At 35.2% G+C, this 106,673-nt stretch overlaps 7 protein-coding genes and 1 long non-coding RNA gene across 12 annotated transcripts; 1 reads left to right on the top strand and 7 right to left on the bottom strand.

The window, feature by feature from the left end:
* Positions 1-2,436: 2,436 nt before the first annotated feature.
* On the bottom strand, positions 2,437-8,303 carry LOC131937061 (uncharacterized). Its single transcript, XR_009386159.1, has 3 exons — positions 8,191-8,303; positions 5,238-5,378; positions 2,437-3,679 (listed from the first exon to the last, which is right to left on the bottom strand). It is a non-coding gene; the product is annotated as an uncharacterized LOC131937061 (long non-coding RNA).
* A 136-nt stretch (positions 8,304-8,439) lies between these two features.
* LOC131937060 (protein RD3) lies at positions 8,440-14,703 on the top strand. Of its 2 annotated transcripts, none has more exons than XM_059294246.1 (3): positions 8,440-8,495; positions 10,909-11,102; positions 13,377-14,703. In XM_059294246.1, exons 2-3 carry the CDS (start codon positions 10,922-10,924, stop codon positions 13,814-13,816), a joined length of 621 nt encoding a protein of 206 aa, XP_059150229.1. In that variant the 5' UTR covers positions 8,440-8,495; positions 10,909-10,921; the 3' UTR covers positions 13,817-14,703. The 2 variants fall into 2 exon arrangements, with proteins under 2 accessions (XP_059150229.1, XP_059150228.1); XM_059294245.1 differs by having other exon boundaries at positions 8,440-8,685.
* A 2,342-nt stretch (positions 14,704-17,045) lies between these two features.
* LOC131937035 (protein CWC15 homolog) lies at positions 17,046-17,893 on the bottom strand. Its single transcript, XM_059294223.1, has one exon. It carries the CDS (start codon positions 17,745-17,747, stop codon positions 17,088-17,090), a length of 660 nt encoding a protein of 219 aa, XP_059150206.1. The 5' UTR covers positions 17,748-17,893; the 3' UTR covers positions 17,046-17,087.
* A 6,445-nt stretch (positions 17,894-24,338) lies between these two features.
* On the bottom strand, positions 24,339-29,176 carry LOC131937054 (E3 ubiquitin-protein ligase XIAP-like). Of its 2 annotated transcripts, none has more exons than XM_059294242.1 (7): positions 29,115-29,176; positions 27,214-28,808; positions 26,502-26,677; positions 26,098-26,152; positions 25,786-25,893; positions 25,363-25,482; positions 24,339-24,983 (listed from the first exon to the last, which is right to left on the bottom strand). In XM_059294242.1, the coding sequence occupies exons 2-7, from the start codon at positions 28,763-28,765 to the stop codon at positions 24,784-24,786; spliced, it is 2,211 nt and encodes a 736-aa protein (XP_059150225.1). In that variant the 5' UTR covers positions 28,766-28,808; positions 29,115-29,176; the 3' UTR covers positions 24,339-24,783. The 2 variants fall into 2 exon arrangements, with proteins under 2 accessions (XP_059150225.1, XP_059150224.1); XM_059294241.1 differs by having other exon boundaries at positions 29,019-29,174.
* Positions 29,177-35,546: 6,370 nt separating this feature from the next.
* LOC131937052 (uncharacterized) lies at positions 35,547-36,854 on the bottom strand. The gene is made up of 2 exons (XM_059294237.1): positions 36,530-36,854; positions 35,547-35,845 (listed from the first exon to the last, which is right to left on the bottom strand). The coding sequence occupies exons 1-2, from the start codon at positions 36,852-36,854 to the stop codon at positions 35,550-35,552; spliced, it is 621 nt and encodes a 206-aa protein (XP_059150220.1). The 3' UTR covers positions 35,547-35,549.
* A 2,169-nt stretch (positions 36,855-39,023) lies between these two features.
* On the bottom strand, positions 39,024-49,240 carry LOC131937053 (E3 ubiquitin-protein ligase XIAP). 3 transcript variants are annotated; one of them, XM_059294240.1, is made up of 8 exons: positions 47,633-47,906; positions 43,075-44,553; positions 42,701-42,984; positions 42,414-42,589; positions 42,165-42,222; positions 41,419-41,526; positions 40,787-40,906; positions 39,024-39,400 (listed from the first exon to the last, which is right to left on the bottom strand). In XM_059294240.1, exons 2-8 carry the CDS (start codon positions 44,475-44,477, stop codon positions 39,201-39,203), a joined length of 2,349 nt encoding a protein of 782 aa, XP_059150223.1. In that variant the 5' UTR covers positions 44,478-44,553; positions 47,633-47,906; the 3' UTR covers positions 39,024-39,200. The 3 variants fall into 3 exon arrangements, with proteins under 3 accessions (XP_059150223.1, XP_059150222.1, XP_059150221.1); XM_059294239.1 differs by lacking the exon at positions 47,633-47,906 and adding an exon at positions 49,167-49,240 and having other exon boundaries at positions 42,701-44,553; XM_059294238.1 differs by having other exon boundaries at positions 42,701-44,553.
* A 3,669-nt stretch (positions 49,241-52,909) lies between these two features.
* On the bottom strand, positions 52,910-71,266 carry LOC131937037 (uncharacterized). The gene is made up of 14 exons (XM_059294225.1): positions 71,157-71,266; positions 69,073-69,177; positions 66,541-66,655; positions 65,000-65,094; positions 63,315-63,409; positions 61,611-61,763; positions 60,951-61,140; positions 59,757-59,870; positions 58,731-58,875; positions 57,510-57,640; positions 56,828-56,938; positions 56,185-56,320; positions 55,219-55,331; positions 52,910-54,013 (listed from the first exon to the last, which is right to left on the bottom strand). The coding sequence occupies exons 1-14, from the start codon at positions 71,221-71,223 to the stop codon at positions 53,757-53,759; spliced, it is 1,827 nt and encodes a 608-aa protein (XP_059150208.1). The 5' UTR covers positions 71,224-71,266; the 3' UTR covers positions 52,910-53,756.
* Positions 71,267-72,696: 1,430 nt separating this feature from the next.
* LOC131937066 (uncharacterized) lies at positions 72,697-102,172 on the bottom strand. The gene is made up of 17 exons (XM_059294252.1): positions 102,066-102,172; positions 100,087-100,203; positions 98,508-98,668; positions 98,158-98,244; positions 97,443-97,599; positions 96,110-96,233; positions 93,855-93,949; positions 93,270-93,364; positions 91,516-91,668; positions 89,795-89,984; positions 88,480-88,593; positions 87,853-87,997; positions 77,942-78,072; positions 76,960-77,070; positions 75,805-75,937; positions 74,407-74,519; positions 72,697-74,197 (listed from the first exon to the last, which is right to left on the bottom strand). The coding sequence occupies exons 1-17, from the start codon at positions 102,142-102,144 to the stop codon at positions 73,941-73,943; spliced, it is 2,262 nt and encodes a 753-aa protein (XP_059150235.1). The 5' UTR covers positions 102,145-102,172; the 3' UTR covers positions 72,697-73,940.
* Positions 102,173-106,673: the final 4,501 nt, after the last annotated feature.

Here is a 106,673-nt window from a genome sequence, read left to right as displayed (position 1 = left end):
ATATATATATATATATATATATATATATATATAACTATATATATATATATATATATATATATATATATATATATATATATATATATATATATATATATATATATATATATATATATATATATATATATATATATATATATATATATATATATATATATATATATATATATATATATATATATATATATATATATATATATATATATATATATATATATATATATATATATATATATATATATATATATATATATATAGTTATATATATATATATATATATATATATATAGTTTTATATATATATATATATATATATATATATATATATATATATATATATATATATATATATATATATAACTATATATATATATTTATATATATATAAATATATATATATATATATATATATATATATATATATATATATATATATATATATATATATATATATATATATATTACAAAACTGTTGATTTAAAACTACAAATACTTACATTTTTAACACCGACCCATCTAAAATTTCATTCGACCTAGTGTTAGTTAAAGTTATACGTTCACGCGGCTCCTTTTTATACTTATGACATTTTTTATTATTCATTTGGCAATGATTGGTTGTGTGATTTCGTAACCGGAAAACACCAGTCTAATTCAATCTAAAGGTCACACGATCGTATTTTTAGCTGTGGAATGTTGGTTTATGCGACGATGTAAAAAAAAAAAAATAGACCTATTTTTGTTTATAGGCACAGTTAGAGATATGAGTAATGACACAGTTATGCGGTGATTCATAGAGAGGCAGTGGTTTATTAACAGTAGAAAGTGGCGACGCTAGGTCGGGTGAACTCAATGCGGCACCTCATGATCAGGGCCGGCGATGGGCGCTATCCATAAGGGGGGGGGGGCGTGGGGGTCGCAATAATGTGTAATTGCCATCATTAATATGTACCTAATAATTATCATATTTGATTATAGTATATAAAAATGGACAGGGTAATATACAAAAGGCGTAGCGATCTATTTCGATGGCCAGGACAAACTATCAATTTTGCGCCCCCACCCCAAAATAGGCCTATATAAAGTTATTCGCTTTGGTGAAAGCTGCGCCTCTTCCCCCCCCCCCCCCTCATTTGGATGAGTTGGGTGCTTTTTACGTCACATTGCCTTTTTATTTTGGTGTCTCACAATTGTTGTAGAAAACAATCTAATAAGCCCGTAATGCCAACTAGCAGTCTATATTCTTTATTTCGACAGTATATAATTTAGTAATGACCTTTTTATATTATTATCTATCACGTTTAGCGCCCACTTTGGGTCGGTGCCTCTGGCGGTCGCGCCATCCGCCCTACCCTAGCCACGCCTCTGTTAATATAATTATAATAACTAATCTAAATCTTTTAATTTTGAGCATTTCAGATGATTATCTAATTTTTAATGTTGATTTAGTGATCGCTATAGCGCAGTGGTTCCCAAACTTTTTCGAGTGGCGACCCCCTTTTATAAAAAGTAAATGACCCGCGACCCCCATTGAATTAAAAAGTCGAAATTAGTAAGGACATTAATAAGCACCAAAATAAGATTTTCTAGTAGACTTTCAATATAAATTATTCTTGATCACTGTTTTAATACGATGATAAAATTGCATGTTATTAACTAGTCTCAGCATTCACGTTTGAGTTTTTGTTAACACCAACCTCATGTCATTCTCAACATATAATTTATTTATTTGTTTTGTTTTCGATTGGAGAAGAGTGTCGAAAATCTATACTCTCAAAGAAATATAGACACAAAAGGCAGGGGCGCAGCGAGGTGGGGGGGGGGGTGCGGACCGCACCGAGTGACACCATTTAGGGGGGTGACACCAAGGCAAAAAATAGCAAAATATATAGAGAAAAACTTGAGGGGGGGGGGGTGCAAATCACAAACTTGAGGGGGGTCCCCGGGTAGGGTCGCTACGCCTCTGGGGGGTGACACCGTTAAGTGCCGCACCGGGTGACACCCGACCTCGCTACGACACTGCTATACGAGCCCTTTTATTTGGGCAAATTTTCTGTTAGCAGCCTTATCTATGTATTTGACTAGATCTAGAATACAATTGAAAAACTTTGCGTAGTCCCACATTTTGCACATTTTAACTTTTTGAAAACACATGAATGTAGGATTGTATTGTTTGGGTTTTGTTTGTTATTTATTTAATACAGGAACATGCATCATATGATATAGTTCACACTGATTTATGTTATTGTTTGCTATGGTCAGCTTGGTCAGCTTGTACCACTACTGTAAGACCACCTTAAGACCAGTGAAACCGTTCTTGAATTCATCTAAATCACACCAAGAATAGGGGTAGGACATTTTATTTTACAAAAAACGGAAATATGATAAACAGGGTAAAAAATAATTCATTGTAATAGTAGCAAACATAAAACTGAACTTCAAAAGTAGAAAAAAACAACTATTTATTGTTTGGTAATAATTACAATTACAAGTTGATAAGCAAAATAAATACAAGTTTCGCCACGTATGTATTTTAAATATTATTTTGATGGTTTAGTAAAATTAAATATTGCCGTAAAATAAAAGCTTATCACTAAATAATATAGTACATTGACACATTTTAATCGTTGTATTTCCTTTGGGATGGTGTGACTAAAATTATTGTATTTACTATGTAGGTCGTTTTCCTATTTTTTAATTTTTTTAATGAAATTCCAGTATATGTAAAAATAGTTTAATATCTTCAGTCTTACAAAAAAATAACAACACAGTGCTGCATGTAGATAACAACTGTCTATTGCAGTAATGTAAGTCTAATTATATATTTAAAAAATAAATACAAATATCTCTATCAACAAAATTTCAGTAAAGGAGAAGTCACTATTCATTATTTTAAAAAAAGCAATATGTCAAAAAATTATTTATATAGTAGCACATAACAATTTTAGCAATATTTAAAAGCTTAGCTTAGAAAAAGCTTCAACAAATATGGAATTGCTTAGCAATGGGAAAGATCACAGAATTTTAAAAATGCATTAGCAATTTTTTCAGAGACAAAACGATTGTTGTCCTACTAAAAAATTATCTGTGCAAGTACATTTAACACTGAAATATTTGACACAACTATATCTAACAACAAATGTTACTTTACCTGCTTTATACCTATATTTTATTTTATTTTTAGAAGTTAAAAATCACATAATTCTCAAGGTAAAACTAGCCAAAAGCTGTCAGTCCAAGCCAAAGTTCTCAAGTGACAACATTTAAGGCTTGGTCTTCATACAGTTTAAAACTGTTGAGAATTATCTGAAGTATCTCTTCTTCACCTCACTAAACACTTTAAAAGAAGTTCATGTACACATTTTCTTAGTTTAAAAGTTAAAAGAACAATTTTCTAAATTTGAAAGTTAATAAAATAATTTCCCTACTTTAAAGTTCATGTAAATGTGTCTTAGTTTGCACTTTTGTCTCATTACAAATTTACTTAAGTTTATTTTAATCGTTTAGTTGTCAAAAAAATTTTTTGGGATAAATTAATAAATAGAACAAAATAAGAAATTTAATCTCTTGAAGATAATTTTCCAAATCTCCAAGAGAAGATATTATCAGTTTTTCTTGTCTAAATCATCATCACATGTTACATGTCCATTGTTGACATCATGGTAAGGTGATGGTTGTTTAGCTGAGGAAAACAATTCAAAAATTTAAATTCAGGTTTATAAATATAAACCCTGAACTTTTTAATTAGATTTAAATGTACTGCTTACAAACATCTAGTTTTGTATGAGCCCCCCCCCCCTTCCCTCTCTCACCCTAATTACAGCCCTTGGAACACATTTATATGTGCCTAAATATTTCTATGTACACCATACTTCTGCATTGTCTAATAAAATCAAGTGAATCTCATGTAATTTATTATGAAATCTACCAATTCCTTCAACAATCAGAAAGTAATCAGGGAAAATACTGGAAACTCTTCTTCTTCTTCGTTCTTAATTTTTAGTGTTGGGGGGGATCGAGCCTTATGCCAGAGAGTTTGAGCTCGAGACTTTTTTCGAATTTATCAACCATGAGCTTTTGCCGACTCCACCATGCTTCCCTCACAATTGAGGATTACGTGTCAACTGGTTATGCGCCATTGAGGCCAATGAATCTGATTTCAGCCTGCTTTTCTTTATGGATTTGCTACTGGAGACTAATAATCTAGATATTAGTTAGTTTCAAGAACTATCATTATCAATCCAAGGGGCAGACAAAGTACCAATCACATGCAGATATCATATATATGTCCTAGGGCAGGGGTTGGCAACGTGCGGCTCGCGAGCCGCATGCGGCTCTTTTGATGTCAAGATGCGGCTCTCTAGCTCCTTGCTCAAATATTAATAGTTATATTATTTTATTTTCAAAACTCATAACAAAATTTATACTGTAAAGAAACAAAATTTTAAACAGAAGAAAAAAAAACTCATCAGAGAACATAGAGAATAGGTACAGTAGAAAGTGTACGGCCAGCCCCGTGGCGACCTTTCTATGCTTGCCACTGCGCAAATGGTGACTTAAATGATGATGTTATTTCATTTTAAATGCATTTCCTTATCCGTCAATAATCATTAATTTTACATGAGTGACGTAGTTTTTCAGTTATTAGCTTCCTACAGTTGAGCCTGGTGCTGGACGGCAGGGTACGAGTTTACCCTGCCTTCAGTGGGGTGGGAGATAAGGCATGTGAGAACCAAAGGATAGAAGCGCCTGGTACACGATAAAGCAATACCTAAGTCAGTTGGTTGGAGTATTCCGTGTTGAGGCCTGCCTGGCTAATGGGAGACACCTACTGAGCCCGTGATGTCCGTAAAGAAGGGACAAAAGTTAACAGCTTCTAAAGTTGATTGGGACAATCCTATATTTTTATTTTTTTATTACAAATTTCATTATTCTGGCGAAATAGGTTTACCTTTTTATATGAATAAATATTATTTCATACATAAAGCTATTTATTTTAAATAATAAATCAAATTAACTTACCTAATCCTAATCAAAAAATAAAATATTGAAATTTTTAAAAAATGTTAGTGGCTCTTTAAAAGCTGGGAAATTTTGAAAATTGTAACTTTTGGCTCTTCTGTCTCAAAAGGTTGCCTACACCTGTCCTAGGGAACTGAGATGGAAACTAAACTCAAACCTTTGTAATTTAGCAATCACGCTGTCCAATAATTCAGACATGGAACTATTGAAAAACTCACTTTCAGTGTGGCAGCGTTGCTGCCGCTGACCCCCTCCTCCTCTCATGGCACAGGTGCGCTCACTAATAGGCCTCACTGGTTCCTGCTCTGCTTTCTTTCCAGAACACCATCGCTGGATCCGTTCGGCCACATAGCTGCACGCTGGTAATTAAAAAAAAAACTGTTTATCCCCCAAAGGCATATATTCATAATGACCATTGAACAGACAGGTTTTTAACTGAATCATTTAAGTCTCTTAATCAGTGTGTGCATTTATTAATATGGTGTTGTGTTGACTAATAATGTATATAAATTGGTTTTAAATTTTCTAATAGGTATTTGTAGCTTATGCTACTTTAAATGTGTCAAATTTTTAGCTATTTAGTTATTTTTTTGCTTTATCACGTTTTAACCATTAACTATTTTATAATTTATATAAATTATTTTTTCTAAATAAGTATAACAATAAAAATATATAGGCCTATAAATCACATGAAACGGGTAACCATGGCTAGTATCAATATAGGCCAGAAATAAACTTCAAACAGCTGTGCTTGAGAGCAAAATTTGCTATTTAAAAAGTGGTCATCTGTAAATTAGAATAGATTCATCTGAACCTCTAGTAGTAGTAGTAGGCAAAATTTTTTAACCCTCTATCTACTGACGGTACTTATGAGTACCACTTTAATTAAGTGCCTGTATTATTTTTAATTTAATGCGAATTTTTAAAATTATTGATGTAATTAATAGTATTATCTCCCCTGAGTCGCCGGTAGTTGGAGGGATCGATGTTTTTTGAAAATTTATGGTGTGGCGCCTTTTTCACTGTCATGCTGTATCGGTAGTTCACAATTGTTCTGTACAGTTCTCACACAAGTTCCTGATTTCCCTTTGTTTTATCCTTATTTTTTCAAGTTTTCAACCCCAAATATTTTTTAATGGCACCTTCAATAGTCAGACAAATGCATTTAACTTCTAGTTATACAATTTTAATTAAATTGTCTTTGTATTAGTGGACTTATAAGTACCGTCAGGGCACACTGTCATTTTTTTTAGGATTTCTAGGAAACGGCAGATTTTTTATGTGGAGTGACATAAATGTTATTTTGATAATTAATTATCGAAACGTACTCAAAAAATGATATGTACACATATATAAGAAGGTTAGCATATGGTTTACCTAAGAAATATTGTAATTACATGTTGATTTCAAGTAGTAAAAGAATAACAAGAATAGAGGTAGCAGTTGCAGGCTCTTTTACTAAGTTTATTATACTTAATTTGTCTAGTCTAGTTCTAGTAGTAAGATTTATTTTGTTAGTTATATTTGCTGCAATAAACTGTCTTGCCTACAATAGCTAGCATTTAGGTAATGTATACCTGTAGACTAGTAATAGTCCATACTACATGGTAAATTTTAATCAGTAAACAGAAAACAGTAGGCCTTTAAGTCTATCCTTAACACATTGAGCTCACTTCTATTGATGAACTTTACACTAGTGTAGACTTGTCATAACATTCTACTAAGCTACAATTATACTAGTATTACTAGTAGTTGTCACCAGAAAGACCACAGATAAGAATGAGGGAGCATGACATGTCGGAAAAAAGTTTTTGGAAAAAATTGACTACATTACTGACGGTACTTATAAGTACCAATATATGTTTGGGCCATTAAAAATGTATGAAACAAAATTTGCTTTAAGTGTGCCAAAAGCAATATGATAACACATTGTTTAATTAAAAATTTCATTCAGAACCTAATTCCGTAAATAAAGGGTTAATAAAAGGTAGGCCATGAAACATTTTTTTAAAACTTTTAAAACATAATTCCACCTAAAATGGTGAGAGAATTACTAAAATTTAAGCCAAATGATTCACTTTTTTTTCACACTACCAGTACTAGTTAGCTAGTCTCTGCTGATTTTACGTACCTAACTAAAACGATAGATTTTACGTAGTTTAATATAGATGATATAGGCCTATTCTAATCTATAGGCCTATATATTTTTTTACTATATAATAGTAATACTATTATTAGTACTAATATTAGTATATAAGTTTAGTATATATATATAATATATAGGCTATATAGTCACAAATATAGTGGTTAGAGTTGATGAGTTGGAGTTAACTGTATTGGGATGTAGTGACTAGATCTACACTAGATCTACTGTCACACAGTGACTACACACTAGAACTAGAATTCTACTGTAGTGTAACTGATTGTAGTGAACTGTACTTAGTACTTACTTCTGAAGTGTAGTTAGTCACTAGTGTAGTAGTAGTAAGTGTAGTGTAGTGTAAGTGAAAGTGTAAGCTAGTAGTAGACAGGGTAATCTATCGTTTTAGGTACGTAAAATCGCCCGCGACTAGTAATGTGAAAAACAGGTGAGTCCTTAAATTTTAATAATTATTTCACATTTTGAGGAGGATTTATGTTTTGAAAAATACAAAAATGTTTCCTTGTTTTATTTATGTACCTATTTTCAAACAATTGAATTAAAACTTTTCAGTAATAAATTTAGACTAGCCATCTTGTTTATTTTTCTTTTAATGTAAACTTATAGCGCAAGATTCAGGGGAAGCCACTCTAACTTACAGATGGCCGCTTTTTATATAGCAAATCCTGCTCGCAAACACTGCTGTTTAAAGTTAATTTCTTGCCTATATAGTATATATATATATATTGATATATATTTACTATTTAGCCATTGATTTAGGTTTATTATTCATTTATCTATAATATTTGACACAAATATATCACAATATACTTCTATTAAAGCCTTGAAAATGAGGTAACTTTTTCGTACATTACTAGCCGTGGGCGATTTTACGTACCTAAAACGATAGATTACCGACAGTAGATTCTAGTAGTAGAAGTGTGTAGGAGTGTAGTGTATGGCTACTAAACTAATTTATTATTTATTACTAAATTATTACTATTTAATTAATTTTAGCATTTGTAGCTTACCATTTATTATCAATCAGACCATTATTATTATTATTGAATGAGCCTAACGAACTTGAGCAATCAAAATAGGTGGAGTTATTGTAACAAGATGACAATCTTAGCTTAGAGTCTTAGTAGGGTTTACTCTTAGCGCTTGGACCAACCCAGTCAATAAAGTGTTATACAATAACAAGCTGATTATTTTACTAGAGTTACGTGACTTTATCGAACAAGGTAAAGGTTATTTAAAAGTACTTCCGGGTCAGAATCTTTTTTTTCTACTGAGATTTAATAGAATTTTATTTGTGTTACTTCCTCGTCAAACTGTATTGTATCAATTTGTAATTTTCATAATAATGTAGTTGACTATTAGATATCTAATAGTCTAAGTTGCTAGATCTAGATCTAGGTCCAACAGTGATTAGACCAACATTTTTGATAATAAAGTTTTCAAATATGGAACGGCAAAAATTAAAAATACTATTTTAAAAATCAATCATAACAGACAGGTGTGAGGTGAGTTTCTCACCATTCAGTGCGACATTCAGCCATTCACTCAGACTGACTTAGAGTTTGGCTTGCTTTGACTTTTATTTCACAAATGACTTTTAATATAAGTTATATCTTCAATTACTACTAAATGATCTAGTATCTAGAGCTAGTTAGTGACTAGATCTAGTAGTAGTAGTAGTAGTAGTAGTAACTTCTTAACAAATAACAAGTTAACAGTAACAGCTTCTTAGTACTTAGTACTAGAATCTTGTAGTAGTGGTACTCAGTAGTAGTAAGCCAAACTAGTAGAAACTACTAACTAAGGGGTTGGCCATAAGACGAAATGACGTCACATTCGTAGGGGGAGGGTGTGTAACTGCATTAATTTACAATTTGGTAGGTGGTTATTTTAATTACTGACTACTATAGTCTATAGACTATAGATAGATAGTTGGTAGTCTAGATCTAGACCAGTGGTTCTTAACCTGGAGTCAGTCAAACCCCAGGGGTTTGGTGAGTCATTCTCATGCAGCACTCATGGGTTCAGCTGAAGTCAAGACACTTCAGACACACACCAGACTACACACACCCAACTTGTACGATCTGTAATAGGATTTTGTCAGTGCAGACATTAGAACTAGTGGCAGCGGCCTGTGACAGTTCAAATAGGAAGACACAGCAACATGACATCAGACTTAGTAATAAAGTGTGCCAGAGCAAGATAACACATCTGATATTCTGTATTGTAAGATTTCTATATTGTGGAACCCTTGAAGTCACGACACAATAACATCAAGAAACCTGTCAATACCACATATACAGGCGCTCGTTGACCGCGTATTTACGCTCTGTAAAAATTAGCCTACTTTTTATTTCTATATTGTGGCTTATTATTCGACTTGTGACTGTCGTGCTGGTACACTACATTGCATGATTTCTTTCTTAATATTTAATCACATGTAAAACATTATCTTGTAGTCCAAACCAATAAAATATATAACTGTTTTGAATTTGAAAAAAAAAATTTCTTTTTAAGAAAGTTTCTGTGAATGCAATTATGAAGCAGGTGGACCACTAAAAAGTTTAAGAACCACTGATCTAGACAGTAGTCTAGTTGAGTACTTTTGTAAAAAAAAAACCTGGACGACTAGTTTTAAACTTCTTGATTAATCATGCTAGATCTTGATAAAGTAGTCTCTACTACTGCTACTAGTTGTAATAAAGTTTATAAAGTTGGTAAAGTAACTAACTAATGACTTTACTCAACTGTGTACACTACACATCGTCCACATACAGACTATGTGTACAGTACACTTAGTGTAGATTAGAATTATAACAATTTTTCTAGATTCTAGATCTACTTTAATATCTAGCGAGTCAATCCACGACTGACTAATGAATAAAGCTATGTAGCCCATTCATTTTATTTACACTTCACTTCACATGGAGTGACACCAGTAAGTGACTGGTTCAGTGACTGCATAGTGTAAAAGAAGAATAGATGATAATTAAAACAAATATTGGCCTATATGTTAGTTAGGGGTAATAATATTCATTTAATTTTAGTATGATTAGCATATGGGCTACAGTTTTCAATAAATAAACTCATTTGAAAATAGGTGGTTAGTAGTGGTAATGAGGTAGTGTACCTAACTACTACTGGAGTCAGAACTACTAATATCATTAAGGTTGTGGTAGGACTAGGGTTAGGGATAGGGTAAGCATTGACATTAGCAAGCTGTATGTTATAGTTAACTACCAGTAACTTAACACCTTTTTTAAGAAGGTCCCATTGTCGTGTCATTATCAGACATCAGTAACACATACCCGATTAAAAATTAGATGTTCTTGCACTGTCAAGGACATGGATTTAACTATTGAGTTTTCAATCTATTGTTAACAGCCCCTGAAGTATTTTCTGGGGTTTGCCAACTTGTAGACTAAAACTAACAAAAATATTCATTTTAATTGTTTGGGGGTCCTTTTATTAAAAGGAAACGCAACTCAAAAACGTTTGGGTACCTGTGATTAAATTGAAAGTTTGAATTGTCGGAAATGGGTTAAAATTGGGTTGCAAGATTTGACCACAAATTACATATACAAAACCAACCCCAGAATTGTTTTTTTAAAAATATGTACTGTCCTGTTAAACTATGGACATAAAATAGAAGAGAGGTGTCGTTCACAGCGAGACTGAAGCAGGGTTAATTTGATAACTTGAGATTACTGACGAGGTTGTCTTTTCAGTCATGCTACAGCAATGATGTCCTTAAAGAATCTATGGCGCAGGAGCATGGGCTCCGGTGAGGTGTACAGACCACCAGAGAAGGACGAGCATATGGTGGCATGTGACACCCTTATGTCTGAGTTAGACTTCCATATTAAAGAACTGGATAGATTTCGTCATGATCAGGAACAGGAGGAACGCAGACTGAAAACAGGTTGGTGTTAGTGTACTTGCATGAATACTGGTTGTGCAAATACAGAGTATTTTTTTTTTCTTTTTTTTTTTTTTTTTTTGCCAGCTTTGTTTCTAGGGTGAGGTAGCATTGTAGTTTGGGTTAGGGCTAAGGTAAAAATATTTATTCCCGGTTAAACATATTCAGTATTTGTTAAATATAGATCTTACCTCAGGGTTCGTACGCAGTCTGGAAAGTCTGGAAAAAGTCTTGAATTTAGAAAAGTGAATTTAAGACTTAAAAAAGTCTGGAAAATCGCTAGTTTTTGGGCTGGATTTTTTAAAAGTCTGGAAAAAGTCTGGAATCCAGTTTTAGAAACAAAACTCCGAAGTCCATATTTTCCAAGTTAAAAAATTGCTATTTTTAGGTGAAATTACTCCAATTTTTTCCCCGCGCTGGTTTACACTGCTGTGACTTTTTTTGCTGGTTCGCAGAAAAAAACGGATGCTCAGATACTACGTCATTGGAAGAGGAGGGGAAGGGAGGGAAGAGATATTTTGTGTTGCGACTGACCGTGTGAATGTGTTACAAGTATTTAAAATTGTCATTTAAATTTAATGAAAGAATGATCGCCTTCAGAATTGTTAGGCTCTCGATTTTACCCGCTATTTTTCATTGTTTAAGTTTGCACGCAGACAGTCATAACAAAAAAATTATGTGGGAGGTGTATGAATGGTAGTTTAGATATAATTTATTTGTCTCTGAGGGTCATCCGTTTATGACATCCAAAGAAATTTCGGATTTTACCCCCCCCTCCCCCTTCCACACGCGTTCACTTACTTTGGGTTAATATTAACATTTATAAGATTAATAAGTCGCGAGGCCTCCTTGGGTTCATACCTGTATTTCTGTTTGCTTCAGTCGTCCATAAATGACGTCACACTCGGAAAAGTCGGAAGGAGGGTTTCAGAAAGTTTGACGACACGCTCTTGCAATAATGTTAGGGTAGATATAAATACCGTGTTTTCTTTACACGCTGGGATGGTTTTTAAAACACAAGCTTAGATTTCAATGCTGACGATTAAAGCTAGACTACCCCGCCCCTTCTTGTAACTACGGTCACTTGTGTGAACTCACCATGACCCCAAGTTTGTTGTTGGTACTGCTGGGTGGGGGGTATAAGTCACATCTCAGTTCATGGTATGACGTATTAAACAGGCATACTGAAGCCTAGACTACTATGACCTCACAATGACCCCTTCACCGTGTCTTGTGGTTGTGTGGGGGGGGGGGGGAGGGGGAGGAGGATACCGGCATTTTTTTTTTATTGCAGTCAGACCCGTTCCTCAGCTATAAGTAGTATACGTACATAAGTATAAGCATAAACAGTGAGTGATGTGGTTACAACCTGCAGAATGTTTTTTTTTTTTTTGCTCCAATTTTTTTCTTTACAAGTAGCCTATATTAGGCTACTTAACAAGAGCAGGCCTAAATTAATACATTACGTTAGTATTCTTTAAAGTAATTAACTCTCACTATTATGCAATACCATTTTAATGATAGTTTAATTGAAAACATAAGCAATTTGATCATGAACAGATTACATAAGTCTAATGTTTAAAACAAAATAGCTGCAGCATTTTAATCAATTATTTTAATTGTTAAAACTTTAGGTGGAGTTGAGTAGGCAAACTTAGAAAAGTGATTTTCTGTCAATTTGGCTAAAGAAAGTTCAATATAAATATATCTCAACTGCCTAAAATAAATGTCAATTTAGTACAAGTAATTATGAGAGTACAAATGGTGCATCATTTTATAAATTTTTCGCGAACACATTATCTGTATAAAGTCTGGAATTTTTCCAAAAAGTCTGGAAAATGTCTGGAAAAAGTCTGGAATTTCATTTTGAAAAAGTAGTACGAACCCTGTTACCTGTTTCCTTGATCTCAGCACATTAAAGGATTGTGTGTGTTGTCACGGTTAGTTATATGCCATTACTTTCCAGAACTTTAGTCTTTATTATATACCTGTAAATGTAGGGAAAATTACTATATTCTACTGAAACAATATACTACACAATAAATTCTGATTCAATAAATTCTTGGAATATCTTCGTTGTGGCTAAACATTAAATTACAATTCAAACACTTTGGTTTTAAATAGTGAATGAATGTTTAAAATACATTTTTAGTATTTCTTTTCAAATTTGTTTACTCTTTGAAATACAATTTTAGTATTGCTTTTTAAATTTGTTTACTCTTTGAAATACAATTTTAGTATTGCTTTTCAAATTTTTTTAACTCTTTGTTGACGTAGGTGTTGATTACAGCTGGTTGATGGAGTCCCACCCTCGGCTGTATGAGATCCCTCAGATGGAGAGGCTGGAACTGGAGGAACTCTGCTACAAAGTCAACGGACCAGAGTGCACGCAGATCATCACCCTCTTCAGGGACGCTGTCTCCCACGACCCCCGGGTGGAAGACCTGGCGTACATACTGAGGTCCTGCGTAAGGAAAGTTCTGGACGAGAGACCAACCCATGAAACATTGACTGAGTGGGTCACGAGGCGCACCCAGAGCATTGCAAGCTTCTCTGCTTTCTCTGGGCTCAGGCTAAAGCCCTCTGGTAAAGTGGTGCCTTCTATTGAGGTTGAGGACATTGAGATGCAGAATAATGAAATGCAGGAGAGAAAAACTAGAGCCATGAGTATGCCAAGCTTTTCTATCAGTAAAGACAATGAACCTTTCTCTGTTTGAAAACAAATGTTTTCTTTAATTTTCGACATGAAAGAAAATGTTTACTAACGCAGAGTCTATATAGTGTTTGCTAAATCTTGTGAAAAAGCTGCCAAATTTGTTTATTTACTTATACAAACTGCAGGTATTTTATATTAAATTTTCAAAATGGGTGTTTGTGTAATGTACTAATTTTCAAAAGATTTTTTTAAGTTATTGCAGTATTGATAGATTATTTAAATTTATTGAACCTGTATGCTTATTTTGTTTTACTTTTTTCAAATATTTATTCTATATATTAATCTTGTTGTTTAGCTCAATGTGCATTCACTGCCAATGGAATATTTATGCATTTAATAAAAGATTTTCATCTGGACATAATGTGACTTGCCCTTAGAGTGATATAATTTTCATACAATTTTTATTTTTTTCTTGTTACTTTTTCATAATATCATATTTCCTGCATTCCAAAATCTGCATAATTCATCATACAATTTTGTTTTTATAGTTAAATACAGAGATGTAACTTTTATGTATGGCTAATAAATATAGAACATGGAAAATGTTCTTTACAATTTTAAGTTGTAGAGAATGTTTTGTTTGCTTAAGGTATATAAAATGTAATGTTTGAGGAAAATTAAACCATTATGTGTTCAAATAACCATAAAATATCATTATTCATTTAATAATCTTGCATTAGCCTAATTAATGTATTATTGTAATTTATTTAGTTAGATCTTCAATTAAAATTGTTTTAAATTTTGTACTGTAATTTTACTTCACACTTAGCAAAACTGCATTTATTTTAAAATAATATTTACACATTGTTTTAATTTTTACAGATTTTCTGTTCTTACAGTAAATTTTATTTTTTACTGTGATAATTACAATAAACATTTTATAATCAATCTTCTTCTCTGTACATCTCTTTAAGTTTAATGTTGACCAAACTGTGGAACTACAAAATATTTATATTTATCACCTTCATTCTAGTATTGTTTTAACAGAACTTCATGACCTCATTGCCAATGTATTACTTTTTATAATAGTGTTTATCTATTTAGAAATATAACTTAAACATCTTGTTATAAACTATTATTCAAGATGTCAGAATCATTGCACAAATGACTATCATAATTTATGGATGTTGACTCAAGTTTGTAAGCCAACAGTTGGATTACCCTAGTTCTAAATAGAAAAATATATAGGCCTACTTGTACTTAATTTTTTTAGAAGTAAAATTTCCCTTCCAAACCTCAGGGTCTATGGGGCAAGTGAGATAGAGTTCACTTGTTTCTGTGACCTCGGCGGGCTCTGCCCCCCCCCCCCCCCCCAAAAAAAAATTTACCGCTTCCCCCGAACGAAGTGAAATTTATATAATTTATATAGGAAATATATCCTTTAACAGTGTCCGCCCCCCCCCCCCCCCCGAAGAAAGTCTATCGACTAGGCCACACTGCCCCATAGTGTTATAAACAAAATATAAAAAACATTCAGGAAAAACTAAAGAGTATTTTTATGGGTAGATATTCTGATATGTATCCAGCAAGATTCACTGAAGTAAGTGTATTAAACTTGAATTGTTATGACACACCATATAAAATAAAACAAATTTCAATTTACTAAACAAAGTGCACGACTATTTACCTCTCCTATGTAGTTTCTGTGATGGTAGGTAATCAGAGTAGTATAATATTCCGTTTCGAACCTGACGGCCCACAGGCAGGTGAAGTAGAGTTGACATGTTTCTGTGACCTCAGCATGTGAAGGGATAGTGTCACAGACCACAAGGATACCCATGAACATTCAGATGTCTCGACTTCTGTACACCAATCATGTGAGAAATATTAACATGAGGATGATCTTGCACGAGTACGTAAAACTGGCCACATAAACTCAAGGGACAAAACTCTTTTATTGTCCATTTTAAACCTTTAACGAAACCAGTATTTAATTTTAAATAAATTGTAGAATTATACTCTAAACCCTGTACATTCATCTCATCGAACACAATTTTAAGTCAATTAACAAGTAGGACCTATCTTTTTAAATTATATTTTGCCAGTTCTAAACTCAGGTCTCTTAATTATATAATCCACCGATAGATTTTATTTGCAAGCCTACCAGCACAGCTCGGTTTAAAAAACTAGACTAAGTCTATATATCTCTTGTGAACACTCAATGAAATATGGGTGTAGAGATTACAGAAATGCGTTCTACGTATGCCTATATTTAAAAATAAGGACAACAATATCTCAAGATGTAGTGTTCTGTAAACGGGTTTTCCTCCAATCTAATTTAACTTGGATGTGATCATATATAAATTATTGCGCACTGGGAGTGTTCCATTGATTTTTTTTTCGAAAGAAACGATTGGTAGATAAAAATAGTAAACACTCCTGTTCGTTTGACGTAATAAATGCTGGGTTTCCTCGGGGAATTCCTTCGGACTAAGTTCATAAAGTATCAACAAATGTTTAAAATATCAGAGGCTTAGCGACCCTTGCCGGCGCCCGGGTACAAACTTTCGATTTGCACCCCCCCTCAATCTTTCGATTTGCATCCCCCTCGAACATTTCATTTGCACCCCCCGTCAAACTTTCAATTTGTTGTTCCAACCCATTTTGGCGCCCCCCCCCCTAAGGTCGGCACCCAGGGACATATGTCCCCCCCCGCCCCCCCCCCCCCCCGTCGCTACGCCTCTGTAAAATGTGGCGAATAGTCAAATTTAAGACAAGGTTTTTCCCTTAAGATGGGAGATATATTTTGAAATAATTAAATATTCGTTTAGTGGCTTGGCAAGTTTTTGTGATTCGTAATCTTAGGCTTAAGTAATTGGTAGGCCGATGTAATTTCTTGTCAGTGCCGGCGCCAGGTTATTTAGCGCCCTAGGCAAAACTTATTAAAACGCCCCCTTTTACATAAATTAAGTAATAAAACATTTGTATAAGAAAACAATGGATTAAAAGTGGCATATTAATTTATTATAAATTACATAAACTTTATAATTAATATGTAGACAACAAAAGGTGAGTTCCAGAACGGAACTTACCTGTTTAAAGCTTTACTTTCTTTAGTTATAATGGTAAAATGACTGTGTGATTATTTATGTAAAGATTTTTAGTTTTTGAAAAATACAAGTTTATAAATCTTATAGATTTCAGCCGACAAGTATAATACGTTAGGAGAGGGTGAAAATATGAACAAGAAGCTTAATTAATCAGATGATTAATTTTTTTTTTTTTTTGATTTTTGATTTTTATTTCTATAATTACAAGAGAAAATGAAAGGGCTATTTTACATATTTCTCCATAAATTTTTTATGAAATTCAGAGCGTAATGTGTCATTTATAAAACCTCTTGAAGTTCTTGTCTCATCACCTTTGGCACAATTCTTGAACACAACATCTTCATCCCATCTCCTTTTAACTTTAAAGTCTGTGGCTGATTGCTTTTCTGGCTGCATTAATGGGTTACCCATGAGAATATTTTCTGTTCGAATCCTTTCTTCCTCTGCCTTTCTTTCAGCTTCCATTTTTGCTTTTTCTTCTATTCTCTCTTTCTTTATTCTTTGTAGCTCTGCTAATAGTTCAGCTGTGTCATCTTCATCATCAGAATCCTCTTCATCTTCATCATCATCAACTGGATCATCTGCATCAAGGTTAGCTGCAGGTATCTGTTCAATTCTTGGTCTTTTACTACTACTGTTACCAGAATCTCTTCCTCTGTCCCTCTTCTCTCGTGAAGATCTTTCTCTTTCCTCTAATTCACGACGAAAGTCACGATTTCTAAGTTCTTCTTGTGTGCCTTGACCTTCTTGTCTGTATTTTGATTTGGTGTGGGATGGAAGATCTCTACTTGAAGATTGTTTGGAGAGAACACTAAGATCACCCTCTCCTTTACCACGACCTCCTTTGGCTTTATCCCATGTTGGTCTAGCAGCTGTTGTCATCTTGATAAGTCAGGTGCTTTACTTAAATTTTTAAAAGATTATATTGTTTAATCTTTAAAATTAGATCGAGAAACTATAAAGCTATTAGATCTATACTATATTTATATTGAAAGAGCTCTTTTCATAAATAATCAACAGACGGACGCCATGTTAGGTTTTAATTTGCGACTAAGACGATTTTAGACGGTTTAGTTGCAATATTGCATACTGTATATCTACTAATATTAAGTATTGCAATCTACAATTACGGCTACTGATGTATTTCTTTTTCAACTTGATAATGCAATCTACCAAATTTTATTGTTAAGATCTTCTGATCTTTATAATTTTTACAATAGCAAATAATAACTTAAAATTTTAATTTTAAGTAAGCGGTTAATCTAAGGTGCAGGAATCTGAAATGAATGTAGAGTTAAAGAACAAATTATCTCCCATTTTGAAATCCAAATACCAAAATTTTATTCAAGGGAAATAACTTTCACAAGAGTAGCTAAATTAAACAAGTGTAACTAAGACATGCTAGAAAAACACAATAAAACTCCTGAAATTTCATTACATAATCATTATAATTAATTTTATATATAAATTATGTAACCTCGTCAAAACAATATATTTTACCAATTGACTACTTAAGTGTAGGTTGTTTGAAAATATAAACACAGTAGCTTTATTTTAACTTACTTCTAGTCAATTTCGATGACATTCATGCAATCGTCTGCTGCTATTGGAAGTAAAACACTTAATTTTGGATCCCCAAAATAATGGGACGACTTTAAAAAAAAAAAAAATTCGAGTAACTTGTTAACAATTTTAACGAGCCGCGCTATGCTACTGCTACGCCGCTATTTCGTTGTTTTATTTTCTACTTTTCAGTAATTCATGATTTATGAATTCGACACTACCAATGCTGCGACTGAAATATTTTGCCGTAAAACACCATCAGTAACACGTGAAGGACGATTACTCAACCCCCCCCTCCCCCCCCCCTCCCTCTCTCGAAAGCTGCCGACCTTGACGACAGTTTACAGACGACAATGAAAAGATAAGACAGAACTTGTTACCTCCCTTTAGTTTTAAATCGTTTAGAAAATAAATTATCTGCCCTAATAGCCGTCACTTATTCAAAGCTACTCTACGATTGTAAACATTCGGCGTGAACCACTGCTCACCAGACTGGCGGCGGGTGATAGTGATATGGTCTGTTGCAAGATGGCCGCCGTTGCCATAGCAACCAAATTTTCAAGAGTCCATGATGCTTGCAAATATTTTCCTTTAAGTACCCTAACTTAGATATCCACAAATAAATCAATAAAACGTTTTAATTGAGAAGTTGGTTTTTTCTGGAGCCTACCCCTTTAAGTTCCAAAATGTTTATCTCTTCGAATTTTAAGAGAGAGAGAGGCAAGACTTACAAGCCCAAATAGCGAGGTTTCAGGAAAACCCTGTCCGTTGGGTTATGGTACTATAGCGTTTTTTTTTTCTTTTTTTTTTCTTTTTTTTTTTTTTTTGCAAACTAATGAAATCACGAAATATATATCGGACTGTCAGCGCAAGGTGATATTGGAATTTACCTATGAAATTTACCTATGAAATTTAAATCTTAATCAATTTATATCTAAGTTGGCTTATTGTTATATATATTCGATGATAATACAAAAATATTTAGATTTGTCTTTCTGTTAAATATAAAATTTCTCATTAAAAGTTACTGTAAATGTTATTAAATACAACAATGAGAACAAACGTAACAATGCCAAGATTCATGCCCCTAATGAGTAAACTATACTCGTATGGGATGCTGTGGTCGATAGGTAAACAATTAGGTTCGGATCCCTAGCACAAGTGGTTAGGATGTCCCTGAGTCCTATCAGCTCTAATGGGTACCCGAATCAAGTTTGTGAAAGTAAAGCCGGTTGGTCACGTAAACAGGTGAACACTGCTTCTTCTGCCTTCACAGCCAGGTGCGAAAGGGTATTTTTTATTTTAATCCTTGCACAGAGTGCCTTATGAATGGAGACTAATAGAGACTAAGTTAACATCTTAAACCATTGTTACAGAAGTTTATTTTAATAGTTTAGTACATTTATATGCAGTTTGATTATAATAAAGTAAATAAATAATGTCAATCAAAAACAGTTTCATAGAAGCACGATATATGAGGGTACTAAATATGTAAAATGGAAGGCCGTGTAAATTAAGTGCAGCTAACCGAGAAAAAGGAAAGCCTTTAAAGTAACAGGCAATTAATCTTCAAATATAAAGATGTTCCTGGCCTTCACTGCTTTAGTGTTGATCAGGGGTCGGCAACCTTTTGAGACGGAAGAGCCAAAAGTTACAATTTTCAAAATTTCCCAGTTTTTAAAGAGCCACATTTTTATTTCAATATTTTATAAAATTATATTTTATATAAAAACATACACATGTTTCGCCATAATAATAAACTTAGTTATCAAATAATGTAACTATAGGACTATCCCAATCCACTTTAGAAGCTGGTAACATTTTTTTCTTTCTTAACGGATATCTCCGGTTCTCACCAGGCTTAGCTCCCACCCTACTGAACACAGGGTAAACTCGTAACCTATAGTCCGACCAGTACCCGGCTCAACAATAGAAAGCTAATAGCTAAAAAAAACCTACGACACTCAGGTCAATTTAATGATTACTGACACATATGGAAATGCATTCTAAATAAAATAACATTCCCATTTAAAAACATTCGAAAAAGTCGGCACTTGGGTAGTGGCAAACATGGGATTGTTGCCACGGGGCTGGCTACAGCACGACTGTAGGGCTGGGCGTGGTCCAGTAGCGTAGCGAGGGGGGCGGGGGGGGGGGACGGACATATGTCCCCGGGCGCCGACCTTAGGGGCGCCAAAATGGGTTGGAAAAATAAATTGAAAGGTTGAGGGGGGGGATGCAAATCGAAATCATGGGGGGGGGGGGTATACTTTCTACTGCACATATTCTCAGTGTTCTCTGATAAGTGTTTTAATTCTGTTTTATGTTGTTTTTCTTTATATTATGATATTTAATATGAGTTTTAAAAATGAATGTTGGTGCAAGGAGCTGGAGAGCCGCATCTTGACAGCAAAAGAGTCGCATGTGGCTCGCGAGCCGCAGGTTGCCGACCCCTGGTGTTTGTCACTAACTTAATTTCACTATTTTTACCAAATTGTCCCTAAGTTAAGGGATCCAAAATTTTTTTACTATTATACCAAAAAAAAGTCTCCAATTATCTATAATAAGATTGTTATTTATAATTAAAATTCATTTTTGGGTAATAAGCGTTTATATAAGATATAATTACGATATTGTTTTTATTATTGTTAAAGGATTTAAAAATAAAACTTCACAAACTTTATAAATAATAAATTTAAAATATTAAAAACTTATTAATGCCAATTAAATATTCAATTATGCTTGAAAGACTATCGAATAAACAATTGATATACTAAAAGAATTAAATTTGATTTTATTCCCTCCCCTAGAAATCGTTATTGTTTCTGTTAGACTGAAATCTCTACTTAGACTTAGAAGGTAGTACGTACTGGGTTCTGCCATTGTTTCCCTTGGTTCTGCCATTGGCGGGAAGCAGAAGTGTTTGTAGGGGATCAGATGGCCAGTCGCCAGGGCGCCGACTTTTATAAGGCGCCATTTGGTATAGACAATTTTTTTTTTAAAGAGAATAGAATAGGTTTTTACGTTCTCGTATATGAAGTATAAAGGAAAACTTGTAATCGTGCACAAAATCAACATCGAGATTTTCACAAATCTAAATTGATGAAATGTCATTAATATTAATAGTTTCGCTGTCTGTCTATCTATCTATCTATCTATCTGTCTGACAAGAACGCTCTAGAGAAAACACAAGGAAAATAAAAACATGCATAGTAATTCGAAAAACGAAGTATGACGTCGACACATTTAGCGCACAGAGTAGAAAATAATCTCAAGCCGGATAGTGCACACATTGATATGACGTCATTGATTTGGTCTAATTTGGTCTAATCTAAGTGGTTTGCGTGAAGTTTCTTTCATACAATTCTTCGGGTAGGGGCGAAGCCCCACCCCCGCGTAAGAACGTCTGAGCCCCCCCCCCCTCTCCCCAACTCAAAAGAAATTTCCTCATCGATACTCTATAATAAAATTACCGCCTAATTAATGTGTCTAATCTAAAAAGTGGTTTTCTTGCAATTTCTTTAATGCAATTCTTCGCGTAGTGGCTATGCGCGACACCAGTGTTTCTTTCAGACTTTTTCCTCCACGGAGAGGGGTGAGGGTACTTGAAATTTTCGGGGGCGGGGGTAGAATTTTCGGGGAGGGGGCGGACACTGGAAAAAGTAAATAATTATATTTCGTTGAATGGGACGGTAGACATGTTTTTTAGGGGGGGGGGGTGGGGGGTGTGGTAGGTGGGTGGGGGGTGGTGTGTGTGGGGATGGGGGGGTGGGGGGTGGTGTGTGTGGGGGTGGGGGGGTGGGGGGTGGTGTGTGTGGGGGTGGGGGGGTGGGGGGTGGTGTGTGTGGGGGTGGGGGGTGGGTGGGGGGGTGTGGGGGTGGGGGGTGGGGGGGGGTGGTTTTAGTTTAGAGAAAAGAGACAGCACTATCAGCCTAGCGCCCGGTGTATCCTTCCTCAACGGGCCATTTTTCTCGTCTATAATAATAGTTTCGCTGTCTGTCTATCTATCTATCTATCTGTCTGTCTGACAAGAACGCTCTAGAGAAAAGACAAGCAATTTAAAAACATGCATAGTAATTCGAAAAACGAAGTATGACGTCGACACATTTAGCGCACAGAGTAGAAAATAATCTCAAACCCAGAGAGTGCACACAGTTATATGACGTCATTGATTATCGTGTAAACATTCAATACAAAGGCAATTTGGTCTAATCTAAGTGGTTTGCGTGAAGAGTTTCTTGCATACAATTCTTCGGGTAGGGGCGAAGCCCCACCCCCCGCGTAAGAACGTCTGAGCCCCTCCCCCTCCCCAACTCAAAAGAAATTTCCTCATCGATACTCTATAATAAAATTAATGTGTCTAATCTAAAAAGTGGTTTTCTTGCAATGGGACGGTAGACATGTTTTTTTTTTTTGGGGGGGGGGGGGGGGGTGGAGGGGTGGGGTGGGGGGTGGTGTGTGTGGGGGGGGGGGGGTGTGGGGGTGGTGTGTGGGGGGTGGGGGTGGTGTGTGGGGGGTGGGTTGGTTTCAGTGTTTCTTTCAGACTTTTTCCTCCCCGGAGAGGGGTGGGGGGTACTTGAAATTTTCGGGGGCGGGGGTAGAATTTTCTGGGAGGGGGCGGACACTGGAAAAAGTATATAATTATATTTCGTTGAATGGGACGGTAGACATGGTTTTTTTTTTGGGGGGGGGGGGGCGGTGGAGGGGGGGGGGGGTTGGAGGGGTGGGGGGGTGGGGGTGGGGGTGGGGGTGGGGGTGGGGGGGCGGTGTGTGGAGGGGGTGGTGTGTGTGGGGGGTGGGGGTGGGGGGTGGGGATGGTGTGTGGGGGTGGGGGTGGTGTGGGGGGGGGGTGGGTTGGTTTCAGTGTTTCTTTCAGACTTTTTCCTCCCCGGAGAGGGGTGGGGGTACTTGAAATTTTCGGGGGCGGGGGTAGAATTTTCTGGGAGGGGGCGGACACTGGAAAAAGTATATAATTATATTTCGTTAAATGGGACGGTAGACATGGTTTTTTTTTTGGGGGGGGGGCGGTGGAGGGGGGGTTGGAGGGGTGGGGGGGTGGGGGTGGGGGGGCGGTGTGTGGAGGGGGTGGTGTGTGTGGGGGGTGGGGGTGGGGGGTGGTGTGTGGGGGTGGGGGTGGTGTGTGGTGGGGGGTGGGGGTGGTGTCTGGGGGTCGGGGGGGTTGGGGGGGGTGTGTGGGGGGGTGGGTTGGTTTTAGTTTAGAGAAAAGAGACAGCACTATCAGCCTAGCGCCCGTTGTACCCTTCCTCAACGGGCCATTTATCTAGTATATAAGTATTATTAATATTAAATATATCAAATGTTTAGTCCTGTATAAACTTTTAAGCCATTTCCGTTACCAGAAGTTTAGCTTATTCTACTTTCGGTTTTTCAAAAATCTATAACTTGAGTACTCTTTCTGGTGGAAACAATAATATTTCACAAATAAGTAAAAGATCTAATTTTCCGTTTTCTGTCAAATTTTCCGGTGACCGGAAGTAATAAAATAAAAGTTGACTATTACAATAACAAAAGAGACATAAATAACTGGTATTAAACGGTCCAACTAGTTTTCGCGAGTGTTGTTTATAAATCATTAAACTATTGACGCCAATAACAGGTAATGAAAATGGTTTATTTTAATGGTTGAGTATCCGAACATAGATTATAAATTATACATTCAGCAAAATAACAGCTCTCTCTCTCTCTCTCTTTATATGGGTACATAGCCCGCAGCTTACGGGCTCTTCAACATATATGTAAGGGGAGAGAAGTACCCACTTAAATTATCAAGATAAAAAATACGGTTAAGAGATAAGACCATTTTCAAAATATTTTATAAAAACCAACTCTTTATTAATGTTTTATAAAATAAAAATACAGCATAAAATAATATATTTAAGTCTGATTAATTATTATTATCAGAGCTATCAAAGTTAAAGATCAACTAACATAGTTAAATGTAAGTTTAATTTATTTGTCACAATTAAACAATGTAGAGATCTAGCACCAATCACATTGAATAGTTGATATATATATTCAAACGGGAATTAAAATGTACTTAACTTAAAAAAAAAAAGAAAAAAAAAAAAGAGAATTAAAATGTTCTTAACACACACTATATGTACTTTCGGTAGCTTATTTGTAATCTTATTCACAAACACACATACACGCAAGCACACACACACACACATATTTAATGTATGTAAATATAAAGTGGGACACATACTTTATTTTTCTCACACAAGTAAATCAATGAATAATTTATTATCCCTCATAAACAATTACTATGTTGTACATGTTTTATTTCTGTTTCTGCTTAACCGTATATTTCAGTAATTAAAAAACAATTGTAGTATCAGGCAAGAAAAACCCTAGCCACGCCTTTAATATTAGATCTGCAGAGAGGACAGTCTCTCATGGCTGATGCACAGTCCGCACACGACACCAGATGACCACAGGGCAGGAAGACGACAGCCACCTCCTGGTCCATACAGATCTTACACACAGTCTGCTGACGTAGCTGGTTGTTCTGTTCTTTTATTGTTCTTATCATTTCTGTTGATTCAAGTTCAAGAACATTTAGATATTGCAATATTACGGCAACTAATTTTATTTAAAAAAAAAACAACCTAACAGTTTGTAAAAGTAAGATAGTTTTAGTTGTATCAGGCTTGCTTGTGAAGGTGTTTGTGAGCAAGTAAGATGTGAAGGACGTGAATCAGACGAAATGGAAGGAAATGGTGGAGGCCCTATGTTCCATAAGGAGCAAAGAGGACTAAGTCAAGTCAAATCAAGATGTGAAGGGAAATAATATTTACTCATCAGCGATGTCAATTAACCTTGAACTAATTACAAAAGAAATGAAAGAATCGAAGTCCAAGATTAATTTTTAAAAATGTTTTTAATGAGATAATGTGATATGATTAGAAATTACCTAGAAAATTGTTTATATCCTTTTCTTGAAATGTTGAAACTGCTTGCTTCGTATCGTGACTCCTTCCTTCATTAGATTTTTGCATCATTTGAAGAATTGTATCAGTTGAGATGACGTTACCTACACATAATTAATATTAATTTATTAACTTTAATTGTATTCTTTTATACAATTAGTTGTAAAAAAACATAGAAAATAATTTTATATCTATATTTGAAATGCGTGTAAAATAGAAATTGATATTTACACATACTTTTTATTTCTTTTTATGTTTTAAAACACAAGATATCTTGGCAATTGTTTTATCTTTTTCCCCCCTATTTTCCACTATGATTAATTTACGATTGATTGTTTTGATTGCATAATTTTACAAGAAACGTCCCTCATGACTACTGAGTAAACAGTGGAGTACCCAGCACTTACTGTCTTCTTTAACACGCTGAGCGAAGCTGACCACATCGTCCAGTCTGTAGCCCATGTCTACGATTGTCAAAACAGCGGGATCTCTCTTCAGTGGATTTTCTTTAATTGCTGTAGCAGTTAAAGTTAATGTTGAAATGCTTAAGTTTTCTTCGAATTACACGCATATACACACACTAATACATGGGCCTATTCATATATATATATATATATATATATATATATATATATATATATATATATATATATATATATATATATATATATATATATATATATATTTCTAATGTACGTTAATTTATAATGAGCACTGACCTAACTGGGATGAAGGTGAATGATTCAACTTTTCCGAAACCATCTGTAGTGTAATCTAAGAAAACAAGAAAATTGTAAACGTCATCATTAGACTTAGTTTTGTAAAACTTAGAAAACAAAAGTTTACTTTATTTTTCCAATTCACCATGAAATTGAGAATAGTTTATTTAAGTCACTATAAAAGGGGAGACAAACACTTCATAAATTAATAAACATTCACTTAAGAAAAATTATTCCCCCTTTTAGAATTAGAAAACCAATTCACAATATTAAATCTGTCTGTACAATATGTTAGTGATGATATTAAATTGAAAATTGAATTTTAAATTAAAGTTGTTTTTTAAAATAGATTTATTTACAATTTTTTTTTTAGATTGATTTTTTTTTCATTGATTAAAACCTACCAGCGTATGATCCTCGTTTAGACGTTGTACAGTATCCACAAACACCTGTCCCATCTGTTGACGGATGAAGGCACACTTAGGGAACCATCTGGCATGTTCTACCCACACGTCATCTTCATCTTCCCAGTTTTTGAGTCCACCACCACAGTAGAAACATCTGGCACAGTCACCATAACCTGTTGGATTTGTTTTAAAATTATTAGTATATCTATTATTCTAAATCCGAAAACATGATAAAGCACTACATTTTTGTGTGACTTAATACCAATTAAAAAAATTATTTATAACTTTCAACATAGTTTTTTGAAATGCGAAAAATCAACTTATATCTACTTCTGATACATAGCAACAACCAAAATTTACAGAAACAACCGTTCAGGACACACTTTTTAAATTGTCCCATACACATGTAATTTAAAGCATCAGTTTGCCTTGGCATGTTCAGAACACACACAAAAACAAAATTAATGAACCTCTAAGATTGATTATAATTTTTTTTATCAATAAAATGATTTAACTAATGAAACATCTTTGCAAAGAATGTTTCAGTAATTAAATAATTGTTTGAATATTGTTTAATGCTGACAAATTTTAGACAAAAAACGAAAAAATAAATCACTAAATTTGATGTTTGTAACCACATATGCACGCATTCAGTTAATATTTTACGTGATTACAAGCAATAACTGTATTATATAAATAACAAACTGACCACCATAATAAAATCCGCTGCTTGCTAAATCCTCCGGGGTCAGGTGATGACCCCTCGGCCAGTTGGCCAGACTTTGTAATCTGGTGAGTTTATGGGCGAAGTCAATGCGCTTTGGTCTGTCAGTGATGATAGCTAGCTCTGATAGTGTTGGGGTTTGTGGGGGCCTGTTTCTTCTTGAAACGGCAGTGGCATGGGTGTGTCTTGTATGGTGAGAGGGAGGGGGCTGATGCCTAGTGACTGTAGTCTCAGAGGGTGGGAGTGTAGGTACGCACGGGGAAGGTAGAGTAGAGTTGCTTGTAGAATGTTGGCCGTGTGATGGCAATACAGGATTTGTTGTTGTAGTCGAAAGTCGTGATGTTGATGGTAAAGTAATGGATGCGGTGCCGAAATGCTGAGTCGCTGAGGGAGGAGATATCACGTGACTGTCAGGCGGTTCCGTAACGTGATCAGACTCGTACAGCGCTGGGGTGTCACCGTCTGGACCGTGCACGGGGTCTGAGGTCGGGGTATCTTGACCACTGCAGTTCACGGCTTCGGTGGCGTCTATTGAAACATCCTCTCTAGCACCATTGGTTATATATTGCTCTAAATAATGTTGAAGTTCTTCAAATTTAACCCCTGTTGCCATGGGGACGTTGTTACAATTGATGCCCGTAACCATGGAGCACTCTGGAGACATGTCTTGATGCACATCCGGTATAACATCAGCCCGAGCCCAGTTATTTTTAGTTCTCAAACAAAAATAACACGTGACTGTGTCGTCACTGCGTGACCCATTGCCCGTATATACGAATCCGTTGCTAGCCAAGCTGGATGCATACTGGGCAGTGGCGCTTGGGTAATTTTTGAAGGTGGCCAGTCGAAGCATCTCGTGTCTTAGACAGTTCCACGAAATGTTATTGACTTTGGGTGGGTGGAACATTGGACGTGATGCTTGCATACACACAGTAACTCTTTGCAACGGCGGCTTGAAGTTGATCTTGGTTAAAAGATCACGTAAAGTTAATTCGGGACGAGTGTAGCTTTCAGAACCTTGTCCTTTTTGTTTTATTTGATCTTGCTTTTTCTCAAGCCCAACATATACTTGATTTTTTTCATTTGCTCTTACTCTTTTGTGAAAATACTCTTTGCAGATATTCTTGATACTAATTCTAATACATTTTTCGTTAATTTGCTTCTTTTGCGAAATTTGCTTACTTATTACTTTTCGAATGGCTTTTGCTTTTGAATTATATTTTCGAATATCACTATCATATTTTATCATCGGCTTTACAACTTTTGACCGAACCGTCAAACAGTTACGGAGATGTAATTGAAATCCTAGAACATAAATCCTAAAGCAAACATCTCTCGCTACGTTGATCAATTGAACAATAAAAACACATTGTGACGCCCATGTTATACGGAGATAGTCGTAATCCTGCAAACTTTGCGCGTGAAATAATTCCTTATTGCCTACGGTGTAGAGGGCAATCATTTGGGTTGGATACATAGGAAACAGGTCTGTGTCTGGATGTTGGATTGGTATGTTATGTTTATCCATCTCACACATCCACACTTCAGTTTATTTTCCACTTTCTGTTGTTCGTGTTGCGCTGAAAAAAATAAAAACATAATTTTAAATAATAATTATTATTACATTTTTTATTAGTTTGAAATTTAAAATTTGTTTTGTTAAATAAAGATTCATTTTTCAAGTTTTTATATTACTTAAGTATTACAAGATTTTAAAGAAAAAAATCCAAGTGTGTCAGATTTGTGTGTGTTAAATCAAATCTTATTTTTGATGAGTTTAATTTATTTACCGCACATTGATTTAAACCATACACATAATTTGGATACATTAATTTAAGTTAAATCCGCTACTACTATAATTATTTTTAACATACTACTTGTCGTACTTAAGACAACTCAGTTACAACTTATTAGTCACTGTTATGATAAATGTGATGGTTTATCTACTTGACATAGGTGGCAGGAGATTGTGTGGGCAGCTTTTATACACTAGGTAATGCCACGTAATATTTTAAAATCTCCGCGCAAGTGATAGATAGGCTTTGGTTCTGTGGTCTATTTACGTGGCGCTAGATCTATTTTAAACCAGACAAGCCTTGGTGTGTGTCAACAAGTTATTGAACGTACATGAAGTCACGCGCCAATACGCTTGAATGAATGAACAAATATCGCCTCTACTGTTTCAGGTATTCTACGCATTTCTTGTGGTGGTCTGACTAACACGTACTGCACCTAGGACGATATTCTTCCCTGGGTGTACAACACCTGAGCTACCCGCCGGACGGTCTGCTCCGTCTAGCATACAACACCTACAGCATGAGCTACCCGCCGGACAGTGTACTCCGTCTAGTATACACCACTCATCATGAGCTACCCGCCGGACAGTGTACTCCGTCTAGTATACACCACTCATCATGAGCTACCCGCCGGACAGTGTACTCCGTCTAGTATACACCACTCATCATGAGCTACCCGCCGGACAGTGTACTCCGTCTAGTATACACCACTCATCATGAGCTACCCGCCGGACAGTGTACTCCGTCTAGTATACACCACTCATCATGAGCTACCCGCCGGACAGTGTACTCCGTCTAGTATACACCACCCATCATGAGCTACCCGTCGGACGGTCTGCTCCGTCTAGCATACAACACCTTCAGCATGAGCTACCCACCGGGCAGTTGATCCTTGATGTAGAAAACAGTCAAATCAACATGTAAAGCATTGCAGACTTTTATTTTCTTAACTTCGAATTATTTAAATTCAAACTTTCAGTTTAAATTGAGCTTTTAATTTTTTTCCTCCCATTTTAGAGCCCCCTTAGGATCGGCGGGGTGGCCGCCCCCCTCCCCAGCAAGGCCTTATGTGGGTGACTCTCTGGGTTACCGCACACGAAATTACCCGATATAGCGATGTCATTGCGAAATGTCAAACATTTGGTATTGTAAGTAAAGTAAGCTTCAGCACGTAACCCATTCATGCGGCGTCAACAGGATCTGTCACAGGGAATGTCCAGTGTACACGTCGTTCTGTTTACTATTGTTGCAACCTGCCACTGAACCATGTTTACTATTGTTGCAACCTGCCACTGAACCATGTTTACTATTGTTACAACCTGCCACTGAACCACGTCCACACCTTAGTGTTAATTGATCTAATTTAATGTGAGAACGGGCTTTACGTGGGCTGCATGTCTTCCTTCACTGACATGTTCAATACTTATGGGGAATACCAACGTACTATAAATAATGGGAAATCTCCATGTTCTATTAATATTACCTTCCATCACCGAAACCCGAGTTATCTATGCTATTATCAAGTAGTTATCCATAAAATAATGACATGCAATGTTTATTGTCTCCACTGGGAAAAATAATATTTATTTTTGTGGATATGGGTGTTAGTTGACTACTCCTCACGGTATGTAGGCCTATATCTTCCCAAAGTTACGTGCCTTATTTGGCTTAGGTCAGCTTGTTTATTTAAATGTAACAATGGATTGCATTCAGAGGCGTGGCCATTTGGGTCCAAACTAGTAGTTGCTAAGTGTTGCGAGTGGGGGTTTCATCAAAAACAGTTTCTTTTGTAATTGAAATAATCATTTAAAAACATGTAACAAGGTAAATTTCCTCAGTTTCTGAAAACATATTAAGCAAACTTCGATGCATATAACGTTCAAAGTACTAACGATCATAGGTTATGAACTATGAATAACGTAAAACGATAAAATTAAACAGATACTTTGTATGAAGAATAAACAAAAAGATATCAGGCGTGCAATATACACAGGATATCAGCTCTTTCCATCTACATGCTAACACTTAGGTGGGCCCTTACTCAAAGAAAAAAGAATAAGTACTTATTTTTATTTTATTTACAGATATTATTTTTTTGTTCAAATGCACTTATTTAAAAATGTAATTTTATTATATATATATATATATATATATATATATATATATATATATATATATATATATATATATATATATAAATATATATATATATATGTATATGTATATATATATATATGTATATATATATATATATATATATATATATATATATATATATATATATATATATATATATATATATATATATATATATATATATATATATATATATATGCGTGTGTGTGTAGTTTAAAATGTCAAAAAAAAATACTGTTAACTTGAATCTTTTTCCTTATCTATATGCACATTATCAGCTTTTGTTGAAGTCATTGGATCTTCCAGATCATCACATATTTTTTTTTGCGTTTCTTTCCTTCATTGTCAACAACTTTAATGTCTGGATCAGTAACTTTTTCATAGGATGAAGGTGGTGGAACAGCATTCGTTTTGAAATTTGTTATTTGTTGATCAGCATTGTCATTGTCTAGGCGATTTTCTACCTTATCCCAATTCAACTATTTACTATCCAAGGCTTTTAAGAAACAATGTGTATTTTTTTATGCAAGGCGATCATGAGTAGAAGGAAGTACTGTTTTCATCACGTTATTATTCTTTTCTTCTTCATATTTCAAATCGATGTTAGCAGGTGCATTTCCACTTCCAGAATTTCTTTTACTTTTGTTGAGAGTTGTCGTGTGTGCACTAATGTTGTAATTATCTGCACCACGGTTGGAATTATTTACATTCAATGTATATTATCATCTTTTTGTGGTTTATTATTAGTTGATTTTATAGATTCTACTTTAGATTCGTCATCATCGCTGCTACTTAAATCCCACTCATCTAAGTCTTTAAAATATCTGGATAAAGGATCACTCTTTTTTGGCTTGGAAACCATGTTTGTTTACAAGTTTCAAAACAGAGCCAAGTGATGTTTGGCAACCTACTGCATTATAGCGCGTGTGCTTCTCAGCAACTTTTGAAATAAAAAAATGTAACTCACTTCTCTTTATCTGATCGAGCTGAAATTTAAAATTAAATTTAAACAAAAAAAAATCTGGGCGCTCACTTATGGAAAACATATTCCCATTCCTAGGGAGTCCATTGATATATTTATGATCTGTAACATAATGTAACACCTTTGTTCAATTTTCATACTTGAACGTTAAGAAGTATATTTTTAGTCATACCAGCGTTATAACATAGCTTTAGTAATGTTGCATCAAACTCAATTTATTTTTTACTTTTTAGTGAATTTTTTTCATTTGTGATTTATTCGTGATTTGTGAGCATAATACTATAAGCCTTTTTCCTTAAATTATTTTAGTTTTTATTAGCTTTTTATTTACATTTAAACTAATTGAAAATAATTGTTTCAAATTTTGGATGGCATCAACTTTTTGAGCTTGAAATGTAATGTAACTGCACTATATATAGATCTATATATAACAAACAGGACTTGTCTACAGCCTTAAACTTGGTCGTGCAGTTTGAGTTAGGTGCCACATAAAATGTAGCAATACAATTTTATCAGCCAGGTGTTTTTCAGGTCTGGGACTTTCGAAAGTTCCGCGACAGCATTGTATGCTGCTGTTTAGAGATTGCCAGACAACACACGTTTGCAAAAACATATTTCCCGAGTATATCATCTCAGAAAAGCTTTAGAATTTTAACGTCTACATATTAATAATGTCACACAAATTTGTGGGTAGGTATATGTGGGGGTTGGGGGGTTAGTGGTAATGTTATATTACGGAAAATGACCAATGGTTTGTGATAAAGTGTAACGAGAGAGAGGGGTGATGGTATGGGAGAAGTGGAAGTTATTAAGTTAGCTCCCCCACACACTTACCTTGTCATAATTGTTATGTTTAAAGCAGAGGCGTAGCGACCGTTACCGTTCGATTTGCACCTCCCCCCTCAAGATTTCGATTTGCAACCCCCCCCCCCCTCAAACTTTCGATTTGCACCCCCCTCAACCTTTCAATTTATTTTTCCAACCCATTTTGACGCCCCCTAATGTCGGCGCCCGGGGACATATGTCCCCCCCGCCCCCCCCCCCCCCCCTTCGCTAAGCTACTGGTTTAAAATCTTTTCTCTATTTATAAAACATTAATTTAAAGAAGAGCTTTAAAAAAAAAATATACGTATTTAAAACTCACAAGTATTTGAATCAACTTTATTTGGTGCATTTGATATTTTCAACAGAACATTCAGAACTATTGACGTAAAATATTAAATCAAACTAAATTGCATAAAATCGTATCATTTTTATTTTTAAAATATATGATATAATTAGAGGCAAAGCTAGGGGGGCGCCAAAAGGGGGGACATTTTGTTTTTACGGCTGATTTAATGCTGCAGGTTTTAATTATAAACAGTCTAAAGTTAAGAAATGTAAAGCTACCCGCCTTTATATACTTATATAACTGTTTTCTACATTGATAGCGTAACTGTAAAACATGTACCTTTTATAAACAGAGACCGGCAAAAACTTCTTTCCAGCCTTACCTAGAATTGGGGGGGGGGGGGGAGGGGTGGGGGCGCTTTTTTGCTACCAAAATCGAAATAATTTACACTAGATTGGTTAGTCGATAAACGTCACCACCTATAAAAGAAACCAATTGTATTGTATTAAAGATGGTGGGGGGGGGGGGGGGGGGGAGGCGCTTTTTCGCTAAATAAAATCGCAAGGATTTACACTGGATTGGTGAGTAGATAATCTTTAACAAGAGAAGAAACCAATTGTAATAAAGTGTATTGTGTAACAGTAAAATAAAAAAAAACATGCTGGTGGCTGTGGCAAGCTTTTTCGCCATGTAAATGGGAAGGATTTACACCGGTGATTAGTTAAATTCAACACTTGTATTAAAGCGTAATGTACAATTTTACCAGCCAGTTTGGGGTCGGCGTGGTCAAGTCGGTTAAGCTCATGGTTGCTAAACTGAAAAGTCTTGAGTTCTAGACCTCGGGCAGATGAGGCTCGATAGCTGTTGACAGCCACTCCTCTAGGAGAGACAACTCCAAAATCATACAACTGTTGCCTTGTAGTTTGTTCTTGGTTGGACAAAGGCTATGGGAGCAAATCCAAAATGAAAATCAGGCTGAAATCGGAGTCAACGGCCTCAATGGCTCATAACCAGTTGACACGTATACTTCATTGTGTTGGAGGGGTTCCCTTTCAACACTAAAATTAAGAACGAAGAAGAAGAAGATGCGACTAGTTCTTTGTAAGATTGTTACAATTCTCTTGACTTCAATGTGAGAGATCAGATACTTTTGATTGCATTACATCTTGCCTGGATCACTGTTTTAAAGAGAAATAAATATCACGGATTCTTGAATCGCTATCCGATCAGTAAAGTAGCATACGGACGGAGAAGGTGGGCGGAAGACGATTCTCTTGGAGAAAATTTAAGAGCTAAAAAATGATTATATTGTACAGAATATATCATTTTTATTGCTTGTTTCATAACAAGTCCTAATACTGTAATTTTCATTTAGCTAAGGCCACTAGACCTACTAAACAATGTAAAAATGGTACAACACGATGACTGCTAATGCTTTGTTACTTTGTTCAACCTAATCCAGTCTCTCCCATCTCAATTTCAAACGATTTCTTTCAGGACTTTTTTGTCTCATTCTCTTCCACTTTCCACATGGAATTTACACCAACACCTGGTTAGTAATATTATTTACTGTCTTTTTTTATATTGTGCCCTAACCACCACTTTTTCCATGCTCTTATTTCATTCTCCACTGTCTTTAACCTAGCTCCGATTCACACAGTAAAAGAGACTTCACATTTAGCTATAGATCGTGATTGAATTTTTTGACAATGCATTGGAATTCCACATTGGCTTAGATGTTAAAGCGCGTTTCATTGCTACAGATTCTAATCAGAATGTCACTATCATTAAACCGGTTATTACTGCTTCTTCAATCAGTACAATTAGTTGTGCTTTTGTTGTTGACTGTGTAAGAGAAGGCAGCACAGCTGCGAAATCAAAAACTTCGAGCTGTTATATCCGTTTGTTTCAATTTTGTTTCTTTATACAATAAACTAGTCAACGAAATACCCATGTCATATTCCAATGCGTAGAATAAATGTTTCTGATAGGTTGATCTTTTACGACCCATGTCATATTCCAATGCGTAAAATAAATGTTTCTGATAGGTTGATCTTTTACGGCACTTGTATAACCTCATTCTAACAAACATATGATCCATCTATGTACCATATCATAAAAGAAACTGTTCCAAAAATAAAACATAAAAGGCTGGTTTAAAGATATTAGCGCTTGCTACAAGCTACCCTCTAAAAACAAAAACCTTTATTTTTTTTTCTTACATTTCTAATCTTTTGTAAAAGGAAAACGAATCTTAATGAGAATTTATTTTGAGTCAAGTTTTAAGGAACGAAAATCATACACAGTACTTAACAAACTTTTTCCGGACTGTCGCACACAAGCCTAAACGGTAACACCAAATACTAGAACCTATCAGAATTATCAGAACGCTGAGTGTAACGGCAGCTGTAACTCCTGGAGTAAATGAAGATTCTTGCATTGTCGACTGTTCTCCCGACTTAGCAGCAGAAGTAGTGACGTGTGTCCATTGGCGGTCGTCTGTTTTGCGTCTTGTCGTCACGCTTTCCAGTGCACCGTTTGCTGTGGTCACTTGGTCAGCATCCTTAGAGCCGGCTGATGTTGACTCCATCACTAGCAGGGAAAAGAATAATGCAATTTTGTAAATAAATTAAGCACAATAGTAAAACGCAAAAATCTTTAAAAAATGTATTGCTTATAAACGACTTGTCGATCTAATAGGTCTAAGATTTTGGTAGTACAACTCCCCAGTCCATCTGGTTACATCGCCTGAGTTATTTTTCGTACGCAAATAATAATAATAATAATAGTAATAATAATAATAATAATAATAATAATAATAATAATAATAATAATAATAATAATAATAATAATAGTAATAATAATAGTAATAGTAATAGCAATAGCAATAGCAATAATAATAATAATAATAATAATAATAATAATAATAATAATAATAATAATAATAATAATAATAATAATAATAATAATAATAATAATAATAATAATAATAATAATAATAATAATAATAATAATAATAATAATAATAATAATAATAATAATAATAATAATAATAATAATAATAATAATAATAATAATAATAATAATAATAATAAGCCTTAAATATTTAACAATTCCTGAAGCTTTATTTAAACAACACTAAAAAAGTAACCTTTTTTTTAACTTAATAAGTCCATACATCAACATCTTTAAAGGAAACTTTCAACTTTCAAATTGATCTATGAGCTAGCGTTAGATAAACAAACAAAAAATACTATCCTACAGCCCATTGAATACCTTTCTTGCAGACGTCGTCCCTACGACGGTAGCCTTCCAGACACTCCGACTGTAAATTATGGGTGATGTTACATTTGGATGTCTGTCGCTCGTGGTCTTCTAGTGTTTTACAACGAGAACAGGCCTCACATCTATGGCCGATTTGGTCCATAAAAGTGAGCCCATCTTCACAAGGGACGCAACTCCTGGATGGCTCATCCCAATGCTGACCTGGACCACAGGGGCCGATATCACAAGGGTTTATTCCCCTTACTACAAGGACGCCGTATATTGCAGCTACAAGGATAATTTTGAAATCAATTTGTATCAAATCGCTTGCAGACATTGTAGCACATTTCTTCGATTCGCCTGTTTTTTTTTTTTTTTAAATAGGATTTTCAAGCGTTGGAAATATGCCTACAAAGTTAATGCCGATAGAACTGTCATTATTTTTAATATGCTACTTGTGGTAATTAAGACAAATTAGTTACAATTACTCACTGACATTATCACAAATTGAAAATGTGATAATTAATCTACTTGAGATTTAATGTCAATAGATTGCGTTGCTGCTTATATACACGAGATAAGTGCCACGTAATATTGTGAAATCTCTGCGCGAGTGCGAGTAGGCTACAGGCGATATATAAGTTTTCGTTCTGTGGTCTAGTTTACGTGGCGCTAAATCTATATTAAACTGACAAGCTTGCGAGGTATGTCGACAAATTCAGGAACACATTAGCTAGCCACGGACGGTCTACTCCGTCTAGCATACAACACCTACAGCATGAGCTACCCGCCGGACGGTGTACTCCGTCTAGCATACAACACCTACAGCATGAGCTACCCGCCGGACGGTGTACTCCGTCTAGCATACAAAACATACAGCATGAGCTACCCGCCGGACGATGTACTCCGTCTAGCATACAACACCTACAGCATGAGCTACCCGCCGGACGGTGTACTCCGTCTAGCATACAACACCTACAGCATGAGCTACCCGCCGGACGGTGTACTCCGTCTAGCATACAACACCTACAGCAAGAGCTACCCGCCGGACGGTGTACTCCGTCTAGCACATAACACACCTACAGCATGAGCTACCCGCCGGATGGTGTACTCCGTCTAGCACATAACACACCTACAGCATGAGCTACCCGCCGGACGGTGTTCTCCGTCTAGCACATAACACACCTATAGCATGAGCTACCCCCCGAACGGTGTACTCCGTCTAGCTACCCACCGGTCAAATTATCCTTGATGTAGAAAACAGTCAAATCAGGGTGTAAAGCCTTGTAGACGTTTATTTTCTTAACTTCTACTGTTTTTATAAAAACTTTCAGTTTAAATTGAGCTTTTTATTTTTTCCCACCCCTTCTAGAGCCCCCTTAGGATCGGGGTTGGTTGACTCTCTGGGTTACCGCACACAAAATTACCCGATTTAGCAATGTCATTGTGAAATGTCAAACTTTTGTTATTGTAAGTTCGCTTCAGCACGTAACCCATTCATGCGGCGTCAACAGGATCTGCTACAGGGACTGTCCGGTGTTCTGTTTACTATTGTTACAACCAGCCACTGAACCACATCCACACCTTGGTGTTCATTCATCTAATTTAATGTGAGAAGAGGATTTACGTGGGCTGCATGTCTTCCTTCACTGACATGTTCAACACTTATGGGGAATCCCCACGTTTTTTTAATATGACTTGCCAACAGCGAGACTCTTGTCTTCTATGCTATTATCAAGTGCTTTTCAACAAAACGATGGTATCGTATCTCTGTTAATTATGTCCACTTGGAAAAATAATATTTATTTCTGTGGATATGGGTGTTCGTTGACGTGGATATATATATATATATATATATATATATATATATATATATATATATATATATATATATATATATATATATATATATATACTAATCTGTATTTTAGAAACCGGAAATAAAATACCACTTCTGGACATCGACTGTCGCTCAAAATTTGAGAGTAATACACGTATAAGATCTTATATATGAAATTTCGTCTACCTAATTGAATCAGTATTCAAGTTATCATGTTCCCAAAGAACGAGGGCAATTTACCACTTCCGGTTACCGGAAATCGTACAAAAGTTAAAGGAACCTTCGCATAATGTATTATACTTATATTTGAAATTTTATCTGCTTACCTAATATTATTAGCTTTTAATAAAGAAGCCGAAAGTAGAGTAGTTTACTCAACATAACTGGAACGGCACTAAAGGTATCGTGTTTACAGATACACACATAGACAAATAGGATGGCAAAACTAAATTTATGTGACTTCGAAAGCTTATAAAACATCTAAAATGTGTCGAAATCTCGATTTAGATTTATTAACGATTATAATGCATCATTTAAATACCGTATAAGTTATAATGGCTAGGTGTAAAATGGCGAAAACTTAAAATTTCCTTTAATTTTTTCTGTACGATCACAATACTATCTCTATACCTTGTATACAAGAAAGTAAAAACAGAATAAAAGATACACAATTTCATTACTGTTTTATTGTAGCATTTCAACATTATCCATTTATAAGAAACATATAATATCATTTTGCTTTAAAACACAAATTTCAAAACAAGAAATCAACTAAGTAAAAGACTGAATACATTTCCTAATTATTTTTTCAAGGCTTTTAAAAAGATGAGATGTCAAGATGACCTATGACATAAATGCCCTGACAATGCCCCTGACGTTCACTCTACAGATGGGGCAGTCTCTCATGGCTGAGGCACAGTCCGCACACGACGCCAGATGACCACAGGGCAGGAAGACGACAGCCACCTCTTTGTCCATACAGATCTTACACACAGTCTGCTGACGTAGACGGTTGTTCTGTTCTTTTATCAGTCGAATTGATTCTGTAAAAAATAGTTTTAGCAAAATATTATCAAACTACACACGCTTGTGTTAGGTAAAAAAAATCTAGTTAAATACACGTGTATTAGATTATAACTTTCTAATTTGTTTGACTACACTAAAATAATTCACAGTAAAATGAAATCATCGATAATTTAATACATTAAACTCTTTTTTTGTTTACAGAGAACGGGGCAAAACTGAATATAATTATTAACCATTTAATTCTGTATTGATAAGCTAATAAGGCAGGAATGGTATTGAATTCTTTCACCATGTTATACGTGGTAGATATAATTTAACACTGTTTTTGAATTTAGTTAATTTGTAATTTAGTAAATATAAATGGGCGGGTGATTAAAGTGACACAATAGCTTTACAATTGCTAAAGTGATATCCATAACTTAACCGTATAGATTATTAACTTAGGGTTGTCGTGGGGAAAGAAGGGTTAGCATATAGATATCATAGAGGTCAAATTAATATGAGGTATGATAATTTAAGGGGAAATTATTGGGGCAACTTATAGACCCTAATTGTGTGTTAAAATTGCAAGATGCAATGGTTGTGTGTTAGACTCTATTTTTTTTGTGAGATTAGAACGGTGCAGTGAATGTGTATTAGAATATGAAACTGTGAATGAATGTGTATTAGATCCTAAAAGTGAATGAATGTGTATTAGACCCTAACTGTGAATGAATGTGTATCTCAGCTTGTCATCCACGAGAATGTGCCTAATTTGTTTACAAAGAAGGGTAATTGAAATTAAAAAGTTGCAGAAATTGTCTTAAAATTAAAAAAATAAAATACGAAAAAAGAAGTGAACCCAACCCAGAATAATACTTCATGTTGACAACGTCAATTCGGTCAACGCCCCGTTTGCACTACCTTAAAATAAACAATCCGTCTAAATCGGTAAATACGAAATACTTGGCCAACACATTTTGTTTATCATGGCATTCGGGTTTCCCCGTACTCCGAGTGATCCACTTATTCGACATGTAAAGTTAGGGTATTCCCGATTTTAGTTGGCAGGACTTGAGTTTAAAATTACATACTATAAATAGATCAAGAAAAACGACGAAACGCGGCATTGATCCAGCTGGTTTGAGATTTGCGATACGCTAGTCACTTTCATTTTCTTACACGTTTAGAGAAATAAAATGAAATTAGAGTTAAGTTTAAATAATTAGCAATTTTAAGTGTAATAAAAAAAAAACTATTGCTCGTGGGGAAGGCTAAACAATACGCCTGGACGGTGTGACCCCATTTTTTAGTTGACCCAGATCTAAATCTACCCCTTGCTACAGTCGCACTAACCGTATTAGCACGTTTGATCTCATAAAAAATTATTATACAGTAATTGCGAAGTCCATTGATTACGCTACCTAAATTTTCTCGACCGTTTCCAGCGCTACTCCTGCAAGACAGCTCACACTGCCGTTCAACTGATGGTGCTGTCGTTTGCTGTAAATCCTCTAAAAGAGTGTCGGCAGACAAAATGCTATCTGGAGGTGACAATGAAAAAAATATTAAGTATATTAAGTAATATTTTCGTATTTCAATCGATTACGTCTTACTAGTGTATTACTGTTACATGGTAACAGTTAAGTGCACAAGGACTCGGATCATTTGAGTCATATATACATACCATACATGCAAATAATGTTAGACACATCTCAATGTTTTTTTTTAAAATTTAATTTTATCCACCCATCAAGGTTTCTCTCAGATATTTCAGGCAATTGTAACTTGGCTTGGGTTAAGGCAATGCTTAAAACATTTTTTTTTCTATTTAAATTTCCCGTTTTATGAATTGTGTGTAGGGGGGGGGGGGAGAGAGGAGAATGTACAATACTCTTAGGTGGGGCAGGTACTATAACCCCCTCGTTAGATGCATGAAAGAAGCACTACCGCCCATGAATTGATTATTGAAACTTCCTAAATATCTTCCAGCTACTCGAGAGCTCAATGAAAACAGACCAGGTTTATTAAAAAACCCACAACAAGTAGTACTCACTCTGCTCTTTAATGTGTTGCGCGCGGCTGACGGCATCGTTCCGGTTATAGCCCATGTCAATCACCGTCAGGACTGCCGGGTCTCTCTCTAACTGGTTCGTTCTGCCGTCTGGAACAAGGAATAACCGTTAACTTTTATTTCATAGTGGGTACAAGGGTATGTATTGCACGAGTCTTAGAATGTGCCAGAATCTAACAGAGGTTCAAGTTACTAGAAGTTCGTATAAAACTTAGAATGTTCTAGAATCTAACAGAGGTTCAAGTTACTAGAAGTTCGTATAAAACTTAGAATGTTCTACGAGCTAACAGAAGTTCAAGTTACTAGGGACTCGTATCAAACTTCACAATGTGCTAGAAACTAACTGGATTTTACAGTTATGAGTAGTGCTTATCAATCTTAGCATGAGCTAGAAACTACCTCAAGTTACTGGCAGTTTTTCTACCAGTATGGCTCTGCTCTGATGTAGGTACAGGGTCAGGTGACTAGTACAATTGTGTAACTATACCTGCCGAGGTGAGCGCTTTGACACGGCGCTTACACTTGCGACATTACACAATACATGTCTAAAAAAATACTAGCTGCAATAAAGTATACATATTCCGTGGGAACATATTTTCATATAGCATTAGCTTGATGCAAGCTTTTGTTTTTTCTAGACATGTATAGTATACACGTCGCTAATGTAACATATTGCCAACCTTTGACTCGCCAAAAATGTACAGACACATATACATATATACACTTGCCTAACTGAAATGTCGACGTGGAAGTGCCCATTTCGTTCATGACCATCTGGAGTGATATCTACAATAACAAATAGAAATACATCATGCATTAATTAAAATGTCCCATTAGTGTCTTTGTTTTAAATATTAATGTACAACTAAAAATAGAAACAACAAAGTATACTCCAGATAGACAGGATACGATGTTAAAATTACGATAATTGTAAGATTGGAGCGTATCGTGATAAGTGATAAGATAAATAAAAGCACCTCGTCGTGGTCCTCGTTTAATTTTTGCACGGTGTCCACAAACACCTGTCCCATCTGTTGACGGATAAAAGCACACCTGGGGAACCATCTGGCATGTTCTACCCACACGTCATCTTCATCTTCCCAGTTCCTGAGTCCACCACCACAGTAGAAACATCTGGCACAGTCACCATAACCTGTGTAAAATTAAAAAAAAAACGTTATACATATTCTTTTCACTTGATGTAACTATAAATATAAATGCTAATTTGATGTATATAAATCATTTAATTATAAAGCTGCGTTACCTGCGAAATAGAAACCGCAACTGGCTAATTCTTCCGGCGTTAAGTGATGCCCTCTAGGCCAGTCTGTAAAGCTTCTAAGTCGTGCCAGTTTGTGAACATATTCCAGACGCTTAGGCCTCTCTGTTATGATGCCTAACTCAGAGTACGTTAGCGAGCGAGAGTTTCTTCTGTCTACTGTTGTGGTGCTGGTGGTACCAGAAGACTGCTGTGGAGTTTCTGATTGATTCGTTGGCTCAGAGTTGGAGATAACAGTCGAAGCGTTGTCGTTTTCGCTGCTTTGGGAGGTGGGAGTATGTCGTGTTTGTGCCTCAGCTAGTTCGGTAGATGCAGCAATGGAGCTGGTCGGAGCGTTGTCGTTTTCACTGCTTTGGGAGCTGGGAGTATGTGGTGCTTGTTCCTCAGCTAGTTCGGTAGATGCAGCAATGGAGCTAGTCGAAGATGTTGCTCTTTCGGTGTGTTTGTTGGAGTCCAGTTCACCTTTTCTTTCAACTGCCCGTCCACCTGGATACAATCCAACTTCTGAACAACTGGCACGTTTGTAAAAGTTTACGAGAACTTCTTTAGGCAAAAAACCCAAAGGGACGTTATCACAGTTGATCCCCGTAACCATAGGGCAATTTGGAGATAACTCTTTGTGAACTTCTTCGACGTCCCCTTCTCTCCAGTTTTTCACTATCAAACGGCAGAAATAACAAACAACAGAATCATCACCAGCGGATCCATCCCCTGCGTACATAAATCCATTGCTGGCCAAAAGTACCGGAGACTTGCAGCTGTTGCGAGGGTAGTGGCTGAAAGTCTGGAGCCGGAACCGCTCTTCTCTCATTGACACATCCTCCCCGTCTTGCATGTACACAAGGAATTCGTTGTCTCGAGGAAGCAATTGTCTGTCCTTTAAAACAACATCAAGCGAATTGTCGTCTTTCTTGCTGCTGTCATCGTCGATTATTTTACTCAGGTCCTCTAATTTCATGTCGGTACAATCACTTGTGATGTTTTCGAGTATTGCACCCAAGCTTTCCACTGTAATTTTCTCTTTGTCGGTACATGTAATGTTATCATCTTTGAGTATCGTACCCAAATCTTTCACTTTCATGTTTTCTTTGTCGGTACAGTACCTGGTAAGGTTATCATCTTTGAGTATCGTACCCAGCTCTTTTACTTTCATGTTTTCTTTGCTAGTACAATGAATGGACCCCAGTGTGCCATGTCCATGGTTTTTCGTAAAATTGTCTTTAAAACTTGGGAACGAAGTCTCTTTAAGATCTTTCTGATTGTTAGAGTTCAATTTATTCAAACCTCGCCTACTCCCGTTTCTGTAGGTAGTTTGTTTTTCCACGAAGTTCTTACCAATCTTCAGTATATTCTGATTATTTGCATAATCTTGATTTGTATGATTATCTACATTGTTATTTATTGATGGTGAATACGTTCCATTTGCAAATGTAGGGTTTTCATCGCTATTATTAAATATCTCATACTCGTTCTGATTGGTTAGCTTGCTTGCATTGCAATTATTGGTTAGTTTATTCGTATGTGTATTGACCAAGAAGCTACCATTAGATATTGGTGAAGGTAGCACTACAATAACATAGTAAGCTTTGCCGTCACTCGGATAGGTTGTCACGCTGAAGATTGCATGCAGTGTATGTACCACATCGCAAAATCGTTGAAACGTGTCAAAAACTATTTTGGTCGTGGTTATGTAACACATCGTCATCGAAAGGAAACAGTCTATTGGTGAGGACAATGGAACTTTTCTTCCTGGGCCTGGCATTTTCAGTTTGTTTCAAATAATCCTTTAACAGTCTCAGCTACATGCAGTCTTAAAATAGCTAGTTTGTCGAAGTAACCTATTTTTTTCAAAGGAAAACAATACCAAACATTATATATATATATATATATATATATATATATATATATATATATATATATATATATATATATATATATATATATATATATATGGGGTATGAGGGGAAGGTGTATGCGACCCCCCCCCCCCTCCCGCAAACACAAATGAGCATAGTTTCAACCATATAACTTGGACTATCCACAAATCTAAATACCACATAGGCCAAGTCGTACTCAGAAGAGTAATAAGCCCTTCATGAGCTATCGAAGTTACGTCGCCCTTTAGGGGCAGTGGAAGTTTAGACTAGGATTGATAACATTACACAATGGCACCTTGGACCAATTTTGTTTTCTTAGATTATATGCACGCACCATCAGGTTTTAAGATGTTCCAGCCAGTAACACTTCCGACGATCGATATCATTTACGGACAGTGGCGTAGGCAGGGATGGGGGGTTAGGGGTATATATATATATATATATATATATATATATATATATATATATATATATATATATATAAAGTATGAGGGGGGGGGGGGGTGTGCAAATCGAAAGTTTGAGGGGGTGGGGTGCAAATCGGAAGTTTGAGGGGGAGGGGGGGTGCAAATCGAAAGTTTGAGGGGGGGGGGGGGTGTAAATCGAAAGTTTGAGGGGGAGGGGTGCAAATCGAAAGTTTGTCCCCGGGTAAAAATTGGAACCCTCCCCCCCCCTCTTGAGACGATCCTGGCTACGCCACTGATTACGGACATTTCCTTTTTATACCCGACAAAGATAGCACAATAATTTCTTATCGTAGCACATCAGGCTGTAGTAAAGATGATTTGCTTTTGTTTAATGATCAGAGTCGCTTTTATTTTTGTACTTTAGGCCCCACTTCTCTTCCGGTAAATATTTGTTTACAATATTGAGCGTCAGAGTAACCTAATTAAAACTATTTCTTTACATTCTAGTTAAATTAATTAGTGGTGAAGAAAAAAAAAAACACGTATTGTTTTAGTGTTTTTTCGAGTATTGTTTAGTTGTCTAGAATAATAACTAAAAACGCATCGAAAAATGCACTTAATGTTTATAATCATGAATGTTTAACTAAAATAGCGCACGATGTTTAAAAAAATGGCGCAATAAGTATAGAATTTTTAAAGTTGTTGTCAATGGTTTTTTTTTTTGCTATTCTTCACTCTCTCGTCATATTCTAATTCCAGTGTTGGAAAATTTATCTCAAACACAATTAAGTATCAACTTGGATTTGTCCAACTAAGAACAAACTACAAGGTTATTTCATCTACGCGGGGTTCGAACTCGGGACTTTTCGTTTCAGCAGCTATGAGCTTAAACGTCCCAACCACATAGAACTCCTATCTTTGAAACAACAAAACGGATCATATACAATATACAGGAGCGCTGTACTAAAAATATCGTGGAAAACAATGATCGTCCCATGCCCCCACCCCCTAACAGACACACATTGTTTAAAAAGTTGGATATAGAAACAGTAAATAAGGAAAGATATTAAATTTAACGAAACAAATCGATAGCTGAGAAATGTGGTTGTAACAATTCCATCATGTAATTATGCGACCGTCGGAGAAACAAAAAGTTAATTATAGAGTTTGTGTGTAATTAATTTTTAATTCATCCGATACTTTCTATTGAATTTTTCAATGTATAAAGAAGCAAAAATAGAACAATAATACCATCAAAGAATGGTGGTTCATTAATTTTATTTTTTAATTAGACCTACCTCGAAACAAAAAGTACCATTCCATATAATCATTTTTTTAATTGTAGTATTTTTTAAAAAAATCATTAAAAATATTTTACACGAGATTGTAAATGACAACGATCTGTGTGAAGTATTGATGGGGTAGCCATCTAATCCAATGACGCCATGGGAGTGGTTTCGATTTTCTGCAAGGTTTAAATGTACTCGATACTTATTTACTTCTCGCTGTAGCCTATTTATTTACATATTTCTTCTGGAACAAACGGCTGACAAGTACAAACTCGACAGTTTTACGGTTAGGGTTTTTCTCCGATTTCTTTATCAAGTGTTCAGATTAAATAAGCAAAAACATTGCAAGATTTTCCAGAATAGTGAATGGTCACGGCACTAAGTAAAAGAAATAAAACAAAAAGATGAATTGAAGCCGATGATAATTGAAAATATACGCGTAGTTAGAAGTCTATTTTTGGCTTTGATTCAGTTGAAATAAACATATTCTTTTGTGTTTTATCCAAATTTTTAGAACAGTTAATATCCTTCTCGTGTGAATCATTCACTTGGCAATAAAATTAAAGTTCATTTATATATGAGCTTGAACAGACAAGGAGAGAATATCTCTTCAAGACTGATTCCATTGGGCAAAAATTAAAACCAGTAAAAATTGTTACCTGAAATTTACCATCAAAATCAAAAGAGGGGAGTTAAGCCTCACATTGAAACAATTCCTATTCAGCATGGCATACAATATCACGGTTACTACTTTAACTAGCAATGATTTCAATGTAGCACATCAAGACCTCATCGACAGCGCTACATCGTACTTTATCAGTGTCGTCATCTTGCAGCAGATCGTGAAGGTCATAGCCCGGTTGGTTGGTGTTTTCTCGAACATTCTCACACTGATTGTGTTCTCAAAGGCCGGTCTACAAGACGGGATCTCTGTTTGTTTTTTCGCATTGACGATTTCCGATTTATTTTATTTGCTGATGTTTCTCGCAGCGACCGCTTTTGGATATTTAGATCTAAATTTTAAGATCAAACCTTACATAAGTCTGTATTGGATAAGCTTTGTATGCCCGTTTTATGCGGTGATGTTCTACAATATTTCCACCGTCATCACCATATTCCTTTCCCTACAAAAATGTTGTTGCGTCGTTATGCCATTCAGATTCAGGGGTCAGTTTTCAAGATCAAGAAGTATTTTCATTATAACTTTCATTTACATTGGAACCTCTATCACCCTATTACCATTCACCGTTTCGGTTTTTCCTTTTACAGAAAGTTTTGATTATTCAACGAATTCCGCTCGCTTGGAAATTTCTTTTTCGGATATTTTTCTGGCTAACATTTTACCTGTTCTAAAAGCCTTAAATTTCATCTCCTTTTCTGTCGTAGGTGAAATAGTTGTACTGACATGTACGGTGCTTATGACGGTGAAGCTCCGCGAAGCAGTTGCCTTTAAAATGTCCGTGGCTAGTGGAGATGCATTCAGTTTCTGTGTAACAACGAGCAACACAGATCAAAGAGTTAAAACAACGGTCACAGTGAAAAGTACAAGCGTAATATGTACAGATCGAGGAAGGAGAACGACTGCGAAAACTATCCCCGACCAATCAAAAATTAATTTATCCAAGAAAGAATTTCGCGCCACTCAAGCAGTCAACTTAGTAGCGTTTATCTTCGTCGTCTGCAACACACCGGATGTTGTCGTGTTTATGGTCAGCCTCATCTTGCCAGATTTCTCCGGCGAAGGAAGCCTTGTTAACAGTTACAGACTGTGCATTGAGCTACAGGAGCTATTAAAAGTCGTCAACATGTCCGTCAATATTTTCGTTTACTTAAACTTCAACTCTAAATTCTTATCAATTTTTATGTCCACGGTGCTGGGAAATTTGAAAAAGAAATAAATGTCCACGTCATTTAGCCAAAACTTCTGAACCAAAGTCGGGCATTTTCTGACAATTAGGAGATAAAAGCTATGGTATTGTGGGGATCAAAATGATCTAGGAAGATATTGTCTGCACTAATAAGATACGCCGATCTCATGTCAGTGTTTGAAAAAAAGAAACAGAAAGGACACAATGTTAAGTTCCTCTGAAATCAAAGTTTTACTTTTATCCAATATTTCGGGAACTTAAATTTTGCTCAATTTTGTATGTTATGGTTTCTATTCCATTTGGTAAAGAGATCAAATAAGTATTTGACGTTTGACGTAATATTTTTTCTAAATCAAAGTAATATATATATATATATATATATATATATATATATATATATATATATATATATATATATATATATATATATATATATATATATATATAGTTTTGCTATTGTGTAACTATTTTTGTAACAATCTGTCTGTGTTGTACTGGAAAACTGTGAGGAGTTAAATATATGACTTTATTTTCTCACTGTAAATTAAAGGATTTGAAATTTTTCTTTAAATTTAATTAAAGCTACACATGCATCATCTATTTTATGTTTTAATAATTAAGTTGAGTGGTTTGAAGGATGCAATATCAAATAAATGCTTGACGCTAATAAATGTATATATATATATATATATATATATATATATATATATATATATATATATATATATATATATATATATATATATATATATTTGTAGATCGCAAAAATACAATTAATTATGTGTTCTCAATTTTTTAAAAGTAATAATTATTACGCTTAACCAAATGCCTTAAAGTAAAAGGCTATCTTAGACACACAAAGCTTTTATAGTAAGTATCACAATTACCTAATAGATACGTATACAGTTGAGTCTGCTATACTAAACATATTTACAATTAGACAAGCCAACATAGCCATAGATCTAAATATATTTGTGAACGCTAGAACTGAAAACTAAAGTACGACTTACCTCAATGAGAACAAAACAGGTAGAGCATCAGCTACCACGCAGTCACACACAGTAACTGTGACACTTAATAAAAGCGGGTTTTCCCGATGAAGTGGCATCAATAAATTGCGTGTTATTTACTCATACAAAACAAACTATTGGTGGTTTATAAGTGGGTTAAAATACAAGTGGGTTAAAATACAAATATCATATTTATGACCAGACGGAGTCCGTAATTAGTGTATCAATTAATAATACAATCACGTGTATCTAATTATAAGAGAGGCGTTAGCTTTGAAAATAGCAAGCCAAGTAAGTAGGCCTACAGTTCATTTTGTGTAGGATTAGAGATAGGATTACAGTAACATGTATTCTACTATGGACCAGTGTCTTCTAATCTTTGCCCCAAGCCTCACAGGGTGGGACGGGATAGAATTTTCTTTCAAGGGGGGGGGGGGGTGGTTCACCCAAAACTTCCTTTAAGGCGTTCTTAAACTATTTTGGGATGGGGGTAGTTGGAAGGATGGGTATGGGGTAGTGTGGTTTATATTTCTCCTTTGGGGCACCTCCCCTCCCCTCGTCCAAAGATATAAATTTCAATTTTTAATGTGTGGGGGCTGTCTGGAATGTTTTTGAAAATAAGAAGTATCACTAAGTCGAACATCAATCGTACTGTTGAAGGATAATTATAACCATTAATATAATTTAAAAAGCTGTGTATGTCAAACTATTTTTAGGGAGGGGAAAATAAAGTTTTTTTATTCGAAATCCGTGATATTTAGATTCATTTCTTGTATTGAATTTATGTATGTCTTATTTACAAAATCAGATTTAAAAAGTTATATCGACTCTAAAAAGACATGACAAGCTGGTTCCAAATGGTTCCAAATTTTTGTTGCCAGAAAGCAAATCCTTCAACCAAAATTGAATATTTTATAGCATTTGTGTTATAAGTACAAAATTACTTCCGATTTCATTAAAGCTAGAAATAGTCAAATAAATTATTACTAATAATAAAGTAGTAATTTAGCAATTTGGATTAGTAGAGTCAGGGTGTTGTGGTGGATGAGGATGTTTTATTATTGAAAATAAATACAATACTACGCTATACACCATAGATCACTATTGTGTATTTTTATCATGGAAAACAATTGTTCTGAATTTAATTGTTTTAATCTCTCTGGCCATTCCGGTAGACTTCAAGGAGAAGTTGAGGGCAGTTTTTGAAAAATATATGGATTGAAACGGCTTATATTCGATACAAAAATATAAAAAATGAGTGTTATCGATTGTTCCCAAAAGGCTTTAATTTTTACAAATGTAACTATAATTTTATCGCTTGCCATATTTTTTTAAAGATTTTTTTTGGAAAAATTTAGTATGATTACATTGACTTTTCCTATCTATTGTAGCGACACATATGGTTACGTGAAGATATTGTTGATCACCTAAATATTGTAGTGGCTAATGCACGAAAGATTTTCTTTGAACAATGAGATATCCCAGCTTGGATGGTGTAGCAAGGGTCAGTAGATTTGTCTATTTAAAATCTGCGGTGCCACCAAAAAACACGAAATTAAAATTTTTTTTTAAAAAGAAACAATTTTTTAATATAAAGTGAAAGTGGCTTGGCGAAAAACCCTGGGTGCTAAATGATGTGCAGAAAACTATTGATACCCTTCTAATATTTATCTTAAGATTCGTTACAGTGGTGAGCAGCACAATAAAGATTGTAAAATACTAGAGCTTTAGACTGAAAAATCTGTTAATTTTCTTAGTTGAAGTATTTACGTTATTTGTCATATTTTAAATCTGATTCTAAGTCGTTGGAGCTTATTTTGTTGAAAGGCGAAGCGTTCTTGGTGACTGCAAATTAGAATGAACTATATTAATTTTTTATATATACATAGTAAATAGGTTTAATATGGCTAATTTTTGCCTCGGTATACAATGGATGAACCCTTAGGAATCCTAATGGCGTTTGACTGGGCTTTAGATGAAAAGATAAAAGGTTGACCATTTATCGTGATACTGGGGGTATTTGCTATAGAAGCAAATTTTAAAAAAGCTGGCTGAAAACGGTGTCAACGGCCTCAATGGCGCATAACCAGTTGACATGTAATTTTTAATTGTGTTGGAAGGGATCCCTTTCAACACCGAAAATTAAGAACGAAGAAGAATAAATATTGTGATACTAATACATATCTGGACCATGGTTTGGTACAAACGTTTGGTATTAGCTTCAATTGTATGTGAAATAGAGATGGTGATCATGAGGCCTAATGGGCCCCACTTGTTTGTTTAAGAAGATTTCTCTCCTAGATGAAATGCTGTAACCAACTACCCAGTGGCGTAGCGAGGTCGGGTGTCACCCGGTGCGGCACTTAATGGTGTCACCCCCAGATGCGTAGCGACCCTTACCGGGGCCAAACTTTCAAATTTTCGTTCGATTTGCACCCCCCCCTCAAGTTTTCGATTTGCACCCCCTCCCTTCAAACTTTCGATTTGCATCCCCCCCCTCAAACTTTCGATTTGCACCCCCCTCAAGTTTTTCTCTATAAATATTTTGCCTTAGAGTCACCCCCCTAAATGGTGTCACCCGGTGCGGTCCACCCCCCGCCCCCCCCCCCCCCCCCTCGCTACGCCTCTGCATCTACCAAGCCTCATCTGCCCAGAGATTCGGGTAAGAAAACCATGGGATTCCCATCCAACCACAGACTAATCTGATTCTATATCATTGAAGTTTTATGCGGTGCTAGTCTTTTTTTTTAACGTTGATGCTGACGACTGAATCATTAAATAAGAACGGTATGAACACACTCTACAGCCCACAAAAATAGTGTAAACATGTGTAAAGAAACAAGGTGACATTCTTGAACATTTGCTAATTAGGATAATTAAACATAAGACTGTTGGAAGTCGTATCAAAGTTTTAATAGCAAAATTTATAAAATGTAAAATATTTTCAAAATAGTGGTTACATTTTAGTTTAGCAAAATTTATAAAATGTAAAATATTTTCAAAATAGTGGTTACATTTTAGTATAGCAAAATTTATAAAATGTAAAATATTTTCTTAATAGTTGTTACATTTTGGTTTAGTAAACGTGAGGCCTACATTTATAGTAGAACTTAGAATTAAAATTTTAGCAATTTAAATTTACTATGGAAATAAAGCATCAGGTTGTTTATTTTTATGATGTTTTAACAACCAAAACATTTTGGAGATATCTCCTCTCCCCAACTTCTGTATTCATACGCCATGATATGACCTGCACACACCGTGTGATAACAGCCACATACCATATGAATCCCCCCCACCACACACCATATGAACCCCCCCCCTAATACCATATGATGACCTCCAGACACCGTGTGATGACAGCCACATACCATATGAATCCCCCCCCCCACATACCATATGATGACCTCCACACACCGTGTGATGACAGCCACATACCATATGAATCCCCTCCCCCACATACCATATGATGACCTCCAGACACCGTGTGATGACAGCCACATACCATATGAATCCCCTCCCCCACATACCATATGATGACCTCCAGACACCGCGTGATGACAGCCACATACCATATGAATCCCCCCTCCCCCCACATACCATATGAATCCCCCCCCCACATACCATATGATGACTTCCACACACCGTGTGATGACAGCCACATACCATATGAATCCCTCCCCCACATACCATATGATGACCTCACCACACCATATGATGACCTCACCACACCATGTGATGACCTCAACACACCATGTGATGACCTCACCACACCATATGATGACCTCAACACACCATGTTATGACCTCAACACACCATGTGATGACCTCAACACACCATGTGATGACCTCAACACACCATGTGATGACCTCAACACACCATGTGATGACCTCAACACACCATGTGATGACCTCAACACACCATGTGATGACCTCAACACACCATGTGATGACCTCAACATACCATGTGATGACCTCAACACACCAGTAAAATAACATATCTCTTTTTGCATTCAACAAGTTGACCAACGGTAGGCTCATTAAACGTTTTGTTATTCAAAGAGAGGCTTACAGCATTCCCATTGCGTACGCATGCACACATTAAAAAGCAAATTGACCATTACGTATATATATATATATATATATATATATATATATATATATATATATATATATATATATATATATATATATATATATATATATATATATACATAAGTTGTAAAATCTGGTTCATCAGTGAAAAATCATGTTCTAACGTTACTTTAAGTCCCAGTGTTATTTTGGGAGATATTATAACTAGTTATTAAAAATCTATACGTTCACAACAGAGATTTTTCTTACAATAATGACGAAAATCAGTAATAGATGTTTGTTTTTAGAAAAAAAAATACTTAAACTGATTTTGATTAAAGATAAAATGTATAGGGTTATCCTAGTTTATAAAAAAAATAACCCCTTTTTTATACGTCATTAAAAATACACATACGCCAATTATTCAGGATAAAAAAAAATTTAAAACCACACCAGCTTGTAGATCACAAGTTAAAAGTTATGGTGAGGTAACTATGCTCTGCACAGAAAAAAAACTTTACCCCATTTGTGTATTCAATACCCTTATACCCCAAAAGGCCAAGAGCAACCATTTGTGCTGTGTAGCGCTTGTTTGTCGTGCCGCGCTTGTAGACAGACTAGTGTCCTGAGGATCTACTTTCGGGGGACACATCTCAATGGCTTCGCTAGGGTCCGCGTCGGAATCTGCTGATAAGATGTACTCGAACGTCTCGGGGGGATCACGTGGTAGGGGCACTTCTTGCGATTCACAGTCAGCCGAGTTTTCTTCACTCGCTTTAATAATAGTAAAACGTAAAAGTTGTAAACAAGTAGTAAACAAGTAGTAAACAAGCAGTGAACAAGTAGTAAACAAGTAGTAAACAAGTAGTAAACAAGTAGTAAACAAGTAGTAAACAAGTAGTAAACAAGTAGTAAACAAGTAGTAAACAAGTAGTATACAAGTAGTATACAAGTAGTAAACAAGTAGTATACAAGTAGTAAACAAGTAGTAAAAAAGTAGTAAACAAGTAGTATACAAGTAGTAAACAAGTAGTATACAAGTAGTATACAAGTAGTAAACAAGTAGTATACAAGTAGTAAACAAGTAGTAAACAAGTAGTAAACAAGTAGTAAACAAGTAGTAAACAAGTAGTAAACAAGTAGTATACAAGTAGTAAACAAGTAGTATACAAGTAGTATACAAGTAGTAAACAAGTAGTATACAAGTAGTAAACAAGTAGTATACAAGTAGTATACAAGTAGTATATAAGTAGTAAACAAGTAGTAAACAAGTAGTATACAAGTAGTAAACAAGTAGTATACATGTAGTAAACAAGTAGTAAACAAGTAGTAAACAAGTAGTAAACAAGTAGTAAACAAGTAGTAAACAAGTAGTAAACAAGTAGTAAACAAGTAGTAAACAAGTAGTAAACAAGTAGTATACAAGTAGTTTACAAGTAGTATACAAGTAGTAAAAGTAGTAAACATGTAGTAAAAGTAGTAAAAGTAGTAAAAGTAGTAAAAGTAGTAAAAGTAGTAAAAATAGTAAAAGTAGTAAAAGCAGTAAAAGTAGTAAAAGTAGTAAAAGTAGTAAAAGTAGTAAAAGTAGTAAAAGTATTAAAAGTAGTAAAAGTAATAAAAGTATTAAAAGTAGTAAAAATAGTAAAAGTTGTAAAAGTAGTAAAAGTAATAAAAGTAGTATAATTAGTAACAGTAGTAACAGCAGTAACAGTAGCAATAGTAGTAAAGTGTTAAAAGTAACCAAAGTAACAAAAGTAGTAAAATTACTAAAAGTATAAAAAGACAGACAAACAAATAAGTGGAGTGATAAAGAGAAAATACTTGACATTATCGAAAAGAAATATAATGGTAAGCAACACGTTAATCGGTAAATAAAGAATATTGTTGGCAATTAAATGAATCAGTAATGACATAAATGGGTTGGTAAATAAGATAATTATAAAACTACAACAATAAATACATTTAAACTCAAACCCTACTTAAAAAACCATCCATCTCAGCGATGAACCAGTTTATCCCTCTTAGGGTAAAATCGCTAGGCAGCTTGCTCATATCCCAGGACTCATCACACGCTTCTTTTTCAACGTTATCACTACAATAATGTCACGGTGTGGTGAGCGTACAAAAAAAACTATCATATACATTATATATTTTAAGACACAAAACAGACATACAACAACCCATTCAGGTTGTTTACGCTACCTAAGGATAACATCACATATATTATAAATTAAACACATAATTTTAATCAATAAACTAATGATGTATTTCGAGCACTACTTGTTTAATCGATGTGAATGTTTTTTACACGATTTAATTTAAACTGATTTATCGTCATGTCTTAATGGATAGAAACTGCCGGGCGGAATTTCAACCTTTTTAACCAACCCATTCATCTGATATTTAGCAATGTGGGTCAAGACCCGCTGACACAGTTGACTTAATTGGATGCCTTTCATTAAATAGTACGAGCCGACCCGCTGCGTATCATACGCCGCTATTTAGTTTTTTTTTTCTACTTTTCAGTAATTTATAATTTGTGAATTCGACAGTACCAATGCTGCTACTGAAATTATTTGCTTAAAAACACTAAATCCCCCTTCCCCCCCCCCCCCCCCCCCCCGTGAAAGCAGCCTCCTCTTAGTTACCTCCTCTAAGTTTAAAATCGTTTCAAACTAAATTATCTGCCCCTAATAAACGTCACCAAACCCGTCTCTATGATTGTAAAATGTAAACAGCTCACCAGACAATGTGGGGGTGGTGTGGTGGTGGTAGTGATAGTGATAGAGAGAAAGAGAGGGGACTGCAAGGAGGCGCTTGCAGCTTGTTTTCTAACGGCTCCCAGAAGAGAATTATATATATAGATATTTCTTATTATTACGATAACTATTATTTATTTTGGATCCGTATTCAACATTAAATATGATATAGTTGCCTTGACCTACCAGAGGGGGTTAGTTGAGATCTTATTTTTGTGGGAGTACAACAAGATGTAATAATGCACTTCTTTATTGTGCAGCTGTTGGACTCTGGTGTAGTCTTGGATCATGTGCGTTTGTTTATCAATGCCGGAGACATTAACTATAAATTGTGTGGTAAAAGTGGTAAAAGTGGTAAAAGTGGTAAATCGGAGAAAAATGCGGAATGTATTAAACTACAACACAATCTGTAAAAAAAAAAAACACATTTGATAAACTGCTTAGAAGTGAAACTGTAACAGCATGATGATTAATTTATTCTAAATGTAATTGCTAATAATTTACTAACAGTGTTTCTTCCAGATTTTTTTTTCCGGGGGGAGGGGCACTTGAAATTTTCGGGGGTGCGGAGACTGTTAAAAGTATATATTTTTTATATAAATATTTTTTTCAATTTTTTTTATATAAATTCCATTTCGGTCGGGGGGGGGGGGGGGGTGTAGACTTTCTTTTAGGGGGAGGGGAGCAGAGCACCCCCCGAAGAGATGCCTGAAAGAAACTCTGTTTACTAGCAGTTTTAATATTGATACAAATGTGTAGAAATATCATACAACTGATATATAGTTAAAGATGTTTTTGCTTATGTAGGTGGAAGTTTATAAATACTCACATGGTAATTGCATATTGGCATAAAATAAACAGCCAACGGGATTTTTGTAATTTCCTTTGTGTATGTGCCCATCGGGAGACACAATAAGCACGGCATAAAAAGTGGAAGTATCTGTCGATATAAAAGATTTTTTAAGATAAAATATGCAACATTCATATTAAATTTAAGTTCTAAACTTGTAAGCCCATGCAATATTTTAATTACAATAGTTTAGCTACTGCACTTTTTATTGATCGATTTTTGCATTTGAAATCTATACCAATTTTGTTTAAAATTGACCGATTATTAATTGTGATGGAGGCGTGGTCGAGTCGGCTAAAGCTAATGGTTGATAAAAATTCGAAAAAGTCTCGAGTTCAAACCCTCTGGCAGATATGGCTCGATTCCCTCCAACACTAAAAATTAAGAACGAAGAAGAAGAAGACCTATTATTAGTAATTATATTAGAAAAACGCAATACAATCATCATTGATAGATATATTGTCTTGCAACAATAAATAAAAAAGAAGGAAAAACCCCCCACTAAAACCTACTTATGACCGTACGATATTCTGAACACGAATAGTTATTGATAATTGAATCTTTACGATTTAGAAGTGAAAAACAAATGTCCTGAAGTTAATTTACACATTACTTAGTTGTCATAGATAACAATACATTTTTAGTTTCAGTTTTACAATACCTATGAGATCATTCACAGTTCCAGAGAATTCTAGTTCCAAATTGACATAAAATTTTAACAGCAGATTGGAAATCTTATAGTTTTGGTCAACTTTCATGTTGTCTCCCGGCATAGGCCGATATTCGTAGATCCTACACAATAGGAAGATAAAAAGTAGGGTCAGGCTACTTTGAGGAAATATACGAAATCCCTTTCAGGTACACCTTCAACTTATAAAACCTTGTTATTGTATGCAAAGAAATAAATGGTAACAAAATAAAACATTTGAACTTATACAATTTTTCCTGCTATTCTTTTATAGTAATAAATGTTTTTTTTCTTACTCGTAAAAAGCATAGGCACTATATTAAATAAAAACAAAATAGAAAAGTTATATCTATATAATATATATCTCAAATTGGTAACTGCAGCAAAGTTCACGCAGATAGTAATACAAATGGTAGTTGGACAATATGGTGGGGTAGGAGTTGTCGTGGTGTTCGGGTCGGGTTGGTGTAGATGTAAGATACATGATCGAATAAACCAACAGGTACTTGGGAAAAATGTCTAATGTACCTGTGATTTTCATTAATTTGTGGAATACTAATACAACAATATTGTTTTACTGCCTTTCCTACCAATATATATATATATATATATATATATATATATATATATATATATATATATATATACATATATATATATATATATATATATATATATATATATATATATATATATATATATATATGTATATGTATATGTATATGTATATATATATATATATGTGTATATATATATATACTAGCTGTATGTAGCTTCGCTATGTTTTAAATACATTGAAAGTAGTACTCTGAAGAAATTAGAACACACAATGTAGGCCGATAAAAACAAAACAATTTATCACTCTAACTAAAAACAAACAAACAAACAAAATATACACACAATACATCCAAAAACAATGAACGCAACACAATCTGTTTTGCAGTCCTTGTAAAAAACAATTTTACATAATGATTCCTAGAATCTTAAGACAAGCGACTAGGGGAAATATTGACGTACTACCATAAGTGTTGTTTAATTTGAAAGCCTTCATTTATTCTTATGTGTAGGAAAGAAAACATTTCATTTATTTTTAACAGAGCTTTTATATATTAGTATATACACTCGTATACAAATTTTTTTTTACAAAATTTCCAAAAATAAACAGCAGTTGAGCTCTAAGAAGTAAACACTTACGGTGCATTCATTTTGTTATCAGCTCCACATTTGGTTGCCGATATCAACTCATTATACAGTGAATAAAATCTTACGCTAACGAACATGTCCAGTTTGTCTGGTTGCAGCTCGATAAATTTGATTCTCTTCTGTTCAGTGGAAGCATCTAACAGTGAATAAGATATAATTATATATATATATATATATATATATATATATATATATATATATATATATATATATATATATATATATATATATATATGTATATATATATATATATATATATATATATATATATATATATATATATATATATATATATATATATATATATATATATATATATATATATATATATATATATATATATATATATATATATATATATATATATATATATATATATATATATATATATATATATATTTTATATATATATATATATATATATATATATATATATATATATATATATATATATATATATATATATATATATATATACTATTTAAAGAAAGGATATCCAATATGGTAATGAATATTTTCATAGTGGGTCATACCCTTGATGAGTCTTCTCAAGCCTAGCATTTCGTAAAGCTATTTAATGTAAACATTCTGAATATATAATAGCATGAAGTAAATGAGGCGGAGAGAAAACAAAATGCGACTCCCAAGGCTTGAGAGTGGTTTGGTCTTGTAGTGAAACAGTACAAGATGTATTCTCTTATTCTTCGTTTTTAATTTTAGAGTTGGAAGGGATACCCTCCAACACAATTAACTATACGTGTCAACTGGTTATGCGCCATTGAGGCCTGCTTTTCTTTTTGGATTTGCTTCCATAGCCTATGTCCAACCAAGAACAAACTACAAGGCAGCAGTTGTTTGATTTTGGAGTTGTCTCTCCTAGAAGAGTCGCTATCGCCAGCTAACGAGCCTCATCTGCCCGAGTACGATGTAACCAATTTCTATTACCCAAACAGCCACGCACATAATGTCTTTTATCTGTGTAATATAGTTGTGTTAAAATTGTATTGGCGCACTTACAAGTCTTAAATTTTCCAACACATTCCGTGGAGCAGATGTAGCCTTCAATGCACGCCCGGTACTGTTCATAAAGTGACGAGCCATCAGTATAATAGGCTTGCATGCCGACAATATCTGTTGTTTAAAAATTAATTAATTATTTTTTGAAAAAAAAAACTTGATAAAATAATTTTTAGAGCATGATAAAAAAAACATATTGTGTATTATATTTAACACATAATTATAAATACGGTCTATAATAAAATTATTTTCCTTATGCATAATAGTGCTCTACTATTTATATAAACAAGGTTTACAAGTTTTTATATAAATATCCTCTAAAAAGTACAACATCAATGATCTTATTTTAATATAACTACAATAATGAACCACTATTTGAATAATTAAAAAGAAGTGTGGGCCTCTTATTAAATGTTAAGGTATCAAGCAGAAAAGCCAACTTATTTTCAATACAAATTTTATAAACGTTGTTTGCATAATAAAACATATAAAAGCGATCAATCGAGTCACATAACACCTAAAGACCCACATACAAAAGGGTAACACAACTCTAGACTAAATGAAAAAAAAATGTTTAAGATTGACAATAATACAAACGTTAATCGACAATCTACACTGCACACAAACTAAACGAAACCCACATTCCATTGTAAATAGTCTACATACACTCTCCAATGATGCGGAACCCATTCAAGTTTAATACGTTTTAGGAACGACGTGGTCGAATCGCAGAGCGTTCGACTAATAATCCGCAAGTCTGAAGTTCATACGACATCCCTAAGTGCTGACCAGAACATACCCTTATGCAGAGGTCACAGAAACACATGGGCTCTACTTCACCTGCCCCATGGACCGTGAGGTATTAAAAGGTACTTTAATTTTCTTTACACACGGCGAACATGTTATCGAGAAGAATTCTCAGCATAAAGAGTAAACCACAGCGACGTTACAAGCTAAGTAAACAACATTAACCCAAGTTCACTCCTTCACTAGAGTACAGGGATTAGCAATGTTTAAAATGAATTATTTGTTTTTAGCAATCAGCGATCATCGACTACCACTGTAGACTAAATGTTTTTACAATGTTTAAAGTGAATGATCAGCAACCCGATCGACGACCACTAGTTCGATCGTTTGCTCCTTCACTACACTAAAAAGATCATCAATGTTTAAAATGAAGGATTTTTCTATTACTTGAACCATCGCCTAGCAGTGCCATCACGGCCTTACGACATTCGTCAGCGCCTTCCTTCGATGCCACCCTTCTCCAACATTTCTTTACAATAGTAGATGGATCGAAACTGCCGAGTTCTTGGATCACAATGATAAGGATAGGGTTCACTGCCTTTGTTGGGTTAGCCGGAGGCGTGTACGCGATGTTCCTCTGTTAAAATAAGATACGAGTTTGAGAAACGTGTGTGAGCAGTGTAGGAGGTAGGATCTACTAGCCTAGGTTACCGTCTACCCCGATACTGCCTTTTGAAAAAAAAATATCTGTTATTACATTGACCATCACACGTCTCAATTTTGACCGTCTTAAAGTTATAACATTTTAAAAAATTTAAAAAAATATTAAAAATTAGCAGGAGTACAGACTTTTGGGAAAACCTTTAGTAAGTAATTTTTGTTTCGTTTTTTTTTGGTGTACATTACTTTTCGACGATTATCTCATGAATTTTGTTTAACCATGAGAATAACCTCAACGTAAGTAGATCTTTTTTCTTACACGTGTCTGCATATCTTTCCAAGGACCCTGCCTATCTCATTAGATAATTTTTGCTACATATGTCTACATACCTTTCCAAGGGCCCTGTCTATCTCAGTAGATAATTTTTGCTACCTATGTCTACATACCTTTCCATGAACCACACCATGAGATTTTGTAACCTCAGACCAATATCCACGGACCTTTAGCAGCCCCACGTCCCAGAATAACACCGTGTACTTGTAATTGGTCCGTATGTCCCAGTCTAAAGAAGGCTTTCTGCGATATATTTCAGCTCCTTCCTAAACCCAAATCACACCAGTTGTTAAAAAAAAACCAATCTAATATAGATATAACTATTCACTAGACTGTGCTATGTTAGACATTGCCATGATTAAAAACAAGACAAATTACAATGTGTACGATCACTAGTACAGCCAATGGTTGAAAACTGAATAGAAATTCTGGAAACAAGTTCTTGAAGAGATTCATGAACTAATTACCACTATAGAAATAATCTTTCATGTTGAAGTTTCTTGAGCCTAGTTTATCTATTTATAAGATTAGCCTGCCTAGGCACCGTATCCAATGTTTAAACTGTTATTAAAATCTCGTTTGCTTAGTTGATTTAGTATTTAAATACATGCATCTTATTTGAATTAGTGAAGAGAGACACTATAGCACTGTAAACCTATTCTGGCTTCAGTATTAAGTCTTCGTTGGGGTCCGCTAGAGGCAACTCTTGAAATAACGTGGGTATCAGTCAAGACTGGCATGACAAAAACATTTTCTCATCGTTTAAGTCACGGTGAGATGGACCAAGATATTTCCAAATGTCCTGAGTTCAAACCCCTCGGAACACAACTTTAACAGCCCAGTTGCAGATTTTTCTTGAGTGGATAAAAGCAATGGAAGCTAACACAGAACATAGAGATGGCTGATATCAACGCGTCATATGACTTGATTGTGTTCAAGGAAATCCTGTCCAACATTATTGTTGTGAACAAAATCAGGACATCTTTTGTCAATAGTATTTTAAGTAATAAAGATACTCTATCTAGAAGATCTTAAAGATACATGTGGATATCAGATTTTAAAAATACATTTGTGTATAAGATTTCAAACATACATTTGTCTATAGGATTTTTAAAATAAATTTGTCTATAGGATTTTAAAGAAACCTTATCTATATTATTTTAAAGACACATTTAAAGAATACATGCTAACACTTTTCGCTCTAGAAAACCACTGTGTTCTTTTTAAGTTTATTACAATTTCTAGCTTTTGTAAATAGTTACACATATTTCTAGCGCTTCAATATTTAATTTCGCCACTGTTATTAACTATTCTTAGTGACAGTAAATATTTAAAATTGTAAGTAATTTACTGATGTGATTGATCTTGAGTCACTGTTTTAAATCAAGCAGTAAAGGGTCATCCATAAATGACGTCACACTTTTTCAACGATTTTACCTCCCCCCCTCCCCTCCGTCACACATCGTCACAAAAAGCCAGACCCCCCCCCCTGAAAATGACGTCACACCTCAGCCCTCAAAATTGAAGTTGAATTTTTCTTCCAAAATCTTGTCTGAACACTGTCGAAACAGAGTCTTTTAATCAATTCCTATTGCATTTTATTAAAACCAGTTTTCTAAAACGCGAAATAACGTCTAAAATTCGTTTTCTAACATTTCTCTTTTACAATGCAAAAGTGTGACGTCGCAACATCTGAACCCCCCCCCCCCCCTCCCCCTCGTCACACACCGTCACAAAATTACGGACCCCCCCCCTGCCCCCTGTGAGTATGACGTCATTTATGGACAACCCCTAACTATTGAAACTTTGACCTTTACCTTTAACCTGGCTGGTATAGCGTGACCTCTTTTATTTAACTTAAACCTGGTCACTGCTAGCATTGGTACCTGCTTGCCGCACACGTCGACAGGTTCTGAGGAAAGAAAGAAAAATACAGATATGAGTTACAGAGGCGTCGCGAAAACAATGCATCTATGTATAGTATTTTATTTTCTTATAAAGATACATATATGTATAGTATTTTATTTTTTACAACAATACATCTATGAATAGTATTTTATTTTCTTACAAAGATACATATATGTATAGTATTTTCTTTTCTTACAAAGATACATATATGTGTAGTATTTTATTTTCTTACAAAGATACATATATGTATAGTATTTTATTTTCTTAAAACAATACATCTATGACACCATTTAGGGGGGTGACAACAAGACAAAAAAGATTGCAAATTACATAAAATAAACTTTAAAAAAAATTAGAGTTAATAAGTATATTAAGTACATATAATGATGATCCCGACAAGGGGGGGGGGGGGGATGGGGTGACACCATAACGTAAAGATGAAAAATATAGGGAGAAGAATGATATAACAACCGACTATAGATAAACATCATTAGTATTAAATATATTAAATGTGAACACTTCAAAAAATTTTATCGGGGGGGGGGGGGGGGGTGGGGGGGGGGTGACACGGAAAAAAATGGGGGGTGGGGGACATCATGATAAGCCACACCGGGTGACACCCGACCTAGTGTTGCCACTGATGAGTTACTTTATTTTAAGACGATATTTTGTATAAGATACGACATTATTTAGCATTTAAGTGTTTGCACCACGATGACAGAGACCTAAAAATTAATATTTGTGCAAGAAGTCCGCGTGGTCGGATTCTAACCCCCGGGAAGATGAGGCTCGTTAGCTGGGGACAGCAACTTCTCTGGGAGAGACTACTCCAAAGTCAAACAATTACTGCCTTGTAGTTTGTTCTTAGTTGGACAAAGGCTATGGAAGCCAATCCAAAAATAATAGCAGGCCTCAGTGGCGCATAACAAGTTGGTACGTAACACTTAATTGTGTTGGAGGGAATCTTTTTCCACACAACAGTTAAGAACGAAGAAGAAGAATTTTTTTTTTTTTGCACCTTTTGTTTTCGGTAAAATAAAGTATAGATGTGTTGTTTTAAGAAAATAAAATACTTTACATAGATGTGTTATTTTAACAAAATAAAATACTATTCATAGATGTAGTTTGTAACAAAATAAAATACTATTCATATATGTATTTTTTTAAGAAAATAAAATACTATACATAGATGTATTTTTTTAAGAAAATAAAATACCATTCATAGATGATTTGTTGTAACAAAATAAAATACTATTCATAGGTGTATTGTTTTAAGAAAATAAAATAGCATTCATAGATGTATTGTTGTAAGCAAAATAAAATACTATTCATAGATGTATTGTTTTAAGAAAATAAAATACCATTCATAGATGATTTGTTGTAACAAAATAAAATACTATTCATAGGTGTATTGTTTTAAGAAAATAAAATAGCATTCATAGATGCATTGTTTTAAGAAAATAAAATACTATACATAGATGCATTGTTTTAAGAAAATAAAATACCATTCATAGATGTATTGTGTAAGAAAGCAAAATACTATTGATTGTAGTGGACGGGGCGATATGTTATGATAGATGAAAGTAAATGATACCTCTTGGGCTTGAAAATTGAACGTAGAGTTGTGTGCGGAACACTAGTGCTTTGGTGATGCCAGCTCTCTCTAGCACTGACTCCACTTTATCCGGTCTATTCAAGAACGAAAACCAGTATTAGTTTTATTCTGTCTTAAACAGCTTCCCAAATCATGCTAAAACATGTTTTATATTTTACTGACTCCACTTTATCCGGTCTAGTCAAGAACGAAAACCAGTATTAGTTTTATCCTGTCTTAAACAGCTTCCCAAATCATGCTAAAACATGTTTTATATTTTACTGACTCCACTTTATCCGGTCTAGTCAAGAACGAAAACCAGTATTATTTTTATTCTGTCTTAAACAGCTTCCCAAATCATGCTAAAACATGTTTTATATTTTACTGACTCCACTTTATCCGGTCTAGTCAAGAACGAAAACCAGTATTAGTTTTATTCTGTCTTAAACAGCTTCCCAAATCATGCTAAAACATGTTTTATATTTTACTGACTCCACTTTATCCGGTCTAGTCAAGAACGAAAACCAGTATTAGTTTTATTCTGTCTTAAACAGCTTCCCAAATCATGCTAAAACATGTTTTATATTTTACTGACTCCACTTTATCCGGTCTAGTCAAGAACGAAAACCAGTATTAGTTTTATTCTGTCTTAAACAGCTTCCCAAATCATGCTAAAACATGTTTTATATTTCACTTACTACACTTTATCCGGTCTAGTCAAGAACAAAATCTAGCATTAATTTAATTCTGTTTTAAACAGCTTCCTAAAAATGCTTATAATTTGTTTTATTTTCGTTCGTGTAAGATTAGGATTATGCACGTTATTGCACGATTTGGATTATTCATTTTCTTTTTAATGATGTTTTTAAAATATGTCGATTTAGAAGATAAAAATGCATATTATTCCAATGACACATAGCCCAATCGTGTCACTAAAACTTATTTGACAAGTTTCACTAGACGCAGGTATAGTTTCCCATAGTTTATAAAATGCCATATTCCTGCGATTTTGCTTTTAATCGCATAGGCTTATCTATATGCATACTTCTCTTCATGGAATGACCATTAGGGAAACCACCACCACGTAAGCTCAACAGACCATATCGCTACCACCCCCACCCCCACCAGTCTGGTGAGCTGTTTACAATCGTAGTGCCGGGTCGAATTAGTGACGGCTATTTAGTTTTAAACGATTTGAAACTAAGGGAGGTAATAACAAGTTCTGTTTGATTTTTTTTCATTGTCGTCTGTAAACTGTCGTCACAGACGGCTGCTTTCACGAGTGCAAGTGGGGGGGGGGGGGAGGGAGGGTGGAGAGAAAGGTGAGGGTGAGGATACTCGTCCTTCACGAGCTAGCTACTGATAGTGTTTTAAAGCAAAATATTTTCAGTCGCAGCGTTGGGAATTCACACAATATGAGTCACTGCAAAATAGGAAATCAAACAAGTAACTCCGTCGCGAGTCAGCTCGTTGATATAATTATCCTAACTTGTTTATAACTTAAGAACCTGTCTTTAATGGAGCGTGGCATTGCTACTTACCGTAAGTTGAAACAAGGGGAGTAAATCGAGCTCTGTTTGCTGCACTCTGTGCTACACTGCTGGCCAAACCAAGGCCATGAGACATCCCCAAGGTGCTTTAACATCTGCTCTGCCTCTGAATTTTTTGTTTTGGATCAGGTTGTGTCATATTCAAGTAACTTGGGTCAGGTTGTGTCACATTCAAGTAACTTGGGTCAGGTTGTGTCACATAACTTGGGTCAGATTGTGTCACATAACTTGGGTCAGATTGTGTCACATTCAAGTAACTTGGGTCAGGTTGTGTCATATTCAAGTAACTTGGGTCAGATTGTGTCACATAACTTGGGTCAGATTATGTCACATTGAAGTAAGTTGGGTCAGGTTGTGTCACATTCAAGTAAGTTGGGTCAGATTGTGTCACATTCAAGTAAGTTGGGTCAGGTTGTGTCATATTCAAGTAACTTGGGTCAGGTTGTGTCACATTCAAGTAAGTTGGGTCAGGTTGTGTCACATAACTTGGGTCAGGTTGTGTCATATTCAAGTACCTTGGGTCAGGTTGTGTCACATTCAAGTAACTTGGGTCAGGTTGTGTCACATTCAAGTAACTTGAGTCAGAGTGTGTCGCATTCAAGTAACTTGGGTCAGATTGTGTCACATTCATGTAACTTGGGTCAGATTGTGTCACATTCAAGTAACTTGGGTCAGATTGTGTCACATTCAAGTAACTTGGTTAAGATTGTGTCGCATTCAAGTAACTTGGGTCAGGTTGTGTCACATTCAAGTAACTTGAGTCAGAGTGTGTCGCATTCAAGTAACTTGGGTCAGATTGTGTCACATTCAAGTAACTTGGGTCAGATTGTGTCGCATTCAAGTAACTTGGTTAAGATTGTGTCGCATTCAAGTAACTTTGGTCAGGTTGTGTCACATTCAAGTAACTTGGGTCAGGTTGTGTCACATTCAAGTAACTTGGGTCAGATTGTGTCATATTCAAGTAGCTTTAGTCAGATTGTGTCACATTCAAGTAACTTGAGTCAGAGTGTGTCACATTCAAGTAACTTGGGTCAGATTGTGTCATATTCAAGTAGCATTGTTGTCACAATAATAGAGTACTTTTTATGAGCTAAATACAATAGACAAGACTGCTCTCTCAAAAATGATCATAGATAATTGAAGAATCATACATTATTTTATAATATAGGATTTTAGAAATGTATAATAAGTCGTAGGGGCTACAATCATAGATCTAAGTTACAAAAGATCAATATTTTAAACATAATTTTTAGCTAGATAAAACTATGACCCTATTATTTTAGCTCTATGTGTAGTATTTGGTTGAAAAACCTAAACTCGCATTTCAGTTGTTATCTAACAATGAATGGCATAGAGGACAATCTTTGTCTAATGATGTCTAATTTAGAGGTCAATTTTTTTCTAGCTTAGAGGTAAATTTTTGTCTAAGGATGTCTAGTTTAGAGGTCATTTTTTGTCTAATGATGTCTAGTTTAGAGGTAAATTTTTGTCTAAGGTAAATTTTTGTCTAATGATGTCTAGTTTAGAGGTAAATTTTTGTCTAAGGTAAATTTTTATCTAATGATGTCTAGTTTAGAGGTAAATTTTTGTCTAAGGATGTCTAGTTTAGAGTAAATTTTTGTCTAATGATGTCTAGTTTAGAGGTAAATTTTTGTCTAAGGTAAATTTTTGTCTAATGATGTCTAATTTAGAGGTAAATTTTTGTCTAAGGTACATTTTTTTCTAATGATGTCTAGTTTAGAGGTAAATTTTTGTCTAATGATGTCTAGTTTAGAGGTAAATTTTTGTCTAAGGTAAATTTTTGTCTAATGATGTCTAATTTAGAGGTAAATTTTTGTCTAAGGTAAATTTTTTTCTAATGATGTCTAGTTTAGAGGTAAATTTTTGTCTAAGGATGTCTAGTTTAGAGGTCATTTTTTGTCTAATAATGTCTAGCGTAGAGGTCATTTTTTGACTAATCATAACTAGTATATAAAAGCTCTTCAACTACCATATTATGTAAAGATGGCTAGCATAACATGAACAGGTGATTGGTATAATTTACAAAAAAAAGATAACTAACATAGTGTGGTAAATAAGACTAGCACGGTGCATGAAAAGACAAACCCAAAACGAAAAGACGTATATAACATTAGAAGTCGTCGTGCATAACATAGGAAGATGACTAGCTTAACATACAAAATTGTCTTTAATAAGGCGCAATAATCATTAGTCGTTCAATAAAAAAGGCAAATATTTATTGCCTAATTTTACACACACAGACATATAAGAAAAAAATTGATTTACACATACATACACATGAGTCATATAACTAGGGAAAATGGAGTCACATAAGAATAAAGCATATATACACATACACGGAAATATCGACAGAGTGATAGACATTTGTAAAGAGCAGATACAAACACACACATACAGAAATAATATACGTATACATCGTGTTATAAAAGTCTGAAAAAATGTCTGCTTTTAAAGACTTAAAATGTCTACAGTGGAAATGGTGGATCCAAACATGCTTTCTACCTGGATCAGGTCCTACGTGTTGCGGTCTTGGTGAGGTGCTCACATCATCATCATCGTCATCACTATCCTCCTCATCATCATCATCATCGTCGTCATCATCGCCAGCTTAAAAACAACATGTTTCTGATTTGGTTAAATATTTTAGTTGCTTTCACAGATTGTGTTAGACACTACACACACCCTCCATGACTTATGTACTTATTTGAACTACCTTTGCCATAAAATGAAGCGAATCTTGTATTTTAACATACATATACCCTATGCAAAATAGTACGTACTATGTACCAGTGACGAGTCATACTATATATAAAACCTCTAGTAATACGAATGACTTTCTCCCTGATCATCACAGTTTGGGCGGTACCACATGCTGAGACATTTTAAATAAATGGAGAATCCTTCCATCGATTCCATGACAAAATTATCTCAAGACAAATGATCTCAGACAAAATATCTAACGGACAAATGATCTCAGGACAAATGATCTCAGACAAAATATCTAACGGACAAATGATCTCAGGACAAATGATCTCAGACAAAATATCTAACGGACAAATGATCTCAGACAAACTATCTAACGGACAAATGATCTCAGGACAAATGATCTCAGACAAAATATCTAACGGACAAATGATCTCAGGACAAATGATCTCAGACAAAATATCTAACGGACAAATGATCTCAGGACAAATGATCTCAGACAAAATATCTAACGGACAAATGATCTCAGGACAAATGATCTCAGACAAAATATCTAACGGACAAATGATCTCAGGACAAATGATCTCACGGACAAAAGATACCAGGACAAAATATATCAGGACAAATGATCTCAGGACAAATGATCTCAATGACAAATGATCTCACTGACAAAAGATACCAGGACAAAATATATCAGGACAAATGATCTCAGGACAAATGATCTCAATGACAAATGATCTTACGGACAAAAGATACCAGGACAAAATATATCAGGACAAATAATACCATGGACACATGATCTCAGAGGGAAAATATCTCAGAGAGAAAATATCTCACAGCAAAATTTTAATAGTATGCAGGATGATTTTAGCTCATATTAACATTTTTGTTTATTTTGCAATCAAAGCAACCGATAAAAAATAGTAAAAATAAAAACTTCAGGCTTAAGATAATTTCAGAAATTTTAATATTTTTTAGAATCAATGTTATAAAATGTGCAAGTCCACATAACTTGAAAATATTTTCTTTTAGTTTAAGGCTACATTTCTATTTATTTTCATCAAGCCTAAGTTTTAACCCGATGTTTCACCTTCGTAAGACAAACATTGATTGGCTTTACAGGAACTCCGTGGTCGGTTTTTGAGAGCCCCCACATATCCCAGTTATTTGTTTACAAAACTTTGCAGACAAAGTTTTTAAGTTCTTCTTCTTCTTTCTTAACTCTGGAGTGAAAGGCTTCCATCCAACACAATTAAGTATTATATGCAGTAGCGTTGCGAGGGGGGGGGGGGGGAAGGCGGGGGGGGGGGGGGGGGCGCATATATGGGTTGGAAAGATAAATTGAAAGGTTGAGGGTGGTGTAAATCGAAAGTTTGAGGGGGGGGGGTGCAAATCGAAAAGTTTGTCCCCGGGCGCCGGGAAGGGTCGCTACGCCTATGATTACATGTCAATTGGTTAAGCGTCATCCAGGCGGTTGACTCCCGATAAAAGGCTTCTTTCCTTTTTGGATTTGCTTCCATAGCCTTTGACCAACCAAAAACAAACTACGAGACAGCAGTTGTTTAATTTTGGAGTCGTCTCTCCTAGAAGAGTGGCTGTCCCCAGCTGTTCAACCTCGAGACGTTTCAGTTTGACAACGAGATATCTAGATCTAGACATATAATCTAGATCTATCTAGACTCTAGACTCTATAAAAGATATAGATCTAGTTCTAGAACTATCAATAATTTGACTTATCTACATCTAGATCTAGACGTCTAGACGTCTAGACATGTAATCTAGATCTATATGCTAGAATCTAAATCTAGATGACCTCGAGTTGACCAAATAATAAATAATACATTTTTGTATCATGGTATTTTATAAATAAAAATAATGCCTACCTGCGTTCGTAAGCTGCAATCCAAATAGTATGAGAAAACATATGAAAATGCTTGTCTTAAAAAGCATTTTAAATGTTTTTACTCGGGTAGCGGATACCGGTAGGTGCAACAACAAAATGTGTGAATGACGATTGTGTGTGGTAACACATCATGCGCATCATAGCGTGCAACTTCTTCTTCTTCGTTCTTAATTATTAGTGTTGAAGGGAATCGAGATTTATCTGCCAGTGGGTTTGAACTCGAGACTTTGTTCGAATTTATCAACCATGAGCTTTTTGCCGACTCGACCACGCCTCCAACACAATTAAGCGTTACGTGTTAACTGGTTATGCGCCATTGAGGCCATTGACTCCGATTTCAGCCTGCTTTTCTTGTTGGATTTGCTTCCATAGCCTTTGTCCAACCAAGAACAAACTACAAGGCAGCAGTTGTTTAATGTTGGAATTGTCTCTTCTAGAGGAGTGGCTGTCCCCAGCTAACAAGCCTCATCTGCCCGAGGGTTCGAACTCGGGGCTTTTCGGTTTAGCAACCATGAGCTTTACCGACTCGACCACGCCGACCCCCATAGCGTGCAACAATTTAAAACTAATGTCTAATTAATAAAAACAGTTCTACAGCTAGTCTTTACACTTAAAAAAAGAAAACAATCAGACTTTCTTTAAATTTATTATTGTATTGATGCGTCGCTATTTAAAGAAAGAAAAACTTTCATAACTCTCCTAACATTCTACCCACTGTATTCAATATATAATAGTATCTTTCGAACCTGACTGCTCTTTGTGCAAGTGAAGTAGAGTTTACCTGCTTAAGGGGGATATTATGAGACAGTGTGGTCAGCACTTTGTTCTGTCGCCTTTTCTTTAAGTACGGCCAAAGTGAGAACTGGCAGGCAAATTTAGAACTGGCAAGTCAAAGTGAGAATTGGCCGGCCAAATTTAGAACTGGCAATCCAAATAAAGAACTGACCAGCTAAATTAAGAACTGACCATCCAAAGTGAGAATTTGCCGGCCAAATTTAGAACTGGTCAGCCAAATCATGATTTTCTTTCGCGGTAGGGGGGGGGGGGGGAATAATTTTAGAAATTTTACATGGTGGAATAACAATAATTCTGGGAAAGACAGCTATAGACTGAATCATGTAAGAACTTTCCTAACGACAATTATTCTTAAAAATAATCTAGACATTTTATAACCTACTTCTGATCTAATGTATTCTCAAGCTTTAGATAATTGAACCTGTAATTTGTTTTAATTTGAAGCTCTCGTGCCAGCACTAACTAAACTTAAGCATACATTGCATGCATTATTAGTACAAGTCCGTAGGCGCGATCTACAGACATTAATAGTATTCTCTATTATCACAGCTTTGTTCATTGGGCTGATATTTAACTTTGGAGTTGACTACGATTTCAATAAGTAACAACGGCGAACATCTACTCTATAGCTTAAAAAACAACAACTGTGTAAACAAGAAGAAAGGAACAATTTGACGGATTATAAAAATATTGCTAATTTTTATTTGTAATAGTAAAACATCATGTTTCGAGCTGTATCAATGATTTTAACAGAAAAAATATTTTAATTGTGGTACAAGATTTTAAAAATAGATGTAAAATTTGATTTTTTGCTTGAAAAGATGTACACTTTTAAAAATTAATTATCAACTTTTAATTAGTAGATAATTACCAAAAAGTAAAGCACCACCACCTGATTTTTATGATGTTTTGACGAATGTAGAAGAACTGAGTCACCTCCCTTCTCCATTCACCGTGTCTTACAACAGTGTGGTAAATTACAGAAACAGTGTGATGAACTTCACACGCCGGTAAATCTGCTTACTATATGTACCTGCCACTATAGCAAACAAGTGATGATCTCAAAAACTACGTGATGCCCTCCACGGAACCAATTGATGACCTATACACACCAGGTGATGACCTCCATATGTCCATGACCTTCATAAGGTGATGACCTCTATCTCTCCACGACCTTCACACCAGATGATGACCTACATATATCCACGACCTTTACACACCACATGAACACCTCCACACATAACGACCTCCCCCATACACCAGTACCATACTATGGTTTATCTCTTTAACTGAGCAGTACACAATATTAAACAAGCATCATCTTTTGTACGCTAACCCTAGCGTCACTCATGACTGAATCATTACATTTTTTTCATTCTGAGCAACGTTCAAACATGTCTGACTGCTACACTAAACTCAATTAGGCGATAAAAATTATAATTAAATTTATAAATTTATATGCTATAAATGTATATGCTATATGTGTACGTGGTCGCACACACACACACACACACACACACATATATATATATATATATATATATATATATATATATATATATATATATATATATATATATATATACATGTGTATAATAATGTATATGAGCAATACAAAGCTACACAGTGCAAAAATGGCATAATTCATAAATAGATATTCGCGATGAAAATCTATAATAAAACTGATGTTTAACAAAGGCAAATCTATAATGATGAGTTAATTATAGCTAGCTATTTAATTATAGCTAGTACCAAAAAAATTGCCTGTTTTAATATGCTACGTAAATTACAAATATTCATACTATTCATGCCAACAAATTTTAAAAACATACCACCTTGTACAGTGAGACAAGCTTTTCAGTACAGAACCAAAATCTGCCCCACAATGTGTATTTATCATCATACACAAAATGGCAACGTGCTACTCCGATTGTGTATATATCACAATGCACAAAATGGCAAAGTGCTTCTACGATTGTGTATGTATCACCATGCACAAAATAGCAAAGTGCAACCAAATAAGATCTTGGACGTTCGCCCCTCTTGCCGAGCTTGTTGAATAAAATGGTCGGTAAGCGAACGGTCCGTTGGCTGGACACATATCAACATGAGCAGTCGTGTTGCCGTCTGCCTCTGCAGTTATGACTGACTCGAACGTTTCAGGCGGGTCTCTGGGCAGGCGCTCTTCGTTTTTTTTACAGTCAGCCTTCTTTTGAAGATCACTCACTTTTCATTTGTAAACAAAAAACGCAATATGATTGTTAACGAAATAAGTTAACAAAGAAAAGCTTAGTTATTTGTAAAACAGGATGGTACATCACACGTTGGTTATTTAAAAAAAAAGTAAAACTATATATTAATTAATACTTAAATACATTGATCAGTAAATGGTAAGATTATTATAATACTAATCAAATTTCGTGATCGATGCTTACCTAAATAATTATCCATGCCTGCAATGAACCAGTTAACCCCTCTTAGGTAAAAGTCGTTAGGCAGCTTGCTTAGATCCCACCACTCATCGCAGGATTTTTTATCCACGTTTGCACTAAAACAAGAAGGCCCAGTTTAGGGTACGTTAAAAAAAACAATTGTATACGTGAGATATTTAAAAAAAAACAATTATATAACAAACCACTCAACTTATCACAACGAAAGAAACTCTTACAAAACTAAATACTACATAACACTACCCCACACAAAACTAAACACTACATCACACTAACCAAAAATACAAAACTAAACACTACATCACACTAACCAAACATAAAACTGAACACTAACCAAAAACACAAAACTAAACACTACATAACACTACCCCACACAAAACTAAACACTACATCACACTAACCAAAAATGCAAAACTAAACACTACATCACACTAACCAAACACAAAACTAAACACTAACCAAAAACACAAAACTAAACACTACATTACAATGACCAAAAATATAAAACTAAACACTACATTACACTAAACAAACATAAAACTAAACACTAACCAAAAATACAAAACTAAACACTATTTCACACTAACCAAAAATACAAAACTAAACACTGCATCACACTAACCAAACATAAAACTAAACACTAACCAAAAACACAAAACTAAACACTGCATCACACTAACCAAACATACAACTAAACGCTAAACAAAAACAAAAAACTAAACACTACATCACAGTAACCAAACATAAAACTAAACACTAACCAAAAGTACAAAACAAAACACTGCATCACACTAAAAATACACCGAACTGAACACTCTGAGCTTTAAAATAGAAAGCCGACTTGCGACAAATCACTCATATGTCAATAACCCAATGCGCATACTAAGAATACTACATTTTAACAGTGAAGTGTTCCAATAAAAGAACACATTATTTTTAAAAATCTAGTTTTTTTTACGGCCTCTTTTTGTTCACCGTTTCTTCTATTAAATTATTACCTCTACTCTTTATCTGACGTTTGTAGATTAAGTTAAAATAGTGCTTGTATTGAGCCAGTCGTTAAAAGTTACTTTTTTTTTTCAAATTAGCTTGTTGTATGTAAGAAGCACGTTTCAACCCAAATGCTTTGACTTATCGTACTAATTAATATGCATTTATTCTATTTTAAACTACCAATTTTATCCATTTCATTGTTTCTTAATAAGCTTATGTTTATTGTTCTTTGTTCATTTTAGAAGGTTTTACATATTCATCATCATCATCGTTCCTTTGTGGCCCCCGGGGAGCAAAAGGCTGCAACCACACATGGTTTTACATATTATCACATGTTTAATTGGATTTTTAGTCCCCAGCCCTTATTAAGATGCAGGTTCATTGACTTACCAGAGGGGATTACTGGAAATCTTTTCTTTGTGAGAGTACAGTAAAATAAAATAGTGGGCATCATTGTGTAGCTGTTGTACTCTGGTATATTCTTGGATAATATTCGTTTTCTTATCAATGCTTGAAATATTTACTGTAATTTGAAGAAAATGTGGAATTTGATAACCAAAAGCACATACAAATAAACCACACGTTGAAAATTGCAATTGAAAATTGAAAACTGAAACGAAGTGATGGCAGTTTTGAAAACATGAGGGTCAAATTAGTTCAAATATAAATCCTAATAATTTAGTAACAGTTTTAATACCAATACGAAAGTGTAGAAATATCATACAACTGGTGTAGGGTTAAGGGAACATGTCAATTACCCCCCAGACATCCCCCGACATTACCCCCGGAGTAATTACCCCTTGCCTATTACCTCCCGCCCAGTAGGACATTACCCCCCCCCCGGACATTGTTAGGCCTAGAGTTAGGGTTAAGGCTAGGTTTAGGGCTAGGGTTAGGGTTAAGGTTAGGGCTAGGGCTAGGGCTTGGGCTAGGGCTAGGGCTAGGGCTAGGGCTAGGGTTAGGGCTTGGGCTAGCGCTAGGGCTAGGGCTAGGGCTAGGGCTAGGGCTAGGGCTAGGGTTATGGTTAGGGTTAGGGCTAGGGCTAGGGCTAGGGCTAGGGCTAGGGCTAGGGCTAGGGCTAGGGCTAGGGCTAGGGCTAGGGCTAGGGCTAGGGCTAGGGCTAGGGCTAGGGCTAGGGCTAGGGCTGGGGCTAGGGCTAGGGCTAGGGCTAGGGCTAGGATTAGGGTTAGGGTTAGGGCTATTGCTAGGGTTAGGGTTAGGGTTAGGCTTAAACCAATGTCTAGCGTTGGTTTTGGTAATGTGCTAGGTTTTAGGCTGAGGTGGATGCTTAGGTTTTTGTCTTTTTCTTAAGGTTAGGATTAAGGTAATATATAGGTATAGAATTCTACTTAGAGTTAGGATTCTATCTTGGGGGGGAGGGGGTAACACCCCGGTGTAATTGACAGGGGGGTAATTGCTCCGGGGGGTAAATAAGAGGTGAAATGTCCGGGGGTTAATTTCCGGGGGGGGGGGGAGATAATGTCCTGTGGCCATGGTTAGATATGTTTAACTTAATATGTAGAATGGAGGCTACGGAACACTTACATGGCAAGTGCATATTGGCATAAAATAAACAGCCAACGGGATGGTCGTAGTCTCCCTTGTTAATGTGCCCATCAGGGGACACAATAAGAACGGCATAAAAGGTGGAGGTTTCTGTTGATGAAGCGATTTTTGGAGGAGATAATTTAGCATTAATTTTAATCATTACTTCAAAATTATTAGACTGTATTCAATTGTATATGATGCAGTAAAAAATGGATCAGTATCGATCAATCACTGCATTTGAAATCAATGACATAATTATTTTTGAAAGATGTTTTTTTGTAATTATTTGCAAGAAAAGTAATATACTGATTACTGCTAAAGGCACTGTCTTATTGTACTCATTGCAACTGATGTGTGTTTTGGAACCTGATTTGTGTTGGGTTTTTCTGACTAGTGGTATTCAGAGTCAAAACAAAGCGTCTAGTGTAGGATACAACAGAATAGAAAACACTAATGATAATACTAAGAAAAAAAAAATATATTGTATATATATATATATATATATATATATATATATATATATATATATATATATATATATATATATATATATATATATATATATATATATATATATATATATATATATATATAATACCAAAATAATATAATTATTAATGAAATGTTTACAACACGAAAAACGATGCACAATACTTAACACACCCCACGTCCTCCTCCGAACCCACACGCCAACCAACTGCCACACACCCTAGCACACTCTCTGTCACTCGTCATTTGGCAACCCTTACGTTCTATATAAACACACTCAACCAAGGGCTATAACTATATCCCAAAAAAAAAACACACACAATACACCCTCAATCAGGGGGACGCTTTATGTAAAGGGACGTAACAATTAGTTTTTGTTAAATTAAATGCTCTAAAACTGATAATTGAAAAATAACAATTGACATAAAGTTAACCAACATACTGACTGATCACCATACACTGTATCTTTTTATTTGTAAATCTATAATACCTGCAAGTTGAGCGGCAGAACCGGAGATTTCTAGCACAAAATGGACATAGTAGTTTAACAGCTGATCGGAAACTTGATAGTTTTGATCAATTTTCGTGTTCTCCCCCGGCAAGGGTCGGAGCTCATACATCCTAATGAAATACAAAGTCAAATCAAAATGTTAAAATAGCACTTCAAACGTGTAAACAAAATATACAAGAAACTGAGAAACACATTTATTTAGATTGTATATTAGTACAGAAAGCAAAGCAAACACTTGCGAAAATATTAAAAATACCAATCAAACAGTCATAACAAATAAAACAATCACACTTAAGACGACAAGGCAAAGAACAGAAGACGAAAACAGACTAGTAGCAACGGCTATTTATAGATCGACTATATAGGGAAATAAAGAATAAGATCAGGTTCTGTTTTAAAAATACGCTGACATCGAGTTAAAAGAAATATTTAAAGCAAAGCTAAGACATAGACTGGGATCTCTCACTTTAATAAAAAAGAATATATATATATATATATATATATATATATATATATATATATATATATATACATACATATATATATATACATATATATATATATATATATATATATATATATATATATATATAAGTAGTATATTAGGTCGCTTTTGGTTAGTATTCCTGGCGGAGGTGGGGAGGGTGAGGAACAATGACATATAGGAAAATACTCGGGAGCAGGATGCGCGCCTGGTACAATGACATATAGCAAAATACTCCCAGCCTGGCGCATCGGGAGGGTAAGGGTGGGTGAGCAGGATGCGCAGCCTGGTACAACGACATATAGTAAAATACTACGCCAACTAGGGTTGGCGGAGGTGGTGGGGAAGTAGGTCACCTTTTGGTGACCTTGTGACGTAATCATTGACCTTGTGACGTCATCATTGACCTAGTTACGTAATTTTAATGCGTTTTTAATGAGTTTTAATGAGTTTTAAAAATTTTAATTAATTTTTATTATCGAGTTACGTAATTTAATTACTTTGATTGTATTTTTATTTTGTTTAATTTGTTTGTTTTTAATTTTATTTTATTTTATAATTAGTTAAATTATTATTAACTAGTTACGTAATTTGATTTTAATTTTTTAAATTTTTAAATTTTTAATTTTATTTTATAATTAATTTTAATTTTAATTTAATTACTTTGTTTATATTGTGTAATTTTTATTGACTAGTGACGTAATTTGATTTTAATTTTTTTAATTTTTAATTATTTTTTAATTTTTAAAATTTTTAAAATATTTTTTAACTTTTATTTTTTTTAATTTTAAATTTTTTAAATTTGTTTATTTGTTTACTTTTTGTTTAATTTGCTGGTTTGTTTATTTGATTGTATGTATGTTTTAAATAAAAGACTAACACTAGCATGTACTAGAACAGTCTTTGTATACCAGCCTTTAACCAGCCGGGCAACATGTGTTACTTATCGATCCGCAATCCTTTGTTTTTGTCAAACACTGGACAAGGTCCAAGTACACGGTTCGAGTTAATATTGGTAACACCCAAAATTATTATTAACTAGGTACGTAATTTGATTTTAATTACTTTTGTTTATTTATTTATTTGATATATTTCTTTTCTTTGTTGTTTATTTATTTGAATGTATGTATGTTTTAAATAAAAGACTAACACTAGCACGAACGTTACAAAAATAGAACATCCATTAAAGATAACGATCAGCCACAGCTGTTACGTATCGACCCGCCCGCGAAGTTTTCTCACCGCTACCCGTTTTAATGGGAATGTATTGATCGCAGCCGCTGGCCCATCACAGCATGATGTCCCACCTAATTAAATTTTTTGTTATGCTTCACCGAGTTACCCCCGCTCGGTTGACGGGTTATGGTAATTAACGACATACATTAAGTAGCTTTCCGCGAAGCACTTAGGTCATTATGCAACAGCTGTTGTGCGACAGCTGGTGCTGTAATTAGTCACGGCTCTCGGCTTTTTTCATTAGACTACAGCTGTACATGAACTATGTTCACATATCATACGCCCGGTCATTCTTTGATCAAATTAAAAAATTTTGTTTCCACATGTCATGCGAACCGTCCCTTGCTATGTATGAAAGATTAATGGTTGTAACTATTCGCTTATAGCGAGGGTCAGCGAAAACAAAAATATATTTAAGGGTCGGAATTTTCTTTCAACCACCGTTAAGTCAGGTTTTGAGACGAAACGAAGTCTCGGTAGGTTCGTGTTTTTTAATGGGCGACAGGGCGACTTGGGGCGTTGGTACGTAGGTATGCGGGGTAGACATGTTTTTTACAAGTCTGGAAAAGTAATTACGTTTTTTTATGACCGTTCCGATTTTCTTTTGATCTGACCACCATTTGACCACACTGAGCCAGATAAATTTAACAATCGTTGCAGCGGGGTTTATTTTAAGTGCACCCCGTGCACGCTTGTTTACATTTTAAAAGACGTGTCGCGTGTCTTCCCCTTACGGCTTCCCTAATAGAGAAACGAGAGGAAAGACAACTGTTCTAAAATTAGAACAGCCTTGTTTACAGCCACGAGTATCGTCCCTTGTGAAAAAATTCGCGTCAGAATCATTAACTAAACATTCAATTTCTTTAACAAGTTAAAAAATAATTTAGGAAGACAAGGGTTAACAACATTAGACGCCACCGTTTTTGTTTCCTGCGACGACAAGGCACAATACATTTTTTTATTTTATGTCTCAAGTAGAGGGGTGGGATATTTTTTCTTTGTAAGCGTGTTGTAAACAATAGGTAGACGAAGCGATTACTAAGTAAGAGGGGAGAGAAGTGACGTACATCGCGATATTTGAAAACATGGCGATGTTTAACCTCAACCAAAAAAGGCAATGAACCTAGAAGGAAGACGAATATATATCTTAGTCTTGCAGCAGATTACCTTCCCATGTTCGCTTTAGTATTACAGTTTTCATCAATCTTCTTTTTGACTTGAACTTCTTTAATTTTTAAGAAAGTTTACTTATACATAATACATTACGTCTAATGACAATTTTTTTATTTTTACCACTCATGTATTTTCTTTTTTCTATATCTTACATTGTCATCTTAATTTTTGATCACCTTAGGTGGTGGTAAGGTGGTAAGGTGGTGGTAAGGTGGTGGTAAGGTGGTGGTAAATTTGCTTAAGATTATAAACTTCAAGTTTTAAAAATCAACAACGTTATAGTACGTCGTGTCAAATGACACACCGTTAAAATGTCTACATTTAAATTTCACCAAAATAATGATGTATAAACTAAATATGATATGACGTTAACATACATATCATTCAATCTAATCACTCTAAAGTACAAATCAATAATTTTTATTGATTAAGGGGCTGGGTGAGTTATTTTTTATTCGGGTGCCCAGGGAAGGTTTGGAGTTGGGTAGGGGCACCGTTCATACTAGAGTCGGTGACGTTTTCACCGAGGCAGGGTTCGAAGCTAGACCATACATGTTTTGGAATCGTTAGGGGTCGAGTCTATAGTAGGGTCGCGGGAGTTTTGTTAACACAGAGGGATGTTTCGAAGTTGATACATCCATGTTTTAGAATTGATAGGTAGAGAGTCCATACTAGGGTCGGTGAAGTTTTCACCGAGGCAGGTTACAAAGTTGGGACATGCATGTTTAGGAATTGTTGGCAGTCGCGTTCATACTAGGGTCGGTGAAGTTTTCACCGAGGCAGGTTACAAAGCTGGGACATGCATGTTTAGGAATTGTTGGCAGTCGCGTTCATACTAGGGTCGGGGAGTTTTGCTAACACTGAGGCAGGTTGTAAAGTTGGTACAGGCATCCTTGGAATTGTTAGGGGCCGTGTTCATACTAGGGTCGGTGAAGGTTGGTTTTGAACTTGGAACATGTATGTTTTGGAATCGGTAGGGCTAGAGTTCATACTAGTGTCGGTGAAGGTTGGTTTTGAACTCGGAACATGCATGTTTTGGAATCGGTAGGTGTAGAGTCCATACTAGGGTCAGGGGAGTTTTTGTTAACACCGAGGTAGGTTGCAAAGTTGGTACATGCATGTTTAGGAATTGTTGGTAGCCGAGTTCATTCTAGTGTCGGTGAAGGTTGGTTTTGAACTCGGAACATGCATGTTTTGAAATCGGTAGGTGTAGAGTCCATACTAGGGTCAGGGGAGTTTTTGTTAACACCGAGGTAGGTTGCAAAGTTGGTACATGCATGTTTAGGAATTGTTGGTAGCCGAGTTCATACTAGTGTCGGTGAAGGTTGGTTTTGAACTCGGAACATGCATGTTTAGAAATTGTTGGTAACCGAGTTCATACTAGGGACGGGGGTGTTTTAACCGAGGCAGGTTACAAAGTTCGTACATGCATCATTGGAATTGTTAGGGAGAGTTAAACTAAGGTCGGTGAAGTTTTCACCGAGGCAGGTTACAAAGTTGGTACATGGATGTTTAGGAATTGTTGGCAGTCGAGTTCATACTAGGGTCGGGGAATTTTGTTAGCACTGAGGCAGGTTGGAAAGTTGGTACATGCATGATTGGGAATCGTTGGTAGCCGAGTTCATACTAGTGTCGGTGAAGGTTGGTTTTGAACTCGGAACATGCATGTTTTGGAATTGTTGGTAGCCGAGTTCATACTAGTGTCGGTGAAGGTTGGTTTTGAACTCGGAACATGCATGTTTTGGACTCGATAGGTATAGAGTCCATACTAGGGTCGGTGAAGTTTTCACCGAGGGTGATTTCAAAGTTAGTACATGCATGTTTTGGAAGTGTTAGGGGCCGAGTCTATACTACGGGGGGATGGTTTTTGTTTTCATCGAGGCCGGTTTCAAAGTTGTTACAGGCATGTTTTGGAATCGATTGGTGTAGAGTTTAAACTAGCGTCGGGGGGAGTATGGGTTTCACCGATGCGTGTTTCAAAGTTGGTACAGGGATGTTTTTGAAGTGATGAGGGAAGAGTTTAAACTAGCGTTGGGGGAGTTTGGGTTTCACCGAGTTGTGTTTCAAAGTTGGTACAGGGATGTTTTTGAAGTGTTAGAGGCCGAGTCTATACTAGAGTGGGAAGGATTTTGTTTTCACCGAGGCAGGTTTCAAACGAGGACCATCCCTGTTTCGGAGTTGATCGGGGTAGAGTTTACACTAGAGTGGGACGGTCTTTTTGTTTTCAACAAGACAGGTTTCAAAATTGGTACATGGATGTTTGGTCCAGGACTGTTTTGGAATCGGTGAGGCAAAGTTAAACTAGGGTCAGGGGAGTTTTCAACGAGGTTGGTTTCGAAATTGGGGCATGGATGTTTCGGAGTTGGATGGGAACGTTGTCACTTGTGACAGTAAACGAAGGGGGATAAATGTTTGTCTGTTACTTTGTCCTTTGTCTGTCCAAGGGAATAGTGTGGGTAGTGGTATGGTGTGTTTATCAAGCGGGTGTTTAGGGATAGGGCGAGGGCGGTGGACAAAGTTGTCGATGTAGGTAGGGTGCAAGAGATATTCAACGAGGAGTGGCGTCTACAACTTACATAGCCCAGTCTGTTGGAGTAGTGTCTAGGGGTTGTGATATTAGTTGAATAAATATTTGTCTTTAGGATTGTCATACAGCCTTTGTCTCTTAAATGGAATAGAATGGGTAGTGGTACGGTCTGTGTATCTAGCGGTTGGTATTGAGGTTAGTGTGATGACGCAAGGTTGGATGGGAGAAGGGGAAAGGGGTTGCGGACAAAGGGAAGGGGAAGGGTGAATAGTGATAAAAATAACTCACCCAGCCCCTTAATCAATAAAAATTATTGATTTGTACTTTAGAGTGATTAGATTGAATGATATGTATGTTAACGTCATATCATATTTAGTTTATACATCATTATTTTGGTGAAATTTAAATGTAGACATTTTAACGGTGTGTCATTTGACACGACGTACTATAACGTTGTTGATTTTTAAAACTTGAAGTTTATAATCTTAAGCAAATTTACCACCACCTTACCACCACCTTACCACCACCTTACCACCTTACCACCACCTAAGGTGATCAAAAATTAAGATGACAATGTAAGATATAGAAAAAAGAAAATACATGAGTGGTAAAAATAAAAAAATTGTCATTAGACGTAATGTATTATGTATAAGTAAACTTTCTTAAAAATTAAAGAAGTTCAAGTCAAAAAGAAGATTGATGAAAACTGTAATACTAAAGCGAACATGGGAAGGTAATCTGCTGCAAGACTAAGATATATATTCGTCTTCCTTCTAGGTTCATTGCCTTTTTTGGTTGAGGTTAAACATCGCCATGTTTTCAAATATCGCGATGTACGTCACTTCTCTCCCCTCTTACTTAGTAATCGCTTCGTCTACCTATTGTTTACAACACGCTTACAAAGAAAAAATATCCCACCCCTCTACTTGAGACATAAAATAAAAAAATGTATTGTGCCTTGTCGTCGCAGGAAACAAAAACGGTGGCGTCTAATGTTGTTAACCCTTGTCTTCCTAAATTATTTTTTAACTTGTTAAAGAAATTGAATGTTTAGTTAATGATTCTGACGCGAATTTTTTCACAAGGGACGATACTCGTGGCTGTAAACAAGGCTGTTCTAATTTTAGAACAGTTGTCTTTCCTCTCGTTTCTCTATTAGGGAAGCCGTAAGGGGAAGACACGCGACACGTCTTTTAAAATGTAAACAAGCGTGCACGGGGTGCACTTAAAATAAACCCCGCTGCGACGATTGTTAAATTTATCTGGCTCAGTGTGGTCAAATGGTGGTCAGATCAAAAGAAAATCGGAACGGTCATAAAAAAACGTAATTACTTTTCCAGACTTGTAAAAAACATGTCTACCCCGCATACCTACGTACCAACGCCCCAAGTCGCCCTGTCGCCCATTAAAAAACACGAACCTACCGAGACTTCGTTTCGTCTCAAAACCTGACTTAACGGTGGTTGAAAGAAAATTCCGACCCTTAAATATATTTTTGTTTTCGCTGACCCTCGCTATAAGCGAATAGTTACAACCATTAATCTTTCATACATAGCAAGGGACGGTTCGCATGACATGTGGAAACAAAATTTTTTAATTTGATCAAAGAATGACCGGGCGTATGATATGTGAACATAGTTCATGTACAGCTGTAGTCTAATGAAAAAAGCCGAGAGCCGTGACTAATTACAGCAACAGCTGTCGCACAACAGCTGTTGCATAATGACCTAAGTGCTTCGCGGAAAGCTACTTAATGTATGTCGTTAATTACCATAACCCGTCAACCGAGCGGGGGTAACTCGGTGAAGCATAACAAAAAATTTAATTAGGTGGGACATCATGCTGTGATGGGCCAGCGGCTGCGATCAATACATTCCCATTAAAACGGGTAGCGGTGAGAAAACTTCGCGGGCGGGTCGATACGTAACAGCTGTGGCTGATCGTTATCTTTAATGGATGTTATATTTTTGTAACGTTCGTGCTAGTGTTAGTCTTTTATTTAAAACATACATACATTCAAATAAATAAACAACAAAGAAAAGAAATATATCAAATAAATAAATAAACAAAAGTAATTAAAATCAAATTACGTACCTAGTTAATAATAATTTTGGGTGTTACCAATATTAACTCGAACCGTGTACTTGGACCTTGTCCAGTGTTTGACAAAAACAAAGGATTGCGGATCGATAAGTAACACATGTTGCCCGGCTGGTTAAAGGCTGGTATACAAAGACTGTTCTAGTACATGCTAGTGTTAGTCTTTTATTTAAAACATACATACAATCAAATAAACAAACCAGCAAATTAAACAAAAAGTAAACAAATAAACAAATTTAAAAAATTTAAAATTAAAAAAAATAAAAGTTAAAAAATATTTTAAAAATTTTAAAAATTAAAAAATAATTAAAAATTAAAAAAATTAAAATCAAATTACGTCACTAGTCAATAAAAATTACACAATATAAACAAAGTAATTAAATTAAAATTAAAATTAATTATAAAATAAAATTAAAAATTTAAAAATTTAAAAAATTAAAATCAAATTACGTAACTAGTTAATAATAATTTAACTAATTATAAAATAAAATAAAATTAAAAACAAACAAATTAAACAAAATAAAAATACAATCAAAGTAATTAAATTACGTAACTCGATAATAAAAATTAATTAAAATTTTTAAAACTCATTAAAACTCATTAAAAACGCATTAAAATTACGTAACTAGGTCAATGATGACGTCACAAGGTCAATGATTACGTCACAAGGTCACCAAAAGGTGACCTACTTCCCCACCACCTCCGCCAACCCTAGTTGGCGTAGTATTTTACTATATGTCGTTGTACCAGGCTGCGCATCCTGCTCACCCACCCTTACCCTCCCGATGCGCCAGGCTGGGAGTATTTTGCTATATGTCATTGTACCAGGCGCGCATCCTGCTCCCGAGTATTTTCCTATATGTCATTGTTCCTCACCCTCCCCACCTCCGCCAGGAATACTAACCAAAAGCGACCTAATATACTACTACTTATATATATATATATATACATTAATAAAGTATTAATTTTAATTAAGACAGTCTCAAGCCAAACATCACTCGATCAGACCCAGAGTAAATTAACGTTAGTACTGTCTTAGGTTTCTCAGGCTTTAAAAGGGCACAATCTGAATGGTAGAATGAGGTACTCACCTCCCCCCCCCCACACACACACACACTTCCCCCCACCCAACCGGACTGGCGGAAAAATCAAGGGCAGCGTACCCTCATGGCGAGGGGTCAATTTTGTGTCATGGAAAATTCTGGAATGATAGATCAGTATACAGAGAACCTTCTCCCAGGGTAGTTTCTGTTTCTGGTCATGGGTGGCTACAATGTGAACTTTTGACTTCGCAGCTAAGGATGGGGCACAGTAAACTAAGCACTCAAAAGAAACTGAGTTCTTATGCCATTTTATTTTCTCCCTGTAATTACTATATATGCAATTGATGTTCATGTCCTTGAAGCTGTGTAAAACTACCAAATAAATTATTTTATTACTATATTAAATGTTTAAAATTAATTCATGAATTTTAAAAAAATGCTATAGATATAAATATTTGGAAGGGAAGAATGTTTGATTTATCGTAATCAACATAATCTTTCCGGTTGCTTAAAATTTGTATCATTTTAATTTTCTGCAATCCCAAATTTATTTCAGTTCTACTTAAAACACTAAACTCCCCTCAGCCCACCACGCCGAAGGAAAAAAACATCCCTTGGATCATTATTTAATTACACATTTGCATTTTCAGGTTATTAATTGTAATTAGATGTGTTTTGTATTAGATCTATGTATAAGTAAACCATCTTAAATGAATGAAAGTAGGCTACAAGTAAGCAAGAAGTATTACTATTGTAAATCTGTATCAGTCCTCACAAGCCGATGATGAAAACTGTTATACTAAAGCGAACATGCAAAGCAAACTGACGTTGTAAATTACATGTCTGAGGCTAAAAAAAATATTGTGAAAAAAACACCAGCCAAAATGATGCACAATATAAACAGTAAGCAGGATTTGTCTATTTGAGATAATAAAAATCAATATTTCACGTTGATCAAAAAGATGTAAACGTGTTTAAGCATAAGGAAATAAATAAATAAACAAAAAAAACTACAGTGTACTTGTAAAACAAATAATAACAACAATGCCAGATATGTTAAACTTATATTCGTGTAATAGATGTTATTTCTAACTCATTAAAGCGCTACATCATACTAAAACTACATGGGGAAAGTTATATCAACTTAATGTATAAGGTGCATAAGGAAACAGAAATACTCCACGAAATGAACTTTTTTGTTTGGGTGAATAAAACTTTATAATCTCATACTATAATTCAGAGGTCTAAACAGTATTAAGAAAGTGAAAAATGCGCAACGCAAAGAAACAACAAGATGATATCTAGCATGTAAATTGTAAACACTTACGGGACAGTCATTTGACTGCCTGCTCCACATTTGGTCGCAGTTATAACTTCATTATACAGGGAATAAAATTTTATGCTAACGAACATATCAAGTTTGTCTGCTTGCAGCGTAGTAAAAGTGATTTTCTTGTATTCATCACATGCATCTGAAAGTACATATATATATATATATATATATATATATATATATATATATATATATATATATATATATATATATATATATATGTATATATATATATATATATATATATATACCATATATATATACCATATATATATACCATATATATATATATATATATACCATATATATATACCATATATATATATACCATATATATACACCATATATATATATATGGTTTCATAACGAATTCATACTTTCAATAACACTTTCCTGAACGTTTATTCAGTTTCACCGCATGAATATTTTTTTATTTAATTTTATCCAAAATAAATCTAACAATGATAACATTAAAACTTAAGTTAATTATGGTTAATTAGATCCCACCGGCTCCCCTCTGCCCATGTCTCGGCTTCAGCCGTTTGCTATTGTCAACGATAAAACACACTCGAAACATAATTATGGAAACAGAAGTGCTAAAAAATGTGTTTACAGACATACAAGCCTGATATTTAGCAATGCATTCTGTGGAGCAGATGTAGCCTTCAGTGCATGCCCTGTACTGTTCATAAAGTGAAGAGCCATCGGTATAGTAGGCTTGCATGCCGATAATATCTGTTTTTGCAAAATCAATTTTGAAAAAAAAAAAAAGAAAACACTAGTTGAAAACATTTTCAAAATATTTTGAAAAACAATAGTATGTTCATCATGCGTTATATATATATATATATATATATATATATATATATATATATATATATATATATATATATATATATATATATATATATATGTATATATATATATATACATATATATATATATATATATATATATATATATATATATATATATATATATATATATATAACTATATGCATTTTTAAAATGATTTTAAAATACTAATAATTTTTGTGTGGTTAAATCATGAAGTTGTATGAAGGGTATTCAGACGCAAGCATACTTTTATCAGTATTTGACTACCTGATCAGTAGTGCGTGAGAATATTATACAACTCGGAACATATATTGGCCTATAATATTTTAGACGGTTTAAAAGTCTCTGTTTTAGATATGTTCTACAACTTTCCATACTTTTAAAATTAGGTCTATACAATATATTAACCTACGATTTTATTTATAGTTTAATAAAGCGTTATGTTTTTAATATTTATAGAAAATAATGTATTTACTACTTTTTAGTCATGTACACACATTTGTTTATGTAAACATTTTAATTAAATATCTTCTGTTATAGTTTTTTGTAAGACTTTAATATATTTTACCATGTGTAACAATAAATACTTGTGCGTTATTACAACGAACAGAATGCGTTCTGTTTAAGATTAGTTGTTTATATAATAAGGTTCCCTTTTAAACCTGACGTTCTACGGGGCAAGTGAAGTAGAGTTCACCTGTTTCTGGGACCTCGGCATAAGAATGGATAGTGTGGTCAGCACTATGCCAGTCGCCTTTACTTTCCCTAACGTGAGTTAGGTACCCATCAGAGTTGGGTAGACTAAAGGACGGTCTACTCGAGACTTACGGGTTAGCAGTCTAGCTCTCTACCGCTAAGCCACTCCAGCTTTTTATTTAGTAATTTGAATTATGTCTAAAAATAAAAGTAAAAACTCTAATGATGCCAAAATGTTAAGTTATCCTGATCGATTGGTTCGATCGATAGAAGAGGGGCAACCTCTCGTGGCAAGTTACCTCCCATAATTACAGATAACAGCAAGCTCGGGGAATCAAGTAAACGAATAACTTGATAGCCCGAACGTGCAATGGAATGCTTGAAATGAATGATGTATTCTCACTTGCAACGTCCCCGATCATTGCGATGACCGCCTTCCGACATTCCTCAGCACCTTCCTTACTTACTACCCTGTGCATACATTTATTCACAATTACGGTTGAATCAAAGCCGCCGGATTCCTTGACAATAAGGATTAGGATAGGATTTACAGTTTTTGATGGATTAGCCGGCGGTTCGTATGGCATGTTCCTCTGTTGAAAGAGGGTACAAAAGATTTGTGTTACCAGTAGTGTAGGTGTGATCTATCAACCTAGCCTAGCGTATACCTCGACAAAGTCGTTTAAAAAAGCAAACAGAAATCAGTTTGTTTCAAAAACACTCATACGTATACATAACCCATGCAACAGTGTTATATTTCTAGAATTTAAAATACGTAAGAGTATGGGACAGCGGTTACTTCCCTTTCTGAAGATACAACCTCACCAGATACAACCTCACCAGATATAACCTCACCAGATACAACCTCACCAGATATAACCTCACCAGATACAACCTCACCAGATACAACCTCACCAGATACAACCTCACCAGATACAACCTCACCAGATACAACCTCACCAGATACAACCTCACCAGATACAACCTCACCAGATACAACCTCACCAGATACAACCTCACCAGATACAATCTCACCAGATACAACCTCACCAGATACAACCTCACCAGATACAACCTCACCAGATACAATCTCACCAGATACAACCTCACCAGATACAACCTCACCAGATACAACCTCACCAGATACAACCTCACCAGATACAACCTCACAAGATACAATCTCACCAGATACAACCTCACCAGATACAACCTCACCAGATACAACCTCACCAGATTCCACCTCACCAGTTTCATATGCGCATTCACCCAACCCATCTTAACAGTTCTATCCTACTCCCTGCCAAAACCTGATCCTTAACCGTATGAATCGGTTGTATGTCTGGACAGCCACAGAACCAATAACACGGACGCCCCGAATACCTGAGTTTCGATTTAACCGGAAGCGTAGCTAGGGGAGGGCGGGCGGCCGTCCCTGGCACCGACCCTAAGGGACGCCAAATTGGATATAAAAAAAAAATAAAAAGCTTATTTTAAGCTGCATTACAGTTTCAATTAAGTAAAAGAAGGCTACTTGGCTCTAAGGGCGGTTTATGATACGGCGAAAAAATGCAACCACATGTGGGAGGGGGAGGGGAATGACGCTTTTTCTTCAACGTGAATAAATTTAAAAAAAAAATGGGTGGGGGCGGGGGGTTGTAGTACTGATAGTTCGCCCCGGGCACCGGAATAGTACGCTACGCCTCTGGATTAATCCCAGACAAGAAACCGCTGGTATCGGCGTTTGTTCAAACGCCGCACAAGTCCTACACGACGATCTGCCAACGACATACCTTGCCCATAATTTTGTCATTGGATTTAGTGACGCCGGACCAATATCCACATACACCAAACGACATACCTTGCCCATAATTTTCTCAGCTGATTTAGTGACGCCGGACCAATATCCACAAACCACCAACGACATACCTTGCCCATAATTTTGTCATCTGATTTATTCACGCCGGACCAATATCCACAAACCACCAACGACATACCTTGCCCATAATTTTGTCATCTGATTTATTCACGCCGGACCAATATCCAGTCCCCCAAACGACATACCTTGCCCATAATTTTGTCATCTGATTTAGTGACGCCGGACCAACAGACCCCCAAACGACATACCTTGCCCATAATTTTCTCATCTGATTTAGTGACGCCGGACCAATATCCACGGACTTTGAGCAGCCCCACGTCCCAGAACAGCACTGTGTACTTGACATCAGACTTCAAATCCCAGTTTAAGGCAGGCTTTCTGCGATAGATTTCTGCGCCTAGCTAAACAACCCACATGAAACCAGTTATTTAAAATAAAACAGAATACTGATTAAATTATGAACAAAACCTTTTTCATTTTAAAAATTCAATTGACACTTTACAAAAAAACAACAACACTTGAATGATTAATAATTATGATTTGTATGAGAACCGAATTCATTATGTTTGAGTGAAAATGGAAGAAAGGTCCAGGAAACAAGCCCTCGGAGAAATATAAAACCCGTGCATGCATAATTGAGTTCAAGTTTCTTAAGCCTAGTTTGTCTTTTTCTTTTTCTTTCTTAATTTTTAGTATTGGAAGTAAGTATACGTGTCAACTGGTTGTTCGGCATTGAGGCTGTTGACCGATTTCAGCCAACAATTTCTTGTCCAACCAAGAACAAACTACAAGGCAGCAGTTGTTTGATTTTGGAGTTGTCTCTCCTAAGAGGGTTGCTGTCACCAGCTAACGAGCCTCATATGTCCAGCAGTAGCGTAGCGAGGGGGGGGGGGGATATGTCCTCGGGCGCCGACCTTAGGGGGCGCCAAAATGGGTTGGAAAAATAAATTGAAATGTTGAGGGGGGTGCAAATCGAAAGTTTGAGGGGGGTGGGGGTGGAAATCGAAATCTTATCTTGAGGGGGGTGCAAATCTAGAGTTTGAGCGGGGGGGGGGGGGGGCAAATAGAAATCTTGAGGGGAGGGGGGTTGCAAAACGAAAAGTTTGTCCCCGGGCGCCGGAAAGGGTCGCTACGCCTCTGATGTCGAGCCTAGCCTGTCGATTTATATGAGTCACCTACCTGGGTCTTATCAAATGTTTTACCCTAAAATTAAACAATAAAATCTCGTTTGCTTTATTGATTTAGTATTTAAATAAATGCAACTAATTAGTTATTAGATTTAGTGTGGAAAGGCCCTGGTTACTCTGGCATTCGTGGTATACTGTATGTTCGTTGAGGTCTACCAGCAAATAGTTAGGGACATAACGTGGTTACCAGTCAAGATGAGAAGCAGTAGCGTAGTGAGGGGGGGGGGGGGGGGGGGCGGGGGGGGGGGACATATGTCCCCGGGCGCCGACCTTAGGGGGTGCCAAAATAGGTTGGAAAAGTAAATTGAAAGGTGAGGGGGTGCAAATCGAAATCTTAAGGAGGGGGGTGCTAATCGAAAAGTGTTTGTCCCCGGGCGCCGGGAAGGGTCACTACGCCTCTGATGAGAAGTATTCTAACATCTAGAAAGTCTCGAGTTTGAATCCGGGTCCAAGTCAGTAGATCGTCCCTGAGTCCACTCAGCTTGTGATGGGTACCTGAACTTGCGTTAGGGAAAGGGGTCAGCGTGGTCGAGTCGGTAAAGCTCATGGTTGCTAAACTGAAAAGTCTCGAGTCCGTATAGTGTTGGAGAGGATCCGTTTCAACACTAAAATTAAAAACGAAGAAGAAGAATAAAAGGAAAGTAAAGGCGCCGACTGCCGATCACACCTTCCCTTTAAATTCCGATGTCAAGAAACATATGAACTTTATCCACACAATGGATCGCTAGGTCTAAAGAGAATTCTTTACTTTTTACTTTATGTAATACACTCATCCTTTTAACTCGAGCAGTAAGTATTAGAACGTCGACTTTTACCTTTAATCTTGCTTGATTTGCTTCCCCTCTCCTATTTAGTTGAAACTTCTCGACCCCTGGCATTGAGACTAGTTTACCGCACACGTCCACTTTTTCTGCATTTAGAGTATTTGTCAGAATATTTTCATGCCGACATTTTGAGTAGAATATGAACGTTCTCGCAATAATTTTAATACATTTATTAACCACTATTGAAAAAAAAAGGGACGGAGTGGTCTAGCGGTAGAGAGCTGGACTGCTAACCCGTAAGTCTCGATTTCGTATCCGGGTTCAAATCAGTATACCGTCCCTGAGTCCACCCAACTCTGATGGGTACCTAACTCACGTTAGGGAAAGTAAAGGCGGCTGAACACACTATCTCTTCATATGCCGAGGTTACAGAAACTCTACTTCACTTGCCCCAAAGACCGTCAGGTTTGAAAGGGAAACTTTACTTACTTTTATTGAAAAATAAACTTGAAAATTAATTTTTTTTGGAACTGTGGCTGGTGCTAAAGGTAAGTATAATCGAGTATGGAGGTATTAACAATTAATTAAAATTAATTCATAAACAACTTTCATAGCTAGCTGAATGCAAAATGATACCTTCAGGGCTTGAAAACTGAACGCTGAGTATGGTTTGCAGGTTTACATCTTTAGGGATGCCACCTCTCTCCAGGACTGATTCGACAATATCTTTTCTAATAAACAACACAATCGATCAAGTTATTTTGGTCGTAGAGTAGGGTTCAAAACTAGTTAAAACAGTTTTTCTTGTTCATTTTCCCGTTGGATTAATTCTTGTAAAAATTAGGTTTTGCTCGTTCTTGTAAAAATAGGGTTCTGTACGTTCGCATAAAATTAGGGTTCTGTAAGTTGGTGTAAAATTAGGGTTCTGTAAGTTGGTGTAAAATTAGGGTTCTGTACGTTCGCATAAAATTAGGGTTCTGTACGTACGCATAAAATTAGGGTTCTGTACGTACGCATAAAATTAGGGTTCTGTAAGTTGGTGTAAAATTAGGGTTCTGTAAGTTGGTGTAAAATTAGGGTTCTGTAAAATGGTGTAAAATTAGGGTTCTGTACGTTGGTGTAAAATTAGGATTCTGTACGTACGCATATAATTAGGGCGAATATACGGAGAATTGCCCAAAACCGAGTCCGGTGGAGAGGTGTAATTGCAGACCTACGCTCCCCAGGGGCCACACAGGATTAGCTTAAGTAAGTCATTACATTAAAGAACGAAGAAGAAGACGAAGATTTCAATGAAAATTTAAAAAGAAGACGACGAAGATTTCAATGAAAACCTAAAAAGAAGAAGACGAAGATTTCAATGAAAATCTAAAAAGAAGAAGACGAAGATTTCAATGAAAATCTAAAAAGAAGAAGACGAAGATTTCAATGAAAATCTAAAAAGAAGAAGACGAAGATTTCAATGAAATTCTAAAAAGAAGAAGACGAAGATTTCAATGAAAATCTAAAAAGAAGAAGACGAAGATTTCAATGAAAATCTAAAAAGAAGACGAAGATTTCAATGAAAATCTAAAAAGAAGAAGACGAAGATTTCAATGAAAATCTAAAAAGAAGACGAAGATTTCAATGAAAACCTAAAAAGAAGACGACGAAGATTTCAATGAAAATCTAAAAAGAAGAAGACGAAGATTTCAATGAAAATCTAAAAAGAAGAAGACGAAGATTTCAATGAAAATCTAAAAAGAAGACGAAGATTTCAATGAAAATCTAAAAAGAAGAAGACGAAGATTTCAATGAAAATCTAAAAAAAGAAGACGAAGATTTCAATGAAAATCTAAAAAGAAGAAGACGAAGATTTCAATGAAAACCTAAAAAGAAGACGACGAAGATTTCAATGAAAATCTAAAAAGAAGAAGACGAAGATTTCAATGAAAATCTAAAAAGAAGAAGACGAAGATTTCAATGAAAATCTAAAAAGAAGACGAAGATTTCAATGAAAATCTAAAAAGAAGAAGACGAAGATTTCAATGAAATTCTAAAAAGAAGAAGACGAAGATTTCAATGAAAATCTAAAAAAAAAAAATAAAGACGAAGATTTCAATGAAAATCTAAAAAGAAGAAGTCGAAGATTTCAATGAAAACCCAAAAAAAAAAAGAAGACGAAGATTTCAATGAAAATCTAAAAAGAAGACGAAGATTTCAATGAAAATCTAAAAAGAAGAAGACGAAGATTTCAATGAAAATCTAAAAAAAGAAGACGAAGATTTCAATGAAAATCTAAAAAGAAGAAGACGAAGATTTCAATGAAAATCTAAAAAGAAGAAGACGAAGATTTCAATGAAAATCTAAAAAGAAGAAGACGAAGATTTCAATGAAAATCTAAAAAGAAGACGAAGATTTCAATGAAAACCTAAAAAGAAGACGACGAAGATTTCAATGAAAATCTTAAAAGAATAAGACGAAGATTTCAATGAAAATCTAAAAAGAAGAAGACGAAGATTTCAATGAAAATCTAAAAAGAAGACGAAGATTTCAATGAACATCTAAAAAGAAGAAGACGAAGATTTCAATGAAATTCTAAAAAGAAGAAGACGAAGATTTCAATGAAAATCTAAAAAAAAAAAATAAAGAAGAAGATTTCAATAAAAATCTAAAAAGAAGAAGACGAAGATTTCAATGAAAATCTAAAAAGAAGAAGACGAAGATTTCAATGAAAATCTAAAAAGAAGAAGACGAAGATTTCAATGAAAATCTAAAAAGAAGAAGACGAAGATTTCAATGAAAATCTAAAAAGAAGAAGACGAAGATTTCAATGAAAATCTAAAAAGAAGAAGATGAAGATTTCAATGAAAATCTAAAAAGGCGGAGTGTAAACTGGCTTTGATGCTTACCGTAAATTGAAACACGGAGAGTAAATGCTTTTCTCTTTGTCGCAATGCGCGGAACACTCTTTCCCAAACCACGGCCAGGAGACATCCAACAGTAGTGTGATCAGCTGCTTCACATCGGATCTCTCTGGAACCGTATTCAAGTCATATTTTAGTCACAGTTAATGAACAGATATATACATATAAACAACAAACAAGGACAAGATTGTCGACTTATATGTGACCTTGCATCGTTTATGAATAAAAAACATAATATTTAAAGCATAATTTAAAAACGTTTGCACTAATCTAATGTACAATGAAAATTAAGACCCGATTAATTAAACACGTCTTATTGCCACACCGAGTAGAAAACGCTCTATTAGTTAAATATTGTAGGAAAAGCGCATCTCAACTCTCCTTGTATTGTCTAAAGTGTAAAATAATTTAACGACTAGAATAATATGAGAAGGTGAATAGTTTATATGAACAAATTCTTAATATAAAATTTTTGTTTACAATTATTAAAAAATATATATTAATTGATGCAGGGTTCAATTAAAGCTAGTATGTTTATTTTATTACAAAAATGTAATCACTATAGGTATCATAAATATTTAATTAATGAAGTTATTACAATGTTTTATTAAGTGGATTAAAAAACATTTAAGAGTGTAGTTATCAAAAAGATATAATTAGTGAGGATATCAAATAGTTACAGTTATCAAAAAGATGTACTTAATAAAGCTACCACAAATATTTAAATATTGAGGTTATCTAATTAGATTTTCAATAGCTAACAAAGAAATGTGATTTTCAATAACTAACAAACTGGTATGATTATTAATGACTAACGCACGTTTTTAAATTTCAAAAACTAACAAACTGCTGTGGTTTTCAATTGATAGCAAACGTATTCGATTTTCAGTAAGTAAAAAAAAAAAACTGATGTAAACAAACCAATTATATGTGCTCAGCTGGGGAGCTAGTTCTGTTACTGCTGTCACATGACTAGCGGTTCAAAATTTGATTGGTTATGGCATATTAAAACCTGGAAGGGCTTTCTACAGAGCTAGCTTTTTCTTGAAGCACCATAGTTCATAATAATTTTTTTTGTCGCATTAGTTAATAAACGTTTTTCGCGTACATCAAGAGAGTATACAGTTTAATATGTGTTATAAAATATTGCATATTACACATCAAGTGAAAATTAAAGATAATAATTTTAAAAATACATTTTATAAAACCTAAAATAGCGTATATTTCTTAGGTACTAAAGACTGCGGTAAATTAATGAAAAAAAACCCAGATTAAATACAAAGCGCTGATTTCTGCTTTAGCAGATATTTAGTTTTACCTTCTAGATAAATCTTGATTGGTCTCCGGTTTTCATCAGTTGGCTGTAACTCTCTAACGATTGACCCGTCCCCCTCGTCCTTGGCCAGCCAGGAAAAGACAAAGAACCAATAGTCCTCATTGTCCACAGGCTTGGGGGCCCTTCTCTGTATCAGCATCTGAAGGAGTCGCATGTGGCAGATCACGCTCACTACACCTACTCGTGTAATATGCCCGTCCCCCTACACATGCAATATGCTATCCCCCACATACACGTGTAAGATGCCCACCCCCTACACAGGCAATATGCACTCTATGCAATATGCCCCCTCTACACATGCAATATGCTATCCCCCACATACACGTGTAAGATGCCCACCCCCCTACACATGCAATATGCCCCTACACAGGCAATATGCACTCTATGCAATATGCCCCCTCTACAAATGCAATATGCCCCCTACACGTGCAATGTTACCACCTATGCATGCAATATTCTAATGCCCTCCTATACATGCAATATGCCATCCCCCCCACATACAAATGCAATATGCCCCCTCTTACACCTGCAGTATGCCCCACCTACACATGTAATATGCCATCCCCCCACCTACACATGCAATATGCCCCCCCCCCCCCCTTACACATGGAATATTCCCATCCCCTCCTACACATGTAGTATGCCACCCTCCCCCACATGCAATATGGCCATACCACCTATACACAAACATCTTCACCTTCTCCAGGTACCAGCCCGCCATCCTACCAGCGTCATCATGACCGATTCGGACCTTCACCAACACCCCGATATCTGGAGCCTTAAGCTGAAAGTCATGAAATGTCACATTTTCATTCACAGGTAACTTATTCTGTCACACTTTTACTTATCACATTTTCATTTTCATTAAACTTTCTGTCACAATTTCATTTCATTAAACGATATGTATTAAATGTATTACATGTAAAGAAAGCAACATAATTTGTGTATTGAAAGCGACTAACTATGAACTTATCATAATCTCCCGTTGTAATAAAAGCGGTAACTATAAACCTATCATAATCTCCAGTTATAATAAAAGAGACTAACAATGAACTTATCATAATCTCCCGTTTCGAAATCGTCGCCTGGGTTATCTAAAATAATTTCCTCTGTTTGGCCATGTTCCCCAAACAACTGAAGGAATACATTGGCATCAGTTCCTGCCCCAAATCTGGAACCGGTCCAAATGGTCACCTCATAGACTAACTCTGTAAAGACAATAGGGCAGATGAGGTCAGACAACAGGGCACATGTTTAACTAGATCAGACAACAGGGCACATGTTTAACTAGGTCAGACAACAGGGCACATGTTTAACTAGGTCAGACAACAGGGCACATGTTTAACTAGGTCAGACAACATTGCACATGTTTAACTAGGTCAAACAACAGGGCACATGTTTAACTAGGTCAGACAACAGGGCACATGTTTATATAGGTCAGACAACAGGGCACAAGTTTAACTAGGTCAGACAACAGGGCACATGTTTAACTAGGTCAGACATCATGGCACGTGTTTAACTAGGTCAGACAACATGGCACATGTTTAACTAGGTCAGACAACATGGCACATGTTTAACTAGGTCAGACAACAGGGCACATGTTTAAATAGGTCAGACAACAGGGCACATGTTTAAATAGGTCAGACAACAGGGCACATGTTTAACTAGGTCAGACAACAGTGCACATGTTTAACTAGGTCAGACAACAGGGCACATGTTTAACTAGGTCAGACAACAGGGCACGTGTTTAACTAGGTCAGACAACAGGGCACATGTTTAACTAGGTCAGACAACAGGGCACGTGTTTAACTAGGTCAGACAACAGGGCACATGTTTAACTAGGTCAGACAACAGTGCACATGTTTAACTAGGTCAGACAACAGTGCACATGTTTAACTAGGTCAAACAACAGGGCACATGTTAAACTAGGTCAGACAACCAGGCACATGTTTAACTAGGTCAGACAACAGGGCACGTGTTTAACTAGGTCAGACAACAGGGCACATGTTTAACTAGGTCAGACAACAGGGCACATGTTTAACTAGGTCAGACAACATTGCACGTGTTTAACTAGGTCAGACAACATGGCACATGTTTAACTAGGTCAGACAACATGGCACATGTTTAACTAGTTCAGACAACATGGCACATGTTTAACTGGGTCAGACAACAGGGCACATGTTTAACTAGGTCAAACAACAGGGCACATGTTTAACTGGGTCAGACAACAGGGCACATGTTTAACTAGGTCAGACAACAGGGCACATGTATAACTAGGGCAGAAAACACAGCATATGTTTTACAGAAAAGACATGCAAAGAAAATATTCACATAGAACAGATAAGGTATACACATACAGAGACGATATACATATACATACAGAGAAGATATACACATACATACAGATGAAATTAAAGTAACATAAACTTACTAAAGTGTTATATATACAAATACGGAGGAGCCATACAGAAAGTAGCATATGGATAGAGCTGATATAAACATACATAATGATACACATAAACATATGCATTAGTCGTGTTAAACAGGTGTTGTCAAAATGAAACAAAATGCCTTAAAGACTTAAAAAACTCTTCAGTTAAACTTATATACCCCAACTTTGTTCTACCTGTTTTTTTTCCAGCTTTGCCAGGTTTCCGTTTTTTATCATCGTCATCATCATCATCATCATCATCATCGTCGTCGTCATCATCGTCATCATCATCATCATCATCATCATCATCAGCTTTAAAAAACATTTTTACGCCCAGGTAAAAAAACAACTCAGCTACTTGAAAAATGCATGTTAGTTTATATTTTAGATAAACAAGACCAGATTTTTGGCTATTTTTCCAAATTAGCATTGACGTAAACTGAATAATGGATAGTGTATTTTAACCAATCCATACTCACTGAATGCTATTTAACAGTGACGTAGATACCACGAGCTAAATTGTATGATATCTCTAAGAGTGGCGTCACAATTAGGAGTTCGGTCCGCACCGGGTGATACCATTTGTCCAGTTAATGTAATAACATTAGAATAGAAGGGGGCGAAACCAAACGAAAATGCACAATGAATGAAGGGGAATAGGGGGGGGGGAGTGACACCCTCGGTAACCGCACCGGGTGACACCCGACCTAGTGACGCCACTGATGTACGGAAATCTTGTTACGATTCTAGTGGCGCCACTAATGTAAGCAAAACTTGTTACGATTCTAGTGGCGCCTCTGATGTATGGAAATCTAGTTAAGATGCTAGTGACGCCTATGATGTAAGGGAAATCTAGTTAAGATGCTAGTGACGCCTCTGATGTAAAGGAAATCATGTTACGATTCTAGTGACGCCACTGATGTATGGAAATCTAGTTAAGATGCTAGTGGCGCCGCTGATTTAAGGGAAATCTAGTTAAGATGCTAGTGACGCCGCTGATGTATGGAAATCTAGTTAAGATGCTAGTGACGCCTCTGATGTAAGGGAAATCTAGTTAAGATGCTAGTGACGCCGCTGATGTATGGAAATCTAGTTAAGATGCTAGTGACGCCTCTGATGTAAGGGAAATCTAGTTAAGATGCTAGTGACGCCTCTGATGTAAGGGAAATCTAGTTAAGATGCTAGTGACGCCTCTGATGTAAGGGAAATCTAGTTAAAATGCTAGTGACGCCTCTGATGTAAGGGGAATCCTGTTACGATTCTAGTGAAACCACTGATGTATGGAAATCTAGTTACGATTCTAGTGAAACCACTGATGTAAGGAAATCTTATTACGATTCTAGTGACGCCACTGATGTAACTTTAATGTAAGGAAATCTCGTTACGATTCTAGTGAAACCACTGATGTAAGGAAATCTTATTACGATTCTAGTGACGCCACTGATGTAACTTTTATGTAAGGAAATCTCGTTACGATTCTAGTGAAACTACTGATGTCAGGAAATATTGACTAGTGACGCCACTAGTCTCTACGCATGCACTTCCTCCATTCCCCTCACACGTTTAAACACTACAATGCTGACATCACAAAATTTTTCCACACCTGTAGGCCTGTACTCTATCAAGGGCCCAGAGCAGTGACGGTGATAATTATTATTATTTCATCAAAATTATCACATCAATTTACAAACACGAGTTTATGTAATATAGCTTCGTCTAGATCTACACATATATACATTTTTGAGAACCCTTTTATTTTAGTGATAAAGAAAGTAAAAATTTAAAATAGCAAAATCCTTTATTACCTTACTTGAAAACCTAGAAATAAATGTAACGATTATTTTATTTATATTTAGTATTTAGATCTAGATTTCTAGATTCTAGATCTAGATTCTTTGATCTAGATCTGGCATCTAGATTAGATCTCGATCTCGATCTAGATTTCTAGATCTAAATTAGATTTAGATCTGAATCTAGTTGAACTAAATCTATCTATATGATCATCTAGAATCTAGATCTATATCTTGATCTAGATCTAAATCTAGATTTATATCTGACTTTAGTGTTTGAATCAAGATCTAGATCTAGATCTAGATAGATTACTAGACTACATTACAATTTTAATATTCGAATAAATAAATGGGCACTATTTTTTTTATAATAGTAGGATCTACCTGCATTGGCTAGCTTCGATACAAATAGTATGAGAAAACATATGCAAATGCTTTTCTTAGAAAGCATAGTTGATGTCATTGTTTTCGTAGCAGATACCGGTAGTTGCAACAACAAAGATTCTGTGACGTTTTGTTTATATGGTAACAATAGGTTACGCACCATGATGTGCAAAGAATCACTCTTGGATAGTGTTTGTAGATCCTTAAATAATTTGATCTAATTGATATTTCCGAATAACACAACAACTGCTGTGCGCATCAAATTAAACGGAAACAATATAATTAAAAATACAAATGATTAATAACTATAACAATAATAATAAAATAATAATAGTAATGAGAATGAGAGTGATGATGATGATGATAATAATAATAATAATAATAATAATAATAATAATAATAATAATAATAATAATAATAATAATAATAATACTAATAATAATTATAATAATTATAATCGTAATAATAATAATAATAATAATAATAATAATAATAATAACGAGCCTACCCGCGGTGCATCATACGCCGCTATTTAGTTGTTGTTCTTTCTACTTTTCAGTAATTCATAATTTGTGAATTCGACAGTACCAATGAAAATATTTGCTTTAAACCACACTAAACCCCCCTCTCCCCAACGTGAAAGCAGCCTCCTCTTAGTTACCTCCTTAAAAATCGTTTCAAACTAAATTATCTGCCCCTATCAGCCGTCACCAAATCCGGCTCTGTGATTGTAAAAATTTAGCGTGAACAACAGCTCACCAGACCATGTCAGGTAGGGGGGTGGGGGGTGGGGGGTGGGGGTGGGAGGGGGGGGGTGAGTGGGGGTGGGAGGGGGGGGGGTGAGTGGGGGTGGGGGTGAGGGGGGTGAGGGTGGTAACGATAGAGTGGAAGAGAGGGGACTGTAAGGCGCTTTGCAGCTTGTTTTCTAACGTCTCCCAGAAGAGAATTATATATATAGATAATAATAATAATAATCGTCGAGGCTATTAATTTTCAATAATAATTCATAAACAGTATTTTCTTAGGAATAATGGACCGGACCGATTTGATTAAAACACTTAAATTATTATTGTTCACATGGACAAACTAAGTTTTTTTTCTATAGGTTTCACAATCAAAGCAATCGTAAAAAAACTAAAATTAAAAAAAAAACCATAAACCTGAAGATATTTCAGAAATATAATATTTTTATAATCAATTTTATGGAAACTGCAAACTAAGAGATTTAAAAATATTTATCTGAGTTTAAGGCTACATATCTATTTATTTTCATCAAGATAAAGGCACTGTTAATTGAAGGAGTTGATTGAAATATTAAATTTGCAGTTTGTAGACAACTCAGAAAGGTCGAACTTCAGAAGATCGAATGACGTAATTAGAACTCGATTGATACCCTCGCGAGGTAAATACATCATAAAACGAATAACTTTATAATTAGACTTCTGTGTAACAAGCCAACTGAAAAAAATACTCAGAGTGCCAAATGCTTTTAATATTATAAATAAATAATCGTGTTTGCCTATTTTAAGATTCTTTATATTTAAAGTGTATGATTGTAAAAATTTTTGTTTTCTTAAATCTGCTTCCCTACAGGCTTACATTTATAACTTGATATTTTAAATCAATTAGGACCATTTTAAACATTTCATATGAACGTTCTGAACTTTTTTTTCTTTTAGTGTAAAAAAAAAATAAATTAAAAAAAATGGTACTCTTGTTGTGTAATTGGTTTCGAAAGAAAATGTATGCACACTATGGCGGGTTTTTACCGGTGCGGTAATTGAGGGTGTCACCCCATCCCCTCAAATATTTTTGCATTTCGGTTTAGTGCCGCAACTATTCCTCTTCAACCTTGTTTTCTTTAACTGGATACATATATTTTTGACAGTAAAGTTTGAAATTTTTCATCGTGGTGACACCTCTCAAATGGTGTCACATGGCGCAAACCGCATCCCCCTCCCTACTCCCCACCCTACCCACCCTCTTTTTGACGCCACTAGTTTCCATGACTGTTATTTATTATTGTACAATTTAAAATCAGAATCAGTTTTCAATGACTACTTTACATTGAGGATTAGATGTCCATGTTTTCGGATATACATAGATCTATCTATAGGTTAACCAAGTTTACATTGAGGATTAGATGTCAATGTTTTAGGATATACATAGATCTATCTATAGGTTAACCAAGTTTACATTGAGGATTAGATGTCAATGTTTTAGGATATACATAGATCTATCTATAGGTTAACCAAGTTTACATTGAGGATTAGATGTCCATGTTTTCGGATATACATAGATCTATCTATAGGTTAACCAAGTTTACATTGAGGATTAGATGTCAATGTTTTAGGATATACATAGATCTATCTATAGGTTAACCAAGTTTACATTGAGGATTAGATGTCAATGTTTTAGGATATACATAGATCTATCTATAGGTTAACCAAGTTTACATTGAGGATTAGATGTCCATGTTTTCGGATATACATAGATCTATCTATAGGTTAACCAAGTTTACATTGAGGATTAGATGTCAATGTTTTAGGATATACATAGATCTATCTATAGGTTAACCAAGTTTACATTGAGGATTAGATGTCAATGTTTTAGGATATACATAGATCTATCTATAGGTTAACCCAGTTTACATTGAGGATTAGATGTCAATGTTTTAGGATATACATAGATCTATCTATAGGTTAACCAAGTTTACATTGAGGATTAGATGCCAATGTTTTAGGATATACATAGATCTATCTATAGGTTAACCAAGTTTACATTAAGGATTAGATGTCAATGTTTTAGGATATACATATATCTATCTATAGGTTAACCAAGTTTACATTGAGGATAAGATGTCAATGTTTTAGGATATAGGATATACATAGATCTATCTATAGGTTAACCAAGTTTACATTGAGAATTAGATGTCAATGTTTTAGGATATACATAGATCTATCTATAGGTTAACCAAGTTTACATTGAGGATTAGATGTCAATGTTTTAGGATATAGGATATACATAGATCTATCTATAGGTTAACCAAGTTTACATTGAGAATTAGATGTCAATGTTTTAGGATATACATAGATCTATCTATAGGTTAACCAAGTTTACATTGAGGATTAGATGTCAATGTTTTAGGATATACATAGATCTATCTATAGGTTAACCAAGTTTACATTGAGGATTAGATGTCAATGTTTTAGGATATAGGATATACATAGATCTATCTATAGGTTAACTAAGTTTACATTGAGGATTAGATGTCAATGTTTTAGGATATACATAGATCTATCTATAGGTTAACCAAGTTTACATTGAGGATTAGATGTCAATGTTTTAGGATATCCATAGATCTATCTATAGGTTAACCAAGTTTACATTAAGGATTAGATGTCAATGTTTTAGGATATACATAGATCTATCTATAGGTTAACCAAGTTTACATTGAGGATTAGATGTCAATGTTTTAGGATATACATAGATCTATCTATAGGTTAACCAAGTTTACATTGAGGATTAGATGTCAATGTTTTAGGATATACATAGATCTATCGATAGGTTAACCAAGTTTAAAATGAACCGGTTAAGTACAGGAACAAAGCTGGCTAAATACTTTTAAAATAAGGTAATTTGTATTGAATTAAATTAATCATGTTATTGTTTTCTTGATATAAACATTTAATTAGAGCGGAAATGTATATTGCCTATATCCTATTTTTAAATTAATCTGAAAACAAGTCCATAAACTACTCTTTTTTTTTCACTAAAATTTAAATTTGAATAATGTGCTAATGTTTAATTATGATCTAATTTAATTCTTTTTTTTTTTTCAGAAATGAAGCTTGGTTTATCATGCAACAGTATTATACGGCATTAAGTTATATATGAACAAATCAGTATTAAGTGTATAGTGAAAGGATATTCATTTAAGTAACGGCCGACGCGGTTCATTTAGCATGGCATAAAGTACAGTTGGTTAGTGACACTTTGATTTGGACGGCCCAGGAGTAGAGTTCACCTGTTTTAGTGACCTCGGCGTATGAAGGGATGGTCAGCTTCAAGTCCAGCCGTCTTTACTTCAGGTGAATCAGGTACCCATCAACGCTACATAAACTCAGTGACGGTCTATGGACATTCGGGTTTGCAGTAGTATGCTCTTACATCCCATGACACCGTCCCCATAATGTTATAAAGAGATAATTACACATTGTTAGTTAGAATTTGTAATTTAGTATAAATACCGTTGATCAATTATAAATCTATCATTCCAGATTATTATAAATCAATTATAGAACAAATTATAATTATTATAATTATACTTTTATATGAATTGTTTTGATGTTTTTTTTAATGCACGTTTACTCATACAATATTAAATCATAGATCTAAGATTACAAGAAAGCTGCATTTAAACGTACGAGACATATCTATAAAAACATTTACCATATTCTAATTTTATCCAAGTTTCGATTTGCATACCGGGTATATGTTTTAGTAAAAATGAAATAGCAGTTGATTCATTTCACAATACTTAACAAAATACATTAGACTTAGTTCAAGTGAAAAGTTAATAGTTTATGATTAAAATTTCAACCCCCT

The sequence above is a fragment of the Physella acuta genome, unplaced genomic scaffold (genome assembly GCF_028476545.2).
Source record: "Physella acuta isolate Inbredline_101_S28 unplaced genomic scaffold, ASM2847654v3 ptg000199l, whole genome shotgun sequence".
Taxonomy (NCBI): Eukaryota; Metazoa; Mollusca; class Gastropoda; family Physidae; genus Physella; species Physella acuta.
Note: the sequence above shows the minus strand (reverse complement) of the source record. Positions and strands in the feature narration are given on the sequence as shown.

Excerpts from the sequence above, each read along its gene's own strand:
- LOC131937060 (XM_059294246.1), top strand. The coding sequence starts at position 10,922 with ATGATGTCCTTAAAGAATCTATGGCGCAGGAGCATGGGCTCCGGTGAG. Across the intron at positions 11,103-13,376 it reads GGAACGCAGACTGAAAACAG|GTGTTGATTACAGCTGGTTG; the intron begins GTTGGTGTTAGT and ends TTGTTGACGTAG.
- LOC131937035 (XM_059294223.1), bottom strand. The coding sequence starts at position 17,747 with ATGACAACAGCTGCTAGACCAACATGGGATAAAGCCAAAGGAGGTCGT.
- LOC131937054 (XM_059294242.1), bottom strand. The coding sequence starts at position 28,765 with ATGTGTGAGATGGATAAACATAACATACCAATCCAACATCCAGACACA. Across the intron at positions 26,678-27,213 it reads CAGCGGATTTTATTATGGTG|GTTATGGTGACTGTGCCAGA; the intron begins GTCAGTTTGTTA and ends CAAATCCAACAG. Across the intron at positions 25,483-25,785 it reads TCAGCGTGTTAAAGAAGACA|GTAACGTCATCTCAACTGAT; the intron begins GTAAGTGCTGGG and ends AATTATGTGTAG.
- LOC131937052 (XM_059294237.1), bottom strand. The coding sequence starts at position 36,854 with ATGTCTGCAAGCGATTTGATACAAATTGATTTCAAAATTATCCTTGTA. Across the intron at positions 35,846-36,529 it reads GGACGACGTCTGCAAGAAAG|TGATGGAGTCAACATCAGCC; the intron begins GTATTCAATGGG and ends TTTCCCTGCTAG.
- LOC131937053 (XM_059294239.1), bottom strand. The coding sequence starts at position 44,477 with ATGCCAGGCCCAGGAAGAAAAGTTCCATTGTCCTCACCAATAGACTGT. Across the intron at positions 42,590-42,700 it reads TTGCGGTTTCTATTTCGCAG|GTTATGGTGACTGTGCCAGA; the intron begins GTAACGCAGCTT and ends AATTTTACACAG. Across the intron at positions 42,223-42,413 it reads TAAACGAGGACCACGACGAG|ATATCACTCCAGATGGTCAT; the intron begins GTGCTTTTATTT and ends TTGTTATTGTAG.
- LOC131937037 (XM_059294225.1), bottom strand. The coding sequence starts at position 71,223 with ATGCTTTTTAAGACAAGCATTTTCATATGTTTTCTCATACTATTTGGA. Across the intron at positions 65,095-66,540 it reads TCCCCTTGTTTCAACTTACG|ACCGGATAAAGTGGAGTCAG; the intron begins GTAAGTAGCAAT and ends GTTCTTGAATAG. Across the intron at positions 57,641-58,730 it reads GATAACAAAATGAATGCACC|GATCTACGAATATCGGCCTA; the intron begins GTAAGTGTTTAC and ends CCTATTGTGTAG.
- LOC131937066 (XM_059294252.1), bottom strand. The coding sequence starts at position 102,144 with ATGACATCAACTATGCTTTCTAAGAAAAGCATTTGCATATGTTTTCTC. Across the intron at positions 96,234-97,442 it reads AATCAAGATTTATCTAGAAG|AGAGATCCGATGTGAAGCAG; the intron begins GTAAAACTAAAT and ends ATACGGTTCCAG. Across the intron at positions 74,520-75,804 it reads ATTTCCAGTAATCCCCTCTG|TGCAAACGTGGATAAAAAAT; the intron begins GTAAGTCAATGA and ends TTCTTGTTTTAG.